The sequence below is a fragment of the Anopheles ziemanni genome, chromosome 3 (genome assembly GCF_943734765.1).
Source record: "Anopheles ziemanni chromosome 3, idAnoZiCoDA_A2_x.2, whole genome shotgun sequence".
Lineage (NCBI taxonomy): Eukaryota > Metazoa > Arthropoda > Insecta > Diptera > Culicidae > Anopheles > Anopheles ziemanni.
This window is the reverse complement of record NC_080706.1, coordinates 55,453,770-55,562,531: the sequence shown is the minus strand read 5'-3', so window position 1 is coordinate 55,562,531 and position 108,762 is coordinate 55,453,770. Positions and strand designations below refer to the sequence as shown.

General features: G+C 44.6%; 6 protein-coding genes across 6 annotated transcripts; 2 read left to right on the top strand and 4 right to left on the bottom strand.

Annotated features, from left to right (window-relative positions):
* Positions 1-30,431: 30,431 nt before the first annotated feature.
* LOC131287230 (CCA tRNA nucleotidyltransferase 1, mitochondrial) lies at positions 30,432-32,106 on the bottom strand. The gene is made up of 4 exons (XM_058316263.1): positions 31,904-32,106; positions 31,554-31,837; positions 30,980-31,494; positions 30,432-30,910 (listed from the first exon to the last, which is right to left on the bottom strand). Exons 1-4 carry the CDS (start codon positions 32,053-32,055, stop codon positions 30,572-30,574), a joined length of 1,290 nt encoding a protein of 429 aa, XP_058172246.1. The 5' UTR covers positions 32,056-32,106; the 3' UTR covers positions 30,432-30,571.
* A 1,856-nt stretch (positions 32,107-33,962) lies between these two features.
* On the top strand, positions 33,963-36,069 carry LOC131286181 (polyubiquitin-C). The gene has a single exon (XM_058315101.1). The coding sequence runs from the start codon at positions 33,963-33,965 to the stop codon at positions 36,018-36,020; it is 2,058 nt and encodes a 685-aa protein (XP_058171084.1). The 3' UTR covers positions 36,021-36,069.
* A 359-nt stretch (positions 36,070-36,428) lies between these two features.
* LOC131286182 (FAST kinase domain-containing protein 2, mitochondrial-like) lies at positions 36,429-38,399 on the bottom strand. The gene is made up of 2 exons (XM_058315102.1): positions 36,796-38,399; positions 36,429-36,715 (listed from the first exon to the last, which is right to left on the bottom strand). Exons 1-2 carry the CDS (start codon positions 38,397-38,399, stop codon positions 36,508-36,510), a joined length of 1,812 nt encoding a protein of 603 aa, XP_058171085.1. The 3' UTR covers positions 36,429-36,507.
* Positions 38,400-45,092: 6,693 nt separating this feature from the next.
* Positions 45,093-55,449, top strand: LOC131288941 (proteasome activator complex subunit 4B-like). Its single transcript, XM_058318123.1, has 9 exons — positions 45,093-45,966; positions 46,036-46,176; positions 46,245-46,361; positions 46,512-46,649; positions 47,959-48,003; positions 48,082-52,292; positions 53,874-54,417; positions 54,490-54,637; positions 54,722-55,449. The coding sequence occupies exons 1-9, from the start codon at positions 45,647-45,649 to the stop codon at positions 54,854-54,856; spliced, it is 5,799 nt and encodes a 1,932-aa protein (XP_058174106.1). The 5' UTR covers positions 45,093-45,646; the 3' UTR covers positions 54,857-55,449.
* Positions 55,450-57,808: 2,359 nt separating this feature from the next.
* Positions 57,809-74,314, bottom strand: LOC131287776 (inactive rhomboid protein 1-like). Its single transcript, XM_058316860.1, has 7 exons — positions 73,545-74,314; positions 68,943-71,814; positions 63,182-63,406; positions 62,747-63,088; positions 62,427-62,681; positions 62,095-62,352; positions 57,809-58,369 (listed from the first exon to the last, which is right to left on the bottom strand). The coding sequence occupies exons 1-7, from the start codon at positions 74,312-74,314 to the stop codon at positions 57,809-57,811; spliced, it is 5,283 nt and encodes a 1,760-aa protein (XP_058172843.1).
* Positions 74,315-84,522: 10,208 nt separating this feature from the next.
* LOC131285045 (zinc metalloproteinase nas-1-like) lies at positions 84,523-85,703 on the bottom strand. Its single transcript, XM_058313906.1, has 2 exons — positions 85,385-85,703; positions 84,523-85,301 (listed from the first exon to the last, which is right to left on the bottom strand). Exons 1-2 carry the CDS (start codon positions 85,701-85,703, stop codon positions 84,523-84,525), a joined length of 1,098 nt encoding a protein of 365 aa, XP_058169889.1.
* Between the last annotated feature and the right edge of the window lie 23,059 nt (positions 85,704-108,762).

Genomic DNA, 108,762 nt, shown 5'->3' with positions numbered 1-108,762 from the left:
TCGTATAGCAATGCCACAGCTGCACGGCCGGGATGAATTTATGTTATTCGGCTCGTGCCGTGGCGTGTGCTGGTGATTTTTTCCGCATTGTTGCTTGCACGAGCGAGCTGAGGTTTGGGCGCTGGTAGCTGCCGAAAGGTCTTACCACCGGAGGCAACGCACCTTTTCCGGCTTTGGTAGGGCAAGCTACCAGCTGCATTGCGAGGCCGATCAATTCGATCCTGCTGTTGTCTGTGCTGCCTTTATTGACTCTAGCAAAAACTGGGCATCCTTCCGATTACTCCATCCTGCCAGGTAAACTGAATTCTTCAACTATCTACTTTCTGTTGGCAAAGCCAAACCAAGAGAGATCAAGAGGTTTTTTTTTCCACCGTGTCAATGAACTCGGTATTCTAAGCCATATTAGAAATGGTAGCAAAATGTTTAGGACACCAGGAAGGACTTTTCTATCCCTGCCACTTATGGGTCAGCTGCATTTAAAAGTACAATATGGTTGGAAAAAATTCAATATAAAATCAGAGACGCAAATAAGAGTCACATCATATGTTTGCAAGTTGTTATATATTTTTACACGAATATAAAAATATACCGAATACGGTTGAAAAATGATAGTTGTAATGAAATGAATCTTTATAACGATTTTTTTTCGTTTCTAGTAGAATATCATTCAATATTAAATCTAGTAATTTTAAATCATTCACAATGTTGGGCAATCAATGCCGAGATCAAAGAATTTTAGAATTTATTTTATCCTTTTACGACGTAACCGTAATCCATTCTCTGTTAAACCTGCTGCGGCCCTTTCCATACGGATTACACCTTACAAGTTCTTAACCTTCCTCACTGATGACACCTGTCTTGACTTCTTGCCACCGGCCAAATCCCAGTTACGGTTCGGTAACCTTCTCGCTTCCCTTGCCACGACACCCTTGTTTTCGTCTTGCGCTGCGTCTTCAAAGGGCACGGGTGAATGCTTTATTTATTTTTTATGCCTGTTTTTATCGAGCATAAACACCGGTAGCGACTACCGGTAACAGGAGCCACCTTTAAGGCGCACCCTTTTTACGACGTCTTGTTTCCCGGCGATGTCGGGGAATGTTCGGCGAACCTTAAGACCGGTAGACTAGGGCTAGGAGTAGTTTCTTGTTTGGGGCGGAAGCGGTACAATGTCTAGGAAGAACGTGGTGGTAGGGTAGTTTAACCGTGCCGCTGTTCTTAAGGTGTCGTAAGCATGATTCGACCAGGGAGGTCCCACCTTCGTTCTAAGCGGCAGGATAAGTTCCACCGTAAGTTTCCTCAGGTTCAAGGGATTGGTTGTGTTGGTTCCAATGGCTGTTTTTCATGGGAGCGAACAGTACAAGTGTTTTACCGATGCGATTCGTTGCATGATTGGGCAGGCTGAGCGTATCTTACATTGGTCAAATATATTACTAGCATACAATTTATGAACTTTAAGTATAATCTCAAATTTATTATTTCTTTTTATTGAACGCCAAGTAAGATTAATGATAACATAATTGACTTAGTTATAGCTTGTAAAATAGTGGCCTAAGGCATAACTGCCACTCTACCCTTTCAAACGGCTTATCTTTGTGCAAATAACATAGCTCCCCTTCAGTGAAAGGGGTTGGAGCCCCATACAGCATTCCAAACACAATAAAATATCTGACAATATGTCACGCAATATGCACGTTCTGCGCGTGAGCCTTTAGTTGTACTTTTATCACCTATTTGGTCATTCAATTTTTCTATCATTAGCTCAGTTACCCTTGAGCATTGCTTCATACAAACCCGGACAGGACATAGTTATGGTGTTGACGAACCCTGAATAGTAAATTTTCCGTACAGCATAAATTATGCACCCCTGCACACCGTTATTTAGCTTATCATGCTGTGTGCTTGAGTGTTGGTGCTTGAAGTAGTTCGTCAGCCGTTCGGATAGGAAGCATGGTTTAGAATTAAAAAAATAAAAATTAAATGCATTTACTTTTGTCTCCTTGTAATCCGTGCAAAAGTAAATGAAATAATTTTACATCAGACGGAATGCTGAAAAGAAAAATTGAACAGTTAAAGGACGCATGTTCCTGTTTGGCGTACGTCGTCGCTCCTCATCCTAAAATACTGCTGTACAAGACTTAGTGTTGCAAGAGCAGCTACAATGCAAGCAAAAAGGTTCTGCCGATATTTACCCTTTTTTTTCGCTATCCTTCCCTCAAAATGCCTTGTCACACAGGACGCGGGCTGCAGCGAATGGATTTTATTTTTCCCTCTACACGGGGGTTGGAAATGCCACCAACAGAGTGTGCACCCTTCTACCGGGAGCGTTCCACGGCCCGATGGCTTCGGTTTTAGCCGCGAGCTTCGCCTAAGAATGGAAACTAGTTATTATGGAATCCATTATGTTCCGAAACGAGCGTGTTCGTGTGCCGGCCCATGGTAAGGGTATTCGCCGAGGCTTTACCATTTTTTTTATCAGGGGAAGGCTGATTTTCGACGGGATTTGCTTACAGCAAGTTGTGCAGCAGATTGGACGAGTATTTCAACCCTCGTCGTGCGTGGTTCCGATTTCTAACCACCTCCAAGCGCCGATTCTTACTAGAACGCTTTAGCTGCGACGCATCGCGGGCAGTTGATGAGCATCTAGCAGGATATTCGTCGATTGTGTTTGTGTTTGTGCTTACGCCGGGAAGCCGGAATTTCTAGGCCGGAGCACTAGGAAAACCTTCAGACGCATCGCATTTTTCCCCTATCAAGTATGGAAAAATCTCTCTGCTCTAAGCAACGCGGGGCGACGGAAAAACTGGGCATCATTTTCTGTTCGTTGCTTTGATGCGTTTTATTTTATGATGAGTTTTTTCCTCTTTTATTTGATTCCTTCCATCAACTGCAACCCTCCAAACTGTGAGGTGCGGTGGAAACTGTACATAGTACAGCCGATGGATTCTGTTTGCCCAACGGTATTTGGTAGCCGGGAAAAGCGTCCAACAATAGTCGATCCGTTGGTAGGACAATTTTGGAAAAAGGGGCTTCAATGTCGAGGAGAAAACGAGGAGGTGGTAAGTTCTTTGCCATTGATTGACAGATTCAATGAATGAAGAGTTCTGTGTATAATTAATTGAACAAAAATTGGATGCAACAGCAAATGAGATTGAGTTTTGAAAGGATAATATTAAAACATGTCTTTTTCCATTTGTTTAATTTATTTAAAAAGATAATTTCCATCCTTCGATTGATCTTGCTTTTTCTTAAGGATTCAACATCATCGAGCGGGTACTTCCAACAAGGAGTTACTGATTTAACACGTACCACATTGTCATCGTAGTTCAATAAACTCTACGACGCACACTTAAACCACGTAGGAAGACAAAATCAATCAATCACGCTTTCGTTTGCTCGTAGGTCAATTCAGTGCTGCTCCATGATGCCATGATAAGTATCAAATTATGCTCTCTGCTTAAGCTTATCTTTGCTTTGCAGCCGTGTGGTTCGTGTTTGACACAAGAAGATTGAATTACAGAATATAATTGACGGGACGATTATACGATTGACGGGGGTGAGTTTCGTATGACGATGGGGATGTTTTATATTTACTTTAATGCTTGGTTTAGAAATAAACGACCCAATGCCATGTGTTGTACTGGTCATTTTGGCGTGAAAAAATCATTCCCACCATAAACCAGTGTTAGAATATGATATGACTCATATCCGATTCCCACGGTATAGGGCTAAATATATCACCACACCTCCATCGGTTGCGTTGGAGCTGTGGAAACCACTTGTTGCACACTTCATCCAGCACCGTCAACGGCCAACCTGTTACTCAGAACTTCGGAAAATGCAGTACATAGAACACATGGAACACAAAAAAATCAAATAACGATTCCCGCCAATGTTGGCGCGCATGAGTCGACCGGTCGCCGATTAGTCATCCGGAGTGGACCGATGTTTTGCTTCGGTTTCGACCGTGACTCACGGTTGGAGCCCTCCGTGGAATAACAGTTCACGAGCCGACGGTGCCAACCTGTCGACCCCATGAAGAGTTTAAAGAATAAATTCAAAAATAGATCCGCAACCACCCACGGGGCGCCTCCATCGATGAGTAATCGGCATTGCGAGTGATTTTTCAAATGCGAGCTGTTTCTGTCTTTAGTTTTAAGTTTGTATATTTTACTCTTTGAAGTCCAACAACCGTTAATTATTAATCTTAATTAATCGTTCCCTGCATGCGTCGGTGGGATTTTGGCAGTGTGTTGCCACGTTGGGATGTAAACAGTGTCGCCTGGTAAACGTTATAAAACGGTGAAGGGAACTGGGAAGGTGGATGCAAAAAGGACACGTTTTTCCTCGACACTTTCAGCGACGAATTATTGTGAAGTAGTCTTCACATGCTGTTAAGCGAACCTTTTGTTGAAGTCCCATGACAATCGCAAGATTTGAACGAGTCTGACCGGCAACGGGAAAGACAAACCAAGCCTCTTAAGCTGTTTCACAATAACGCTCCTTATTCAATTAGGATCAACAAACGGTAGAAGGGGTTTACTTGGCCACCCTCTCTATCTTTCTCTCTGTACGGCCCGACAAAAGATGGCTAGGGGTTGAATCTTTTGCCTCTGAATTCCCTCGAGCGTACGCCTAGTGGCATAACGTCGCATTTGTCACTGTCGTCGTCGTCGTCGTCGTCGTCCGCGTTGTCTGCAACCGAGAAATATTGTAGGGAAATTGGACGATATTCGGCATCCCTTCACGGTGTCCGATGACTTTCATCTCAGCACGTCCACGGGTTTTAGTTGAATGGAACATTCGAATGCCCTATCGTATTACTGGAAACTCTGATCCACAATGGGTATGCAGGGCAGGTTATCTGGATCACAGTGTGGCAGTAATTAAGATTTCTGCGCACATGATAAATATTCATTTGATGTCAACTGATCTGGCTGGTCGCTAAAAAGTAGTATGATAAGACCTTAAAGATTATTATAAGTACAGAACATGTGTTTATTTATTTCAGTTATTAAAATTTCGATTAAGAATTATGTTTATAACACACTATTAAAACTATTTACTTAGCGTTCACCGACGACTCCAATATCTCAACTCCTTACGCCATCTTGAATGTTGATAACGAAAACGTGGACAACCGTTACGGGTGAATGCAAAGTGATCCACCGGAACGGACACGTGATATTTCGTTGCTGCTACAGTAACGATGTGCTATCACGTGCCTCTTAACTGTAACCCCCTTCCAAAACCTTTCGGTTGCATTTCGATGTACTAACACCGCATTTCGGCAGTAATATAATAGAACGATACGACTTCGCAGCCGCCATTTTCGGTGCAGACGAGCGTTAGCTATTCCCTCGATGAAATCGAAATAAATGTGCGGGCGTTTCGTGGGAACGTTCTCCCTTTTACAGAGATGATACCAAGGCTGTGTGAAGGCTGCAAATCATGATGAAAACATTTGTTGGGAGCCCGTTTGGATGGTGACGAATTGTCACATCGACTGTTCTGACATCGGCACGTGTAGGGAAAATCCGATGCAGAATTGGATTGCCACTCCTATTACTCCTAGCCTTTCACTCAGACATACTATAGTATAGTATTAATAGTGTAGAATTGATTTATTGAAATGTTTAGCATTTATGTTATCTTTTTATTCTTATGATTTTATATGCATTAAGCACATTGTGTCAAGTTCAGATTTATATTTTAACAGTTCCGCTCGGATTTAATGCATACTCAAAACATGTCCCCTGCTCGATAAGTGGCTGTGCATTGCTGATTAGCAGTTGCAACATCAAGTATCAGCATATTCCCAGGCTTTTCAAACACGCTACGGGGTGTCTACGGAAGAGATTAATCACTATGCGGTAAGAACTAACACGCAGAGTAAATTGGACCATGATATTGTTTCCAGTCTTTTCTTTTCTTTTCTTTTCATCATGCTCGCCCTTCAAAGCCCCGGTCCAGGACAGGTTTTGAACCGTAAGATTTCACTCAAGTGTTACAATAATGGGCATGAAATGGGTAATTAAATAGAAACCGCTTGGGAAGGGGTTAAAGAAAAATTTGCCAATTGTACACAGAACAATGCCAAAGTGGCCTGTGGATGGTTGCTACCGATATTGGATTCATGATTCATAGTTCTAGGTTTTTTTTTGCGTTAAGATCTTAACCAATGATATCACACTTGAGACGCATAAAAGGGGAAGCATTTCTCAGATCTTATGATCCTGCTGGTAAATGTACTTGTAAGTGAAATAAATTACGTGGTGAGGAAGGCTGTTGGACGTCGATTTATGCGGGAACACCTCGATGAATACGTGAGAAAATGTGAACAGTTGCAGTTTGATTGATTTCAGGTAATATTAAGTAACAGAGGAAAACCTAATCGGCTATCGGTTTTTTGAATTGTTAAAAATTAAACCGTATGTTTAAAGCAAAGGGAATAGCCACAAAATTAGTATAAATTTTTGGTTTGAACATTATGATTATTACTTATTAAGCGTTTTATGTTTTGTTTCAATAAGTTTGCCTATTGCTACACTGATGAGTTCATTAAGGTTTAACAAAATACATTTCAATTACAATGTCCTTTCTTTTGAAGTTATTTTCCAAATTTTCTTTAGCAACTCACCCTCCTCCCCAGGGGCTTAAGTTGAAGTGCCACACGAGAGGTGAAGAAAAGTTTTATTGTTGTTTTTATTACTACCATCATTTCTTTCCCCATGTGTCATCTTGACCATTTGTGTGAAATCTTTTCTTCCCTTCTCTCCCAAACCAGTTGATGGAAGGTAATTTTGCGGTAAATATGTCGCACGAACCGGTACGAACTCAACCGTGCCCACACCGGGAGGCATAAGACATTAACAAGAAGGCGCAACGTTCCTCATGTATGCGCAAGAAATAGGGGTCTTAGGGGCTCGCTCGCAATTAGTTCCAGAATGGGTTCTAAAGCTCGGGGGGTAGTTCCTTAGCCATCGATACTTATTTGTGCCACATCGTTCTCGCAAGGGGCGATAAATGAACATATTTCAAGATGAAGTGGCCGTCGTAGAAATTCAACTCAATGATGTGGTGATATTGTTGCGTTTTTAATAGCTTGGTTAGCGTTCTCATTTACACCCGGATTCCTTGTATTCCACCCCTAGGACGTCTTCAAAGAATGGGAGAGATGGTTCTTCAAACATCAACCATGGTGCTAGTCTGATAGGGACGCTGCAGCGCCACATGCAGCGTAACGGAAAGGGCGTTGCCTTCTAAAGCAAAATACGCCTTGGGCCTGCTTCAGCCAGCTGATCATATCACACTTCCTTGCATCTCCCTAAGATCCTCATTTGGGGTACGATCGTGAGGAAACTGGCTTATAATCGGCACACTGCGGCACGTCCTAATCGTACCATACGCATTTAATAGGTTTCGAATTTCGTCGTTTGGTCACCCCCAGCAAATGTTTTTGAGGTAGAAAAATTGGAACAGTTGTCCTGTGGAGAATGTAGTTTATCGTTCAACTTCATGCGGTCCGAAATGGGGGAAAAGGATTACTGAACTCTAAATACTGCCCGCATATCACAACAGCTTGATTCAAAAGTTGTTCCGATCGGAAACCATGTTTGGTCCTTTCTTATGTCTACCATCATTTCAAGTGTTTCTCAATTCCTATGTTAAATTCCCTGAACAGTGAATTAAGCACTTTTTCATTCTTCTTTTCAAAACCCGGAATAAATCACAAAGAATTCTCAATAAAATTCGATCGTATCTTCCCATATTGATCGATACCGCTCGCTCCTTCGTCGATGAGAAAGCAAAGACCGTGATTGCAAACGTGTCCCACGATCCAGTTCCGGAATTCGTGCCATCCGTTTCCTGCGACAGCTCGCGTGGGATGCGAAAGGCAGGGCTAATTCCAACGCTATTCTGTGGTTGCAGCGCCATTGTGAATGCCATTATGTCGGCCGCTTTGCCCGATTAATGTGTTCGGGCCGGAACATACCTCGTGTGGTATAACAAAGTGCCCCTATGTCGTGCCTACTATCCTTTGGAGAAACCATGAAGGGAGCTGATTTTCTGGAAGAATAAAAATTGCAATGCATTGGGACATAAAACGTTTGAGTGGGTTTGTGGAGACTTTGAGTGGGTTTATGGATTACAATGCACCCGCATTTACATAAAATAATTTCCGTGCAAGAATATGTTATTTCTTTGGTAATGAATTGTCAAAGTGCCACAGGTTAGAAGATCAATATCATATACAAGACGACTTGGCAAAATTTCTATTTTAAATCCTAAAAGATAAACAATGAATGTGAATTGAATGATTACTCTCTCTCTCTCCCAGGGTGAATGTAACAAACACGCTTTATTTTGTTAGTTATGTTCTTCAGACCAGCTGAACCGAACATTCATATCACCTCTTGATCTCTTCTCCCACGATCGTTGATGGCGATGCTATTAAAATACCTCAAAATGGTACTGCACTCTGAAAAGCATACGTGTTTGTGTAATTTTTCATTTCGCTAGAAATTCTTGTTTCCTGACATTGCCTTCCAAATAAATTTAGCTTCCCGTTGATACCACCCGAAACACTGGAGTATCTGAAGAGTGTTTAATAATCGATTAATAATTTTTCCGGATGTGTTTTAGTTCGGGGCAAAGTTTATGTGCGATACGGACCCATCTCCCACCAGTGCAGCTTGCATCAGGATGTAAAGGAGGGGCAACATCAGGGTGCATCAGGATAAACCGGAGAGCAATGAGTCACTGGAAGGAAATTCTCACCGTTACGAATAGGCGTTAAAATGATCGAGCATTTTTTCGAGGAGGTAAAGTGGACAAATAGAGGTAGGTAAAAGTGGAAGGAAATAAACAAACGCACGTCGAACGAAACAAAGCTAGACCCGTTACTCCAAACTGAAAAGTGGAAGGTGACCCTGTCTTCAATACCGAACCATTTCGATTCGTCTGCTGCTCCTGCTGCTGCGATGCACGCCGATAGGTGGTGGTGTTTGGTGTAATTTAATATTTTTCCTTACTCCTACAACGGCAGTATCGGATGTTATCGAGACGGAAAAGGACGTGACTCGAACGGTACGGAGCAGCTGAACCAAATGCCCATCGGACGAACGCGGGGTGTTAGACGGTTATGTCGATTTTTTGTGTGTATCCTGATGCACTTCCGCCCGCTGCGAGGATGATAACCCGTACGACATACACCATAAAAGGAAGGAAAGAAATAGCGCAATGCCAGCTTCGACGCGATCTGATTAGAAACGATCGAGATCGTTTGGTAACCCGTTGGTTAGATGGTCAAGAAACCATACGAAAGCATTTCTTTTATAATTATCAAAACCAATTAAAAACTCCAACGGTAATTAGAAAAGCCTCATCAAGTTCACTTGTTATTAAAGTGTTAATTTTGCTTAGTTAATCTATCTATATAAAAACTTATGCTTATTTATTTATGTCTTCGGATGATTTGTTCCTTTTTTTAAGAAAAAAGACAAATTGAAAAATTCCTAAAGAAAAGCCGAAAAGTTGGAAAATTTTCAAAAACGAGCGTTTTCCATATAGAAATATATACAATAATCTAATTTACAATTTTTGTATGAGAATTTTGACCGACTTACACTACCAACATCGCCAAAAACATCAATACTCTCACCACCAACACTACCACTTTCACCAACAAATTTTTAACAATTCTTTTAAATTTTTTAAACAAGGTGACATATAATGTTAATTTCAAACATAATTAAAGCGTTGAAAAACGTGACAAGTCATGAGCAAACAACCGAAGTATTGCATCCTGGTCAATGAGAAAGCGATCGCCACGATGTCACAGGAAGAGTATTCAAACAATAGCTGCGATTTGTAGGGACTTTATCGTCAAGCAACGTGTAGAGGGTGCTGTTTTATGTACACTGTTAAGTAGCAGAAAAAAAGGTTTGTCACACTCACGGATTTTTCTACGGAGAGTAGATAAAATTCCTCCAGATCAAATTAATAACATATTTGCTAAGTTATCTTACAATGACTTAACGAAACGCTATCCATGTTAGATTTTTTTCGGAGACACTTAATTAATCCGACAACGACATGGCGGTTATTGGCATTGAAGAACGTAAAATCAGCATGTGTCAAAAAACCGATGTGTGAATTGCAATGAAACGTAGTGGAGAACATTTCCTTTTACAGTTTCTCAACGTTTTCCGACTGTTGCGATTTTCAACAAAAACGTAGACGATCTTTCTCGACTTGCAATGATGCGTTTGCGACATAATTACTTTATTAGGAATTTCTTGGATGTTATACATGGAATGGATTGTCCAAAAGAGTTTGAATCCTGAACCAATGGCAATCAGGAGATGTACACCCTGATTTGTTGCCAACTAATGCGTTTGGACAAATTTGCACAATCCAACCAAAAACGATGACCTTCGGTTTGTTTGAGCGAGCGAGCTGTGTGTGGTACGGTGTGTGCAACTTTTCGATTTCGAATTGAAACAGTAAAAAATCACTTGACAGAATATTGAAAGAATAATAATCATTGTTTTTGTTATTGAAAGAATAATAATCATTGTGATGATAGTTAGCTGGCGATTTTAGAAACATGTTTTGCGTTATTCCAAAAACAAACAAAAGCGGGGGCAGAATTTAACGCATGTCTCAAGCCATCGTATTTGTGGTGGAACGTGCAAACCACAAGATGAATACGCGGGTTTTTCTACAACAGGTTATTTCAAGTGCTCTAAAGCAAAATCAAGTGAATTTTGATAATTTTTTGCTGCTGCTTGCCATTTTTTTTAAGGTAAAAAAGAAAATATCGAAATTCTCCAGTATAACGAATAAAAATCAATTTTAGATTATTAAAAACATTGAAGGACGTGCAGATAAACGTGATAAACTTGTAAAACGTTGTAAAACAGTTGAGTAAACATCTAAAACCTATTTGGAGTGTGAACCGATTTTTAAAAAATGCATGAGATACATAAATATTGAATGAGATGAAGTCCGTCGAGTCAGCTAGTTCTTCTTAAAATTTAAAAATGTTTAAAAACGAGGATGGATTAAAAAAAATGATAATAAAGTTTAAAAGAATAATGCTGATGTTTAGTTTAGCTTTTAGCTTCGAATTTTATCAATTTTATTGTTTGCTTGTAAGTCAGTAATTTTGAAGGAAGTTTTCATCCAGTTTAGTTATGTGAATATTTCTCCGAATCCGCCATGCTCACCTCTTCCCCCCGATAAATCCATGTGTTACGAATGGACACCTCGGTTTCCGAAGGATCGACGGCACTTTTGTTGTTTTGCCCCGACAGTTGGCATAGTAGCCGACAGTGTCCAACGGGGAGAGAAGTTTAGTTTTGCACACACAGGTGCGACGACATCCAACTCGCCGTCGCATCCTCTCAGCACCGTCATTACAACCCTTATCGGACGACTGAAATGCAATCATGCTCGAACACCGGGCCGAAACGATAGGTTTGTGAGCGGAAGGATACGGGGTGATCACGTGAAAGGATTGCGTGACCACATTGCCATCCCGCCATTCCGGCTGCCCTTGTAGCTGAGGACTCATTCCCCCAAAGCCTCGCTGAACTAACCCTCACCAGGTTTGGGAGGTAATTGCGGACCCATACATAACCCACGGAAGGGTTCGTCGGCCGCCAGTGAAGCAATCTCACCGGGACTGTCCATAGGTCTGGACTCTGAATGAAGGTCCCGGAACTCAACCCCGACCCCCACCCCGTACCCGCAAACCGGCTACGAACTTGACCATACGGAACTCGTCCGGTTCGAATAGCGCTACACTTCCTGTTACTGGCCACGAATGCATTCGAACCCGATCCGTTTCACTTCCTTCCGCAAACCGGCGTGCAACCGATTCTCGACGGTGTCACTTCGTTTGTGGCAAGCGGTCGATTGGCCGAGCGAATTGATAGCAAAATTACCGAACCATCCAGAGGAAGAGGCTTAGGGTGTTAGGGAGGGAAGCCCTAATTACAGCGTTTGCGGTGCGGCAGGTACATTTACCCCTTCATCGGTGTTGCATACGTGAGTAGCGGGTGTCTAGTCGGGATGTCGCCAAAAAGAATTGGAAAAAGAATAGAAGGAAAAACGAGTGCAAAAAAGGGCTACGAATACGGACGGCCCAATAGTCGATAAATTACTTTAATCGAAGATCTATGTTTGACGCTGCACTCGACATGTTGCACGATGTCCATTGTGTTGGACAAACATGGCAAGGAACATAATGATTGGAAAATAGAAGAGAAAAGCTAAACCAATGAACATAACAACAAAAAAAAAACAAAAACAATTACTAGATCATCTGATTGATGCTCGTTTTACCAAGAGTTCCTGCGCTTACAGTAAGACTGGAGCTATTTACACTAAATTTCTTGGAAAAACATGCATACCGCTGGCTTGCAAGCCTCTTTTATAAATGTCCCTGGAGTGACCAGTTGAATTCACCCGCAGGATTATGTTTACCGACCCAACGGTACGTAAATGTTTGAATGGTTTTCAATTACAGCTTTGGCTCCTTTTCCTGGTTCTAGTGTTGGTATGCCTTAGTATAATCGTTCCTGGTGAGAACAATAAAGAGGAGTAGATAGAGCAGTAAAAACAACGATTGACATAGACAGAAAAACAACTTCACTTGAATCGTAGTCTTAAAACAAAACGGGGGAAAAAAGAACTGACACATCAGTGTCCGGTAGCTTGCGTTGAGAAGTCATGAAACGAACGGAAGCCTTTCAATTTATTCTGTTTTTTAATCAAGCTGTATTTGTAGAGTGCAGCAGCAAGCGTGGGAGCTGCGGATGGGAATGTTTCATACGATGTTGACCAATTAAAAATTTCTATGAATCAATGTGTAAGACACAAAAAATATGGTGTATATTTATAATATTTGAACACATTAATCTTTTGATCCATTGATTTTTTTACAAGATTATACAGTAGATAGTAACTCACTGTTAAAAAGTTTAATGAATAAATTTATTTAAACACGAAAAAACTACAATTTCTAATGATCCCTTTTCATATTTTTGGAGCCCCTTCATAACAAAATTCTAGCGTAATCCACAGTCAATCGGATGATTTATTTCTCCTTGCAGTTATATATTCATCTGGATATCATTTTTGCTTCTTCCATTCAGGAAACAACAGTTTGATTTAAATCTTGTGCATCCCGCTGTTAAATCCTCCCGCTTTCCTACAAACCACGCCGAAGAAAAATACTTTACGAAACCGTCCACGATATCCCCTTTTTTAAGCCTCCGTCTGCTGAATTCGGTCCCTAGCGAGACAAGATAATCTGTTGCTGAGGTTTTTAATTACAATCTTGCCTCGTTCCGTTTGGATGAAATTTGCCTCCGATCGCAATCGGTCGAATTGATAAAAACACACATCCTATAAACCCTCCCTGTTGCGGGCTGGATGTAACGCTTTTAATTTCTATGATAATTTACTGCAACCAACGATAGCGCCTTGCGCTCCGCAAAAGGAGGCGTTTGCAAGCCGGTGGTAACAAAAACAAGGACGTCCGCCGAAACGCATGCCGAAGCTGCTCTAACCGATTGATGTTTACGTAAGAACGGATGACGCAGAAATAACAGAGTAAAATTTGGGTAAAACCAGTATAAAAGACCACTGTGTATGCGTATTTCCGCTTAATCAAGTCGAAGTGTATTGATTTTTGTTGTTGTTGAAAAACATTGTTTGCAAGAAACACTCCTACCACTACTCGTTTATGAACGCAGACGAAAGGAAAACAAAATAAAAAAATATGTATAGACAATTTTCAGTTACATCAAAGAACTGCAATGATGGCTCGCAGCAGGCGACGAACTTATTAAAACTGAATGGTAACGTTATCGACAAAAGAGGATCTTTTCGTTAGGGTTATAAGCTAATCAAGTGATACCATGTACACTAACTTTAAAAAACAAATGCATTATCAATACCTGCATCTGCCTCAATGGTCAGCATCATTTTTAAAGGGCACCCAGACTAGCAGAGTGTATTGTGCAGTTATTTTATTTTTTGTGCATGTTTCTTGTTATACCACCAGTTCTTTACGTCCGATCTTCGATTTCTATGCCATTTTGACCATCTGCTGCGTTGGTTTTATCCCGTATCGCTACGCTGCACGCACACTTCTCCTTTTGCGTTGCATCTAAACCAATCGACCAAAGCAATCGTTCGGTTTCGGTCCATCCACATCGGTTCCTGGTGGTTGGCGGAGGAAAATGTAGCCCAAACTCGTCCCGAGAGAGCTGGGATTGCCTGGAGAAAACGCTGCCGAAATGTTACCAGCTCGGAAGGGGATAGAATTTCCACTAAACACTGTGGTGGCAGTCTCGGAGGATGATGTTGCGTGCCAGCGTGGTTTTGAAAGATGATGATGATGTATTACACTGGCAATCAGAATTTGTGGGTTGACCCTCGTATTGGTGGGTTTCATTTACCACCAACAAGGAAGCGTGATTAATTTTGCGCATTGTTTAGTTGCGATGTCCAAGAACCGGTAGATCAACCGCTCGGAAGTGGTTGTGGCGTAGAATTCCTAACGGTTGGAGGGCAGTTTATTAAAATTTGAGAATAATTAAATCCCTGATGTCCAACCAATGATTTATTGTGGTCTTGTGTGGGATCATATAAAGCTATGCTGTATTTGAATCTCAATTTGATGCGGAATTCTTCGATTTTATAATTCAATTGAATTGCTTTTGAGCTGAGTTAATCCAATGTGCATCGTGTAGATTACAAGTTTTATTCGAAAAACAAAATTCCGAAGATATGAAAACAAAGAAACATTTATGTATGCCATATTCTTTTGTATTGAATAATACCTGAACAATTTGTTGATAAGATCAGTCTTCTCATGCATTTACTGCGGATATTCGACGCATTGGTAACAAATCGATGTTTCTCACGCAATAGTGTCTACGACCGGGTAAAAAATCCACCATAAAAATGCCGAGCTAAATTTATAGTAGAAAGTAGGCCAATTTCATCATTCCCTACAGATCCTACAATCCTACCAGGAAGCATCAACATCCACCCTCTGCCCAACGGAGAAACCTCAATTCGATCCAGGGTGCTTCGGACTTCCGCCTGTCGATATGTTTCCTCATCGTCGACAAATGCCAACGCCATTCGGGACGCACCATTTCGAACGAACGCTAGAAGGGATGAGTATCGTCGCCGTTGAAGGTCAATGGGAAAGTGTTCCAGCGCATCGAAAGGGAAACTCCCTCCCAGCAACCTGGACTCGGCAGCAACCCAATATGCCAGAACGCTACGCTATGTGCCTCAAAACCTGCGAGCCAACAACGACCAGGCAAAGAACGGAAAATGCGAAGGGTGCCAGAATGATAAATTTGTATTTTCACGCGGTGGGGGTTGCTTTTTTCGAAGTTTTTCATCGCACTTCGTCTGCCGAGCGATGGGAAGGGGTGTTTCGAAGCCGATTCAAAACTCGCGCGATCCAATAATTGAGTGCGTTTTTACGGTATCATCGCTATCAGCAGCCATGTGCAGTTTGGTTGGTGCTTTAGTGGGATTTCTTGGCGAGGCGTTAAGTATGACGGTTTGGAACGAATGCGATTTTGTAAATAATGATGTGTCAAAACAGATCACCTCTGAATCCAGTTGAAAACTTTTGGGCAGTGAGTACTTTTAATTTTTGTTTTGTAATTTAGTTCTATGTATGTCTTTTACATGTATTCAAGTTTCGCCAAGTACTAAAGGGTTTCTTGCTTGATTTGGTTGTGTTTTTTAATAAAATATTTGATCTTTACACAATCCTATTCTACGTTAAAGGTCATCATCCTCTCCATTGACGGAAACGACGGTAGCAACCACTTCGATCAGTTCGTGTCATCCAAGGAAACCGTGGAAACCACAAACATTCAGGTTTGTTGTTCGGGTGGACGTGATGAAGCGTCAAACAGGGCATCATCATAGAGCACCGACACTAGCGACTACCACAGTGACACGCTGTTTATTTTCCTTTCCCAGGATATTCTCCCCCACGGTATTAAAATTTTCCCAACAACAGACTGCAGTTCCCAAAGGTCTGCTTCTTTTTCGGTCGTCGCGGGAACGAAATAATCGTGGCGGTATTTTTTATGTTTATCCTCAAACTACTACCACTACCACTACTACAGCAATTGCACCTCTCGCGATCATGTTCAACGGTCGCGGTCGTGAGATGTTTCAATGTAATGTCACGTAGACCAAGCACAACACAAGTAAACAACTGATGGGCCAGCAAAAAAAACACCCCTAATATTTCCCCGTTCTTCGGTGGGAGTAGGGTGGTTTAGTGGTTCTGCCGAACAAACGAACGCACGAAGAACTGAAGAAAAACATAATTTCATCGCCGCCCTACACTCACTTCTCGTCCCACACTTCTCAGTTTGGCCCTTCGAGAATCATCTAAGCAAACGGATGGTAGTCCAAGTGTGGGTGGTGGTGGTGGTGGAAGTTGGGTGTAAAATTCCATTAGCAACTGCTTCGAAGAGGTACACCTCGTGGTCGCACTGCCGGTTACCCCCCGTGCCAGAAAATGGGAACGGTTCGCCAACCCGGTCATCATCACCCTCCATTCGGGGTGGGTGCTTCGCCCTTTGTACTGTTGCTAGTGCGATCAAAATCACTACACACAACTGTTTCCAAACGCGATCGAGTGACGAGGATGTGAAGCAAGCCTGTGGCGTGCAGTGGCGAATAAAAATTTAAAAACTAGGGGAATGAGAATGTAAAACCACCCCTGCTGCTCTGTGCCGGAGGCTACAGTATTCATTTTATTTTTTGTGAGTCCGGTTTCAAACTTGCTGCAATTAAGGACCTCCTTTTGTTGGGAAATCTGCTTTTTTTGTCATTCCACACAGGAACCTACTACTTTTATACATTTACAAGTAAGGTAGAAACTATACGAAGCGGAAGGAAGAAAGCAAATGTTCACGCAACGCTGTTTAAAGAGCCGATATAATTCACCCCCGGATGTCCAACTGCACTGCTTCACTCAAACGCAGCAGTGTCAGTGACGTTTAGATGCTTCCGGTCTGGAAGCTAGCTATTCTTTCGTAATAATAAACAACAACTCGGGGAAATTGATTTGCTTGGGTTATATCTTATTTCTCATTGAATGTATTGGAAATCTTATTAATCTGAAAAAAAAAACTATTTATTTTCGCTGTATAAGGTGTTACTTTTTTAATGCTCATAACAGTCATGCTCATGTCATCAACTAAAATAAAATCCTTGTCAGTAATCATGAACTTGCTGCTGGTTCTGTCAGTCAATTACCGTTAAAACTAAACAAAGAATGTGCATGAATTAATTATGCAAGATAAAACGAACCCGGCATATAACACCAAGCTAAATAAAATACTGGGATTTAAGACGAAAATGGTTATGGTTATATGGTTTAATGAACATATATTTATAATGGATTTAAACAGTAGTTGCAAATTACCATCTATCCTACTTTATTGTGGGATGAATTTTAGCCCTCCGATTTTAAATAATTCCCTTACAAGGACCTACTGAAATGTGCAATTTTTTACACTTCCATAACTAATTCGATGATTGCTTCCACCACAGCTAGTTATAGAAACATGCATCCAAGGAGACTGCTACTACATACGCGAATATCAGCACCCAACTCACTAGGCAGGTGTTACATATACGACCGATTCCGGCATGATAACAATCAAGGACCCATACGACACACACCGCGGCACCCTCGCGTGGCCAACAAAATGCTACAGTCGGCGGAAAACTTATCGTCAGGCGGAGGGTTGCAACCCTTCCGAATCGGAGGCACAAGTCGACCGACCATTTCGGCAGTTTGTCAGGCAGCATGTGTACGAATGTGTTAGGCTTTTGTTTTGTTTTGCTACCTTGTTTCTAGGTGGAGCCAAAATGGAGGAATAGAGACTTACTCGATTTATTTTATACTTTCCTTGTTTACGAAACAGGGTGGTTTTTCCTTCACTTGCCACTTTGGGACCGCTAATTGGGAACGGCTTGATGCATTCATTTTCCGATCGCGTATGCACCTGGTTATTAGTGTTTCGGGCAGTTTGTTTGGAGTAAGTAAACAAATAAATTTTATAATTTCTACGGCGAACAGATGCTTCGGGGGGGGCAACCTTGGAAACAGTTTAAGTTGTTTTACCTAGAATCTTACATATGGTGGTTTTTTGTTTGACACACTGCGGCGAAGTTTTAACTCTCATTAACAATGATAGTTGTTCAATTTTCATTAAGCTTTAAGTCTGACTCTTATTGGAAATTTAAACCACACTACAACACAAACAAGGATCAGAACCTTAATCAACAAATGAAAAGTCCTTGCCATAGATCGATCATCCAGACATGTCCAGAACCCCGTCGAGAATGGGCGAAATATATGGATTGGGCTCTTATTCGGAACCACTCCGTACGCTACTTTGGCTTCCTGTTTCATTAGTTTGATTGACAAGAAAATTTATGCACCATCACGTAACAGGGTTCCAATAAAACTGGCGTACGAACGGTCTCGGGCCACTGTCTTATTGGTGTGGTGAATTTTCGTCACTTAAAATCGTCTGCCAAAACCACTTGCATTATTCTGTTCGATACTCTCCCGCCAGAAACGTCTGCCTCTTCGAAGGAAAACCTAAGAGATGCTAGACAAGCGCGTCTCCTGAGGTTTGGGGTTGGTTCTGCGGCTCTATGGTTACAATCCGATTGACGTTGGGCTAACTACTGTTGCCTCAATCGTTCTAATGTTGTCGTTCTATTACATTATACCACTTGGCTGTCTATGGTCTTTAGCCGTCTGTAGTGGATTTTCATGCACCGGAACGTACATAAAGTTGTTAGAGAAATTGTTCTAGAGGGATCGATATCGCTTCAGTAGCTGCCAGGATTATTTCAATGAATCATCAATCTTTAAATACGATGTCAGACGATGAAGACCTTACATTACATTTTTGAGGCATAATTCCTTTTATTCCTCTTCGAAAAAATAGGCAGTTCCCAGGGGAACTGGAAATCCTCTTGCGTCTACAGTTTTCGTTCAAAGTCAACCGGGAAAGTGGTCAGCAATGTCGGCCCAGGAGCGCTCGGGAGTCCTCTGGCGATTGCGTGTGGCGACAGTGTCACTATTTGCCGAGTGTATGGTTGGAAATTCTTACACAGGTGCCAGCATGACCGTCATACGTGTGAATAGCGTGTTTTGGAGGGTGTTTGCCTTTTGGTTAGGTTTTTTTTCCCTCCTCCTGCTTCGCCATCACCAACAAGGAACGGAAGCAGACCAACTATGACGGGCATAAGTGGCGATAATAGCTAACCACTTGGCCGTCCTATTGGAAGCTAGCCGCTCAGACCATTTCGCTGATGAATTTGGCGAAATAATTAGTCCGTCAGGGTCAGGGCAGTCTGCAAGAAAATTATACTCACGACAAACAGGCTAACATGAACGATGCTATCGTTTAATGATGTCTGCGTTTTAAAGGGCACTCCTGGAGGAATTTAACAATTATGTGGATGGAAAAATGTGAACATAGTTTTTCTTTAATCAACTTTGGATCAAAATGAAACTTCTTGTTTGAATCAATTTTGTGTCAGATATTTCAGTGTGGATTGATTTTTGATTAATAAATCGAACAAAATTAAGCCAAGATTTCATTTCAAGCCTGGTAGATGCTTGAACATATCTATTATTAGGCTCAATTGTGTATCTTCATTTTTGCTCTATTTTGCTTACTTTTTGTTTTTATTTACCTCAGCATCTACCATTATCCTCAGATGTTCAAGTTATTTTGGCGCAATATGCTTACCGATTGATGTTTGTCTCTCTGCCTACAATTCTTAAACTTATGTCGTCATCTGGAGCATTAACACTCTTGTGTATTGGTATTTGGGATCATAACTTGGGACCACTCTCGAGGCCTACCTCAAGAAGCTTTGTCGTACCATTCGCCTTCCACATGACGATTTCCACATTTTTGCTTTTACACACTTACAACGAAAAACCCAACCGACGTTCCATCAGTGGCCGAATACGTCCCACAGCATCGTTAACTTAGGTTCGGCAGATCAACCGGCGATGCACACCAAATGTCAATCTGAGCGAGCAATACGAAACCCAGAACCGCGCACCTATATCCGTCGAAGCGTGCCCGGGCCAAGGATCAAGGGGAAAAGATTGAAAATCAATAAAAATAAAATAGATAATTTATCTTCCCTGGCACACGGCACACGTTCGGCGTGCTGCTGTGCACAATAAACACACCGGTTGGATGAACCGGAGGAAAAGGAGGAAGGGAGTAGAAGAAATAAAAATCAGACAATGTCCTGACGGTGTCCCGAACCGGCACCTCCCCGGGTGCACCTTCCGTGGGCGAACCGTTCGCCATGCACCAAGACCCTGAAGGGAGCGTAGGTTTATGAATTCTCTTCCGATGGTTTCGATATTTGGCAACCGAAAACGAGAAAATAAGAAAATCTGTTGCACTGCTATTTTCACCTACTTTTGCAGCCGGCCCGATCCAAATGTGCACATTTCTACACACACACACACACTCATACTCACATGATAAAAAAAATGTTGCAGGGCGTTTAAAATCCTATCATCCATCCATCGTTATGCGAATCCGAATACGGGTGCTGCCTGGCTGGCCGTGGGTTGGGCTGGCCGGTGTTGCACCGTGCAATATGCCTGCGCTGTCTGGATAGCGCGGAACAATAAGAAGGATCATTGATAGAAAGGTATACAGCGGGGAGGAAAACGGAGTAGAGAGAGAGAGAGAGAGAGAAAGACCGTTTCGATCGTAAATTACAACGCTATAGCGGTCGAACCGACGGCAAGCTGCCGTTGACGTTGCCAGCTGCCGCAATTTCGGTGAACCAACAGTTTGCTCAAGGAGAGGACGTCGAGAGCGTTTCCCCCGGATCCGGTAGCGGTCGGAAGCGACAAGCGGAGAGCGGGAAAACTGGGCCGAAAGCGGACTTATGCCGGTGCCAATTGGATGCTGCCGGCCTAAGCTAACCCGGGAACGTTTGATATTTCGGGGATCCGATTTCGCGACGATTCACTTTTTGCTGCCGCCATCACCTGGATGCTCGGAAGAATATCCTTGGTCCGGAAAAAGGATACACGTGCATTGTTGCTGTAGGGTTGGTGCGCTCGTGCACGATCAATCCTTTCGGAAGTACAATATGGCACATCTTTTTGCGAACGCCTGGCGGGCTGTGTCCTTTTAACGAAATGAGATTGGGAAATATGATCCTTCCAAGCAAAGAGCCAAAATGTATAGTTCTTTTGTGCTATCATTCCAGCTTCTTCGTGTCGTCTTGATAATTACTTAACATAATTCCATCCTGGCTATTATAGAAAGGATTTTCCACCAACACACTAACGACAACTTTGGTACGTTGCGGTCCGGAACAGGAAGTACACCTAACCGTAGTTGGACACGGCGTTTCCCAACGTGTGCTCCACTATTCGTGACTATTGGTCCTGTTTGGTTTCCCTGGGAGATGAACCCAATCACTGACACCCTCCGCTATCAGCGCATACGTTGGGCTCGGGGAAAACCACCGGAGCGTAAATCCGCTCACCGTTGCCATTGATCGAGAAACATCCGTGGATCGACAGTTTGCGCTCTTAGGCAGAGGAAATGGAAAATATCCTTCACCCGGCGACACGGCAACGCGACCCATCAAGCCCGGTGGATGGCTAATTAAATTGAGTTTGCGCTCGAGCACAGGGATGGAAAACTATTAATACGTTCCCATGCGCGCAACGGAACTCTACGTACGTATTTCTCTCGCACAGCGAAGGCTTTTCCAATCCACTAGGGTGGGGTGGAATTTTTCACAACCCATGAGTCACCCCTCGTGTTTGGTAAGGATTCGACGCGTTGTGCTGCGGGACGGCACAGTGCAGGAGCACTTGCATGGAAAGGACTCGCCCTCGTTGCGACGAGATTCCGCAGCGAAAGCGGAGGAACTGAATCGATGGGAAGCTGATTCATCGAACTGACGAATACCCAATTATGGTGCTACGAAGGTGGAATTGTTTCTGATGGTGCTGATCAATTGAGTCCTGTCCCAAAATCGCACGTTCCTTGGGGAATTTTAAGAACAGTTTTATTGTTTCTTATTCACATTATCTACAGGACGAAGGTGTGCCGCAAGCGGGGGTTGCGAAGAAGAGTTCTTAATAGCGGACGTAATAGCCAATCGTTTAACAATCTATTATATCGTTTTATAGTAAACTATTAATAGGAACCACATTCCACACTGCAATGAAAAGTCTTTACAACATTAACAAAAACTCATATTTGACAATTTGTATTTGTTGTCCGAAAAGTTGTCACATAAACTAAATCTGGTCCATGTTGGAAGTCTATCAAAAATGTTTTGTTGCAATAAAGTTTTTCAAGAATTAAATTTACCTTAATGTAATGTAATGGTACGAGCTTTTTTGTACTATTTTCTTCTTCTTCTTCTTGGCGTAACGAGAGTAGTCAGTCCTCTCGTACGGACCCCTTACTATTTTATAGATCCCTTTTTTTTATCATACACAACGATAATGTTTAAAATGAACGGTTTCATGTATTTATTTATTTGATAATTTTTATTTATAACTAGACGGATTTTTTTTTTTAAGTATTAAGGTATTAGTATTAAAGTAATACTTGTGTTGCAGTAACACAGTGAATCAATTCAAATTTATAGTATAAATATGTAACGCTATTCCTCAATCAAGTCTATTCCGTAAAAGACGGGATAGTTTCATAAACATTTCTTTTCCATGTTCTACCCAACTTTTTCGCTAGGTCAAATTGAAAGTAACTTGAAAAGGATTCGGTTTCTTTAGATATAGCATCTTTCGTTTGTTTGCTAGTAAGCGCGTTATTATCAATTTCTGCAAGTGAAGCAGGAATTCAACAACTGCGATTAAATTTCAATTAATCTAGCATCACATCAGCGCCCTTGTCATCTTCCGCATCTTCATGGATAATTTGCGAATTCACATTTCCTATCCACTGCTGGGACGATACAACCCTCAAACGTATGCTCCCTAGCGAAGGGTAGCAACACAGCACAGTTTTAACATAATTACAGCGTTAGGTAATGAAAATGGTTCGCAATTGAATTTCCTTAGCCACCAACTTCCTCAACAACGACAATCAAAACAATCTTTTCCGTAATGCCGCCCATGAATTCTTTCCAGCAGGGAATAGCCAAACTCTTTTCACCCCGCACCAAGCCGAGCAAGCAAAGGCTGGAGAAGAAAAGTTGATGTCCTTTTCATTTGCTACCCCCTTTGCGGCCCGAAAATACACTCAAGTGGTGGTCGGTACTAAAACATACTTGCACCGCACATAACCTTACATTGTGCACCATCATCGGCCGATGGTCGATGGTCCACATAAACGCATCCATTTCGCTTTCGAACGCGCCCTCACCCGGGGCGCCGAGGACCTTCGCTTTCTTCAAAAGGCTTCGTACGGAGGGCGAGTATATTTTTTCGCCTGAACGAGTTCTTGAGTCCCACCCTTGCAGACGGACCAAACCTGCGGATATCTCGATTTCTTCACCCACGGTGGTTGCCCGTTTGAAGTTTAGTACGGTGCAGCCGGCCCAAAATGGTCTGCAGGCGCGGGTTTGAGGACGGTTTTGTCAGTGCATACTGGGCTTCTCCTGGCATACATTTGTACATCGTTCGGAGGCACAGTTTGGATGAAGGGATTTCCCCTTCAACATGTCCCAACCCCCCAATGAAGGAAATTGAAAGGCAAAAAATATCAACAATGCATGGAAACAACAGCGCAGGCCATTATCATACAACATATGCTATTGATAATTTTAAAAAATATATCGTATGTCAAACGACTCACTTGGTCGGTTACATTTACTTATTCTTAAAGTCATCATACTATTTACAGTTAGCACATTTTAATTTTTTTTAGTATATGAATAGTTAAGTAAAATTAAACTAGATCAAGTTTCTTATCGAAAACATGATATATAACATCAATTAGTCAAAAAAAAAAAAAAATAAAAAATTACTTTTTGCATTCGCGAAGTTTTTGAAAATATGATTATGATTGAAAAAAATTAAAAAATGTAATGATAAATTCCTAGAATAAATCTGACATCTTTAATTTTTATGGATACTCTAACAAAAGGGATGGAAGGTTTGCCGTATTACATCAACATCCCATGACGTGCGCATAAACAGACGAATCTCACTGTGCCGTTGAATCCTTCGTCCCTCGGAAAGGCAAGAGCGTCAACTTCGGGGCGTCAACGGCGCTAGAAGCTTTTTAATGGGCCCTCTGTATTAGCAAAAGTTCCACCCGGTCCAAGAGCGCAAAGAGAAAAACCGTCCCTACTTTAACCGTCCACCCCAAGTTCGATTCGAATCGAGAATCCACCGAGAGAACGATAGTGCACGGTTTGGATATGGTTCGACCACCCCTAGCGAGTCGTCAACGAGCATAAAACCATTGCAGAAGCGCAAACCGGCCGTCGTTACGCCACACACAAACACTCGCACGATCCGGAGGACATGTTGAATGTTGTGCCGACTCCTCGGGAAAGCACCTGGTCCCGCAGCCCGACTGGTTCTGTCCCTGTTTGGCTGCTTCCAGCGCGATGGCTTATAGAACGAGACCCAGTGGAACGGTGTTGATTATGTTTGGCCGACGCCAACCGACGAAACCGGGCAGATGGGCGCAAATCTGGCCCGTAGTGGTCCCGTTGCCCGGATCCCCGCTTCCCTCTTTGATCGACGACCTCCGGCACCCCTAGGATGAAAACTGGCAGTGGAAGTTAGGCTGAATGATTTCGATCGAGTGATAGAACTGTTGGCGGACGGATGCGTCGCGGATGGAGGGGTTAGTTCGAACGGACAATAATTTGCAGCTTTAGGTAACGGAATTAACGGCTAGAGTAAAGAATTTTTTTGTAAATAATTCATGTCTAGAATACCTTAAGTCTCTTTATTTTCCTATGTGATTCTATATCCAAGCATAGGTCAATTACGAATTAGGTACAATGAAGGATTAAAATTAGAATAGCTCTTATGTTTGGAGTACTAGAGAACTATAATATATTCCACAAATAGATTGATAATTTTAATTTAAAATGAATGGATAATTTTAATTTAAAATAAGGGGAGGGCAATATGCACCCATTTACCCAATACAAAACAGTTTATTATCAAACTTACTTAACAACACAATGCCAAAATGAAACAAATAATCAAACAAATATAATATATACGTAATCTAGATAAATACATTCACATCCTCATGACCTTCGCAACCGCACCACCCCAGCGATGTGCGGAAGTAAAAACAAACTCCTGCTACCGGGTTTTCCAGCTCCACAATATACCAGCCTCGGACCGTGCAAGGATTCCTTCGCCGTTCCACACCCGGCGTCCGCGGGCGTCTATGTCAAGGTTATCATAAAATCAACAACAAAAGTTCACTTGTTCTCGCCAACCCAAGCCCGTCTTCGAGATTTCCTGCCGCGCGGTACCGAGGCGCACACAAACACATGAAGAAAACACGCGAGTTCCAGACAGACAAGGACGAACTTCTCCCAGTTTCCTGTCTCAGTGGAGTTTTAAGGAGTACCGTAAGGTGCAAGGAACTTTACTTCCCCTCTGCGCACAAGTGAGACTTGAGACTTCGTTTGGTCTTCTCTCTCTCTTCCGTCTCCTTTGAGATTTCCCTTTTCTTTGCGAGGGTTGCTTGCTACCTGTGGGTTTATAATCTTATTGTTGTTCGTTCTTCTTCTTCTGCGCTTTTTCTTACGGTCTTTTTTTTAATTCTGTCTGGCCCTTACTTACACACACTCACATTAAAAAGACGAAGAAATGGCAAACTATGATCCATAAACACCGGAAGCAGTTACTGCAAGAGGGATTGGAACGATTCAAAGGACGGTATTTTTGAGTGTAGAAATGTGAGATGTAAGGAAGGCAAATTACAAGGGAAAAGACTATGCTTTCAAGAATGAAAGTGGCCAGCGGCCAGTGCGCCAATCTAGGTTCAACAATGGCACTTGGAAAGGGTGGCAAGGTGAATGTGGGCGAATAGGAGAGGAATATAATAGCAATAAAGGATAAGTAATGCCCGTAGAGGCTACCATTTAAAAGGACTGCCCTATTAAGAAACGTCGGAATAAATTCCATTGATAGGGCACCATTGCAGTAAAGTATGTATTTACTAATATGTTTACTAATATGCAAATAAGAAAAAATCTTTCATAGACATTAAGACATTTTTGAATGAGTGCTACGAACAGGATTTAAAAACAATGTATGTAAGGAGATTATATACCAATAAGACTGTTTCAAATACTGTTTTCCCCCTTTTTTCAAACAATTTTTTTTAAATTACACTTTAAATTTTTCAACTTACATGTTTCATGACTAATACTGGATGGTTGGTTTTCAACATTTGTTAAACATTTCAATGCGCCCCTCTCATAGCCGTGCAGTCATTACCAAATAAAATTAAAAAAATGTACTGTCAGAAAGATTTCAACAATCCAAAGCAACGAACCTTGACGAGTGCGTTCGCTCGAGACGTAGGCTCGTGCCAGGACTTGTTTCCGGTGTCCAAAAGCCTCCTCGATAGCGGCAGCATTAACTATATTTTCCTTTAATTAGAATGCATTATGCAAGTTCACCCGAGCTCGGCTGGCCGCATCGACGAACAAATCCGTACAGTGCAGATATGAGGCCCGGCGAACATTGCATCTGGCCAAAGCGGGGCATGTTGGGTGCGGACACGCGTCTCGTTTAGCATTTTGAAGCATATTACAGGAGGGTAGCTGCGCATTCCAGGATTTAGGAGTTTTTTTTCCTCCCCGATTCTGTGCTATATATTTTCTGGTCGCGTGCCAGTAGCCCATTTACGTGCACGTTTTCCCTCGACAGCGTCGCTTCTCGTCGGGTTCGCCAAAGATTTGGGTTGTGTACGTGTGTGCCAGCGAAAAGGAGGGGAAATCCCTGCTCCGACACTACTACCAAAGAATTTTATCATTTTCGGAAGGATTTCCATCGCCGCCGTGCGCATGTCCGTGACGGCGCCTGATCGCCTTATGTAAAGCGATCCCTCCGTGATTAAGTTTACGTCCGCTTGGTATAGCGTCGGTTTGGGTTTTTATTGTTCTTGTTGATGTTGCTTATCGCACACCGAAATAAACGGACGCCATGGATTTACGCTGGCTGACTTTACTCCCTTTGAATGAAAGCAAATCAGCAGTCAAAGGTTTCTGTACCATGCGGTTCCGAAGAACCACGGCGTATTTCTTCCAAGACGTAAGCAGATATCACTGACTCTGCGCGGCAGGTTACCGAAGCACTTGTAAAGGTGCAGTGCTTTGGAATGTGTTGAAAGCACGATCTTTAACTTCAAAGGATTCCCTCACGTCCCATTTCCCAGTTCCTTTCTCCTACGGTTCCTCAAACTGATCGAACCGATGGAGCATAACTCCACAATGCTTTGTATATGCCCTCATTTCCGAGTTCACGTATCGGAAGTACCGGTGTATCGTGTGGGAAGTGTATCTTGCGCCGTGGGCGTCTCGTATTACATAGCCGAGCGTCAGGAAATTAGCACGGCTATCATGTGATCGAGCTTCTTGCCAATTGTGGTTTACCGTCGGAGCAGCTGCAGAAAAGGTGCATTGGTGAAATATTAAATTTTTCAAACAGAGTACACAAATTAAACAATTAAATTAAATTAAATTTATAATGCAAGAAAAGTTAAGTCATACGAAATGTGTATTAATTAATGTTTTAAAACAATATACCACTTTCCAGGCGTTCATGTTTTAGGAACCACATCGAAAGGTAATAGATACCGATCAAACAACATCTCATTAAGGGCGAAAGGCCCTAAGTCAATCCGCTATTCATGGACCGAACTCGGCGTCGCTTTCCACAGGTAACATTATCCGTGCGGACGATCTTGTACGGTGTCAATGAACTCAGGGCAAGGATCGTTCAGAGCAGCGGACAGCTGCACGAGTCCTAATGCTCCCTGGTGATTCTTCGGGTGCGCTCTAGCATACGGGAGTGCCAGCATAGAAAAATACCAGCAGACATAAAGCATTGCCGAGTGGCGGACGTCCTGGGCAGCCGAAAAATACATAGAACAAAAAAAGGGAAACGAAAGGAGAGCGATGAGATAAACCGGTGTAGAAGCGGAGCGAAGGGGAACGACACGGAAAACAAAACCGGAAAATGTCGAATCGGGAAAGGCGTCACGGCGTAAACCTCGGACAACGGGAACGCAAGAAACTTTTCACCGCACCACATCACTGTGCGCCTGTCGCCTAGCATTTTCCCTTCCCCTCCGGTGGCTCCGAGGGGTTCCCGAGCGATCGATAGAATCAATGCCGAGTGTGGGCCGTTTGGGCAAACGAAACTTATGCATTCCGGTTCAGCCCGCATCTACCTGGACCGGAATACGATCCGACGGAGAAAGGTGTCCCGGATCGCATCTGATCGTATTGCAACGGGGCAGGATGTGCGTGATGCGCAAGATGTGCCGAAAGTGGAGACGGTTGGTGCCAAAACTACATTGCAAATAGAAACAAACACGCGTGTGGGTCGAATGATCGCAGCATTCTGTTCGATTGATAGAGACGGAAAAGGGATTTCGCTCGATCATGTTGCACCTGGTCGCTGCTTATGGCCAACCCACACTCGGTGACACATGGATTATTGGTTCAGGCCTTCAAATCCTGAACCCTTTCCTTTTACTGTGTTTGGCTAGACATGACCGTTTTCGCTGATGTACGCGTGCAAACCTATTCGTATAAATTCTCTTACTCGAAATTTATACCTTGAACGAATCGTCATCCTCCATAATGGATCAATGGTCTTCGCCAGCAATTCCTGCTATGAACGGCTAGAACCAACCATCGATATGTTATGTTGATGTCCACCTGGTCCATTTGATCGTTGCGGCGTGTGTTTGAGCACCTTTCCACTTAACCGGATGAATTATGGTCCTCGCTCCGCGTGATCGACCCCTTCTTTTCCGTCAGATGAGTCGGCACAAATTTGATTCGAGACGTAGTGAAAAGCCACGACCACGTTTGCCACGTGTCGATAGTAACCGCCATTGTAGGTGATAAACTGTTTGGAGAGCACCATTTACCCACCTTTTAAACGCCTTTTAGTGCTACGACATAAGGCGTATGCTTTACTTTTATTTTATTTTTTATGTTATTATGAGAATGGAGTCTGCTAGAACCACGTGTACCTCTTCAACCGAGCACCCATATGGTCGAAAAGAAGCGGAACGAAACGGTTTTCAGAGGATTTTCCTTTGTTCATCACTAGAGTACTAAATCAACATTTACCAGAAGGTTCTAGAGGGTTGGGAACTGTAACATGGACGATCGAAAGTGATCAATGAATGTGCCGTTGGGTACATCGATCGATTTGAGCTATAAAAGTTCCATTTTGACCTATGTTCTCACCTTTCATTAGACGAATTATTCCGTTGACGGAAACCTTAACCGATATCTGAGGTCTAGATAGAAATCCTTCTTTTTAACTGCTATGTAATGGAATGCTCATTTTAAAATTTTAATCAAAATTTTAGCATCGGAACGCATCGGAAGAGTAATTTTAATCAGTAAGTTACCTTTTGCTACTCAACAAAAAGAGAAAACAGCGAGAGTTCAACAAATTATCGGTTTACAACATATTCCATCGACCGATTATCCACGATTCAGTCAAAGATGTTGTACATATACCTTATAATCCACATGAATATATTGTCAATTATAAACAAATATTATAAAATGTATAACGTAACTGAAATTGAAACAAATTTCCAATAAAACTCATCTAACAATTTAAACCACTTAGAATTGTTAACTTTTTAAACACTGTGAACACTGCCGCACTTAGAAAAGTGCGAGTTTGTGCTTTTAAAAACGTAAATTTCTATTTTATCATTATGGGGGATGAAATTTTGAGTTGAAAAAAGTGAATGTTACGAAAAAATTTTAATATTAATACTACAAACGTTATTAGAAATATTACATACAGGCGTAACTAATTCCCGGATCTCTGTTGCTGCTATGCAAGTATGAGATATGATTCATTGATAGTATTGGGTCTAACTAATATTAAAATTTGTGTTTGTTCAAATTCGTACGAAGGTTGAAATAATAACTTGCAGATTAACATACCAAATTTATGACTTACCTGGTTATGGTCGCCGTTGGTTTACATACAGTATTCTCGCTCCACGACACAAATTTGTTCCAATGGCAACGTTGAAACTTAAATATTTAACCTTCCGGAAGAATGTTAATCACTATGGCACACATTTTTAGTTTTCTTTTCTTATTTTTCAATCATTGTGGCCATTGGACCGAATATATTTCCATTCCTAAGATGTCGATTAAATCCGTTATTTCTTTAGCCCATGCATGCCAAACAAGGTGTTGTTAGCATTACATTCAAATAGTTTAAATTCATCCGATGAAATCTTTTCGGATTTCTTTTCTATTTCTTTTTCGAATTTAGCTCTTCCAACACCTTTGGCAGATGCTCAAGCAGTTGCTCTTGCGTCATGCTGTATTGATTGTTGGACCATATGACTTTGAGCCGATCCATCACATGTCCCAGCTTGGGTCCCGTAGGTGCACCTTTCGCGATAAGCACATTTCCTTTTATGGGAAACTGTGGCAATGGCCAATCCAGAAGCTGTTGGTGTAAACCACGCTTCCCGTGGTACTTTAGCAACTCTAAAACGTACTCTTTCTTTATTTTTGCACTGCTTATTGTTTGGAGGCAAAGCTGTTGGAAGGGCCTGAAAGATAAACAATATGTCTCAATGAAAAACTTTAACATGAATAAAGTTCTTGTTTCTATTGTTACTTACAATATTTCATCGATAGTAGAAGTTTCTGCACGATTTTGTGTTATAAAGTAACATAGTTCACGCTCATAGACGGTGAATTTAAGCCGAAGATGAAGATTAACTGCATCCTCCGGTGTGTCTAGCAATGCGGAAACAAGCGTAATCGGTTGTACTTTTTTATCAATCGCTCGTACCTTCTCCGAAACCCGGAGGAACTCGTCGATGTTTGGAGACTCTGGAAGTCCAATATACGACGCAAGCTGTTGCTTCAGCATCTCTTCTGTTAGCTCGACGCCGAAGTTACCAGTTAATATTTTTTTCCATTCTTGCCAGATGCGTTCGCCACTGATTTTGGCCAATCCTGACGAATTTTTTGCTATTACTCGCAGTGTTTCCTCGTCGTGTCGATTTGCTTCCTCGGCAATGCGTCCGTAAAAACGAAAATAGCGAAGAATGCGCAAGTAGTCTTCTTTGATACGCAAATCGGGATCACCGACAAACGCTATCCGTCGTTTCTGTAAGTCTTCATACCCATAGAAGTAGTCATATAGAACTCCATCGAAACCTGGAGGCATCGAAGACATATTAGGCTAGTGGCTATTATAGTAAAAAATGATCATTTACCAAGAAACATTGAGTTGATTGTTAGGTCTCTTCTATTTGCATCCAACAACCAATCTTTGGTGTGAATGACCTCCGCGTGTCGTCCATCGGTAACGGCATCAATCCGGAGAGTGGTTATCTCAAAGTTTTCCTTATCATTGATCCTAGGTGTTATAGTGCCATGCTTCTCACCGTTCATATTCACCATGCGAATATTCTCCTTAGTGAATATTTCCTTCATTTCAGCAGGGGTCGCTGTTGTTGCAATATCTACATCTTTTGGGTTTATTTTCATCAGAATATCTCTGTAAATAAGCGTACAACACAATTAAATTGTGTCAATTTTCAATCCGTACGCAGCCATACTCTACCTTACGGCTCCTCCTGCAATACGAATTTCATGATTGTGTCGCTTGAACAAAGCAATCAAATCATTTAATTCGGGTGTGAAAATAGAGTGAAACTCTGGGCTATCTATTGTCATCACCACTGGATCCGGTCGAGCAATAGCATGTGCCTCCATTCTGCGGCGCGCAATGAAATCCGTGTATTTGTGGGAGTTAGAAGAACTGCAACGATACTAGAAAATAAGAATATCCAACTAGCTCATAATGTTAGTTAGTTGGTAGCGAAGAATTAGCTTGATACTTACCCAAATAGTTTTGAGAGCAATGTTTTCGAACAACCGAATCTGCCGCAACAACACCATTTCACCGGCCCATAACAAAGATGGTCTAGAAAGGGATGTGCTTTCATATACGCAAGTTGTTTTGAATAACGATTGTCAAACCCAGAAGAAGTTGTATACAGGAGGGTGTCTCAAAAGTTTCTATCAATCAGACATTGAAACAATTGTTTTCTCTTTAGCCAGCAAAAACAAAAGGCAAAGTGTACAAACTAAAACTTGTTGATTTATTAGAAAAGTTTACCAAACTGATTAAACAATTTTAGTAACGTCAAAAGTTGTTTTTCGATATTTGGGAATGTTGATGCCAAAATTTTCATTATTACTTTACCTTTGCAGTGTTCTACACACCTTGTAGTAGAGCTCGACAGACAAAGCGCCTTGTTCCGACCATTCAGTTTCCAATCCTCGAGAAGAACAGAAGTGAAAGTTTAAGTGCGCAGCAAACTACCGAATTCAGTGAATTAATTGATTCAAGAGTGAATTCTAATTACTCATACTACATTTAAAGAGAAGCATCTAAGGTAAGTACTGTTATTTGTTTGCAATTCATTTTAACAAAAGATGATAAGGGTTTCATTTTCTTCGGGGAACAAAATGTAGACTCCATGAAGTCAATTCAGCTCAACTATCCGTATATGTAATATCGAAACGAAGCTTAACTTGTGCATGATTCAGACGCTATATCAAGTTCTAATTAATTTCAATCAAAATTGGCGAAAATCGAGATGTTTCTATTGAAGGAAAGAGTAAAACTTCATTTTTAATGAATAATTCAAAATGGCGTCTCACAGCGAAAATTTTCTTTGTTCTCGAAAGACCTATACTGAGACATGAAACAAAGATGGCGTCTAAAATTTTTCATGGCTCGGAATTAATGTTGCCCAGTTTTCAGTAGAATAACGAACGGCAATTTCGCTCAATCTTGAAATTAAGGTCAGAAATGACTGCGTTTTTTATTTAACACATCTAGCGGAATCAAGTGAACAAAGAATATTGATCGAATTAAATTTGTGCCACTGGCACTAAAAAGATGGCGTTTTCGAATGACTGTTGCCTTGAGTTATGAAAATCTTAACGATGATTCATTTCTACATCGAATGAAAAGATAGCTCATTGAAAAAGCATTTGACTTTACCAATTTACAATAAATTAGCAGCTTGATAGAAATTTTAAATTACTTAGTTGTTAGATGGAAGTGTTCAGTTTCATTGAAAATCGATACTGATCAGCTGATGAGGGGTTAAACTGCGCAAGTGTGTTTCTTTATGAGTCATGTTTATAAAGAGTTTCATGTTTAATGTTAACCTTTTCTATTTTCAACTAGAAAACTTGTGTTGACTTTGAACTTCTCCTTGGGAGCTGAAAAAGTGAAATGAGCCACACGTACTAAATAATAATTTTTGTTCGGTTTTGCAGTTATCAGCAGGAGGCTGCATTTTTTCGGACAGGGTTCAATTATTACTATTGTCTTGATTTTTTAACTGGGTCATTGTTCTTGGAGGCGTGTGATATCGCAGACAACTACGTACATTTTTTAGAGAGGAAAGTTTTAATAGTACAGAAAAGACTCAATAAATTATTTTAATTAAGATTTAGAAGAAGGTATACATAACCTTACGACTAGTTTAATTTTTTCAATGCGATGCTATCCACAAAAGTAGTAAGAAGTAAACAAAGTAAACGTTCAAATCTTTTGAGCATTGTTTTAAAAACCAATTTTTTTATTGTAATTTTTCCACAGAATGCAGATTTTCGTAAAAACGTTGACTGGTAAGACCATCACTCTGGAGGTCGAGCCTTCGGATACCATCGAGAACGTCAAGGCTAAGATCCAGGATAAGGAGGGCATTCCTCCAGATCAGCAGCGTTTGATCTTCGCTGGAAAGCAGCTGGAGGACGGACGCACTCTGTCGGACTACAACATCCAGAAGGAATCGACCCTTCATCTGGTCCTCCGTCTGCGTGGAGGAATGCAGATCTTTGTAAAGACGCTGACTGGCAAGACCATCACTCTAGAGGTCGAGCCTTCGGATACCATCGAGAACGTCAAGGCTAAGATCCAGGACAAGGAGGGAATTCCTCCAGATCAGCAGCGTTTGATCTTCGCTGGAAAGCAGCTGGAGGACGGACGCACTCTGTCCGACTACAACATCCAGAAGGAATCGACCCTTCATCTGGTCCTCCGTCTGCGTGGAGGAATGCAGATCTTTGTAAAGACGCTGACTGGCAAGACCATCACTCTGGAGGTCGAGCCTTCGGATACCATCGAGAACGTCAAGGCTAAGATCCAGGACAAGGAGGGCATTCCTCCAGATCAGCAGCGTTTGATCTTCGCTGGAAAGCAGCTGGAAGACGGACGCACTCTGTCCGACTACAACATCCAGAAGGAGTCGACCCTTCATCTGGTCCTCCGTCTGCGTGGAGGAATGCAGATCTTTGTAAAGACGCTGACTGGCAAGACCATCACTCTGGAGGTCGAGCCTTCGGATACCATCGAGAACGTCAAGGCTAAGATCCAGGATAAGGAGGGCATTCCTCCAGATCAGCAGCGTTTGATCTTCGCTGGAAAGCAGCTGGAGGACGGACGCACTCTGTCGGACTACAACATCCAGAAGGAATCGACCCTTCATCTGGTCCTCCGTCTGCGTGGAGGAATGCAGATCTTTGTAAAGACGTTGACTGGCAAAACCATCACTCTGGAGGTCGAGCCTTCGGATACCATCGAGAACGTCAAGGCAAAGATCCAGGACAAGGAGGGCATTCCTCCAGATCAGCAGCGTTTGATCTTCGCTGGAAAGCAGCTGGAAGACGGACGTACTCTGTCCGATTACAACATCCAGAAGGAATCAACCCTTCATCTGGTCCTCCGTCTGCGTGGAGGAATGCAGATCTTTGTAAAGACGCTGACTGGCAAGACCATCACTCTGGAGGTCGAGCCTTCGGATACCATCGAGAACGTCAAGGCAAAGATCCAGGACAAGGAGGGCATTCCTCCAGATCAGCAGCGTTTGATCTTCGCTGGAAAGCAGCTGGAAGACGGACGCACTCTGTCCGACTACAACATCCAGAAGGAATCGACCCTTCATCTGGTCCTCCGTCTGCGTGGAGGAATGCAGATCTTTGTAAAGACGCTGACTGGCAAGACCATCACTCTGGAGGTCGAGCCTTCGGATACCATCGAGAACGTCAAGGCAAAGATCCAGGATAAGGAGGGCATTCCTCCAGATCAGCAGCGTTTGATCTTCGCTGGAAAGCAGCTGGAAGACGGACGCACTCTGTCGGACTACAACATCCAGAAGGAATCGACCCTTCATCTGGTCCTTCGTCTGCGTGGAGGAATGCAGATCTTTGTAAAGACGCTGACTGGCAAGACCATCACTCTGGAGGTCGAGCCATCGGATACCATCGAGAACGTCAAGGCTAAGATCCAGGACAAGGAGGGCATTCCTCCAGATCAGCAGCGTTTGATCTTCGCTGGAAAGCAGCTGGAGGACGGACGCACTCTGTCCGACTACAACATCCAGAAGGAATCGACCCTTCATCTGGTCCTCCGTCTGCGCGGAGGAATGCAGATCTTTGTAAAGACGCTGACTGGCAAGACCATCACTCTGGAGGTCGAGCCTTCGGATACCATCGAGAACGTCAAGGCTAAGATCCAGGACAAGGAGGGCATTCCTCCAGATCAGCAGCGTTTGATCTTCGCTGGAAAGCAGCTGGAAGACGGACGCACTCTGTCCGACTACAACATTCAGAAGGAATCAACCCTTCACTTGGTTCTTCGTCTGCGCGGAGGAAACTGAATCAAAAAAGACGAATCTATTCTGTTAACCACTTTTAAAGCGTAATTTTCATTGAATTAGTGTATGTATCCATGTGTCATGTGTCAGTTCCTGATATAGTTAAATGGATGGATGGATATGGTTTTACTAAATATGATGCTGTTTCGCTTTGAAAGTGGTTAACACTATCACTATCAATATGGCTTTCACATTTCCAAGCTTTGTCAATGTTCGCTTAATCAGTGTTGCTCCAAATTGATTGGTACAGCCGTTAAAATTGCTTGCCAAATTCCGTTTATGTCGAGACGATAGCCGAAGCAATTGGACTGTTTGAATAATCAATTTCATTAAATTTAGATTGGGAAACAAACATGTAGACGGACCCATAAGTGATTGAAATAAAGTCGCAACAGTTAGAATTTCTGGCTTTTAATTTTCACGTTTATTGTTCGAATTTTGCAATCACTTTATTTGCTTTCCGTGGACTAGGTTCGCTGCTGCTGGACTGTTAAGGGTTTTGATGCGCTCTCTGTTGTACTTCACGCTGCAAGAATGGAATTCGTTCTGCTTCGGGTAGATTTGTCCATACGTATGGTGACACGGATACTGTGCGTACGTCCATCGCCTCGATCGTCTTCAAGTAAAGATTAAACCTTCCACGTAACCGATTGACGTTGATAGCATAACAGCTTCTAGGTAGATAGATAATGGCAATACTGGAAGGAATAAAATGTAGCATTGCATTGAAATGAAACAGGTTTAGCAGAATAAAAGATTAAGCTGTTGAATCACTTACAGTACATGTCCCGGTCTTCGCAAGCTTTCTAGCAGGACTGGGCCTTCGGCTGGGGCTGTAGGTTTTGCTACTGGCGTTCCAGTAGAATCGAAAGCGATAATGTGGTCGATGACATGCCCGTGATCGGAAACTACTTTTGTACTAATATACTCTTCTCCGCCAAACGCAAACTCCAGTGGTTTAAGCAACGGGTTTTCATTATTTTGTAGTGTAAGTGTTACCGATTTGTCTACAAAGTGTTTAGCAGGGTAGGGTCCGTTGTACTTGTCAGCATAAAGCAGCTTAAGCGTTTGACCGAGCTCGGACAGCTGAAGATAATCTACCAGTACGTTCCGGGCCATACTTAATTCCAACGACTTTGGATCCAACCAGTGTGTGATAAGTTGCTCATTGAATATGTCCAGCGAGAGAAGTTCCAAATTATAACGTATCCATGGTATGGCTGGGTGGGTAATTGTTGTATTGCGTGCAATTTCTTGTTTGACCATTTCCCAGTTAGTCGGTTTATAGTTGGCGTTGGAGAATCCGGCCACGATCGTGATTATACCGGACGTTGGCACCAGTGAAATATTATTTGCGTGAGCGGCTATGTAATCCAGCAAGGGGATGTAAAGAAATGATATTTTGTTCAGCTTTTTTAGCACGTACAGTGCATTCAGTAGACCAATATCCTTATCAATGACATACTGGGCGCATCGTTTCAGAAATGGTTCATGGTAAAACATAGGGAAGTGCTCGAGGTTTTTATCGAGCACTTTTTTGAGTACATAGTCTAGCATTTTAAACGGTAGCTGATCTATCTGATGCTCCAGCACCTCGAACACATTCTGTAGCAATTTGCTGTATTGAGGCTGGAACGTGCGAAAGCTAGCTAACGCTTTCAAGGCATTTATGGCCTGCTCGGGGGAAAGATTGGTCCCGTGAAGTGTTAAAGAGCTGACAATGTTCATAGCCGTGCGATCGTTAACCCTATGGAGAGAGACAAATTCCAGCAAATCCACCAGTTGCTGTACGTTTTCATGATCTAGCTTGTAGCCTATTTGCACCTGCAGTAACATAGGAAGGGCTATTTGTAGCGCCTCGACAAGCGGCGTTCGATCGAGTTTTTTTAGGATAAAGCTGAGAAAAACAATATGATCCAAAGTTACATCATTGATCTGGTGACGAATCAACTGCAATAGCACGGTGATGATTTCACTGTTGGTGTGCACCCCGAAGAAGGTGAGAATTTTTAAACATTCCGTTATGTCATTCATTTGAAAAGTCCGTGATTCGTGTCGAACATGCTGGCACAGCTCAGCAAATTGGGGGTGGCGCACTATCTGATCGGAGCGCAGTGTACTTTTGCCATTTTTGTGAAGCTCGAATAATGTTTTTAACGCAGGCAGGGTGTACACATGGCGGTCTTCCTTTGTTCGGCTGATTGCAGGTAAAAGATCTAACACTTCTTTCGCGTCTGTGGCTGACTTGAGCAGGCCAAAGTGCGACGAGGCCGGATCAGATGAAACTATGTCCCTGCCGGCCGTGCAATATTTAGCTAAACCGTAGGTGCTGTTTACGTTTCTGTGTAGAGCAAGAACCCGGTAGATGGTGTTTCGCAGCATGATGGAAAGATCGATGAAACCTACCAAAGAAGGTTTAAGTTTAATTCACGCAAATGATAAAACGAATGAAAACGTACCCCTTTACCAAATCTTGCGTACCACGTTATTTACGAAGCACCATTGTTTTGTTGACCGAAACATAACAAAATCATATGAAATCTGTCAATTGAAATGTCGGACGGTATGTAAACAACAAGTGTTGCCAGTCCTGAAATACCGGTGGTCTGTAGCAAGTCAGACGCGATAGAGAACGGTTCTATTTTTGAAAAGCGAAGCGGTTGAGATTCCAAAAACAGAGATCGTTTAAATAATTACTAAAGAGTGCAGGAGTGGAGAGTGAGAAAAAGGACTAAAGGAGAGTGAGAAAAAGAAGGAAAAAAAAAAAAAAAAAATCAAAGAGGGATAGTAAAAGAAAATTTTTTGAGGGAGACGGAGGGCAAGATGGGGGTCCAGGACCCTGGAGGAGGGCTCTTGGCAAATAACCCTTTCGGACTACTAGCCGAAGCAGGGAGTGCCAAAAGGAAGAAAGCCTCGAAACAACACGTGGACCTGTACAGTGCCAGCACAAGCTATGAAGATGAGCAATTTCTTTTAATGGAAGCAACCGGAGCAGGGGAAAGTTGCGACAAATTAAACCCTTTTCTTGTGCAAAAAGCGTTTGAAAGTGCACTAGGGGACAAACCTCTAGAAGCTAGACGCCTAAGGGACGGAAAACTACTGATCAAGGTTAAGTCGGTAAAACAGGCCCTAAAATTAAAAAAACTCACCAGAATACAACATGGCAGTGGCGTTATGAGTGTAAAAGTGTCGGATCACCCAACGCTTAATGTAGTGAAGGGCATGATAAGATCATACGACATACTAACACTGACAGAGCAAGAAATCCTAGAGGGACTAAAGGACCAGAAAGTGACAGAGGTCACAATCGTTAAAAGAAAGGATAAAGATGGTGGTCTCATAAACACAAAGATGGCCATCCTTACTTTCAAGGCAGCGAAGATCCCAAGAAAGATCGATTTCGGATGGTACCCACTGAAAGTTGAATTATATGTGCCAAGACCGATGCGTTGCCTAAACTGCATGGGACTCGGCCACACGAGAAAATGGTGTAGAGGCGAAAAAAAATGCGCAAACTGTGGAGAGTTAGATCACGCGGTAAAAGAGTAAATGAGGCCCCGGGCTAGATTCTCCTCTTCCTGCTGGTTCACATTAAGCGCCTGAAGCTATGCAAAGCGCGACACATGCATTCGTTTCGAATTTTTGAACGCTAACGGTTCGCTCAAAAGACCATAACGGTTTAAACTAATCACGCAGTGGAGGTTGAATGCGGGTTAATATACTTTTACATGTTAAGTTACTAGTAAGTAAACTATACCACACATGATGGACAGCATGAAACAATGAGTTTAGTCGCAGAAATGATTTGGAAACGGCGGCGCGCCCGCAGCGAGCGCAGCGAGCGGACTGCGCTAGGTCTACTGAAAAAGAGAGTTTATTATAGTTTTGAGAAATAAGGGGGGCCCGTGGGCCCCCCTCATACCGCACCCTTAGGTTGATTGCGTAGCCGAAATTAACGGTACACACTACGATTCAAATACTCGTAGGTTGAATTTAACGAATTAATGTATCAACAATTGCATACATTCAGTTTAAACGTCCACAAGAGGTGTAGCCACGATCGAAAACATGGCGGCCGGGGCCTCATTTACTCTTTTACCGATCACGCTAATCAGTGCACTCAAACGAAATGTGTATCTTGTGCAGGGGAACATCATACGTTGGACAAAAATTGCCCAGTGTACAAAGATGAGTGCGAAATCCAAAGGATCCGAACAGAAAAAAAAGTACCATACAACACAGCAAAGAGACTAAGGCGGGAGGAATGTCCCATAATCCCACGTATATACACATTCAGCGACAGCACTTACGCACAGCAAACAGGGCGAAACACGAAGAACAAGGATAAACAAAACTTAACAGAAAGAATAATATTAAAACAGAAAAAAGACTCCAATATCAACAACAGGAATGAAATCAACTTGAACAAGAACATGAATTACGACAATATTGAACAAATAAGTGACATTACAGTAGAATACTTAGAATCAGAAAACGAAGAACTAAAAGAAAACGAAATCAGAACATACAATAATGTAATGCTACCAAACGAAGAAAGACTAGTTTATGAAACACATTCGAAGATGATAATCGAAGAGGTTATCATGGATGATGAGACAACAACGGCGGTACAGAACATCATAGATGAGCTAAACCAGTAAAAAAAAAAAAAAAAAGAAAAAAAAAACCGGATCCAAAAAAAAAAAAAAAAAAAAAAAAAAAACCATGGACAAAATGACCGGGAAGAATAGTCAAATACCAAAAGAGGATGATAGACTCAAGATCCTACAAGCAAATATCCAAGGACTAAGACAAAACAGGGATGAGATCCTAAATCTAGCAACCAAAGAACATTGTGATATACTATGCTTACAGGAAACGTGGATAAAACCAGAAGACAAACTTAAATTTAAAGGGTACACACTGATAACTGACAACAGAGAAGATGGCTATGGAGGTAGTGCCATTGCCATAAAAAACGGCTATAAAATAGAAATAATACAATTACCAAAGAGCCAACATATACAAGTTGCGGCTGTAAGACTAATTCAACAAAACATGTTAGTGATGTCTATATACGTAAAACCCACCGCAGCAATGGGTATCTTTAGAAAATATATAAAATCTGTGATAAAAGAAGCCAAAGAAAAAAAATACAAACTAGCGCTAATAGTAGGGGATTTCAATGCGCATCATACGGTATGGGGAAATCCATATTCAGACGCCAAAGGAAGATCCCTACTAGAAGAGGTAATAGAGGAAGATATCATCATAGTTCACAATAAGGAAAAAACATTCATAAGTCCTAATGCGGAAAAAAGGGACACAGCCATTGATATCACTTTAGTCCCAACAAGAATAGCCCATAAAGTGAGTCGAGTTGTAACGGACTTGCATATTGGAGGCAGTGGCCATAAAGCCATAATTATTCGAGTGAACAGCCCAAAAATGAGCCAAAAAACCATAGTGATAAACAACAAAAAAATAGAAAAATTGGCCAAAGAGATAAATTTAACTGGAAATAATTGTATTAGTAAGCTAACCAAAGAAGTAAATAGAATAAGAAAAGAAAACACCAAAACCACTAATAGAACCCCAAAGTCATGGTGGAACGAGGAGATAAATGGGGCCTGGGAAAAAAAGAATCAATCAAGGTCAGAGTATAATAGGCACAAAACGATAGAAAACGAAATAATGTTTAAAAAAGACCTAGCCCGATTCAGATTCCTTAAAAAAAGAGAAAAGGATAGTAACTTTGGGAGAGCAATAGACAATATTAATACACAAACATCTACCACACAACTGTGGAAAATGGTAGCGAGGTACAAGGGGTGTCAAACAACAGAGGTAGCGGAAAATGTTATAAACAATGACATATCAAAAGCAAAACAATTTTTGAACGATAACTTCAAAACGAAGAAAAACGTAGGAAAAGTATGGCGGAACCAAGTTTGTGAAGATAAAGAGATATTAGATAAAGAAAAATGGAGAAGGATTTTAGGAGCAAAGAAGAACACGGCACCAGGCAAGGATAAAATCTCATACGCTATACTGAGAAGCCTAAACGAAGAAAGCTCACAAAAAATCATAGAGGAGATAAATGACATGTATCGAAAAGGCAAACTGACAAAAAACCTTAAAACGATAACTGTAGTAGCGGTTAAAAAACCTGGTAAAGACCGAACTAAGGTGGAATCATACCGCCCAATTTCGCTTCTTCCTACACTAACAAAAATTGCAAACTCGGCAGTGTTAGACCAAATTACCTACCACATTGAGAAATCACATATCTTACCGGACACAACTTTTGGCTTTCGGAAACATAAAGCCCCAACAATGGCCATTAACTTATTAACCAACATTGTGACGGAGAACAACAGGAAAAAGAGGCACACTGGAGTGATTTTTATAGACATTAAAAGTGCGTACAACAGTGTGAACACAAAGGAACTCATAAAAATTTTAGAGTCCTATCTAATATCCCCTGAGGATATCAGATGGATAGAAGAATTTCTCACAAATAGGTGGATAGAATTGGGTACAATCGCGGGAACAATTAGACGAAAGATATCAAATGGGCTCCCACAGGGAGATGTATTATCCCCTACTCTTTTCAACCTGTACACAGCTGCATGTCACGACATAAATTCTAAGAAAATCAAACTCATCCAATATGCAGATGATTTCGCTGTGATAGATTCGTCCAAAGATCTTAAGAAATTAGAGATAAAACTCCAAGAGGACATTGATTGGTTAGAGCAATCCATGAAACCACTGGGGTTACAAATGAACCCGAGTAAAACCAAAATGGTAACGTTTCCGAAATGTGATAATAAGTTTAATATAAAAATAGGGACCGACCAAATTGAACAAGCCAAAGAACATAAATTTTTAGGAATATTGATAGACCATAAGCTGAAATTCCACAACCACGTAAGAAACCAAAGATCAAAGGCGATGGAAAAAATGAATGTAATGAAAGCGTTATGTAATCAAAACAATCGTCTAAGCCCTGAAAAGGCCATTCAGATCCATAGGGCATTAATAAGAGGAAACATGGAATACGGACTCACTATGAGCCTAAATGCGAACAAAAAGGTAGTTAACCCTATAAACACTACGATAAATCAGTCCCTCCGCAGGGCCACTGGTTGCACAAAAACAACCCCAATAAGCACATTGATGGCACTGGCGGCAGAAGTCCCTTTCAACATTAGAAGTGAGTTCTTGGTGGCTAAAGAAGTAGCTAAAATGGTGGCATACTCACCCCTAAACTACGACCTTCTGAAAAAGTATGATAAATATAGGAAGACAAAAAAAATGACAGCCCAAGAAAAAGCCTTCCTGAAAAACAAGCAACTACTAGAAAACCTAAATCAAAAATGCGTAAATGATAATAAGGACTGTGACATTAAAATCAAAAAACAAGTACCTGATCTAGTAGTTAAGAAAACAGAAGCAAATAAGCAAACTATCCTGCAGCCTTGCATGAAAATGATAAATGAAAACCCTGCAGCCATATCCATCTATACTGATGGTAGTGTTAAAGAGGAGGGATGCGGAATAGGGATATATGTATGGGATAAAATAGAATTGGAACACAAAGAATTCTCATATAAACTAAAAAACAAGACCCCGATTGGATCGGTCGAACTTACCGCAATTGACAAAGCCCTAGAATTAGCGGTTCTGGAAGGTTGGAAATACCCAATAATATATACGGACAGCATGGTAGCATGCTGGACCATTGAAAACGCTAGCAAGGAACTATACATAGACGAAATACTGAACAGAATAATTGACAACTGCATATACCTAGAGGCGACGATTCAGTGGATTCCCAGTCATGTGGGTATCCCCGGAAATGAAAAAGCAGATGATCTCGCAAGGGCAGGAACAGAAGAAAATAGTCAACAAACCATAGATAATAATATTAGACTGAAGGACATGCTAGCGATAATGAGCAAGAAAATGTGGAATGAAGCAAACGAATGGTACACTACGACATGCCAAACAAAGGGCCAAAAATTTTATAGATTTCAACAAGTACTAGAAAAGAAAATGTGGCACCATAACACATTCCTAAAAGCAAGCGAGATCAGAGTTTTAAATAGACTATTAGCAGGCCATGAACATAGCAACTTTTGGCTCAACGTAATGAAAATAGTGGAAGACGGAAACTGTGATATATGTGAAACTCCAAAGACAGCTCGACATATGGTATTTCATTGCAAAAAATTTAAAATTGACCGACAAAAACATGGCATAAGTGAAGATAAATTTGAAGCAAGTTTTAAGAAGAAGGACACACGGTATATGAAAAACGTATGTAAATTTGTGGCAGATAACAGGATGATTTTCTAAAATAACAACAGAATAGGCACAGGAAACAGACAACCTTTTCAGAAAACTACAATCAACCACCGAGAAAACCCGGTATAAGGTTGGGTGATAAACCCCGTTACCAGAATGAAAAAGCTGGTAAGCCAACAACCAACAGAAAAGGTAGTCGACCCTACAGACAGATAGTATAAACAGAAAACACAAACAGTGATGAATATCAAGGTGTATAAATTAGAAGGTGAAGTTAACAAAATGATAAGCCACAAGTGACATTCTATAGATGAGCACAAACACAATAAGTTACCACACAGAAAAAAGGATATATGGCCTTAGCAGCCGGTCCTTTAACATTAATAGAGGTCTATGTCACCAGATTAGCTTGCGAACGCCCAGGAAGCTGGATTCAATAGCCCTACTGGTGTAAATCCTCGACGAAGAAGAAGAAGAAGAAGAAATACCGGTGATATGAAAAATGTGGATAAAATGAAATTCATCGTACGTCCATCCGGTCCATAAAATAAGATTTACAAAATGTTTGAGTAGCTTCTGCTAGGATCATATAATGATCATTATTAAAAAATTTCCCAAGTTTTTTACGGTACTCCCATACACACCTAGTGCAATGGGTGCACTGGTCGCTGTCATGTTTGACTGTTGAAACATGCCACAAATCTGTTTGCACTGCTGCTGTAGAAAAATGTCGGACGTAATGACTTTCCAATAAATGAGTGAACCGAGCGCAGAACTTGGAATTCGTGTTTGCGAATGTGCGCTGTGATTAATGCTCCAGCGAAAAGATCCCTACAACTAGCCAGTCATCGTGCGTGATGCATAATTGTCCGTGCTAAAGGTGTTGCGGACGTACGTTAAGACAAACGGGCAGTCGGACGCATGAGTTAGTGTATCGTGTGAAGTTGAACCTGGCGCACTATGCCAGTGTCTGTAAATTTTGGAAAGCTTAAAATATTCATTTGCTAAAGCGCAATAGTTCGTTTCCAGAACCGAAGACAAATAGCCTTCAGGCAGGGCGTTTCAAACGGGCAATTGCGACCGAAAAATCCTAAAATGATTCGATTCTGTTGTACACTGAGAAAATGAAATAGTTCCACGTTTCACACAGTTTTGTAGAAGCCAACAACGAGTTCTATAAAACGTTAATTGCACAACGAAGTTTTAAGGACATAAAGTAAATATAACAACCGTCTCAAGTGAATACGCAAGGAAGTAAGAAACTTTGGATTGCGCACACGTCTGCCGTAGCTTGCTAGACACCATCGGTCAACGCGATGGCGCAGACATCATTATCCACAGAGTCGGGCTCGTTGCTCAATACATTCACCGAGTGTGTATCGACCACATCCGCGACGGTGGATGACGAGAGTAGCGACAGCGTGGAACAGAACCGCCCGAAGCGTAATGAGCGGTTCGAGAAGCTGGGTTTCAAGCCCCAGAAGGAACTGTTTTGCAACAAGTTCTTCCCGTACTCGGAGCGGCTGGACGATGAATCGCAAATCCTGCTGGAAAACATCAAGAACAATCTGGGGAAGGCGGTCGCGATGCGCGAAATCGGTCCGGGAGCGATGCTTAGCATTCGAAATCTGGTGACGTAAGTTTAGTATTTGAACGATCATATTGTTTGATCAATTACATCGGTAATAAATTGTCTTTATTACAGGTACATCAAACTGTATGGGATGAAATTTTCCAAAGAGGACCATGTTAAGTTTGTCAAGCTGATGCTCGAGATGCTCGTCATTCCCAAACTTGACTCGGATGCTCTCAATCGAATTAGTGAGGCAATTTACTATCTGTTGAGGTAATATAGGTCATACGATAAAGTCTGCCCCCGAATGGTAATAAAGTTGGCATTGCATTCTCTTCTAGAAAGCGCGAATGGCTCAGCACCGATGATTTGCAGATCGAGTGGCGACCACTGTATGACCTAATACACCTGGTGGTGTCTCAGCAGAACAAGAAAGGGGAGCTGTTCAGCGGCACGCCGTAAGTATGCCTCTAGCAAAGCAAACTACGCAGGAAAAAGGCTACTTCGATCCAAGAGTATATTGTACATTCAAACAGTCCTTGTCCAATTACACAAAAAAAAAAAACGTTCTGGTTTGAATAATCGTTCTTCCGCTTGCGTACCTGCAGGGAGAACGCTAATCCTCATGAACGGAAAGATTCACCGCTGGCGCTGTTGCTCGAGGCCGCCAAGAGGATGGGCTATGATGTGTCTTCCGTTGCTCAGTTCGTCGGTCTCGGAGAAATGGATGCTCGACCGGAGGATGCGTAAATGCGTTTATTTTGTTTTCACACCCATCTCCTCCCCCCCCATCCTTTTTTGTTTCACGTTCTCGGTACCGTGTCTGGCTACCGTCCCCATCCTCTCTCCCTCCCTCCCTCGCTCCCTTCCGATTCTGTTCATTGGTTAGCCGGTGGATGGGAAACGACGACTTGTCTATCATCTTTTCCTCTTTTACGGTTGCCTTCATGCCAATCCCTTGTGGTGGTCAGGGTGGTCTTTGGTGTGTGTGTACGCTGTTACTCTTGAGCTTGAGCTTTACTCTTTTCCTTCCATTAGAGCAATGGTGGCAATACCAGTTTAGCTTAGCTGGTCGTTTTGCTGAAATCTCAAGCCATTCCATCATTCATGCTGTTAGTTTTGTTTTTGGCGTCTTTTTCCTCTCTGGTTGGTGATTGGATGTGTTAATTTCAGGGTTATGGGCGTATATTAGAATCCACTTTATAGATGACTTTCAGTAACAGAACACTTACATTCTTCAGCGGCGCAAACAATTGAGTGTATAACTCGGACATTTTTCAGTTTAAATCGAAGCTGAAACTAAAGTCAAATCGGCCCCTCGAAATATTATTGTTTTCAAATTGTTTTTTGTTTTTAAAAACTATTACATGGAATATGCTGTTATTTTTATTAAAAGCGACGGATGAACCTTTATGACAGAACTACGTATACTAATCCAAATTAATGTATCAAGAGGAAAATATTAAACTTTTTGTTTTATAGTTCATAAACCTCATCTATTTATGAAGGTTATGAACATTCCAAAAACAATCTTGAACTAAACACTCCCCAGTGTATGCACTCAATTAGTTCAATCATCAGTATGCGACGAAAAATATTGGAGGTCTTTCCTAGCAACTATTTACATGTTAGCACCAATTGCCTTTAGTTCGCATCGTTATTATCGTTACATATTTAAATATGTCTTCCGAATGATACCTATCAAAATCTGCAACGATCAGGACCAAACGTGTAGGAATCGCATTATGCATCACAGTGTTGTTTCTCTAGTTCTAAGAGAAACTGCCTCTCAATGACATTCCACCTAATAATCATTACCGCACTTAACACATGCTGTGATCGATGGACCTAATAAAAAGACGACGAACGGCATGAGGGAAATACCGGTTTGCCATTTTCATCAATATAGTCGGTGTTGTGGAATGAGGTTTGGTGTTCGCTTGTTATGTGGTCGTTGGTACTTTGCGAGAATGGTGTTTTCCTATTTTTTTCGATCGATTCGTGTTTGTTCGTCGATGATTAACGATGATTTTCAATTCTATTTCTTCTCCACAGTACAATGGAAGCTAATATACAATGTGCGCTCGATGTCTGTACACCGTAAGTTTACACTCTCCGCCAATAGATGGGCGTCGCGCTTTGTGAGTCTATTTGATAACCGATTTCGATGAACCGCAGGTACTTTCCGCCATCGTCGACACAGGAAATTCTGGACAATCTGATGCCGCTGATTCAGCCGCTCGACAATGGGAGTGGCTGCGAGGCGGTCACCATACTGACCATGTTTCTCAACTGCGAGCGGGGCTACGAGCTGTGGTTCGATAAGCTGATGTCAATGTGGAACGCGTACCACAATCCACCGTGGGCGGCCGATCTGATGACGACGTTCGCGATGGTTGGCTTCAAGAACATCGGTCACATCGACTGGGAACCGTACATTCCGGTGATGTTTGCGCGCATTACGCGCGCAATCGACTTCCCGGTCAGCTACAAGAACATCAAGGGAAACCGCACGAATGGTCTGCAGCCGCAGGCGATTGCCACGTGGATCGTGTCGGCCCTTGGGCCGCAGAGCAGTACGCAGAAGTATCTGAACACGTTCATGTCGACGATCGAATCGTATCTGCATCCGGCCAACACGGGCAAGTGGGTGATGATGTTGGGCGAAATCCTAATGCTACTGCCACGGTTCTTCGTCGAGCGACTTGTCATGGAACGGTACCGTAAGGGGCACCATATACGACCCATCCCGGCCACGCACAAGCTAACGGAAGAGTGTATAACGGCGTTCGTGGAGTGCATGAAACCGGTTGCACTGCAGGCCATGTATTCGCGCTTGAGCCCGCAAGAGGTGGGCAAGATATTCCAGTATCTGGCCGATCTACGTCCGGCCCTGATCATTCCGACGATCATTGAGCGCGTTTGCACGAACCTGGATTCGCTGACGGAACCGAACAAGTTGACCACGTCGATCCACGGCTTGATCGGAGTATCGCGCGCCCTCGTTTCCGGCCATATGGGCTACACCGAGGGCCGATCGCACGTCATACCGATCTTTTTCGCCACCCTGCCCGGCATCGATCGGAACGATTTCACGAAGACGGTCAGCACGTTCTACTTCCTCACTTCGATCGCGCTTCTCATACCGATCATCGATTGCTCGCGGGCCGGCCAGTATCACACGAACCTGACCGACGACGAGCGGATGCTGTGCGAGCAGACGGCCGATTTCGAGAACTTTGTGCTGCAGTACTTCGACCGGCTGTTCCTGCTGATTGAGAGCAGCTCGCTGAGCAGCGTGCGCATGGAGCAGTCGGACGCGGATACGGTTAGCTCGAAGGTGGAAGCGCTGTCGGAGGATCTGGTGCAGGGCTGCACGCATGGCATCATGGGCCAGTGCTCGGAACAGATCGTGGCCGCCGCCTGGCGAAAGCTGCTGGAGTTTGTGCAGACACGATTGCTCGAGCCGAAGGTGGCCGGCTCGCTGGCCGGTAGTCTGGTGCGTGTTTTCGCCCGCCTGCACGGCAAGGAGGTGCTGCGCGTCCTGATGCCGCACGTGCTGCGCCAGATCGAGGCGTACATGGACGAGCACGAGAACGTGGAGGAGCTGGAAAAGCACAACGATGAGCTGCTGTACTATCTGGTGCTGCTGATGAATCTGGTGCGCGGCAACCCGGTGGTGTTGCGGGAGTACGTGGACGGCCTCCTCCCAACGCTCGACAAGCTGGTACGGTTCAAGTGCAAGCGGGTCTCTCGCTACGTGGCGCAGATTGTGAGCAATTTGCTGAAAACTCTGTCCACGTTGCAAACGACCGATGTGCACAACAGCCCGGACGTGTTCCGTAAGCCCCTGTCGGAGGTGGTACCGGTGCGGTGCTGGGGTGAAAAGATGGCCCCGGACGGTAAGATTTGGTGGTGTGTCCCCGGTGAGGAAGCGCGGCTGGTGTGTGAACGCATCATACATCGCTATTTACCCGGATTGTTGGAGGAACTAGAAAAGCACACTACGGGTGCGATCACGCTCGGCCGCGAAGAGTTGAACCGTAGCGTGATGCTGACGCTGGCACTTATCCGCTGTCCTAACTTCTTGCCCAGCTGGACGGACGAGGAACCGATTCCACTGTTTGAAACGTGCCTTGATCTTAAAGAGCTGCAGCTAAGCGTGACGCTGGGCTTCGAGGGATTGGAGATTCATATGCCGGATGGCAGCAACGTGCGCAAGGCAATCATCGGGACGATCGGCCGGCTGCAGGATAAGCTGATGCAAGACTCGCAGGACGACACGCAAACGCTCAAGTCGATCGTACAGCTGTACGAGACGGTCGTTCTGCGGAAGCACTCGAACGGGAACTTTGAGCTGCAGCTAAAGAACTTCAACTTTACCAAACGCTTCCAGACGTACCAGCTGACGCGGTGCAAGCGTGACGTGCGGGCGGTAGTCGCTACGCGCGTCATGATTCAGCAGGACTGCCGAGACGAGGTGAGCCAGCCACTGTTCAGCGCGACGCATCTGGCGGTCATGCACAAGCTGCTCGATCTATCCATCTCCGACTACGCGTGCATTCGCATTACGGCGCAGTCGAAGCTGCTGGGCATGCTGTCCACGTTCCCGTACGCCTACCACCTGCTGACGGATCGCATCGTAGAGTGTCTCGAGCTCGACGCCAACACGAACCACGAGCGTTTCAAGGGCATCCTGTGTCTGCTCTACCTGAAGCGTCGCCCACGGTTGATCATGATGAACGACTGGCAATTTCTTTCGCGCATTTGGCCCGCCCTCCTGCGCTCGAAGTGCTCGGAAAAGCCGTCTGTTGTAAAGCTGCTCGACGCGTTGCGGAACGTGATTCACAGCGAAACACCGACCTACCTGCTGGAGGTGGAGATCGGCGAGAAGGTGGTCGAGCGGGCACTTGCCCTGCGAACGCGCGTTGACGAGCTGGATCTGGTGGCGGGACGGGCGACTCGGGAGCGCGCCAACAAACGCAACCTCGAGCTGTACCACAAGCTGGCCGGGGACATTGTGTCGACGGTGGAGAACGAAAAGCTCCACTGGATGTACCACTATCTGGCCTCGGTGATGCTAGCGAACATTACCCATCCGTATACGGCGCACTCGACGGCCGTGGTTCGATTGGCCGTGTACAACTTGATTCACGATTCGCTGGTCGAGCGTAAGCTGGCCATCCAGCAGATGCTGAACATTTTCCGTCAACAGAAGCGCCAGCGTAAGAAGGTTCCGATGAATCCGATGGAAATTGCCGCTCGGGTCGGTGGCAAGCTGAACGACGATGGGACCGTTCCCCCCAATCCGTGTTCGAACCTGGCTCCCGGATATCGCGAGGACAACCTGTGGCTGCAGTACGATCGGTCGAAGGTGCCCACGTGTCAGGCCGAATGGGACGAGCCGCGCTACCTGTTCAGTCAGGAGGGATGCTTTGGGTGGACGAAGGACTTTAAGGTGTACGCACCAAGTGCCGAGCAGCCCAAGCTCGATCGTACGGTGGACGAGCTGAACGAGCACGAACGGGTGGTGTTCGAGTTTTTCGACCAGCAGGACAACGTGGACGCACTGATACGATACTGGTCGCTGGAGGAGAAGAAGGGCCGGGATAAGTTTAGCTGCTCGCGTATGTTGCTGATCAAGATGGTGTTCAAGGTGTTCGGGGATCGGCTGCTCGATCGGTTCATGTCATGCCATCTGAAGCGGTTGATCGAGGACAAATCGTCGGAGAGCAGCCACCGTTGTGCGGCCGAGGTGATGACGGGCATTATGCGTGGCGTGAAGCACTGGCCGTACGAGCAGACGCGCGCCATGTACGAGCGGATGGTGCCGTTGATACGGCTCGCGGTACAAAACATCACCGTCGACACGGACATGTACTGGGGCACGTGCTTCGCGACGTCCGCCCAATCGATGGATCCGATGAAACAGCACTGGCTACACGAGGCCCTGCTGGACGAACCGCTGCAGGGGACGAACAGCTTCAGTGACTGCAACCGGCTGTACTGTCTGCAGGGTGCGCTGAATCAGCACGTTTGGCGCATGGCGAGTGTGGCCCACCGGCTGCTGGACTACCTGAAGCCGCACCTGAACCACTCGTTCCAGAGCTTACGCGAACGGTTGGGCAATACGCTGATCAACATCTTCGAGGCTGACTTGCGATTCGAGGGCTACGAAACGCTCGCCATTTCCCCGCAGCGGGCGGAAATGTTTGAATACGTGATGCCGCAAGTGGCGATTCTGTTGCTGCAGGATCCGGAAGTGCCGAAACCGATCGGTGCGGCAAAGGCGACGAGCAGCACGGCCGCGATGGAGGTCGACGAGGCGACAGGAGAAAGTACCAGCGAAGACAGCGAGTACGTTAAGGCGGTACGACTTTTTAAGACCGGTATGTTTTGATTCGAAATTAGCGCATAATTGAAGTGAAACAATTCACGATGTCTTGGTAACTTTGGTTTTAAAGTGCAGGTTTTGGTTTCAGACTAGTGTTGGGTAAAGTAACACTTTTTTGGTGTGCCGTACTGTGGTATCACACATAGTTTACTGTGCTTCGTGCAGTGGTGGTAGCACAGTAAAGTGTCATACAGTCATACAACGTCTCTATTTACATATTTGCGGGCAAAAAAAAAATCACAAAGTCAGTTTCTAAGGAACAACGCGGATAAGGTGCATAATTTGGCATGATATTATGCACGCTCGATAAGGGCTTAGCCCTTCAATTCCCATTCAACACTTAATCCATAACCAATTGAAGCCAGTGTTTAAAATGTATTCATCAAATCATTAGCCGTTAATAAGAATAAGTAGAGTAAGACATCATTAGTCGTTAAAAGCTAATCTATTCAAAAAACCCTTTTTTTTTTTTAGATTTTAGCTTCGTGGCGTTTGTATATCAAGTATATGCGTTAAGTTTGAATTCCGTAGGGGAATTGCTTGCTTCTTGGATTTGTTCCTCTCGCATTACAATTCGCATGGTGGTAGTTGTTTATACAAATAATAATGTAAAGATTATGTGATAATGATGTTCAAAATTCCAAAGACTTTTTCATACAGTTTATTTTTATACTATATGCTATATGGTTTACCTAGGAACCAAAGAATGATTCATACAATTTATTGGTGTAACGGTACGAAACTTTACTGTGGTACCACCATGTTTTTCTGTGTCCTGTGGTGATGCCGAACTTGACTGTACCGTGTGTGTTGGGTAGCACTGTAGCCCACGACCCAACAATACCTCTGACATTTTACTCTAAATATGTGTCAGCTCATACAAAATGTCCTCAGAAAGTTACCTACATTGAAATGGGGCATTCCAATCCTCTCATTGGACAGATCTTAAGGTTAGGGGTTGGGAGGAAGGCGATGAAAAAGTAGAAAGATTTTTATCGCAAAATCCTTAACGCAAAATAATAACTTCGAAGCTATTTAATGGTAAGAATTTGATTTGTAAGTCAGAAACATTATTAGAATGTTTTTCTTTTTGATGTATGTTTTGTTTCGAATAATCTTAATGACGATGAAAAATTGAATGTTATTATGAAAATTACCGTTTAGATTTGCTTACCCCGACGCCCCCTTACGGGGGTCCGCGACAGCCGAGCGGTAGCGCCGGTTAGAAAATCGGCCCATGAGCGCAGGGGCTCACGACCTCGTCCGCGTAGATTCGAATCCCAACCGAGACCGGATCCTCCCCTGTACGAGAGGACTGGCTATCCACGTACAACAGGGAAACAAGTCTCGTAAGCCCTTAAAGGGCAGGCATGACCAAGCGGTCATTACGCCAAGAAGAAGAAGAAGATTTGCTTACCCAGTGCAACCAACCTGTTCAGCCTGTTTATTTACTTTGAAGCCAATGACTAATGTTTGGTGTTTATATGCCGCTCGAACCCAAGGCTTTTTCATGTTGACTCTTTCCAAATTTATCATTAGGGCCGATTGTGACAGTAACCTTCGTTTTTCATTACAGTTGCCCACTGGATAACGCACACCATCCACCGTTGTTCGAATGGCAATGAAAAGGAATATTTCGAGCTGCTTCCGATCGCGTGCCGACTGGAGCGGTCCGAGCAGGACCAAGAATTGAGCGACATCTGCAAACGGTTGCTGACCTTCGTCTCACAAGCGCTCACACTGCCCGACTGTATGGACGCGGCGCTGTCCAAGATCGACGAAATATCGAAAATGTCCTTCTGGTCGGCCCGCCAGGCCATAATCGATGTGCTGCAGGTGCAGGTCTTCTACAACATGCCCATCATCCTCAGCCGGCCGGAGTGGAAGGCGAAGGTGCAGGAGATCGTGCTGCGCCTGCTGGAGGACAATGTGGTCGAGGTGCGCGAGAAGGCGGCCGAGGTCCTGTGCGGGCTGGTGCACTGTTCGTTCCTGACCGCGTCCGAGGAGCTGCTGGACCTGTTCAAGCGCAAGTGTCGCACAAAAATGATCCGCACCAAGCGGTTCGCGGTCAAGCAGAGCCAGCAGAGCAGTTGTTCGGCCGAGGTAGCAAGAAATGAAACGTGAGTAGTTACTATTGGCGCCATTGCTGTACGCTAAACTATGGTAACCGTCTGATGCGTTTTAATTTATAGAGCGGAAGCGAACGCCGTCATCGCTCGCCACACCGGTGTCCTGGGACTGTGTGCCTTTATTTCCGCCTATCCGTATGAAGTGCCTGAGTTCGTACCCAGTGTGTTCGAGCATCTCGGAGCACATCTGAACGATCCACAACCGATTCCGGTAAGTTTCCGTAAAAACCGACCGGCTTTCTCTTACGACATACGACATTCATACATCTTCTTGTGTCTCTCCCTCTCCCCACAGGCTACCATCCGGAAAACGATGGGCGATTTCAAGCGCACCCATCACGACAACTGGGAGGCGCATCAGCTAAAGTTCACCGAAGATCAGCTGGCTGTACTGAGTGACCTTACCATTCCTCCCTCGTACTATTCGTAAGCGCACTGGGGACCGCATTCCTTCATCCGTTCCGCTCGGTTCCGCTGGCACTGGCGCCGACACACAAGCCGGGTAGACGAATAGGGGAGAGGACCGCGCCAAATGCGTTTTCCTCTGTTCAGTTCTATTGTTTGTTTAAAACCATTTTTGTTATTTCTGGATCATCATTGCTAAATGCAATAGGTTGTGTTTAAAGTATTTCTTCATTCAAGCTTCTCTCCCTCAATCCCGCGACATTGCCAGGGGTGGGAGCATCGGTTGAACCACACAACACCCGTTTGTGTACGTTTTCCATATCTTTAAGCTTCCATCGTTCCGAGTCGCGATGATCATTCTTCACTAGGATAAAATAAAGTGGTCCAGGTGTTACAACTAGTTATAGACCAATTGCGATCGACAAGATTTAGTTTTGCAGCTTTAGCGTTTACTCTTACACACACCGAGAAGAAGAGGAAAAAAAAAAGACATTTTAGAAGCCAAACGGTCAAACAAGGGCAGGACGGCGTTTTACGGTTTTGGATGGTGAAGGAGTTTCTGAATTGTGTTCAAATAAAATTTCACTGAATGAAACTGTGAAAGTTATGTTTTTTTAAATCGAAATAGAGGTTTTATTATTAGAATTTACTTACATAAGATTTTGTTTTTCTTTAATTTTTTTTATTCTTCCTTTTCTTCGACTTTCTCGACCAACACAGACAGTACACCACTTAGCGGCCGCCCAAGTGATTGTTTTCTTTTCGTCCTTAGTTTCCTGTTCTCAAACCTGTTTTCCAATGGTTGTTTTGCCTTTGCTTCTTTTGCTTCATAACGGATGTGTTGTGTTTGTTTATGACTCACCGATCATCGTTGTCGCTTACTCTAATTGTTTATTGATAAGTTCTAGTGTTTTTTTGGGTGCAAGTTCTTCGATAGAAATCAATCTCCTACGTCTCGGCCCCTACATTTTTTTTTACCTTACACGTACTGCCCTTCTTTCGATGACATTTTGCGCATGGCGAGATGTCCACTTCTGAAAGACTCTCAGCAGAATCGTTAGTATTTCAACTCCTCGCGCACCAAATTCTTTCATCGATCGATTGTAGTTCGAACTCTGCTTCTGTGTGGTTGTGTTTTTGTGTATATTTAGGTGTGGAGGAGTGGTTTTTATCAATTGTTTATACTTTACGCTTATGCTGGGTTACTGCTGCACGTCTCGTCGTTAATTCTTTCATTTTCACTATCTGAGGGACAATTCTAAGAATTGGGTATCGCTTATCTAGGTTATTACATTACGTTTGCCTAGGTTGTAGTGTGTTGTGTTTTTGGTTTTTCGTTCTCGCTTTGCACAATTTTGTTCTCGTCTGTGTTTATGTGTTCTAATTTGTTTATTCTTCCTCTTTTTCTCTTGATCTAACCTGTGTCTCTGTTGGTTGTTTTCTTTTTGCTCTTCTAATGTTTAAATCTAGGTTATTCGGTTTTAATCTTCTTTCAAAAAAGGGTTCTTTAAACAACGCGGGGCTGCGGCGTATATTTTATTTTACTTACAACTTTCTCACAAATTGGACAACTTCGTGCCAAGTAAGTGTATATTAGATATTTGTGAATCTTGTTTTTTTTTGTTTGTTTTGTTTGTTCGTTTTATTCCTATGTCCTCACATTTCCCACCGGCACACTCCGAGTGCCGCGTGTTCTTTTTTCTTTCCTTCTCTATTTTTCGTTCAGCTCGGCTATTGTGCCTTGCACGTTGCTTGCCGAACGGAACTGAGGGTTGTGATGCAAAAATCAGTGGAACCGTTTTCACCGGGTGGTTTGCAAACGAACCGCTGCCCAATGGTACCACCGGACGGCGAGTGGATATGTAGTGTGGTGCAAAGGATATCTTTAACATGGCAAAAGACGTCACAAAAAAAAAACAAACGTTAATGTAACACATATCGTGGCACGGGATGATTTATGAAAATGAAACTACTTATGATACCGTACAAACAAATACGCGTGACCTAACAAATAACGGGTCGAAGAGAAAGAGAGTCAAAAACCAAAACATAACCTTCCTTCCTTCCTACAATGAACAATTATCGAAACACTACAACCTGCGCCCCGTTTCTTCATCGGGCGTCTCTAGAAGTGAGTATTGTGTTCTTTTGATTTTAGCTATGCTTTCGTTACTTAAAGTGTTAAATTACGTTAATGATAATATGCGATGCGGTTATGATAGAATAATGCGCTACGAAACGGTTGTTGAGTCTTGGTTTAGCAAATGTTGTGAATGCAAAAAGGATATTGATTGTATGAGTGTTTACGATTGGTCATGATAACTCCTTCCCGTTTCGTGCGAACGTACGCTTCGCGATTCAATTGCACGTCGTCGTTGGTTTGCGCTGGAATTGATCGCCGGGTTTGTCCATCGGAGTTGTGCGCAATATTTGAACTGCGGGGGAGGGGTTAGTTTAACGGATTGCTAGGTCGATTATACTTTCGTGCTAATTTCTGCCGCTCTATCAAAAAGGGTGTTCGGAACCGGAGATGGGAAGGGACGGGGAACAAAAACCAACCGTGGACCAAAAATCGACCCGAGCTAGAGATGGAGAGTTTTCAAAAACATGGCTTCCCAAACTCTGGCGCACCAGTTTTGTTTCTCGCAGTAATATGTTTGTTTTTAAATGTTTTGTTTAAATGTCTCTGCTACACCTTGTCGTTGTCTACCCATGTTTACACGGCTTTCGCACTTGATCACAATAAGTTTGGATTATTTCTTCGTCGCTCTTTTGCTTGCCTATCTCTTTTCGCCTTTGCTTCCGCCGAAAGGTATCTTTGACACTGCGTTGTGTTGGGGAGCGGCGCTTGGGGCGAGCATGCTTAGTGCAGCACAAACTGATATACGAATTGAAAGTCGTCCACGTCGTACAGCACGAGGAGGACGAAGAGGACGAAGCATAGCTCGAGGGCGGTGAACAGCAGAAAACATCGACGTCATGCATTCGTATCAGCATGGCGTGGCTGCCGCAGCACACACTGCCCCTTCTCGCACATCGTCTTGAGGAGGTTGTTGCCGGCCGAGCTCCGGCCACCACCGTTCGGACGACTGCCCCCTCCCGACATCACACTACCCCCGCCCCCAGCACCACCTCCTCCGCCACCCGGGCCGGCACTGTAATCGTGATGATTGTGCATAACGTTGCCACCACCACCCCCACCCCCACCGCCGGAAGATTTGTAATTGTTGTTGTACGTGCCAATGATGTGGTTCCCGCCGCCGCTACCACCACTGCCCGCCCCGTTCCCGGGACCGCCCGTGGCGTGGCCGTGACCGTGGCCGCCGGACGAGTGGCCACCGCCGAGCGGGTTGTAGTTGTTGTACCCATCGTACAGACTGTAGTGGTCGTGGTAGCCGTGGCCCGCGTTCGGATCCATCAGCTGGTTCCCGTCGATAAAGTTGAGCGACTCGAACAGCGTCGGGAAGGCGTAGAATACGATGAACATTACGGCGTACAGGATGAACTGCAGCGTCACACACGTCCAAATGAGGTTGATCTGAAACGAACACGAAAACGTTGTTAAAGAATGAAAATGAACACAATGAAACGATGCCAATTTCACCGGGTTTTTCAAATTCAAATTCAATCGGAGTGCACTCCCTGTTACGGACGGACGATATGTTTCGTTCGTAATGCCAACGGATAGGAAATTCTGCCCCTGACCACGAATAGAAAGAAAAGTGGGAAGGGTCGTGGGAGGAAAATATTCATATTTAGACGAGAAATGTTAGGACAAGAAGGTCGTAACAAAGAAAGAAAGCGAGACTAACGCAACGAAAGAAAACCCAAAATAATTTTATGTTTTCCAGATGGAAATTTCGAGTGCGAGTAATAAAAATATCGTGTGCATTGAAGCCACGTTTTTAGGAATAGGCGACAATGCATGATGCCGCAAGAAACGAGCATGCATGCGCTCGAAAGACCAACGGGTCGATTATTAATAACAACGTTTCCATCTAAGGAAAATTTTATATCCAGAATCGTCACGTCAACGTGACGATAACCAGACGCCCCACGCGATGAAGGGTTAAAATCTTAGCGCGATCGACGTGATCGAGCGACGAAGCGTCAAGTGGGTCGATATCGATCGACGCTGCAACCCCTCGCTTTCTCATTAGGGGAAAGTGAAACGTTTAGGAATAGAACGTGTGACGAGAACGAAACCATGTAACGTTCTCCAGCAGCAGGGGGCGATCTGGAATTAGAGCGAGATCTTCTATCTCGCTCGCGCTCATTAATTAAATGTAATCAATTCGATATATAAGCGATCAGAAAATTGAATAAAGCAGTTATCTTCACCAGGACGCCTACGAGTAAAGTACCTGAAATTCCTTACTCAAGTTCATCCGAAATTAGTTCACGAAGTACCCAAACCCTTCCGAACTTACGCTAGATTCTGCTCTGTTCAGCGGCACGTCACGCTGCAGACCAGCTTCTCGTAAACCCTTTCCAAAGACTTAGAGAAAATTCTGAAGGCTTCTCTCCGACGTCGGCAAGTCACGGCTCGGACGGAACTTTAGAAGATTCAATAAGTTTCCCGCTTCTGCGTGGTCCTCTCCGCTGCCGGCAAGTCACGGCTCGGACCGGTCACGTTGACAAGCACTCCCGATTCCTTGTCCGAAAAGAGTTAAGGACAACTCGCGGAACACCTCTCCGTTCAGCGGCACGTCACGCTGCGGACCGGGTTCTCGATTCGCCTTAACTTCAGATTTCTGTATCACACGTCGTTTGCACCGTTGTTGGCACGTCACAACACGGGCCGAACACGTTGATACCGAAATCGACGGACTGCCAAATCCGGTGCAGATTCTCGCGTCAGGAACGACGACGCACTCGGTCGAGTACCTTCGCGCTCGGCTGGACAATCCGCTTCGTTACACTCCCGATTGTCCGATTATTCGTGAATAGGATAAGTGCTCCCAGTGGTGCTAGTACCAATAGTAGTTGTAGTGGAATAAAATTCTAGCTCTACGACGAAATAAATACAATGGAGATATTTGCTCTTGTATGAAATGTTCTTTAAGAATTTATCAAGTACGGCTTGATTTCCTTAAGGATATAAATAACTGCCAAATGCATTGGTTTATGAGAGGTCTATGAGGCCAATGCATTGGTCTATGACCGGACACCGAACCGGATTGGTGCCTATGTAATGGAGGCGCCTGGTACTTCGTATCGAAAAAGAAAACATATTTGTCCAGAGGCCAGAACCCGACTGGCAAGAACCAAAGAATCTTTTGATCCATAGAATATCTTTTGATCCGATAGAATTTATGATGTTTCACTGTTTGCATTTAAAGAGTAATAAGGATAGTATTCGAATAAAAACCTTTTTTTTCATATTTTGATAATGTTAACTGTTGGAATTATTTTTATTATTTTGCAACAATGTTGATTGATTTACCAAATGGGTCTTGAATTTGTGACTTTACTTTTGAATGAAAGAAAAAAAAGAATATGAATATTCTAAAACGATCCAACGATCCGTGTTATGATGCAGAAAATGTGCCTTGTTTTTTTGGTAAAAATATGAGATTATTGCACTAACGTAAATTAAAGAGATCAGTGTAAAGATTTTATTGAAGAAGAGTAACATCCCCATAATAGATTTAGCATTTTCCGATAATCAGTTTTAAATCGACTTTAAAAAAAAATTAATCAAAAAGTAAACAATTAAATTACTTGTCTGATTGGTTCAACGAAAATGATAGTCCTAAAAAATAATTCTCCTGGAAAGTTACTGATGCTTTCCCATGAAATAAAGCTTTTAAAAATCTGGCTTTTGGCAAGTAAAACTTTTCAACGGAATAGAAAAATATATGTTGAATTTATTGAAATTTTAAAAATTTTAAAATAAATCATTCATTGGTGATTTCGGGGCTTTCAATTTAAAACTGCTTTGCGCCCTTAGAACGCCCAATGCGCCTTTAGATGTTTGTACTCTTATGTTATGTTGGTTAAATTTGCATGTTTCAGGTATGAATATATTGTATTTTAGTTTCTGTTTTGAATGTGTTTTGACTCAAACAACCACAGCTAAAGAACTAAAGATAGAAGGTGTTTCAATTGTTATTCAAAAAGTATGACAATCCTGGGTATGCTCGTCGTAGATGTAAAAGTACAAACATATAGTGACAAATAAAAACAAAATAAAAACCATATGCACTTCGATTTTTTCACGCCCACAAAAAAATTATGTGTAGGAATTTGATTCTTTCCAGGAAGCTGGAACTATTGCTGTTGTTTGCAACACTTTTCGTTGCTAACGCGAGCTGCCAATTTGGCTCAAAAAAAATAAATAATCTGATCGATAACGTGAGCCGAAAAAGGTAACTTTAACCATCAGCTGACTGGTCACCGGGCAGAGGCGGATTAAGTGTTCTAGAGGCCCCAAAAACATACGTTACACGCTACATTGAACTTTCGCATTTCCTCAACATTATCCTAAATTTTAAAAGTCAAAAGCCTTATTTTCAACTTCATATTTCCTGCGAAACCATCTTTGTGAACTCTCCAAGAGAATCATTTTTCACGAAAAGTATTTGCTACGCACGAAGTTGATGAGTAAATAATTTTTTTTAATCTTATCATTTATTGAGGCCCTTAAAAATTTAAAAAGTTCTTTTCAGTGAAAAGTTCTAAAAACAAAAGATTAAAAAAAAGAACAAAATAATCTTTATGGATCGGTATTATATAGTTTAACTAAAAAAAATGTGACGTTTGGCGATCTTTTCTTAATTAATGTATTATTCGTTCGCAAATTCATCATGCATTTTATAAGACATGCAACTTTTTCGGAAAATTATAAAAAATATTCCAACATTAAAATTTAAAAGTATATGGGCAAAACGGACGAGACCCTGGATAACTCGGGGATCCAAGCAGCTGCTTAGTTTGCTTATCCTATGATCCACCACTGCACCGGGGTCACAGGATCGATGACCCTTGAGGTCGGCCGTCGGTGGTATAAATAGAGCACGTACCGGGAAAATTGGCCAATTGCGATCGAGTATGTTTTGGTTTAAAACTTATTTACTCTTCAATTTTAAAAACCGTTTGAAAAAATTGGAACGAAGATTGTGTGAGGGAGGGCAGTTGGAGAAAATTATGAATGTTTGATGAACTTTGAAGAATGACGCCATTGTGCACCATTTGACTGCCGCAACACCAAAAACCGAATAATACCACCATGTCTACATAGCTCAAGACATTGATGCTTACCTTGCTCTTACGACTATGTTTAGTAACGTTGACAAACGGTACGAATGCTAGCGTGAGGGCTATCCCGGTGAGTAGGCCCGCGATCAGCCCGGTAAAATTCTGCTGCAGTGGCAGTGTTCCCAGCCCGAACAGGGTGCAGCCGAGTATAAGCAATTTGATCATAGCTATGTGTGGTTTTTTCAAGCTCTTCCAGTGGCACAGCACAAGCTGCAGCATTAGCGACGCCAGCACGCCGGCTATCGATGGCAGTGGTCCAACCTGCGCGAGAAGAGACGAACAACTAGGGCTAATTAAACATCCGGGCCAAAGGGGGTAGGACATGCGACCCGTACCTCCGCCTTGTAGGGCACAAATATTGCACTCGTCAGATTCCCAGCGATTCCCGAGCCAATGTACAGTATGGCCGTCCGCAACGGGCCTATCAGCCGCTCGAGGTCGGCCAGAAGCAGGTGCTGGAAGGCAACACTGATGATCAGATGGATGAGGCCCGCGTGCAGCACCAGCGACGTGAAGAGACGGTAGAACTGGTCCGGGTAGTCGACGGCAAGAAAGTGAAACATGCCGCACACGTCGTTCAAGCACGAGACCTGCAAACGGACAACAATTCGTGTGAGTGAGTGGCCGTTGGCGCACCGGTGGATCGCGTACGTACCTGCGAGCACAGTGAAGCCTCCTCGTGAAAGTACCCGTTAACGAAATCACAGTATTCTCTGGTCGTAATGCGGCACTCGCCGTACACTCCGATGCAGCACGGATGGCCGATCACCTCGCACACCATGTGCTCGGCCGTGTGGTCCTTGAAGCGGAAGCGCTGCGACAGCTGATTGTTCTTCCGGCAGATAGGCCACTTGGTGATGTCGTCCGGCCACTCGTGCGGCGCGATCGAGGCCGGGGCGTCGCAGTACTTCGGGTCGAGGCCGCACACGCTGCCCGAGATGCGCCCGCCCGGTCCGGACTCGCCCGGCGACCACTTCTTCCACGTGGCGATGGTTTTCTGCAAGGGGAAAGATTCCGCCTGTGGTGAAATGGGGTTATTTCGGTGCGCTTGGTTGGCTGCTTTTGGTTTGCTTTTGGTTTCTCGCCCTACCGATGGCCATCCGCGAATGGAGCAGTCCGCCTGGGAGCTCTGCACGCAGCCGGAGTCGTCGTTCCGTATGCAGCAGGCCGTTTCTCGCTCGTGTTTGCGCGTCCTCGAGACTACATCCATGATCTTCATGTCGCGCCGCATGCAGGCGCCGTACTTCGCGCCGAGATGGATCAGGTCCGCACTGCGCAGACCGATCCAGATGTTGCGTGGCTCTTGGTGGTGCACCTGGTGGAGATACAGGGAGAGAGAGTGAGAACGAGAAGCCACGAGGGTTCCGATTTTGTTTATCATCTGATTAGCTTGCATTTTCCACCCTGAGGAGTTTTTTTTCTCTTATTTTCAGCTTCTAGTACATGGAAAAGCAAAAATATTCCTTTACTATGTGTTGATGTGTGATTTTTGTGTAGATTTGAAGTGAAATATGGAGAGGACTTTTTAATTCATGCTTACTAATCGATCTATCAAAGGCTATCGAACCGAATTGCAAAGAAATTAAACTGGGTCAGGTTTATACAATGGAGCTAATCTGTTCGCCAAACATGTTTTTTTTAGGTAGCTGCTGGAATGTACTCCTCTGTAGTTAAAGTTTGTATTGTATTTCAATTTTGTTTGTATGTATTTCAAATCATCTTCATAAAAGTGAATATTTTTCAAAACGCTAGAATTGCAGCCAAGTGCCTACAAAAGGAGAACTAGTCAATGTAATAAAAAATCTGAACATGATATAATCATATAATAAATATTTTACAAAATTCCTTACGCAATACACGGTGTCTAAATTATTTTCATACAAATTTAACGAACAATTATTTCATAACCCCTAATTCGAATTTCCTTGGACTTTTTTCTAATTGAAAGTTAAAATGTTATCGATCAATGTTTTGGGATTATACTGCCACTAATTTATTTTACCAGCCTCAAACATTTTTCAAAACAGTTTCAGGCGGTACGCACGACTTTCATCGCAATTTTCCCTCAAGTTAGGATGATCGCGGTATTGAGCTGGGTTAAATTGGAAATTTGTTTAGCTTGATTATATTTCATAGCTTATATGGCAATTCTACATATTTCATCGGATTGAGATTGCCTGTTGATTTTTTTTTTATTGATTTACGGAATATCCTTGGACCTATAACATCACAATCTGTCATTTTGAACAGCCTCGGACTGGTAGAGGATCAAAAGCTTTCATTGGAAAAAAACAAACGGTTTGGCAGCATATCTCATAAGCATTTTTTCATCTCATCCCCAGACCATTTCATCTTTTAATTCATATTAATATGAAAATAAATGACTATAACAAAAAAAAGGACTGTATATCTGTAATAAACGGCAATGGCAATGAACTGTGGCATGTCTACGATGACAAAAGTGTCTGAAAATATAATTAACCAACGAAGAAAAATGCTTAACAACGTCGTGTGATGTCGTGTGACCACTTTCCAATGTGATGTTTTTAGATAATAGGCTTAATAAATAAACCTTTTTACGGTATTGTACCGTGGCACAAAAGCAAATAAAAGGTTTAACACTAGAATTATCGCACATGGTTTGGAATCTTGCCCCAATGCTTTTTAGGGGTCATTTTGAACTCTATTTGTAAAACCATTTTTAAAATACATTCACTATTTTTGAAGATTTTTCAAATTCAGTTTGCCTTTATGCTTGCGTGAGAAGGCACTTAATCCTGAAACCTGGCCGAACGGTCTCGTATTTCGCGAATTCGTTGATCGTCGCCTAAACTCGGCAAATTTTTGGCGTCCTACGCCGAACCTACATCCGCAACCGTCTCAGCACCAAACTCCTCAAGTCACTGCACTACGCACAGAAACACAACCCACCGTACCACACGAACTTCACGTTTAACTGGTCACCAAACGAAACACATTTCACAACCCACCATCTACTACCAGAATGTGAGAGGCCTTAGAACTAAAACCGCCGAACTGAGATTAGCTGTGTCTGAGTGCGAGTATGATATTGTGTCCTTTACTGAAACGTGGCTCGACGATGCGATTCCATCCCAGATGATATTCCCATCTCAACCGACCTATGGTTACTCAGTGTACCGTACCGACCGGAGTGTAATGAATAGCACTCGCTCGCGGGGTGGAGGCGTGCTAATTGCAGTTTCATCGAAACTAAAATCTCAAGAGTGTCCCGCCGCTGTCCGATCTCTCGAAATGATCTGGGTGAAAATTCATCTCGACAAGGGGGTGCTCTACCTAGGGACTGTTTATATCCCACCATATTTAAGCAACAATTACGGAACACTACGCGATTTATGTCTTTCAATCGAAGCAGTTGTCAGCAAATTGAATTCCAATGATCGCCTCATCATTCTAGGGGATTTTAATCAACAAAACCTGATGAACAACAGACCGTTTAATGACATTGTTGACCAATTTGCACTGAATCAGGTCAACAACATTTATAACTCACATGGCAGGGTGTTGGACCTAGCCCTAGCGGACGACAATACTTCCCCACTTCTACATGTACTTGAGCCACCTGAACCTATGATGCCGGTCGACATGTATCATCCACCCATAGCCATTCAATGTGAATTTGGAACGGTGTTCAAACGTAGTAGCTCAGATGGCACAGCTCAGGATCTGGACTTCTACCGCGCAAATTTTAATCACATAAACACTATTATCTCGGGCTTGAACTGGAGCGACCTGTACCGATCTAACATCACTGTAGACGAAGCAGTAAAAATATTCAACGAGAAGCTTACCGGCATATTTATGGAAACAGTACCACGTCAAAAGCGGCCAAATCATCCTCCCTGGTCGACCAATGGTCTAAGAATAATTAAACGTCATAAGAAGGCTGCTATCAGACACTATCACTACAGATCAACTTATCTTAATCGCTGCAGAGCATCTGTTTTAAGCCGAGAATACCGCTCACTAAACCGGTCATTGCACAAATCTTATGTCAATCGTATTCAACACAGCCTCCGACGCAACCCGAAGCGATTCTGGTCTTTCATCAAAACGAAGTCGAAGAAACAGCTACCTTCTTTCATGACATATAATGAAACTACTGCCAGCACCGAAAAAGATATTGCCGACCTATTCGCGTCACGATTTTTTGATGTATTTGACCAACGCTCGCCGAATGAGGATGATATACTGAATGCCACACGTGACACGCCATTAAACATGCTCAACATTCAGAATATTGTCATAGACGAGGAATCAGTGATAGCCGCTCTACGGAAGCTGAACAAATCATATTATCCGGGACCGGACGGCATTCCTTCCGTAGCTCTAGTCATGTGCGGGAGTAGTCTGGCTCCCCATCTCGCCCGCTTATTCCGTCTGTCTTTTCTCCAAAGCACTGTACCAAAGATTTGGAAAACCTCCTCAATGGTACCTATCCATAAGAAAGGCGATCTCAACGTTGCATCTAATTATCGAGGCGTAACATCTCTCACCGCATGTGCCAAAACAATTGAAATACTTATATATAACGCACTGATTAATCCGTCCGCGACGTACATCTCTTCGGCTCAACATGGGTTCATGCCTAAACGCTCTACTTCTACAAATTTAGTAGAATTTGTCTCAGAATGTATGAGTAGCATGGACAAGGGCAAGCAGATTGATTGCATTTACACAGACCTGAAAGCCGCCTTCGATAGTGTATCTGTAGATATACTATTAGCTAAGCTAGATAGGCTCGGCATGTCAGAAGCAATCCTGCTATGGTTCCGCTCCTACCTAAAAAACCGGGTGTATTACGTCAGCTATGGTAGATCTCGTTCTAACGCTTTCCTGTCCACGTCCGGAGTTCCGCAGGGCAGCAACTTAGGACCATTGTTGTTTTCGTTATTTATTAACGATCTGTGCTACGTTTTACCGACCGAGAATTTCCTCATGTACGCAGATGATGTGAAACTCTTCCAGCCAATGAGTTGCGCTAATGATCGTGATAGCTTGCAGCAGTGTTTAGATAAGTTTATCGACTGGTGTGACCGTAATTTCCTAGTCATTTGTGTTGAGAAATGCTCTGTGATATCATTTACTCGTCTAAAAAAGCCTGTACATGCTGACTATAGAATAAGACAAGCTATTATAACGCGTACCGACCGAATCCGTGATCTAGGTGTCCTTTTAGATAATAAGTTAACCTTTTTACCACACTATGACAACATTTTAAAGAAAGCTAATAGGACATTAGGGCTAGTTAGGAAAATGACATCTGATTTTAGTGACCCTCTATGTTTAAAAACTATCTATTGCAGCCTTGTTAGATCAATATTAGAATTCGGTTCTGTAGTGTGGAGTCCAAGTGTCGCGTCCTGGACAAATCGGCTTGAGGCTATACAAAAAAGAATGACTAGGTATGCCATAAACCTTTTACATTGGCCCAATAGCAATGACATACCATACTCTACACGTTGTCTGCTGTTAGGGATAGAAACACTTGAGAGAAGGAGAGAAAAAGCCAAGGCTATGTTCATGTTAAAACTGTTAAAAGGTGAAATCGACGCCCCGAACCTACTGCAAAAAGTCGGTATCCAAGTCCCACGTCCAACCGCTAGACATTACACCTTATTGATGACATCGCGGCATAACAACCAGTATGCCAGCAATGAGCCTATTTCTGCGATGATAACTAGCTTTAACAGAGTGTACCACAGCCTCGATTTCAATAGAAACACTCATGAGTTGTTTGAGGAATTAAGACACGTGTCCAGATGAGTCCTTGTTATATCACGTCCAGTAAATAACCATTTTAAATGTAACTATGTCTTGTGAAGCCCACGGAGGCCGACAAGTGTCTTAAACAAACAAATAAACAAATTCGTAAACTGTTACTTTTTAGTAAATTTGTAGGCGTATTTCGTATCTTTCGGCGATTTAATTTTTTTTTATGTACCACTTCATCATTCCGCTAGCTCGCTATAAAGCAAGAAAGATACATATAAATCGAATTTAAATCCTCTTTAACTTTTATTTTTTTAATGCGCCTCATATAAATCCAGGAAAAAAGTGTGCGCTATAATGCTTATGCATTTGGCCACCTTTAAAAACTAATTTGATATTTTTAGGATAACAAATGACGGCACAAATTAACCTTTTTTTGAGAATTTCTATTTCCGTCCTGTGCTTTGTTCTTTTATTCCGTACGGGAGCATTTCAAAGCGTTATGCGAAATACGTTACTATGGGATTTGGCGTTATTTTCGATCTTTGAGGTCAATTTATGGCGTCATTTGTCATTTCAAAAATTTGTTTTTTTTTTATGTTTCTCAACATACTACCTTTCCAGCGCACAATTTTTTGTCTGGGTTTGTATTATAGATTTTGAATAAATAAAAGCTGAACAAACGTAATTTCGACCGGTTTTGCTTTACATCGAGGTAGCGGAATGATGAAGAAATGCATCGGAAACCTAAAAACGTCAAAAATAGCCAACAAATATACTAAAAAGCAACAGTTTACGGATTTGAAAAACCTTCCGAAATAGTGAAGTTATAGCGTTTTACAAGTAAAGCATGGGGTTCTAGGAACTGGTCGAAAAGAAAAATCTGAAATTTTTGTTTTAGATGTGGCTTTGAATTTTAAGAAAAACCTTATTTTTTTGTAAACATATTCAGCCGTTTTCGAGATATTCAAATTGCAAAAATTGCGTTGTGGTCAAAATGACCCCTATTTGGATTCTAGTGTTAAAGCACCGGCTTTTTCAACGGTGTCTAAATTTGATTCTGGCTTTACCTTAATCGGTTTTGAGGAAAAAGGGATTACCTGTTGCAAGCTTAAGCTCGTGACGAGGACTTGCGCGGAGCGGTACTCCATGCCGAGCCCGATCGGCCCGAACCCGTAGCAGATCAGCGACAGCACCATCACCACGATCTGCACCGTGTTGATCCAGTAGGTGAAGAACGGCCGGTAGTCGTACCGCTCGTCGAGCAGGTTGGGCCGCAGCAGCTTCACCCGGTTGCGCACCGGGCGCATCGAGTTGTCCAGCACGCCGTCCAGGATGTGCGAGGAGATCCGTTGGCCGTGCGGCTCCTGCAGCGCGCCCTGGCCTCCCGCTTGCCCCTGTTGCCCCTGATGCCCCTGATGGTGCAGCTCCGCCGACTTGGTTCGCCACCCGTTGATGATGCCGCTGCCGGTCGTCCGTTCGCCCTCGGACACGAACAGCTGGCGGGAGTTGTCGGGGACGCCGAGTCCCGGGGCACCGGTGGCTGGCGCTCCGCCCGGACCGAGCGGGACGACCGCAGTCGGAGTGTCGAAGAACGCCTCGCCGTCCTGAATCGGTGCCAGCCCGTCGCAGTGCTCCCGCTCCCCGTCCGCCCCACTCAGCTCCACGTGCGCCGGCGCGAAGCTCCTGGACCACTGCTTGTGTGTCCGCAGCCGGCGCCGGGTGAGACTCTGGACGACAAAGCTCAGCCCGCTGTAGATGACGGCCGGCACGGATGGCTTGCGCTCGGCGCGCACCAGAAACACGTCCCCGGCCGCCTCGTGTCCCCCGGCGACGTAGTGCGGGTTGGCGCGCTGCCGACGGCTCAGCTCCGTCTCCCGCTCGTCCTGACTCTGGGCCGGAAGGATGTCCGGCCGATCCGAGGGTGCCAGCGGTCCAGCGCCTCCGCCCTGGCCGTGGTAGTGGTGGTGATGGTGGTGGTGGTGCTGTCCCAGCCCGTGACCGTCGTTGCCGCCGGCGTGGTGGTGGTTGGCGCTCGCCCGCCCCACGTCCATGTCGTCCCGGAGCGAACCGAAACGCCGGCAGGCAAACCGCCGCTGACGGTCGTCCCACTTGGTGCGCTCGTACTCCTCGTCCTGCACCGACACGCCGAAGAACTTGGACGTCTCGCGGCGCAAGTACTCCTTGACGCGCTGCTTGCACGACAGGTTCGATGGCGGGATGCGCAGCAGCTGAGCGTTGCTGTTGCGCTGCAGCGTCGAGGCCGGGGAATCGTTCAGCGAGCCCGCGGCGTGCGGGGCCATGGCGTGCGGGGCCACGGCGTACGGGACTATCGGGGGCGACGGAACCGCCGGCGGCTGCTGTTGTTGAGCGGGAACCGGAGACGGCGAGGGTTGCGGAGGCCCTGGGGGTGGTTGCGGTGGCGCCTGGGAAGAGAGAATCATGGCGGCCTGCTGGTGATCCTGCAAGATCTGCTGCTGTTGTTGCTGAGGACTGGTGAGTTGCGGTGGTATTGGTTGCGGCTGTGCTGTGGATGGCTGAAGTTGTGGAGCTGGCGAGGATGTCGGCTGTTGCGGTGGTATCGGTTGAGAGAGCTGACCGGATTGACAACTTCCCTGCGAACCTGGCTGCTGTCCGATGTTGCTGTACTGAGTTTGCTGTTGCTGCTGTTGCTGTTGCTGTTGCTGTTGTTGTTGGCCCAGCAGCGAACGGCTGCTGCTAGCGCTGAGGATGTTCTCCATGGAGGGCGCATCGTTTCGTGTCGGTTGCGTGAACTGGTGCTTGCTGCCGTTCCTCGGGATCGTACTGATGTCTCTGTCGGGGCGTTCGAGCGTTCCCTCGGCGGAGGTCTCGTGCGTCTGGGAGTGTGATTGTGCGGTTGCGATACTTGTTTGCTGGGACTGGTGCGATGTGGAGCTTTGTGATTGCTGCTGCGTCGGCGGCTGCGTTTGCTGCGGACCGTGATGTTGGATGTACTGAGGTTGTTGGGTGACTCCAGAGCTCGGCGCCAGCTGGGGCGAGGTGAGGGATGCGGGGCTGATCGGCACCGAGTGGCACTGGTCCGGCTGCGGACTCATCGGACCGGTCGTCTGCGTCGTCTGGTGCACTCCGGTCGTGCGGCGCAGTGTGTTGCAATGCAGACAGGACGCACTGCCGGCTCCGTTCGGTTCGCTCATGACGCTGACCGGTGTCGACACCCGGTAGCTGCCTCTCGGCTGGTCCAGGAACTCCGCGCTGGACGTGCGGGACATGCGGTAGGTGCTGGCGCTTCCCGCTCCGCTCGTCGTCAGCACGGACACCTGCGAGTGGCGACTGCTGCTGCGGGACGTGTGGCCACCACTGCCTCCTCCGTGGGACGACGCGTGCGGCAGGGTCGATGTGTGATGGGCGGCCACCAGGGAAGACGGACACTTGACGGGCGGGCGGACTCGACCCGACGCCGTGTTGATGCTGCTACTGCTTGCCGCCGTGCTCTGGCTGCTTCCGATGCTGCCGTAGCCCAGGTCGGGCGTCTCGAAGCCTTTCGGGGGCGATATGGTGGGCGGTTCGTTGGAAGCGATGTGGCCCGTGCCTGCACCCGCCCCTCCTTTGACCCGGAAGCCGTAGGGCAGGGTGCTGGTGGCGTACGCGTACTGGTGAGCCCCGACCTGACCGCCATGGTGCCCGGTGGAGCCGGTACGCGGACCAGCACCACCCATCGAGACTCCCTGGCCGCTCAGCAGCGCACTCATGAGGGCCTGCGTTTTGGCGGTGGAGGAAACCGCCCCCGAGAGCGGCTGGTAGGGGGGCTCCTGGGGCGGAGGCGTCGGGACGTAACGCTTGATCGGTGTGTGCACGTTCGAGCCCAGGTAGCCGTAGGTGTCGGCGGCGGCCAGGGCGCTGCTGCCGGCGAGGAAATGGGCTGGTGGAGGAATGTACCGGTCACACTGCGGGGACATGTCGCGGTAGCTTTCCGTCAGACTGTGGCGGTACCTGAAAGGGATGAAAAGGGAACAAGGTGGATTTATAAAAAACGTGTGCATTAAAAACATGGCCAGATTTTAACGATTTTAATGCAAAAAAAGAAAATGGTTATAACTTTCTATTGAAAACATCATCTAGAGCAGCATTTTTCAGAACAAGTTTGACAGCTTTGCCATTTCATTTGAATCCTTCGTGACCTAAACATTAAACCAAGTACGTTTGATAATATGTTCGTTCTTTTAGGTAATTTCTCTCTCATTGTATTGTTATTTCAAAGATTCATGAAACCTATGACGGGAAGGTTAAATGCACTTGCAACACATTGTAATAATATTTTACTATTTAAGTAAAAGTGGGGGTTTTTATCAAACAGAAATTTATTTGCGAATATTAGAAAACCATCCTTAAACATCCTTATCCAATCATTCTGTACAAATTCCAATTCCAATCGTAACCAATGTTATCGACCATTTTTCGATAGTTTAAAGGTTTTTCAACATAATTCCCAAACGCCTATCGAAAAACATGATCCACGACGAGATTGGTGCGTATTAACTGAATTATCCAGCTACGCAAAGATAAAATACCGTAATCATACCGTCTTGATTATCTTTAGTGGTGTTGCCAAATCAGCGAATGGTCTAATTAAATCTAATACAATAAGACCGAGCAAGCCGTAGCTAGTGGGCAAGAGCGAGTAAGACAGCTGATCGATATACTAGGAGAGTGTTATGGAATCGGGAGCATCGATCAGCTGATTAACGCGCGGGGGATTTCGGTCGACGCACGTTGACCCGATTGACCTAAGCTAGTAAAAAATGAGAGAAAGAGAAGCTAGAAGATAAACCTTCCTCATTGGTGCGCGGAGAAAGGCTTTTTTTAACTGTGCCACCGCCGAGGAAGGACTACATACATTTTAATGCTAGTGTAAAGGTATTCAAGGTTCAAGTCCCGAATAAATGTTAAAAGTTATTAAGTGGTTTAATAAAACTTAGTATTTTAACAAGTGTTAATTTGTTAAATAGGGCAAGGCTTATGCCTATGTTTCGGGACAAAAAGACAATTTCAACGATTAATGTAAAATTACACTTGTTAGAGCCAGTCCGGAACTGCGAGTCCGGACTCGTTCTAACAGCACCTGATAAACAAACCGAGATTAGAGGTAGGAAAAGCATAAAATAAGTGGAAAGAAAGAAGAATTCTTTTTAATTTCCTACGCCGCATCCAATTCAAAGTGATAATTTAAAATAACCGAGTATGTACCTAATTTATTAAATAAAAAGAGGAATACTACCTCATTGGAGAATAGAGACGCAGTACGTTTTTAAAACAGAGTGTCGATTATTCGAAGCGACATACCAAAACTATAAAAAAGGGGTATGTAATCTTAGTTGAACATATTTGAATTAAGTTATTGAATTCGGTGTAATTGCTGGGTTGGGCTAAGCATACGGGTCTGATTTTATTGCCGTTACGCCAATTGGTTGACCATCAAAATCTGTAGCGCAAAACAATTCCTCTAAATTAGTCATTGCACAGAGCCGACCGTCGTTGGCTGGTTGGGAAAAGGCTATTAACATGATGTATATTTTTAATTTAGCTTCCGTCACGCCCGCCTGGTGGGCCGCTACTTCCGGCGAGTGCGCAATCGAGAGTTCATAAATCGAAGCGAAGCTTCGGGGGTAATTAATTCCAATAATCGTTACTCGTTCCAATAATTTACCCCTGCGTCGGCTCACCTGATATTGGAGGGGCTCGCAGTGCGGCGCTGGATCGTGCCGTAGTGCCGGTCCGCGTAGTGATGGGTCGTCGGGGCCGGTGCCGGCAGCCCCAGCACGTAGTGGTCATTACTCGGCGCCGGCGATGGCGGCTGCAAGCAGCTGGTGCTCAGCGGATCGTCCAGCGTCCCGAACCGATCCGTGCTGCCGTGCCGGTCTATCGAACCTAGGCCCGCCGGGGGGATCGCTTGGCGTTGGAGATGATGGGGTTGCTGCGCCGGTGGTTGCTGAGGCGGGTCCAGCAAGTAGCGCTGGGACGAGTGTCCGCCGCTGCCGATCGAACCGGTGTCGGCCAGCTCGTGATAGCTGACCGGCGGCTGCAGGGCGAGCTGCTGCTGGTACTGGTTGTGGCCGTAGGAAGCCCTCCGTCCGGAGCTGGCCGAACGGAGCGTCCCACCGGCCCCTCCCTGGTACCAGGCGGGGGAACTCTGGAGGTGATGCTGGGAGGTTGCTTGGGACTGCTGCAGTTGCTGCTGTTGCTGCTGCAGCAGCTTGGCGTGATGGGTCTGCTGCGAGTGGTGCGCATTGTTACGATGATGTGATGATGATTGTTGTTGCTGCTGTTGCTGCTGCTGCTGCTGCTGATGATGATGATGTTGCTGTTGCTGCTGCTGCTGCTGCTGGTGCTGCTGCTGCTGCTGTTGATGATGCGTCAAGTCCTTCGACAGCTGGTGGTGTGGTGGAATGTGGTGCTGGAGCGCCGAGTGGCTGTACTCCGTGCAGTCCTCCATCGGAAGCCCGCTCGTCTGGACTGCCTCCACCGTGTCCCGCTATAGTGGCGTACGCCGCACCGCACTCGGCCTCTCCGCCGTACCTCCCAGCACCTTTGTTGTCATCGCCGCCGTCGACGTCGCCGCAGACTTTCGTTGTGGCATTCTGATCCGTTCGGTTGACGCACGAAACGTTCCACCTTGTGCTCCACAAACCACAGGCGAAGCTAGAAAATGCTCATCCAAGTGTGCGAGCTTCACTCCCGTGGACTCCTTTCCGTCGCTGGCCAATTCCTGCCGATTCCTGGAGGTTACAGTATTCGAACGCGCTTATTATTGCCGCGTAGGAGGAGTAGTCTACCCTTGATGGATTTCGTTTCCCTTCACCTCTTGCGATGAGGTTCGGTGAAATAAGGCGTGAATAAAACGACGTTAGTTGGTAGGCGTCGCAGGGCAGCGCGAACAAACGAACTGCGTTTGCTTTGATGTCTCAGTTGGATCCATGAACTACAAGCAGGTGGCCATTGATGTCTCGCGCTGCCTTTGTTGCCGTTCAGAGGGATTAGCTCATTTTTCCCTCCTCCGATGATCGATCCGTTAAGAGTTTGCACTGTGATATACTGCTTGAAATACAATGTTGTAACAACAGACTATTCTTTCTCTCTTTTAACACTGGGTCATCACATCAAACGGACACACCACACTATCCAGTAGTTCATTGGTGCATCTGAGAAAAGAAAAGAAGTAACTTAACACTCACAATCCCTCTCCGACAGAAGGAAACACACACGCCAGATACACAGCTTCCGGCCTCGGCAGCTGGCGGTGCGTGCAGAATCACTCCTAGATGGAAGCCCCACTACTCCGAGCAGCTGCAAGGGTGTTGCTTTTTGTTTTTGTTGGGTTGACTGCGCCGATGGATACCCTTGCATGGATGGACGGTTCGGTGGAGAACTATCCTTCCGCTAGACCACCTTTGTCATGAGCGAAGCACACCGTAACATTCCGAAGTCATTCACCCATCTTTGTATATCGCACCTTTGTGTTTTATTTCCGATGGCTGGGTTTGTTTACGCACAAAGGAGCCTCCACTCTATAGTGCTCCCAAGGTAACCGATGAACTGGGATTAATTATTTGGGGCGTATTTTAAATAAAAATTGCGGGCAGTCGCTTAACGAGGGAGTTTTCCAAAACACCCCTCCCCATTGTGCAGCCCACTGCAGTAAGAAATTATACCATATCCGTTCGGCTGTTGTTAACTGCCACTAAGCTTGACTGAAAGCGCACACAGTTAAACAAACCACTACCATATACCACCACAGCCACCACTAACCTCGACCATGCCGTACACAATCAAACGGCCCCGTAAAGGCGTATATTGCTATGGGATGGCGATCGCACGTGACACACATGAACGCACACAGCTGCACACACACGGGTTGGTTAATCCTTTATTCAAAGGTGGATCGTACGTGAGGACTTCACTGTTGCCTAAAAAAGGAAACTAACTGCCACGGGACGGGGTGTGGAAAAGGAAATAAAAATAATGGTGGTGTCGAAACAGTGTTATTTTTTGCCTTTTCTCTTCTGGTGTACAATTGTGTGCTGAAGTGGTGGAGCAGCTCCTCCCATTTTCGCCGTCAGTGGCACCCGATGACGTTGGCTGCCCAACGGGGTAGGACGAATGCTGTGTTTGTTTTAAAACTTGTCTTAAACAAAAGAAAAACAACAAAGTAAGCAAAGAAAAAATACACACCCCCACATAGAAACACACACGTACACAACGAGAGCAACATCAAGAACCGTTTCCGTCGGGCTTGAATAATTAGCGAATTTTTCACCGTGGACCAGGCGTCGGTGGAAAACCGTGAGCGAAAAATCCCCGAGCGAAAAGGGGATTTGCAATTTGATGATTAGAATCGATCCGACGCTGATGACCTTATTCTACGGTGGGACGGCGCTAACGAGCGCGTCGGTCGAAACAGTGTACGGTGGTTGGAAAACCCCGTTTCCGGGAAGAAAATCACCTAAACACAGTGAGCAGTTTTTCCCCACCCTTGTTTTCCATGATTTTTTTTTTCTCTTCACTTCGTTGACGTCTGACGGGGTGGCCTCGATGGGGGTGCGCTTTTCACTCGGAGGACTCGATTATTTCGAGCCCATCGTAATTATTTTGACCATGAACAATTTTGGAGCAACGAATTTCCACCGTTTTTATTCCCGCACGGTTTCATACACTCGTCCCCATGCTCGCATTTTCACTCCGATCTCCGAAGGCCACTCGCCATTGTGTGTGCGGGGGAAACACTTCAAGTTGCTGTGTGCCAGTTTTCCATCGTCCTGCCGAGGAAAACGGATCGAAACGCACGCTTTTTGGCGCTCGCTTACCCGTCTAGCGTTCACCGATTGGAGTCGCGAACTGAAGCAATGATGTTTAAAATAAAGAACGAAAAATTAACCCGACGAATCGAACGGCGACGGGCTTTTTGGGGCGCGTTTTGGGAAAATTTTTCTCCCTGCTCGCTTATACCGTGTGTCCCGACTGCAAAGCCTTCACGTCACTTGATTTTTCCCTATTCCGTTTAGTAGGAAGCGCTGGTCTCATGGCACGCACACTTCGGTGCGCCGCGTTCGGCCATCCTTGTTCCGCATTATGGTGGAAAGTCCCCGGTCGGCCGTCGAGTGCGCGCACTCGCTCCTTCGCGCGGCGAATACACGCACACCAGCAGGCGCACCCTTTCGCTTTTCCGCGCTGAACTGGGTGGCGGACGGCGAGGGTTTGCGAACAACACGGACCGTGGAGACGAGGGGGGAAAGTACGCAGGGACACACAGGAATCACCCACACAGGCACACGCGCACCCGTTACTGAACGGTTGACTGAGACTGAGTGTCTCGGTTTCCCGTGAGGTGTGAACGATGGGAAAATCCTAGTCCGATGGTGGCGCGTGCTGAGGGTAGGAGTGTTGGTGGGGGATTTTTCTTCCCTAGAGCTCCCCTTTGCAGTTTGATGTTTGTTGAAATGTGGACACCTGCGACAAATATATTTTGTAGAACTAATATACGATCTTCCGAAACTGAGACCACAAACAAATCGTTCATGAAGAATGAGTTTTAAATAAATTTAAAACATTATTTATAAATTTTATCACTAGTAAAATCCCATTTCAAACTTGCTGGTTGCGATAGTTCAGCCTCAAAGCACTGATAGCAGTAGTGCGCACAGGACGGTGGCCACTGGCGGAACAAAAACAAAATCATCTGTACGAATAATCTCCCCGAGAAAGGTGTGTTCCTTTTTATGGGGGTAGCCTTTTTATGACTGTGTTGGAGACACTGCTACACCGCAGGCATAACTCACCCCCTTAGTAACAAGGATTTGCGCCTTGCTCTATAAATTCGCCACGGCATCTTCCCTACCACCTTCGCTCACCCTCCACCCATGCTCTTCTTCTCTCTTTCGTTTGTCACATTCCCAGCATCACATTTTGGCGATGAGCCCATGTTGGGAAAAAGAGTGCACTCTCCCTTTTCACGGGGTTCGTCTTTTGGTGTGCTGACAAAATTGCGCTCCGATATTGGTAGGCGAGTGTGTTTGTGTATCGCCAAGCGCAGTGTTGTCGTGGTGCATACTGCGGCGCAGATGACGATGGGGTTGTTGGGTGTGGATTGTTTTCAAATGTTTTTCATCCACCACTACTACCAACATCGCCAGCACCATCACCAGCACAACAAGTGCGGGGAATGCGGGGAAGGACGAAGTCGTGTGTAAGGGAATGCCTTTACAGTGGGGCATTTTGCTCCACTGAACTGACATTCAATCCTGTCACGCTGACAGGACAGCGCCGTTTGACAGCGGTTGGAATAATTTCCCCATTCCGTACGGGGGCGCTGCCAAGTTTGAACGGTAGTTCTGGAGCTTTTCCTGAGGAAAAAGCGTGCGATGCAAACTTTCGCTTGTGATGCTTTGCACGAGACGTTGGTGGAAAACTTTGATAGTTTTCCCATGAAAGACGACAGATGGAATCACAAAAACAGGATAATGCTATGCTTTTACGGATTTAATCGTTATTATTTGAAATGTGAAATCAAAATAGAAGGGAAATAAATAAAACTCAAACAATCAGAACTAAATCACTATTTTATCAGCGGTGTTGAATATGACCCACAAAATATTCTCGTTCTCCAAGAAACGGCTTGACCCCATATGCTGAAGAGATAGCACGAAAGTATCAAGGAGGATTCAGTAGAGAGACATCAACCAGTGATAAGATCTTCATGATGAGGCATGTTCTGGAGATTTTCTTAAGAGCAGAGTTCAAACAAAATACTTTCCATCTCTTCATCGACTTCAAAGCCGCTTACGATAGCCAGGGTTAAATTATGTTTCATGCCATGGAATCCCGACTAAGACTTGTAAGAATGACCATAACCAACGTCACTTGTCAGGTGAAGGTGGATGTAAAACTCTCAACAAAGAGACTGTGCCAAGGCGATGGATTTGCCTGCATACTTTTCAATTTAACGCTAGAGAGGACCATTCGAGACTCGGAGGTGAAAAACTTCGGGGAGCTTAAGTCAATCCAGATTCTGGCATACGGTGATGTTATTCGCAGATTGACGAGTGAAAAACCAAGATGATGGTAACGTTCTCCGAGAAATGGACACTGTCCAAATCTGACGGAAACCCGCTTGACCGTGTTCGAGAGGAAGATGTTCAATAGAATTTTTGATCCCGTACGTTAGGAGGAACTATGGAGGACCCGATATAATGATGAGCTCTATGAGTTGCACGTAGACCCCACTGTCGTACAGTGAATTAGACTCGCCAAGCTACAGTGTGTTCGAGGCACCGGACTACCCAGTCCGTAAAGTCGTTTTAGGCTATCCCGAGTGAGAGAGGAGGCCTAAATGTAGGTGGAAGTATTGCGTAGACGAAGCCACCAGAAAAGCCGGGATATGGAACTGGACCAGTGTGGTGAGCGACCGTGACCGATTTCGGATGGAGCTTCGTCAGGGCAAGTAAGCAAGTATTTTATTAGCAAAAATCGTTTCACAGAAAAATATTCTTTAAATTGTTAGGAACGCAATGTCACTTGTTTGACGCTTTATGATGCGGGTGGAACAACAAATGCATGTTACTTAAATTAATTGAATTCATCAATATAAAGTAAACAAAATTTATTGTCGGAAATGTACTTGCTTTTCCTTTAGCGTTGAAAAGCAAAACTATTAGTATTTCTAATAGCAATGCTAATTTGCTCGGAATAATGAACATACGTGATTCATTCAAACACCATGTTTATTTGTTATTTTCTACATTCACATTTGGCGTATAAAGCTTTGAAAACATCGTGAATTCTAAAAAAAATTTTCCTTAGCTTTCTTGCAAAATACATTTTTTTATTTCTAAATAAAACATACATCAAACAAAAGGTAAATTTCTGTACCTCGTATATAATGAAAACTATGGAATTTTGCCCAATTTATCACCATTTCCACCATTTTCATGCCACAAATGCGACTCCCATTTGTGTGCATGTTTCTCGGGTGCTTATCGATATTGCATGGATTCCTCAGATTTGGAACGGTTATTTATCGGACACGGGCCAACAGTCAAGATTAATCCAACCAGCACCACCAGGCCAGCGAGGAACTTTTGCAATAATAACCCCTGCCAAGTGTAAATCAAATTGGGAAAGTTGGGAAATGTAACTTTTCCTTCCCCCATTGGTGGATAGTTTGTGACGGTAAGTTTTCGTCGTGCTCGAGTTCTGCAATCCGCAAGCGATCGGAAGGACAAAGGTCACTCGGCAAGCAATGCAATTGCTGCGAGGAATGCTGAGGGACAGGGGAGGAGGGGTGGTGTTATACGTTTTTGTTTTCATCCTCCCTTACCCCGTTCTCATCCCGGGTCGATGAGGACAAAAACTTTTCCAAGCATGGCGCGACATCAGAGATTGCCAATGCACTCACGCTAATAGTTTTGAGCGGCACTACGGTGGCGATAAACGTAATAATAATAACGATATCAATGCAATCCAGCAGGCTGCAGGCAGCAGCAGCAGCAAATCGGCAGCGGACGGACTCATTCTCGAGCGTACGAAAGCCGGTACGTAATGAAAGATTTTCCCGGCAGCGGGCGAAAGTTTCGCCAATATCGCCGGTACTGCTGGTGACAAAAAGTTTCCACCTCGGGCTGAAAACTTACCGGATAAGGTTGGCATGTTTTTGTAGTGGTAGCAGCAGCAGGGCAGGGGCAGCCACCCGATTGGAGCTCTAAACGATCGTAATAGCATTACGTTCGCTGCTTTAATTACCAACTAACACTTCGCCGTCGGGCGCAGTGTTGGTGAGCGGCTAAACTTTAAAACAACATAAAACTTTCTCGATCCCGGTGTTGAGTTTCTCACACAAGAATATGCCCAGAAACCCATCGCGACGGCGAAGTAATGGCTGGGGCCAATGGCCGCTGGAAATCGGGCAAGAAAAATCTGTCGTCGCCAGAGTTACGAAGAAGCTTTGAACCAAACCGACACAACACACTCGCAAACCTAGTGTGTGTGTGTTTGCAAATAGAGAAATCTTTCCCTAGGAAAGGGGGTTTTCCGATTGCCGAAGAATATATAATCACTAGCTGGAAGCCCCGGCGAAGCTCGGGGAGGAAAAATGTGACTAAAGTTTTTATTCTTGGTTCATTTTCTATGCTATATTCAGTGTGCCTACGTACATATTAGTAGCAGTGATATCACGCGGAAATTTTCTTTCATCAATAGTCTAGGGGGCTAAGTGCATGGGTGTTGTTCCGGAGGATCGGAGTTCGAATCTAGGCTAGGAAAAACTTTTTTGTTACGGTTGTAAAATTTTTTTTCAGAATTGTTTTTAGATATTTAATGTACTTTTTCAAATCCGATCATATTTTGATACATATTTTTCAAATTATCATAACCATTATTAAATTTAAAGCTTGGTGGTTCAATTTATTCACATAGTTATATATACCAGTATTTTCCCTGTGCTATCCATTCGTACAACTGGTGTACTGGTAGTGGTGCTCGAGCCTTGTATCAGAGGTTTGGTTTTCGAATCTTGATTGGGAAAATCTTTTATAGTACGAAATAAAATTTTTCTTCAAAATCTACGTTTGCCATTCAAGTAGCGATTTTTCCTCGCCATTTCTAACTTGTGCTATGGTTCCTCGGCAAGACTACGGCTTCGCTCTTGGTAAACCCGTGTTCGAGTCCCGTTTCCACTTAGAGTCAGATTGTAAAAAGCATGCTTCACGTGCACTGTAAAAATGTAGGGTTTATTGCCACATCTCATCACGGGACTTTGAAACTGAGATTTATAAAGATAAAGATTATCTGTACGGACACGGAGCTTCCTTGGTGGCCAAAAGTAGACACACTAACACACACGAAGCACTTCGGTTCAGTTCGAAAATGGGCTCGTATTTTATCAATTTAAACCTTTCCGATGGGATTATGGGCATTATCTTAGTGGCAAATGAGGATTACGGTGGCAACGTCCAATCGGGTAGTTGCTTTCTAGCTGCGTTTACCCCAATCTGTTCCTACACTTCGATCGTCGTCGCTGTTGAACGGGAGAGAATCCTCCAGGGTTGGTTAAGTAAAACCACGTGACTTCACAAGCATCCAGCCACGCTTGGGAGAGATGAGATTGGGTAGGAGTGAGACGAAAGTAGCAAGTACAACGGGCGAGTACATAAATATTTATCAATGGTTGCAGCCGGAACGCAGCAAGCCAACTGATGGAACATAATGTTGGCCCCGACTCGCGCATCGAGTGTTGCTGGTTGGCCGGGTCTGGTTTGGATGGGTTTGGGAGGATCTCGTTTGTTGCGATTGCGTCCGCCATCAGGACCGACCGAACAGGACTCGCACCACGTGGTGCCATGGTGAGAACTTCGGTACTATTGCTCACTCCAGTCCAGTGCGCCGTGAAGTGCTAAGGAGTGCAGATTATCATCTTTCGGCACCTTTTCACTGTCGGAGCGCCGAAAGTTGGCCAGCGGAAAAGCATGTGATTTCCCGGTTTGGCTTGTTGCTGCCTGCACCGGTTGTTTCTGATCGAAGGATTAGGTGGGGGTTATTCAGCGTACTTTAAAACTTCATTCACTTATATTCTCTGCTGTTCAAAGTAGCAGTGAATAGTATGTAACACTACCAGAACATTAGCAGCAATTGATTGATAGCACTACAATATTCATTCCTTGTTTTAAGCTATTTAAAGAGTATATTTGGGTTGTCCCTGAAGAACGACTGATCGTGTTGCTTTGTTTTCGCTTTTGTCGGATTATCTGCGTCGTTTAAAACATCGATAAGTTATATTTTTTCATTTATATTATTATTTAGTAGTAGTAGTGGTTTTTGTCCAAAAGAATAATTGTAATACATGTACTTATAGCTACTAATAAAGAGGATTAACGAGTTCGAAATCGGTATTAGCGCGTTGATATAGATAACTTGGTAACGACGTGGGTTCGAAGCCCAACCGAAACCGGACCCTCCCCTGTTCGAAAGGACTGGCTATCCACGTACACATAGGGTAAAAGTCTCGTAAGCCCTAAACGGGCAGGTATGACCAAAACGGTTGTTACGCCAAGAAGAAGAAGATAGATAACTTGGTAGATGTCACTAGCTCAGTCAATAACTAGTATGGTAAACTATACTACTGGGATAGATTTAAGCAAGTATGTGGGAAAAAAGGATTAAGTAGTAGTAAATATGTTTTATAGAGGCTTTGAGCCGGGTGGTCTCTTTCACCTCTGAGAGGGAAAAAAGGAATAAAGGGAGCTTTTGAAAAACCCACTATTTAAGCTAAATCCAACAACAAAAAAGAATACTACCTAAACTTAACCTAATTAGTCCCTATTTATAACAATTAACCAGTTTGATCGCTTAACGAACTAGATTATCAAGTTACTTGCTTCATGAACACTGCTTGGAGTGCATTTTTCCTAGTAATTGCTTATTACTTTTCCAATGTACGTCGTTTAGTGGGGAATGTGACATGCTCGGTGAAGCCGACGAAATTCTTTCATTCTTTGAGATATTAATATGAGTGATTTAAGCGCTATGGGACTAGACGGTTATTACGTCGACCTGACAAGTGATGTGTAAAGTAGTATCTTATTTTGTACATTTACATTTCCCCGTTGTTTTGCACGGGGTTTTGAAAGATTGTGCCATGTCGCATCGTTATTCTACAATTGCACTTTTTATCAAACGAACTGAATTTCTTTGATTTCACGAAGATTTTGATTTTTGTTTCACAAAACCGCAGCACTTAATCAACCTTTAATTTTTGCTAAGCTATAAAGCCATGGTGCTATTCGTTCAGTGGAAGCATGGTCACTTGCGCTAAGCTTGGTTAAGTCACCTTGCGCAAAAAACAAACCAATTGGAGCAAAAGTTGTACTGGATTCTGCAGGCCACCGGTTTCGATTTGCTTTCGACTGAAATTTGTATGTTAAACTGGCGATTTGTTTACTTTTTGATCCGTTAGTTGCAATTGATTTCGATCATTACCCTAAGCTGAACACTACGCTAAATTCAAACATGAAATTCATCAAATAACTGCAAAACCCATTTGGTATCGATGCGACAGAAAGATGGAAAAATGGCTATCATTCGGTTGTTTGCTCGTTTAATGGTTGTTGGTGCCAACAAGACGTACTCAGAAAATTATTTCAAGCAACCAAAAACGAGTGACTTCAAAATGACTCCATTGGGTTATCATGCCAGAGCGATATGAACAAAATTGGGTTGATTTCAGTGTAAGGTACATTTTCCGACCTAACAAATATTCCTGCCCGTTAAGGCCTTACTAGACTTTTACCCTATGTGTACGTGGATAGTCAGTCCTCTCGTACAGGGGAGGGTCCGGTCTCGGTTGGGATTCGAACCCACGCCGTCGAGGTGGTGAGCCCCGGCGCTCATGGGCCGATATTCTATCCGGCGCTACCGCTCGGCTGCCGCGGACCCCCAATGGATGGATATGTGAAAACCATTTCACAACGACAACGTGCTGAATCGGCGTGTTAATAAATGCTGAGAACAATCTAAACGAACAATCATTTTTGTAGCTGCAAATTTGAGGACGGAATACACAGAAATACGAATGTAATGTGTAAGAAGTTGTAAAACTGATTGTTGTAGCATTCTAAACTGAATATAGCACAATAGGTATAGAATCGTTCAGTACGCTTAATAATGGTGGTGGTGGTGATGGTGGTGGTGGTCGTGAGGGCCATGTCGTTGTCTAACAGTCGTGGTTATAACTGGTACGGCCGTCGATGTCGTTCCCCTAACAGTCGTGGTTGTAAATGGTATAGTAGTCGAAGTTGCTCCCCTAACAGTCGTGGTTGAAACTGCTGCGTTCGTTGTGGTTGTTACCGATGCCGTAGTAGTCGTTGTGGTTGCCTGCGTCGTGGTTGAAGTCGCATTGCAGTACATATAGTTGATGTCGATAATATCGGCCGCCGAGAGCCCATTATCGTTTCCGAAATCTCCGGTCCACGGTTGGATGTTGTTCATGACCGGGCGGTTGTTGCTGGCCGCAGCCGCATACTTCGAGTAGTGCATCACACTGCCGTAGTCGTACGGTCTGCCATACAGTACGACATCCGCATAGGCCATCTTGGCGAAATTTTCGTTGTAGAATGTTTGGGTCCGGTATGCTGCTGCTAGTGCAGTACGATCGATCGTCACATAGCTGTCACGATCGGGTCGCGTGAACTCATGATAGAAACCGATCGCGTGCATCAATTCATGCGTGACGGTACCGACGTCCACGCAGTCGGAAGCCTGAAGGTTTACCTGGTTGTAGGTATTGGTTGAGGAGCGTCCTACGTAGGACCAGCATCCCGTCGCCGTGCTGTCGATCGTTATGTATAGCGATTGCGTGGTGCGCTGCACAAACCGCACGCACGTGTTGGTGGCAAACTGCTTCATTCCTTCCAGGATGATCGCACGCTGGGCGGCAGCTGATAAAGCGGAAAGACATCGGTTCAGTGTCACCCCGTGTATCCTATCCCACGTTGGACTTCCTACCGTTACGTATACTTACTGAAGGCCGTCGGAGAGATGACGTACGGCACTATCGCGTTGGGCCAGCGGGCATTGGGAGACACCGTTAGGGCAATGCCATTTCGCTGGCGGGCGGGTTTCTCCATGATGTCTCCTTCCTTGTAGATGCCCAATCCCATCTCCCACGGTTTGCGTCTTATATGCTTAGGCATGCCATGTTGGCGCTCCCTGAAACCGTGCAGGCGTCGACCGACCTCTTCGCTAGGAGAATGGCACCGAGCCTCGGTCCATTCCAGCAAACTGCAGCAAATAAGCAGCAGTGTGCAGATGACGAAGAAACTTCCCTTACCGTACACCATAGCGATCGGTGGCCACTGACGGACTGTTTCGAAAGTCGTCGCATCTTATGGCGTTATTATACTGTGAACAGCACAATCCGTTTCATTGTATAAGCCCGTTGTATTTGCACGCTGGATCTTGTTTAGTGTCTCTGAATTTTATTTTGCGTTAGAAAATTGGTATGTGTTGTCGCTATAGGCGGGACACAACTTAACAAGTCATCGAGTTAGTTTCAATTTCTCCATTGTATCGGGTGAGTGTTTTTTCTCGATTCTGGAAGACAAAAAATTCAACGGTGGAACCTTCGAGGCGAAACAAATATGGCTTAGTGTGTGTTCTAGTAGGGGTTTTAAACACTGACGCTAAGTTTTTATTAAAAATGTGGTTATGTTTGCTTCCAACATTCCGTTCTGCGTAGTGTAGTAACAACTTCTTATGTTTTTTTATTTGTGCCTTATGAAATCTAACGAAATTAAAACTACATATTCACTTCCTCTTCGTTGATTGCTTGGGTTTGCTTTACTACTTTGCTGCATCTTTGCTACGCAAATGATGGTACTAAAACAGTGTACGAATTGTTTTCAGCATCGTGTCACAGGTGAGTGTTTTATTCTAGATATTGCAAAAAAAAAATTCCAGGATCAACCCTTTCCGCCGGAACAAATATGTCTTATATGTGTGTCTAATAAGAGTTTTTGAATACAGGCACTAAATTTGAATTACGATTATCCTTATATTAGTTACAAAACTCGTTTTGTATCTCCGTCAGAACATTCGGTTGCTCGATCAAGAAGGGTGCCCTTTTTGTGTTTTTAACATTCGCTGCGTCGACATATCAACGTTCACCAGCGTTAATAGCTGTAATTTTTCAAACTATTTACATAATCACTCATTAAAATCAATCAATAAATTAAATTTTAATTTACTCGATAATTCATTAAAACTCTCATAGCTCATTAATAGAAATAGAATAGAGAAAATACACGAAATTACCGATAGGTCTGTAGGCATACGGAATGTAGCATAGGCACCATTCAGTTCTGTATCTGATAATGATAATAATAATTTTAAACAACGCTCTGCCAATCTACCAATACCAAGCTATTAATTATTTTGCTGAAAGTGTTGTGTACATATATCAACTACAAAACAGATATGTACGCGATTGGTATATTGATAGTTGGACGCTTTTTTTGTCATTATTGTCTCGTTATGTGGATTGAAAAATATTAAAGCAGTAATATAAAACTAGCAAGGGCAGAAGGATCTTCCACTCACGCTTTTACGACCGTATTCGGTCATGCCTATTGATAATGTAATGTTTGTTTTCAAGACTTTATAAATTTTCCGTCAAATAATACAAAGTATAATGTATTTCATGTTGATGTTTTCCTTTCAATAGAATACTCACATAAACTTGTGATTGTGAAATTGAGATGTTTTACGAGACAAATAAATTTATTTGAATCAATTGTTTAATAACAAACGGCATTAAATTCATTTAGTTGAATTCTACAAAGTTGTGTTAAACAAACACATCACGTGGAAAAAAACTTTTAGCAAGCCATTACAATAATTGATGTCAAATAATATGTTTAAGCCTCTCGTGGCTACAAACTTCCCAGGCGGTTAACAAATAGAAGTACACTAGGTACTCACCGAAGCAATTGACACCAAAATGTCCCTCTCGGGCTCGCAGCTCACTTGCGCCAGAAATGGCACAAAATTGCTTTCCCTCCGAGGGTTAACAGTAATGGCACTTTCGATGGAATTGCATCGCTGCACTCGTTCTCTCTAGCACTTCAGCACTAACCTTATAACGAAGATTGAAATCGTGAACTCAAATCAATAAAGCTGGCACCGGATAAAATAGAGTTCACTGAACAGAAAAGAGAAGTTTGGAAGGGAGAAGCAGTTCTTTCAACGCGAAAAAATGAGGTTCCGAGAGGAACCTGCGGATGCTTATGACACGGGAGAAATTGAATTGTCAATGGATCTGATATTTGTTGACCATTTCCCAATCGTTTTCCGTGTCAATGGAAAGCGTACGGACGGAAAAGGAAGCCACAAATGCACCGTGTCTGCGGAACAGCAACTGCAAACCTGTCCTGCGTGCGTGGCCTCCAACCACATCCAGGTTCTCGTCAGCGGTATGACAACTGCAAGAGTGAAGAACTTCTCGCAGGGCATCATTCCTGCCCCCGAGGGAATGTCAATTTCAACGATGAGCTTTCGAGTTATTTTAAGGTACAATTCCCGTGCCAGCATCAACCCCAGACACCTTCCAGTGCACTGATGCGACCCGCGGGTCGGTTTGCAAAAGGTGCTAAAAAAGTCACCTTCCAGAGCGCGGCGGTCTTGGTTCAAAAAGAGTCAACCAGGGACAAACGAGCGCAGAAAAGGAAGCGGAATATGCTTCAAAATGTAACCGAAACTCCTTCGTGCGCTAGAGAAACGCAGTAGAAACTCTGAAAGCAAGCGCCGTCAGTTCCTAGTGAGGGAGCATTTTCTGTAGCTGCCGCTCGTTGAAGTAGCTTGCGAACCCCGGGAATTGAAGCACGGAAAACATTCTACAAAATATGGCGGAAGGTTTACCTCGAACCTCGATCGCACGCGACGATCGCAGTAAGTTCGTTCCCTCGTTAGATGTCACTCTTCGATTCGGTTCCAACGTCTAGCCAGGGCCACCAAAGGGAATTCTATGTATTTCCGTAGCATACTTCTCCCGCCGGCGTTTTCTAAGCCGCAGTGCCAGAGCAGCAGACGACAAATAAGTAAAGCATTGCGGATGACAGTGGCAGTTTTCCGCTGATTCCGCTACTATATCAGTGCCAGCGTTTGGCTGGATGTCGGTTTTCGGTTTCCGGTTGTGTTCCCGCAGTGTGACCGGAAAATGTGTTCGCTCGATGCGAGGTGTTGCCGGCAATGCACGGTCACCCCGGAAAGAATATGAGACTCCGAATAGAACGATCCCAACGTCGCCGAAACGAACCGAAGTTCATTTAGCTGAGTTCTTCATTGGAAATGGAAGTGAGTCAACTTTAGTTGGATTTTTCGGTACGGTTTAGGAGAAAAAGAAAAGATTTTTTTCCTTTTTGAGGATTTTAATAAAACGCAATCGAAGCAAGATGAGAACCTATTCGTACGTGAAGTGAGTTGTATAATTTTTAACGTACGTTAAATTAATGGGTATGGAAAATGGGTGAGTGTCATAAGAAAATATACTGAGTCCTTTTATCGGTAAAATATGAAAAGTAAGATAAATGGCTGCACCTAATGGAACTATACTTCAGAAGGTTTATTTTTCATTCGAGAACCTTAATCCTTTAGCCTTTTATTTTTTACTACTGCAAGAAAATGATCTCAATTTATGGTCTATTTATCGCTTAAAATATTTTCAATTTTGGATCACCATCAGTGCCGGGTCCTTTCGAAAAGGACCTCTAGGTGACCAGCGAAGATACTTCCTTGTTTCCTCCACTCTCAAGCTGCACTTTGTATATGTGTGCGTGTGATTGTGTGTACCATGGATGGATCGAGACGTTTTTGTGGCCAACTTTTTTTTTTGGTGCATCGACAATCTACTTCCAATAGTAAAACCCGCTGTGGTAAAATAAAGCACCCATTTTTCCGGCAAGATTTCAATTTCAACGTCCGACCGGGTTCCGGGTTTCCACCACGAACCGGAGGGGAAAAATGTGTCACTGTTTTGGCGAAAAGAAGAGGATGAAAAAGGTACAGCCTTGGATCGTCTTGCAGTACTTTAGAGCGGCCTGGGGACCGAAGACGGGTGTGGGGAAATTCGGTTTCCTCGGCAACCCAACGTGGCAGCATCCCTGCAGCCGGGTGATGCTGATGGAATTTTTGAGCCCCGAAGCGGTAAAAGGAAAGGAACCATCGTATCGAGTGCCTGGTGGTGGCCAGAGCAAAAATCGAAACGGCGACATAAAAATCCCCGACAGCGGAATCGAATGTCACCCGTTATAATGGGATATTCGATGAATGGGTGGTGGCCGACCGTTGCCTACGGGAGGCTATGCTGGACGCTGGTTCTTACCAGGAAACTCCGTCCCCCGTCCCCACCGTGTTTACCGCTCGGGGCGAAATCGAGTCGAGAAGATTGTGTTATATTTCATCTTTTCGATGCCGATGCGACGAGAGGCACCTTTTGGATGGTGGATTCTGATGCCCCGAAGGTGCGGAAGGCGGGAATCATGCAACTTCCAAAATCGCCTCTTCGGTAAAGTGGTAATGGCAAAACTTCCGCACAAAGACACCCCCGGTCAAAGTGGTGCTTTGTTCGGAATTCCAGACGACCGTTGTTTGTTTTAATAAGCAATTGAAATGGCCTACTGGCGTTTGCTGATCAACAGTGGGCGTTTGATGTTGCGCACGCGGCTCGTCGCAAGCCACAGCCCTCAGGCAAAAGCAATTCCAATAGCGAAAGGTCACCGTTGGCCACGGTATGCGGGTGACGGCGAGAGACACTTAATTGAATTCGGCACCGTCGTAAATATCGATAATTGCGAACCGGACTGTGGCCGTTGAAATTTCATTAGCCCTGTGCGTCACCATGTCCTGATTGTAGGCGGCCAACAATGGTGGACCCAATTTTTAGCATCCTTTGCGAGTCCATCTCCTAGCTCTCCATAGCTTCTTTTTTTTGGGCCCGAGACCGGGTGGCAGCTGTTGCTCCGAAAATTCATTTCGTTCAATCTGGAGCTACACAAAATTAAAGCACAGGAAGGAAGACCAAATAGGAGACATGCTGGCCTTACCAGAGTTTGTGCGTGTGTGTAAGTCTAGTCTCTGAATGGAAGCGCGAAAATGTTGGATGAATCGTTATGGGTCAGCACCATGAAAGAGCGCTGTTTGAACATTCATAAAAGCAGTAGCTAATTAATTATACTTTTTTCTAAGAACTCGCCTGTTATTACTTTCCAAGATTGTATTCGAATTTGGTTTTAAATCGTTCCATACTCAAAAGGTACTATAACATTTGGCGGTGGCTCAAAACTTTAAAAATAATTTATTAATCTGATATGATTTCTTGAAAAGTAGCTACCATTAGAAATATATTTGTGAAAGTTCAATCATTCGTTATTCGTTTGCATAAACGAAAGAAGAATTCCCTTTTCCTATTTACTTTAATTAGTTTTTGAAGATCTTGATAAACCAACCGATTTGGCGACCTTGAACTCAGGAAAGATTTAAGTAAACTGCTTTTGACCTCAATCAATAATATTGTTAATGACAGTTGTTGTTGATTCCGTAACAAGATTTAATTTCTTAACTTGTGTGCGTTCCAATCAAGTTTCAAAACAAATGGCGAGACGGATGGACATTAGAGAAAAAATTAGTTTTAATTGGGCAAATGAGCTCCAAATGCAATTTTAGTTATTGTTCGTTTGTTGAAACAACTGAACTTAATTGACTAAGAGCTCATAAGCAAATTCGACAAGTTGAAACATGAGCCTTCCCAATGGGGAAAAGTGCGTTCCGAATCGTTGTAAGTATGACGAGTGGCAAGAAAAGTTGTGAGCAGATAAACGCCGCGGGGAGAAGAGTAAGTCAACAATACCGTGGCAAAAAGATGCGTATTTATGCGAGAATGGACGCTCAGCTAATCGGCTACTTCCGGGCAGGCACTTGCTAGCTCGGATCCGCTGGCTTGGCGGTGCTGTAGCGATATTAATCCATCCGGAAGCACTTGCCAACCATCATAAATCAAACAACGCCCAGGTCATCATCCCATTCCGATTCGAGCGTCGTGCCGGCTCCGGCTCACTTCCGAACCCATTAGCCCAGACCGCGCTTCCGGCGGTGACGAAGGAGTTCCGGGGCCAAGCGTGGTTTCGGCTTTGTTTCAGCCTTTCCATTCCGCCCCCGAACTTCGGCGAAGACTTTTTTGCCGGTCACCTCCACTTCGGTGCAGTAGTAATATGGTACGGCTGGCACGCTCGGGAAAAAGCGCCAAGGGAGAAAAGTTTCCACCAAATGTCATCATTTGTCCCGCCAGCGCACACCGACCGAAAAGAAGGTTCGTCAGGCGAGACACCGGGAGGACGAGGACGGGTCGGGGCCGGGAATTTACTTCCGCTGCCCATGGTCGCGTTTCGTGCCTGGTCACGCACCACCATCGAGACGCCTGCCGTCGGTCAAAGTTTCCACGCCAGTCGGATGTCTCGGGCTTCATCCGGAATGCGTGCGGAATCGTCAAGCACTTTTGTCTTCGGCTAACAGAACGCCCCTCGGGAATGGTGCATGATGAGATCCGGGAAAAGGAAAAAGTTTTCCCCGTCACCGCGCCAATCGGCAGATGGCGCTACAGTTCTGTGGGCGGTTAGGCGTGATGAAACGGACAGCCCGAAACTTACTTTTAATTTCGCCCCAAAAGTATCATCATTTGCCGGATGGCATTTATGTATCATATCACATGTAACTTGCGTCGCTTTTCGTGGAACTGCTCGCTGTTGTTCAAGATGGAGTCCAGAAAGGCCCCGAAACCCATTTCTTCGAATTGAGCGAGCTATTCGAACTGGTGAGAAGGTGTTCACTGGAGTTTCTGTTTCTAGTTTGCGACATGTTTCGAATGTTCGCTAGTGTTTTGATCAATTTGCTGGGCCGTGTGGTTTGGGACCACTCATTTTGCCTCAGTAGAATAATAAGTGTATCGTGAAATGGGCAGAAACGCTTTTTGACGTAGCCCGAAAAGGAGTTCGAGGTTGAAATACACAATGGTTAGTGTTCCTATCGTTTCAATAGGCTTTTACATTTACGTAAGATCATCATCTGATTGAAAATTGCACTACCTTGGAACCAATTTAAATTAATCAATCTGGTACGTTTTTTAACCATACTTTATTTAACCATAGCTTAATTTTTATTTTTTTTATTTTGAAACTGAGGAGAACAGTATAGTTCGTTTTTTGTTAACAAAGGCTACACCTTTCCTGTTTTTGCAAATCATTTTACACCGAATCACTGCATGAGCACCGGGAGATTAAAGCAGTTTATATAAATAATTCTCTGATTTTGTTATGACATGCAAAATTCAACTTCTTATTTAATCAATGCTAATGAAATTTACGATTATCTAATTTTGAATTAATGTTATGAAAATATCATGCTTCTTTATATGTTTGATTCTACTTTTACTATAAATTTATGAAAGGAATTTAAAAATTTATTAATTTTCAGTGTCAATATGTTTCGACACTTTGAGAATTCGTAATTTTGTTCCAATGTTTATGCAACTGTACTACGAATTCATTTACAATAATCCTTTGTTTGGAAATCAATATTTTTTATATCATGGCAACATTGTAGCACCTTTTCGCAGACTTTGATCGATCTATCGCGCACCGGCATCCATTCAAAAAGGGGCTTAGTTAGCATATTTGGTTTTGGACATTGGAGAAGATTTTTCGCTGCTCCAGCCGGAGATAGGCGCGACAGAAAGGAACAAACGAATGAAAAATATCGCTGCAGTCCGGTGGCTTCAAATATGCGGGATAAGTATGATATATGCGTCGGCTTGCTGCTGTCCAACCGTCTGGCGGTCGATCAGACCGTCCAACCAAATGTGCAACTTTTTTTCTATCATGCACTCTTGCTCCCTCTCTTCGTTTCTCTTTTCTTTCCTACCTACCTTTCGCTTGCTATTCGCGGTTGAGCGAATGAACGCAGTTGACGGGATTTTGGTTGCAATGGGGACACCTCAACGTGGTCGTGGCACGACACATTTGACGTTCTGACTCGTGCAGTTGGGTTTTTTTCTTTCTTTAGTCCCGCAGCGCAGAATTGGTCGGTTGGTGTCGCTGGTCACAGGCTCGCGTTACCGGTGATTGAATCACATACGTCGAAATCACACCAACCCGGAACCGGGTCCGATCGACCCACATGACAGGTGGTCACGGCGGATGCGTGTGCACGGTGGAAAGTGTGCGCTATTTTCAACGCGTTTGCTCGGCTTGTGTGTGTTTTTGCTTGCCCGTTTGATCGTTTATATCGCCATGTTGCAGGACCACATATCGGTTCCGTATCGTACCCAGGTACGGTGTTGTTATGCTGATGAAGTAGATGTTGGTTAGATTTCTTTTCTCCCCACCAAAAGGTTCGTTTTCCCCCCTTTCGTTACGCTGATTTTATCGCGTGACGGATACATCGGTGACGTTTGTGCAAAAATGTCGTGTTTTATCATTACCATCGGTTTTGATTGGGTTGTGGCGACCAGGACGCCACCTGGCGCATATCAGTCGTAACTTAAAAAGGCCGGTTGGCGAACCAGGAGACAGGGACAGCGGACGCATGTAGAACAGGACAGCTAGGGAGTGCACGTTGCACTAGCGCGGATAAAAGCCAGGGACGTGCGCAACCAACTTCTCTTCTCTTCTCTTATCTTATCGCTTCTCGGCCTAAAGGCGAAGATCAAAGTCTCTTCTCGTACCTGCGTGTCCTTTTGCGCACCGAGTCAGGCTCGTCGACCGCGTGATCGTACCGTGCACCACGCCGCGTAGCTTAGTCGCCACGAGTGAAATTAGGGACAAAATTGTACCTCCTTGTGAATAAAGCCCTAAAACTGGTGACCCCGACGTGATCGTGCGCGATATAAGTACGCGTTAGTGCATGTGCGTGCGAGGCGAAAACTTTCCGTGGTCGCATACTATCCCGCGTGTGAATGTAGTGCCATTTCAAAACGGGAGTGTTAAGGAGCTAACCGCAGCGCCTTCAAAGACCAAAAAAAGTGCAGTGATATAGTGCCGTGGGAAACGAGTGTACTCGAACAAACACTAGCGAGGGCTCAGCGATGGAGTAGCCAAACCCACGCCGCGCGGATACGAGCGAAACGCACACACACACACACACATCGACGTCGAGCAAGCGTGCTCGCATAGTGTATTTGCAGGCCTGGCAAACCCGCAGGGCCGTCGAACCCAAAGCAAGACGACGATTTTTCGTGCTGCGATTTGCACGACACTACGTCGACGAGCACAACGCACCGGAGTACACAGCCCGTGCTACCGTCGCCCACGGATCGCCATTGCAGCCGCAGGCAAGCACAGAGACCGCCATCTTTGTCTGCACGTGCTCCCGCCATCGACATCGCAGCCGGACGGTGCTGACTATCGCGAAAAGCCGCCATCGACATCGCAGCCGGACGAGTGCTGACTATCGCGAGTAGCCGCCATCGACATCGCAGCCGGACGGTGCTGACTATCGCGAAAAGCCGCCATCGACATCGCAGCCGGACGAGTGCTGACTATCGCGAGTAGCCGCCATCGACATCGCAGCCGGACGAGTGCTGACGATAGTGAGAAGTGCACCCGCCATCGCACCGAAGTCGCCGCCATCTTCCTCGCGTGCACCCGCCATCGCACCGAAGTCGCCACCTGCACACAACTAAGGTAGGATCCATCCGTTTAATTAAACTAACCAACGAGGATGATGCGTAGCCCGCCGCGTCCACCGGGTACAGCAGAAACCCCCGCCGCGTCGATAGCCCCTGCAATCGGAGTTATAGCCCCTGGCCCACCAACAATCGAGTCACCCTTCTCGCGCGATTCCTCTACCGACCCGCCGGAATTTCAAGTGGAGATTGTGAATACAATGCGCCTCAAGCCACCCGAATTGGATACAACCGATATCCACACCTTTTTCTACGCTTTGGAAAATTGGTTTGACGCATGGAATATCGCTCCGAGCCACCACGTCAAACGGTTCAATATACTGAAGACACAAATACCGACGCGAATCCTCCCTCAGCTGCGCCATCTTCTCGATAACGTGCCCAACGCTGACCGCTACGAAGCTGCGAAAAGGACAATCGTCCAACATTTCGAGGAGTCGCAACGCAGCCGCTTACACCGATTGTTATCCGATATGAACCTCGGCGATCGGAAACCGTCCCAACTGCTAGCCGAAATGCGACGCACGGCAAACGGAGCAATCTCGGACTCCATGTTGGTTGACCTCTGGATAGGACGTTTACCGCCATACATACAATCCGCGGTGATCGCCGCCTCGCCAGACGTTGAAGATAAGGCAAAGGTGGCCGATTCCGTCCTAGATTCGTTCGCTTTGTACCACCAAACGGGTGCATACCAACAGGTGTCGGAGGTTCGAAATGGGGAAGTGGACCGACTCACGAGACAAGTAGCAGAATTGACGCAGCGTTTAGACACCGTGCTGAATCAATTGAATCGAGGTCGCAACCGGTCTCGATCACGTACCCGAATGCAGCCCGCCCAATCTACTAGTAGCGTCGAAAACGACTTGTGTTACTACCACCAGCGTTACGGTCAACAAGCTCGCAACTGCCGAGCCTCGTGCTCGTTTGTTAACCGTCAACAACGGAATAATGCATCGTCGTCGTCGGCGTGACAATCTGCGGGAGACGTTCAGCAGCAACCAGTCCACTCTATATCATCGACAACTCATCGCCTCGTCATAGTGGACCGAAAAACGAACCAACCATTTTTAATAGATACTGGTGCCGACGTCTCCGTAATCCCACGAAGTATCAGCTGTGCTCTCCATAAACCGTCATCCATGAAACTTTTCGCCGCGAACAACACGCCAATCACGGTATACGGTGAGTCGCTTCGTACGTTGGATCTGGGTTTGCGACGAAATTTCCTGTGGAATTTTGTGATCGCCGACGTGGGTACAGCTATTATTGGCGCCGATTTCCTCGAATACTTTCACCTACTAGTCGACCTTCGACGCAGATGCCTTGTAGACGCCCTCACTAACCTCCGCACGCCCGGCGCCACAGACTATAACCCGGAGGAGCCAACCGTCAAGGTTTGTGAATCATCGTCGCCAATAGCTTCCTTATTAAGGGAATTTCCCGGGTTAACCTCGCCTACCACCCCCGGCACGCAGCTGCAATCCGAAATCACTCATCGCATTGAGACAACCGGACACCCGACTTTCGCTCGTCCTCGTAGATTGTCCTCCGAGAAATACGCAGCCGCCCGTGCCGAGTTTGAGTCATTGGTACAACTGGGAGTTTGTCGTCCTTCCAACAGCAGCTGGGCCAGCCCCCTACACATGACGAAGAAGGCAGATGGAACGTGGCGACCCTGCGGCGACTACAGGACTCTCAACGCGAAGACTATACCGGACCGATATCCTTTGCCTTTCCTCCAAGATTTCACGATGCATTTGCATGGCAAGACCATTTTTTCAAAGGTCGACCTGCACAAGGCATACCACCAGATACCGATACACCCGGAGGACATCCCGAAGACAGCCATCACGACTCCCTTCGGCCTGTTCGAATTCACCACGATGCCCTTCGGTCTAAGGAACGCGGCACAAACATTCCAACGGCTCATCCACGAGGTTCTACGAGGACTCGACTTCGTGTTCCCGTACATCGACGACATGATCATCGCTTCGACGACACCAGAAGAGCATCACGAACAACTGCGTCAGTTATTCCAGCGTCTGGAGCAACACCATTTGGCCATCAACCCAGCCAAATGCGAATTTAATCGGAGCGAGATCGCTTTTTTAGGGCACCTGGTTAATTCAGAAGGTATTCGCCCCCTCCCGGAACGCGTAGCAGCTATCACCGAGTTAAAAAAGCCCACAACGATAATGGAGCTGAAGAAATTCCTCGCAATGCTAAATTTTTACCGACGCTTCTTACCAAACGCTATAGATACGCAAAGCATCTTATTCAAAATGACCCCGGGAAATAAAAAAAAGGATAAAACGCCGCTCACCTGGACACCCGAAGCAACCGAAGCATTCTCTCGCTGCAAGGAGCAGCTTCGACAAGCAGCATTGCTGGCACACCCGATCCCAAACGCAGAACTCTCGCTGTGGACAGACGCGTCTGATTTCGCCGCAGGAGCCGTCCTGCACCAACGGGTAGGCGACCAACTCCAACCACTAGGTTACTTCTCGAAAAAATTCGATAAACCACAGAGGAACTACTCAACCTACGACCGTGAGTTGACCGCTATTTATCTCGCCGTACGACATTTTCGCTATCAACTAGAGGGTAGGGAGTTCCGGATTTATACGGACCATAAGCCTCTAGCGTACGCCTTTCGACAAACCCATGATAACGCCTCGCCGCGAAGAGCTAGACAGCTGGACTTCATAGCACAGTTCTCGACCGACATACACCACGTCTCAGGGGAAAAAAATGTGACAGCCGACTTGCTCTCACGTATTGAAGTAGTACGCGTGACACCGAGCATCGATTTCGAACGCCTGGCCGACGAACAGACCCGCGATCCCGAGCTTATAGCTATTCTGAACCAGAAGAGCCCCTCCGATCTGTCCCTGCAGAAGACGCCGATACCCGGAAGTACCAAAGCGCTGTACGCCGACTGCCCCGGCGGAATAATTAGACCGTATATTACTAAATCATTCCGCCAACAGCTCCTCCACGCTGTTCACGACTTAAGCCATCCCGGAGCACGAGCCACAGTCAGACTGATGACAGAGCGATTTGTCTGGGTGGACATAAAGAAGGAGACGCGCGAGTTCGTGAGGAACTGTTTGGCTTGCCAACGTGCTAAGGTCAGCCGCCATACCAAAAGTCCGCTCACACCGTACCCGGCTACGCAGGACAGGTTCAGCCACATCAATGTCGACATAATCGGACCTTTCCCAGTAAGCAATGGAAACCGATACTGCCTGACGATCATCGATCGATTCACCCGCTGGCCGGAAGCAGTGCCGATACCGGACATCACCGCATCCACCGTGACCGCAGCGTTGTTGTATCATTGGATCGCCCGATTTGGAGTGCCATCCATAGTGACAACGGACCAAGGAAGGCAGTTCGAGTCGTGTTTGTTCAGCGAGTTGAATCGAACCCTCGGAACGAAACACATTCGGACGACCGCCTACCACCCGCAAGCTAATGGGCTAATCGAGAGATGGCACCGCACTCTCAAATCAGCGATTACGTGCAAGGACACAACTAAATGGAGTGAACATCTTCCTTTAATACTGCTCGGCCTGCGCACAACTTTTAAGAGCGACATCAACGCATCACCGGCCGAACTCGTGTACGGCACGACGCTTACCATCCCCGCCGAATTTTTCTCAAAGGAACCACAACCAGTAGCGACCGATCAATCCGATTTCGCTAAGACGCTACGGGAAGCGATGCGTAAAATCCGTCCACCTGACACCGCTTGGCACACCAACCGAACCGCGTTCGTCCATCACGACCTAAACAAATGCACTCACGTGTTTGTACGCAACGACACCGTCCGTCCCGCCCTAACAACTCCATATCACGGTCCATACCAAGTACTTACACGAAATCTTAAGTCTTTTCAGCTACTACTCAATGGACGACCAACGCTAGTATCCATCGACCGTCTGAAACCGGCCTACACAGTTGAGGAAACCACCACGGCACCCGAACCGACGTCACACGATCAGACCGAAACGCCCAGCGTCCCGCCGACGCAGCAGGTTCCCGCCGTGCAACCTTCGCCCCAACCACCGGCACCGCATGCCATACCAACTCCACCACCATCTATCCTACGACGACCAGGACAAGACATATCGACCGGTGTTACCAGGGTCGGACGAAGAGTGAAGATCCCGCTGAGATACCGATAACACCGCTCTAAGGGGGGAGTACTGTGGCGACCAGGACGCCACCTGGCGCATATCAGTCGTAACTTAAAAAGGCCGGTTGGCGAACCAGGAGACAGGGACAGCGGACGCATGTAGAACAGGACAGCTAGGGAGTGCACGTTGCACTAGCGCGGATAAAAGCCAGGGACGTGCGCAACCAACTTCTCTTCTCTTCTCTTATCTTATCGCTTCTCGGCCTAAAGGCGAAGATCAAAGTCTCTTCTCGTACCTGCGTGTCCTTTTGCGCACCGAGTCAGGCTCGTCGACCGCGTGATCGTACCGTGCACCACGCCGCGTAGCTTAGTCGCCACGAGTGAAATTAGGGACAAAATTGTACCTCCTTGTGAATAAAGCCCTAAAGGGTTATTTATTTTTGAAGCACGTGGCATCTGCTGTGGTGCGAAAACGATGAGTTTCACCGAAACAATCCATCGAGCTCGAGTCAGCAGAATTGTTGTGTCGTTGGTAAGCATTTTTATGGCTAAAGTCAAGAGTCATCGATCGCTGAACGGTGACTAGCGTAAGCCTTTGGTTACGCGGGAAGCTCGAGATTTTTCCCAACCTCTGTTTTGAATTTCATTGCACAAAAATATTTTTAATTTTAAATAAAATAAATGCAAACAAGTTTGTAGTATTATACCGAAATAGCAAGAAATTCCAATGGAGGCGCCTAGTATCTCGTAAAATAATAAGAAGATTAACCCATATTTTCATGCTCTCATACTTCATGATAGCCGTAGACATTTTATTGCATTGTAATAGTTTTCAGCAGGGTTTTAGGTAGTTCAAAAAACATGAACTCTAAATGGTAAGGATACGTGAAAAGTGCGAGGATTTTCCGACTCTCGGTTTAAAATTTCAATGCCCACCAAACATTTTTAATTTTCAATCAAATAAATACAATTAGTTTTAGTTGTGACGAAATAGTAAAAACCCATGGAGGCGCCCAGTCTCTCGTAAAACAGTATGAAGATTAACACATATTTTCATGCTCTCTTACTTCATGATACTTCTAGAAATGTTTATTCCATTGTAATCAACTTTTCAGTAGGATTTTAGGTTGTTCCAACATTACCTTTTTGGTTTTTTTGGGATAAAAAATCGACGCTCAAATGCATGTGTTCATAAATATGTTTTTACGATTGCGGCTCGAGTTTGCATGCTGGCCAGTTGTATTTTACATTCCGCTATAACTGAACGATGGCAAGCAACAGGAGGAGTGAAAAAAATCCACCATTGCATTACCCAAATATGAACATAAAGTTTGATATAAAGTTTGAAAGTTTATGGCCACATGCCGCTACCGGTGGCGGATCGGTAGCCATATCAGGTAACGAACATTTGAGGGCGCACTTACACAAGACCTGGCACCTCGGAAGTATGGTGTGAAATATGTATGGCACCACCGGCACCGCACCATGACTCCAACCGGGCACGGTTAATAGTGCAGGCAGGAGAAAAATCTGTCACGAACACCCGGTCACCTTTCACATATTGCCGGGCATGTGGAGAACGCCGAGAAAGGGTGGGGCCAATCCGACCGGTTTTAGCCTAAACAAGTTTTGGCCCAGCCCTCAACCCATCACCTGCCCTCCCGGTAGCGGCAACCGAGCCAAACCACCGTGTAGCAAGCTGTTTCGGTAGACCAAAGCAACGGTGCTTTGCGTCGGGATATTTTTCGGCACTAACCATTTCGGGTACGTCGGATTTGAGGTAAATTCTCATCATAATTTTTCTCCCGGGTTAAAATATTTATTATTTGCATCGTTCATGCGTCGGGCTGTCCGGGCTTTCTTTCGGATCCGGGGCCTTGGTTGACGGAAGGTGTCGGGGAAGCGGGTGAATGAAAGTGGAACGTGGCGGTTAGAAGTTACGGATTGCCTGCCAATAATTTTCACCGAAAACATCGCAATTGCCCACCGACGGTAAGACGACCGACGACGGTTACGTGCCGGGTGAACATGTTGTGCACGACGAACACGACCATTTGGCGTTTATGGGAAAGAATGTATTTTCCGACCCTGTTCGCGTCGGGTGAACACGTTCGAGGAAGGTATAAATGTATAGTGGTATTTGGTGGGAGCTCGGAGATTAATTAGGTGATATTAACAAAAAGAATTAGAAAAAATGTGTTTGGCGCATTGTGAAATGGATTTATTCTGATATGATTTTTATTTTATTGTCAAAGATGTAAACATGCATAAATTTTTCGTTCTAATTCTTACATTTTATTTTACTTTTTTATTTTTCATTTTTATTTAAGTGGTATAAGAAAGAAAAATTATAAAATAATACGCTTCGCATTCTTTTACAGTATTGAAATTCTTTGTTCTTGTTCTTCTCTGGTAATACGAGTATTTATGAGAGCATCTAAAACTAGCCTATTTAAAATGAAGCAATTAATTGTGTAGGGAAGTGAGTCGATATATTTTGCTTTAATTTCTCATCGAGTTTGGTTGATACAAGGAATGCTATTAGTCTAGTTATGTTTTTGGATGCATCCTGTAGTAGAATGTGTTGTTGGGAAATATAATCATGCACCCCTCGGACCTGAACTTTTTTTTTATCAGCTTGCATAAAATTGTTGTAATAAAGCGTTTTGCACGTAGCTATAAACTCATTCTATGGCACGCAGGATATGCACCGAGCAGCTCCAGAATGTGGTAACACATTAAGCACTGTGAGTCATCCACCACGTCCCCGACGAGTATCGTTATTTGCCGTTGTTTGTTTCTACCATGTTCCTTTGCTGAGTATGATGAATATTTTCCTTCCACGGTATATTCGCAAACAATCCTAGGTGTTCGCCAGGGTGTGTGTTGTTCGACATCATCCGCCACCGGAGAAATGTGTGTTGGATCAAAATCATCATTACCTCACGCTTGCCACCGTGTCTTGGGTGGTTGAGATTATGTTCTCACGTACGTTCTTCCACCTTTTGCACCATCCGCCATTGGCTTCTTGGCGTTATGAGCATATATTTAATGGAGAAAACGTGTCATTTTCGGCATTTGGATTTATGCGCCCCCTCATGCGGAAGGAACACACATACATGTGTGGGGGTGGGCGGTTGGAGTACTCCCCTGCCAAGGGTTGATACGATTCGTCGTGGCGGCAGTGTGTTAGTCGCGCAATAAATCAAGGTGCCAATAAATTATAAATTTTCACTCACACTCGCACAGTTGGCCAACGGCTGCACTTGCCCGTTCGAAGCTCCCGTCCACAACCGCACGGTCATCTTTCATTTCTTCGTGAGTGAAATAGAAAAAAAGTATGATGAAATACAAGTATCACCCTTGCCGAAAGGAGGAGAGCATGCCGGCGGACACATATTTATTGATATCCGTACGCCCATTTTCCCGTGCAGCATGGCGTAACGTTTGGGGGCTTCGGTGGTGCGGAAAATGGTAAGATAATGTTGCGCATTGTGGAGCGTTTACGTGCTGGGAAGTGAATGACAGAACAATAAAATACATTTATAGTAAGAGCAAATTGCCGAGAGGAGTAGAAAAATAGGAGAAGAGTAAGAAAACAATTGCGCGCATACACGCACGGGTTTCTTTTCTCGGTGTATGGTTACGCTCGTACGGTTCGGGATTTAGTTTCTTCCGGCATCTTTACCGGGGACGAACATTGATTTAATAGTGTCGACTACGATAAGGTTTTAGTAGCGATTTATGACGAATGTTATGAAGTCATTGTATCCCGTTTAATCAATGTGGGTGGAAGTTTTTTTTACCTCGAGCGCAAAGACCCGTCCCGACCGGGATCGTTTAGATTGAACCATTATTTTTCTGCGATTTATCATACTTTTAGTTTTCTTTTCCTTATATCGACAAAACTACGAAACGTACGTTTCCCATCCTATTGGGAAAAAGTATTGGCAACAAAATCTTCTAAAGGCATCGAGTCTTTAATTTTTCACAACCAAAATCGTTAGTACCCAAACTTGTCAGGCAAAAAGTATAAAATGAAAATACACAGACCCATTCCCTGGGTTGGGGGAAAACTTTTACTCAGCTAAATCATTTCGAAATAATTAATTAAAAAAAACACAACGTTATCTGTTTGCACTGAAGCACTTTTCACGATGCTACTGAGCAGAGCAAACGGTTGAACAATTTCGCGACCGCTTCATTAAGTTAGGCGAAATTAGTTAAGCAATGTTTTGCACACAATGGGACATTCTCACTCCTTCCACCTCTTTACCCGGTCTGGAACCGCGATGGTAGAAGAAAGGATTTTCAATTGACAATTGTCTCATTGTCTACAAAATGGTGTTCGATCCAAAGTTTGCAAGATTTCCCCCCGGGAGTGGGACCTGCCGATGCTGGCACGACATTTGGGCAAGAAACGTTAAGTGTGGGATTGTTTTGTTTTGTTTTATGTCTAGTTCTTTTCCTTTACCCATCCATCGGCAAGAATCTCCGTTCGTCGCAAGGGACGAGTTGTTTTCTGATTTGTTTCGCGAAGGAAATGCTGGCACAAGAAACTTGGAGCGTAAAAGGAAGGTTTTTAATCAAAGCAGCTCATGCCGGGCCGTCTGCGAGCGACTGATTGTCATTTTCCTCTTGGTGGTTCGAGTCTGCTTTGTAGTTTTAAGCTTATTTTTATTTTGTTAGTCTATTTTCTTAGCGAATCTCTTAGATTTTAATGAGCCGGATTTCTTTTTACTCAAAAATTGAGCAGAAAGAAGTTCCTGAAAATGCATTTGCTTTTGCTTTGTCCGTGAAGCTGGTGCATGGAGATTCTAATAACTCATCTGGATTGTCATTTGACAAGAGGTAACCGTAGCTGCCGGGTCTCGTGCAGCTACATTGGCGGTTAAGATAATTCCTTCTTTGTGGATGATACACCATAACGAGTTTTCGTAATCCTTTAACTAAGCTGTCCAGATGCAGCACCAAGTGCATCGTTTGTCCAAACCGCAACCAACACGAGGATGATGAATAATGCAGTAAGTTTCAATTAGGAAAATGCATTTTTCTTTCGATCCACGAACGTTTCGTGAAGGGTAAAACTGGTGTTTTAAAGGTTGCTGTTGTTGTATAGTGGATTTTTTTGCTTTCGTTTAAACGTTCACAGTAATAACGTGGCTCCCGGGAAAAGATGCTGACGACCATCGTCATCGATCGTTACCGTTAATATTCATAGAGTTACCCTAAGATTCCCATCTTCTTAGGATGGCTTGGATCGGTCCCCGGGACCAAAACCGACAAAGAACAAAATAAGATTAGAACTGGTCCTTACCCTGTACGTTGCCAAACGGTTTGCAAACAATCCAATTTGAATATTTCTAGCTCGTGTACGTACATATTCTGGACGTTGGTCGAGTGAAGGAAAAGCCAGGATGAAAACTAAAGTCGAGCAAATGGATTGTTTTGTTTTTGTCCAAACCGAGAGGCACATCCAATGGGTTTGGTGGGGGGAATGGATTTTCGAAAGGATTCTGCACAACCAAGGGCGACGTTATACACAGGTTCATCGTTGGGCATGCCGTTCGCTGTGTGTGGAAAGTAATTTCGATAATGATCCTCTCCTGAATCTCTTTTTTCTGAAGCGAACCTTTGCTCCGATTGGTTTAACACAAAACCAGGCGACCAGAAGCCACCACTCGACCTTCCGCCATCGATATTCACGTTTTGTGTAACGAGATTTTTCAGTATCGTATTTAGCTGAAAAGCTCTACCCAAACTTCCCACACTCCGTCTTCCGTCGTACCTGGCAAGTCGAGCGGACTTAGCAGGTTGTGTGTGTGTTGGGTTTATTTTATGACCATTTCAAGGAAGCCAATCCTTCGATGAGCCAATTTGCTTATTATTGGTTTGTCGGCTCAGTTCGGTCATGGGAGGCTGCCGGTTTCAGTGGTTGGAACAATTTAGGTACATTAAAATGGATCGTAATTTCAATGTCAGAGAGTGTTTACTTAGAGTGAGAACCCGTATTGACCCAAAATTTCTTTTAATTTGATGACTTTTCTCTTTCCTCGTACTGTTTTGCATCTCTTTCAGGTTTATGTTCGGACTACATGGGAAAGCCACAGCAAAGTTACATGAGAAACGGATCTATCAACCGAGAAAGAGTGGTCAGTGTAAGCAAATAAAAAGAAAAATCAAACGCTGACTATAAATGGATAAATGCGTCTACGCAAAATGCGGTGAAGAGCTCCGATTTGAAGCATCCGTTTTTTCTACTAAAGAAACTTTTCATTGCAAAGCTTTTCTCTTTTTTGAACACTTTTCCAGCAAACCATTTTACAGGTTCATAAATATCAATCCGCTGACTCATTTTTTGCTTTTGGGTCGTTTTTCTTTGCTTTCGCGTCTCATAGAATACCGGATTTCATTTTCTTACTCCTTTCAGGATTTTTCTTCAAACGGATTAAATCGCTTGGTTGGGTGAAAATGTGAACGGCATTTATGAGATCTTATGAAAATTGAATTTAAATTAGATCAACCAGGATATTCACTCCCGGAACTGACGTTGGAGGTCGTTCAGGTTTTTTTCGACAAACCAGTATAGATTGACACACACGAATGCTTATGCATAAGCTGGCGTTTCCTTCGCTGGTGGGAAGAAAAATCTCACCGTCAAGAGCTAGTAAGCCAAAAGAGAGAAAAGAAAACCATTGCTTGAAAGGGTGGTGTAAGACATTCTTTTTCCTTTATGAATTTTACCGTACTAGTTGGGGAGAAGTTCTACCCATCCGTTAGAATTGCCACATCCGGCAGCTCGATTGGCAGCGTATATCTTTTCTACTCCGTCTACACGTGCACCACATACGTTTTCCAGTGCGCTTGCCTTGGGAAAATTGCAGCAAAGGGGGAAAACAAGGATCATTCGGGCTGCTCAAGATGCCTTCAAGTTGAGTAATTTTAGCATAAACAGATTTCACACTTCAGTCCCTTTTTCCCGTAGCTGGCGGTGAGAAAATGCTTCGATGGAATGTTGGCTTGAAGCAGCAGCGAGAGGTTGGGTAAGTAAATGTAAATCCTCACAGTAATAAAAATGAACCGAAGTTCATCACCGTACAGCATACTTGTTTGTTTTGCTCTCTCTTTTCGGGAGGATTTGGAAGGTTTTATGGTTGAGGATAAAATATTTCTCAAAGAGGGGGAAAATAGATCATGAAAAGTTTATTTCCGTTCGCGTCTTATGCAAATGCTAAGTCTAGTAACCGGGTGTGCGTGATACGCACCAGTTCTGCGGACAGATACTACTTTTATGCTGCATTAATGTGATCTTCTCGCTTTTGTTAGGTAAAGTTTATCAGTACCTTTCAAACATTTGGTGCTTATTTTGGGGCAAATTTGTGAGTTTCTTTTACAAATTAAACCGAAATCTCCAGCCTAGTTTCTATGAGAGGTAAAATGTTGCACGTTTCGGACAGTGCAGCTGACTCAACCTATTCAACAATTATTCAACCGATGTACGGATTTCTTTTTCCAAATCTATCATCCAACGAACTCACTCGCTTACGTTCTGCAGAAATTGTTCACCATTTTCACCTCCAATGAGATTACCATCGAAATCAACTGCCGTATTTGCGTCAATCCAAATGGCGTTTGCTTTCATCCTATCGCACCGGCGATCGAGTGGAATTTGCTTGGGATTTTTTGCATCTCCATTTTTCGTTAGTTGATTCCTCCGCTTTTGCGTTTGCTGTCCACATCTGTCTGACGGGACCGGTCGGGCGTGCAGAATGGCTCCTTCCGAGGTGGGATGGATGGATTTAGCTGCGGCTCCGACTACGACTCGTGATGTGCTTTCTTTGAGGGTCCAACAGACGTTCGCATAATTCGGTACAGTGCTCGGGAATGGGAAATTTGCCCCAGCAATAGATCATACCACATGTAGGCAGAGCGCGCACACACACATTCACTCACACATACACTCTAGGGAGGCAACGGCATTGTACTATGCGTGTACCCATTTATGCATACACAACGGGGGCTACAGATCGCCTAGGGAGCAAAAAGAGTTCTGTGGAAGCGGAGTATTTTGCATCCTGTCTTCAGTGTGTGTTTGTGTTGATGGCAAATTGAATACGGAGCTAAAGTACGTACAAAAACCAAAAAGGGCCGGTGCTGGCCGGGACGAAAAAACAAGGAACGGCAAACATGAGGAAGAAAGGAAGATTTAAAAAAACACTCTGTTTCCTTAACACGCCGGCTAAAGCGCCAAAGACTTTCCTCACTGCACCACCGAGGGAGATAAACGGGTGAAAAAAATAATAAATAAAACAAGCACATACGAGAAAACGTACGAAAAAGTGAACAAGCACCAACAGAAGCCGGTGGCAGGAGCAGATTTCCTTGTTATTGAATCAGAACACAAACTGCTCGGTAAACAGACAAACGATCGAGTGCAGGTCGGTTGTGTTGGCATGTGTTGTGTTGGCTGATGTTTTGGAGTTTTCGAAGCGAGCCTTCTCCGGCACCTTCGGCTAACCTCTAGGGGAGGGCCCTGAAAACTAAACCTCGGGTTGCGCTGGCTGCTCCCGCTGTGTCGGTTTTTCCTTTTGCCAACGCTAGAAACGGGCTGAGCTGAGATGAAACTTTGGCTTCCTCTCGTTGGCGCCCCCGTTCCGGGAAGAAATAGAAGCAATTCTTCATTCCCGATGACGGGGCCTCCATCCGATTCAAGGACGGGGTACGGTTCCCGGTTGCATAAGCCCATAGTACACGCAGAATTTCGTCATTCACACACTTTATCGTTGGTGCCCGGTTTCGTACACCGTACACACAACCAACAAATACCCGGAGAAGGTTTTCCCGGGTGGGACGGGTCGCGCTGATGGTACACGGTGTTGAAGATTTCCCAGTTGGTGTATTATTCGTAGGACGACCGGAAGCGTGGCCCAGCGGTTGACGGAATCGCCGAGCCAAGCAACATGAAGATATGAATTTGCACGAAAGCGTCAAACATGAGGGGACGAGGGTGGTCGTTTTCCTCCGGCGGCCTTTAGAAGGTAGTACCGGCTGAGGCAAAAATTCCGAATGGGAGACAACAGAAAAATAAACACCACTGGGGGCCTTGGTGGTATTGTGTGGAGAAAATACAGATCGCACAGACGACCAAGGGTAGGGACAGTGTCAGTGATGGTGGAAACGCGCAGGCAATAAGGAAATCTTACGCGTTTCAGTGTAAGAACGATGCAACCGGATTCCGCGGATCTCAGCAGGAGGAAGCTGTATTGCCGCATAATCAAATAAGGCTCCCTGGTGAATGGGCGCACAACAAGGAACGGTGAAGAACTAAACACACATGTACAGTGTATGTACCATAAACCAATCCGGCCTCGAGGTTTCCCGCTTTCGTTTTGCGATGACAAGCGGTAGACACAATTTTGTGTGAATTCGGCACAGCAGAGCAATGACTGGATAGTGGAAGTAGCAATAAACGTGGCCAGGCACTGGCAGATCCATCATAATAGCGGCACTGTTGGCATTTGGCGGC

What these genes read in the sequence shown, in the direction of transcription:
- LOC131286181 (XM_058315101.1), top strand. Translation starts at nt 33,963, where the DNA reads ATGCAGATTTTCGTAAAAACGTTGACTGGTAAGACCATCACTCTGGAG.
- LOC131287776 (XM_058316860.1), bottom strand. Translation starts at nt 74,314, where the DNA reads ATGGAGGACTGCACGGAGTACAGCCACTCGGCGCTCCAGCACCACATT. An exon ending in GCGAGCCCCTCCAATATCAG is followed by an intron (nt 71,815 to 73,544) that starts GTGAGCCGACGC and finishes CATCCCTTTCAG; the next exon opens with GTACCGCCACAGTCTGACGG. An exon ending in CCATTCGCGGATGGCCATCG is followed by an intron (nt 63,089 to 63,181) that starts GTAGGGCGAGAA and finishes TTCCCCTTGCAG; the next exon opens with AAAACCATCGCCACGTGGAA.
- LOC131288941 (XM_058318123.1), top strand. Translation starts at nt 45,647, where the DNA reads ATGGCGCAGACATCATTATCCACAGAGTCGGGCTCGTTGCTCAATACA. An exon ending in GAGCTGTTCAGCGGCACGCC is followed by an intron (nt 46,362 to 46,511) that starts GTAAGTATGCCT and finishes GCGTACCTGCAG; the next exon opens with GGAGAACGCTAATCCTCATG. An exon ending in GATGCTCGACCGGAGGATGC is followed by an intron (nt 46,650 to 47,958) that starts GTAAATGCGTTT and finishes TCTTCTCCACAG; the next exon opens with TACAATGGAAGCTAATATAC.
- LOC131287230 (XM_058316263.1), bottom strand. Translation starts at nt 32,055, where the DNA reads ATGGAGGCACATGCTATTGCTCGACCGGATCCAGTGGTGATGACAATA. An exon ending in AATCAACTCAATGTTTCTTG is followed by an intron (nt 31,495 to 31,553) that starts GTAAATGATCAT and finishes CGATGCCTCCAG; the next exon opens with GTTTCGATGGAGTTCTATAT. An exon ending in ACTTTATAACACAAAATCGT is followed by an intron (nt 30,911 to 30,979) that starts GCAGAAACTTCT and finishes TTCATGTTAAAG; the next exon opens with TTTTTCATTGAGACATATTG.
- LOC131285045 (XM_058313906.1), bottom strand. Translation starts at nt 85,703, where the DNA reads ATGGTGTACGGTAAGGGAAGTTTCTTCGTCATCTGCACACTGCTGCTT. An exon ending in CATCTCTCCGACGGCCTTCA is followed by an intron (nt 85,302 to 85,384) that starts GTAAGTATACGT and finishes CCGCTTTATCAG; the next exon opens with CTGCCGCCCAGCGTGCGATC.
- LOC131286182 (XM_058315102.1), bottom strand. Translation starts at nt 38,399, where the DNA reads ATGCTGCGAAACACCATCTACCGGGTTCTTGCTCTACACAGAAACGTA. An exon ending in CGAAGACCGGGACATGTACT is followed by an intron (nt 36,716 to 36,795) that starts GTAAGTGATTCA and finishes TATTCCTTCCAG; the next exon opens with TATTGCCATTATCTATCTAC.